Here is a 125,414-nt window from a genome sequence, read left to right as displayed (position 1 = left end):
TTTGTGTCGTCATGTATATATTTATTTAGCAGTCCTTTCTGAGGAGTAGCCCCAGTGACTGTGGTAGCAGGGGTGGGTGGGTGGGACTAAAATGGGGACATTTGCCCCTTCAACTACCCCCATCACCCAGTTTGCCATCCAGTCAGGAAATAATAGCACAAAGAAGCCATATTTTGGACACCCATTTTGGGTTAAAATTGACCAGTTTTAGGAAATTTCCCCAATCTTTTCCCAAAATAATTTCCATTTGCCCCCCCCCCCAAACAAAATTAAAAATAATCCTGGATCCTGGTGCTGCCACGGAATAGCCCTCTCCAGAAAGGTCTCCTAATTCTTCTTTCTTGTGTGAATTCTAATTACCTTCTCATTGTGCCAAGATCTGATCCACTCAGACCAAAGGCAGACATTTTGACAATTGAGTTATTACCATTACTAACTTGCTTACTGATGTTGAAATTCCAAAGTCCCTTGCCAAGTTGGTTGCAAATTTTTATTTTATTATTTTTTCCCCATTTTGGTCTAATTGGATCAGATCATGTCACATGTTATGACATTGTGTAGTTCATGTATATAGTCTGTCTCATCTCAAGTTGAGAGTAACACCATGTTGGATTTTGTAGTTTTGAATCATTGCATTTACATGGTTGCATTGCCAGGATATGAACAAATTGCTCTTCTACATGTGTGTATATGCCCACAGGATTAGGGAATAGCGTGGCGATCCAAATCTGCCACTGCAAAAATATCCAACATGGCATATTTTAAACTCTCAACTTGAGACCAGAAAGAATATAATGGTTGATCATGACCTTTATCAGATGGCACCAAGACTAGATGATTGCTTTGTATATTTATACCTTAATAATAATTACCAATATTACTTGTTGAATTTTTAATTTATAATTGATAGAAATCACATAATGCCAAGAAATAAGTTGCCTGAAACTGTATTTATTACAAATAAAAGCCATTTGTTTTTACTGTGCCAAAGGCAGTGAGTTTATTAATTGATACTTGACCAATTTGGTTTTATAGTTTGTTAATGAAGGATCAAACCAAATTACCAATGAAGTCCTATGAATAAAACTAGTTTCTTCAGTCGGAGACAGATCCATGTGTAAGATATACCTTTGTAAAGAAGGCTCTTTAAAACATTGATTTCAAGATGATGATTTGGTGCTTATTTTTAATATAAAATGTTTAATCATTTTTAATAATAAAATGTTTTCAAAGTAATTGTATTAATTTTTTTTAATTGAAAATAATCATGATATGATGCATATTTTAAATCATAAAATGTTTTATTCAAAATTTGTGTCAATTTTTTATTTGATTATTTGAATTGCTTAACAACAACCCTGGATAACCCAAGAAAGCCTCAAAATGGCAGACTCTCATGGTTTATTTACTCAATTCCAAATGCACCAAAGGGAGGGAGCCTGGAAGTCTAAATTTAACCTTTGTTTCATTTAACAGTTATTGCCAATTAAATTTAGACCCCCCCCCCCCCAATATCCCAGCAAGTTACCAAGAATTGAACCTGGGACCTGTTGCACCAAGTTGCGTACCTTACCCTTTAAGGCCATGATTTCCCACCTATTATCCACATTATGAATGAATTCATATATACGTGTGTGTTTTCTTGCCATAAATTGCTTGGATTAAAGCTTTTGTTAAAATTATCACATTATATCCAGGTTTGTGTCCTGGTCAATTTTCACTCGGGGCTATAATGTCATGATTTTGGCAGGGTAAAAATAAGACTTGAAGCATGCAAAATATCATTCTCAATGAACAATATTGGTAAATTTTTGCCAAACATTTCTAAAGATTGAACACTGGTTAGGGAAAAATGGTATAGCAACTATTTCATTCCTGAGTTTTGTTTATAGGACTTCATCATTTGGTTCGAAGTACAAAATACATTTTTAACACTCTGTAACAGTAATTGTTTTATGATCTGCTATTGTCTATTTTATGTGTTTGTTAGACAAACATTTAGCTATTGGAAAGCTGTGCCTAAAATTAGAGAAAGACATCTAAAAATGTCACCAATGAAATTTGTTTGCTAATCTTTAGTCGAATACTGGTAGAATCCTCCTGTAAGGCAAATAGATATGATACGTTACGTGATTTATCTGTATGCTGAAACACAAGGATAAATTAATTTCTGCATGAAAACAAACATGCCAATAGATGGACAAGGACACAGTACCTAAGTTTGGTAGTGACATTAATACTTCTTCTTTGATTAGACACAAGTGTGCCGACAAACTGCCCTTATACAAGTGCTTGTGTACCCTGCGCTGTATACCTTTTCAGCAGATGATAGGAAATAAGTTCATAAAGATGATGTGTGCATTAAGCAAAAACACAACCAATAAGACACTGGCAACAGCCCATTCAATGATTGCATCACATGGTATGATTGTCACTAATCATGTATCGCATTGCTTTATGCAGCGTATTGAATGCGGTGTTCAATGTAAAGTCGAATATGCATTCAAGTACCAGAAATTTATTAGTTGCATATGATATATGATTGGTGTTTCTTGTAAAAGTGATTCCTAAAAAGGTCTATTTTAGCCGCATGATTTTAGCGTCGCCACTGGCCCCAGTCAGAACTCTTCCCCCCACCCGATGCCCCCATACAGTAAAAACCCAAAATTATGCAAATTTACACTTTTTGCGACAATTTTGACCCCACCACTGAAGATTCGATACTGCAACCATCGAAATATGCACCTGTGTCGCTACCAAACTTGAGGTGAACCAAAGTTTTACATATAGTTGATTTGATTCAGTATTAAATATTCCTAGAAACAAGAATGGTTGTGGAATACAATAGACACTTGATAAGATATGTTTAGAATAGGTTTAAGTTGATTATTGAGACTGTATAATGCTGTGTATAATTTGCAATATAAATATGTACAAAGATCATCATAATGAAATATGTTTTATATTATACCTTGTAATGTATCCAGAAGTATGCATTTCTTTTTATATAGATGAACTTAACATTATAGCCTGTATATATATTTCTATAATATGTAGGCATATCAAGTAATTGTCTCAATGAATAAAACCGACTGATATTAACACAATGTATTACTTTTCTATAAGATTGTATTTATAATTGAATGTCAGAAGTGCTTGAATAATGAAGATGAAATGTTACAGTTTTGTGTCACTTTGTTTTTTATTGCTTTGTGAAATTCCTCTCTATTGTTTATTTGTCCGACTCCCTCCCCCACCCCAGAAACTTTAATAGTGGGGATGTCCCCAGTATTATACTTCGATCAGTCCTAAATAGACAGGCCTTTTAAAATCGCAGATGTGCAGAATGTTCTTGTGACATCTCACCAGAAGTATCAATAATTGTGTTTTTATGTGTCATCTGCCTTCTGTTACAAACAAAAGATAGAACACAACAAGAGATGGTATTCGCTGTAGAAGTAGTGACATAACAGGATTAATTACCATAACAATGGGTTTATAATATTTTTGAATGTATTGCCTTGAACTATAAGCAGGATGCACTGATCACCTCGGCCATATACTGCGTCTTGAAGATGGCGAGCCTGTGAAAGAATATGCGCTTTATATTCCACCACATGGGAAGAGGAAACCGGGACGGCCGCGCACACTGTACTTACAGTATGTCCAGCACCTCAGGATATACTGAAGGGATGCTGCAGCGAAACAAAATTGTTTCGCTTGCCCAAGATCGCATTAGTTGGAGAAAGCTTGTAGTCGCCTGCTCCGCAGCCGACTGATGATGATGACTGATTACCTGTGTATGTGTGCAATGATAGATTGACTATGATACCGCTCTTTTAAGACACTAATCTTACAGGTGCCAGTGATCAGCATGATGTGAAAATTCTATAGAATTACGATCCGAGAATTACGATCACTGTATGACATCATCTAGTGCAGGGCAATGCATTCAAAATTGTGTAAACCCATTGCTATGGTAATTAATCCTGTTACATCTCTACTCCTATGGTGAATACATGGAGATATAAATAAGTAAGCCGATAGAGGGCCCCTACTTCTATTTGACATCCACGCCTTATGGTAAATTACTCAGAAAAAAAATCAGATTTTCATTTTGAATGGTGGGCCAGGCCATGTCCTAAACATCATGCCCCTTTTTGGCCATTTTCATTCAGTTTTCTCCCCTTGAATTTTCTCCTGGGGGAGGGGCACTATGCCACTGGTGCATGCCTCTGGTTAGCCTAGGTCATGTGGGTTTTTCGGAGAGAGTCATGAATTTACCTGCTGTTTAGTTGCCAACATTTCTGAGTGTTTATTTATTTTATCCCTTTTTGAAGCATACGAGTATTTGCCACATTTTAGGTGCTTTTCCAGAATGTTCCTGTTTTTTCATGGAAATAAATGTATTCTCATGCCTGTGAAGAAGCATTCATCTAAGAGGTATATTTCATTTACACTACAAAATTTTTTGTAGACACTACCCAGCAAACACAAAAGAAAACGTTTTACAGAATGTTGGGATTTATAAGAGCATAAAACGTTTCAATATCATTCAGAAAACATTTTTGAAAACTTTTTGATGTTAACATAATGTGTGTTGACAAAATATTTTGCAAAATTGATTGCAAAAAATATTTTGCAATAATATATATTTAGAAAACATGTTTGCTGTGTGTTTTTTTAATATAAAACGAGCAGGCCCGCAACTAGGATTTATTTTTTGGGGTGGGGCTGATTTTGAACCTTTTTTGACCAAAAAGACATAAAAATACCCACCCCAGCCCCCACCTGGTTACGGGCCTGAAAACGAGGTAAAATTAATTTAATGTTCTCATGAACTTTATATAACCCGATATTTAAATGTAAAACGTTTTGACCAAAACCAAAACGCATGTACAATACAGTTATAAAATGCATAATACATTATAATGAACAAACGATAACTAAAACATGTGGCTTTTACATAATGCGAACTCTGAAGGCTAATTGTCAGGCCCACTTTATGGCGCACACAATATTACCGATAATTTTAAATGTAAAGGTTAACATCCTCGGGGGTAGGTGTGCGAAAGGTAGGTAGTGATGGGGCTGGATGAGGGTGTATGTGATTGGAGCGCATGCCCTTATTGAATAAGTATTGTGGAACACTCAGCTTTTTAGTGCGAGCATTGGCAAAGCCCAATTTTTATCCCCATTTGTCCGTTTTTCGACCCATTTTCATCACTTTAAATTTCTGAGACACCCCCCCCCCCGTCTCCTACATACGTCACTGATCGCACTTTGTAACAATCGGGGGTAACCTTTTTTCAGAGAGTAACCTATCCTCACTATCCGAATTCCTTTCTCTTTCTCTACTGGCTTCAAAGCTTAGGCCGTATAAAATTACTGGTTTGGTTTTTGTCCAGAGGATTTTCATGAATTGATGAGGGAGGGATGTTTTTTCAATGTAAAATTAGCATTGTTAGTAATTTTCGGTATTTTTAAGTGCTCAAGGAAAGGAGGGGTTCCTTTTTTGGTGGGCCGTGCAGGTACTACCCAACCTTTTGGTCGATGGCCTTAAATGTGCATATCTCGAAATGCCACAAAGGTATAACCCCCGAGTGTTGTCAAATGAAGGAGAAAAATGTAAGAAATACAATAAAAAACACTGGGGTTTCTACTCCTAATAATTTTTCCGTCCCCTCCCACGCCAAAAGATGTCAAGTGACTCATGGGGGAAGTTAAGTCCTCCTTCTGGTCTATTTTTTAAAGAGATTCTGAGGGATAAACCAACCCCGTAGAGTACCAAAAAAGTCTTATTAATTTTACACGATTTTTACACGGCTGAGTTAATATGTTACATTATTTCGTCTTCTAATAATAGGCTTGCATAAGTATGTCCCGCATGCATTATGTTTTCTTTTCCGTTTCATTTGGTTAGGTGCTATTAGACTTATATTTCGGGTGATCTTTTATTCTTGCAAAAACTAGCCTATATCTCAGAAGTGATAGTGCGCACTCATAAGTCATATAATACAGTTGGGTGATTTAAGGGTTCTACAGAAGGTACCAAAATATATTGTATTGTTTGACAAGGTCAAAGGCAAGGGCAACTATAAATTATTGCAAATGTGTCGGTTCAATGAATTAACTATCACGGAACAGGCATAACGATATTATTACGGAACTCAACGATAACCTGACTAAATCAGTACATGCTGGTATAAAAATCACATGTATACGCAGCTTATGGAAGGGATTTCATTTCTTTCTCGACTTTTCAAATGTTCCGAAAACTGCAAAGAACATCAACAAATTATATGGTCTGTGTAACTCTGTGTAATGCTATCAGCCGCCATTAGGCCTACTTAAAATGTCATTTTCAAGTCTGATAGGTCTGAGAATGTCTCCAGTTTCATCGTGTGCTATCTTTTCAATTGTGATGTTATTCTCTTGCAATGTATTTGGATGCAATATTGATACAACAAACCCTACGATCTATTCACCACCCACAGTAGATGAAGGTTTACGAATGGATTACACCGGTGGATTATTTGGATATTCAGTACTACTACACAAAGCATTCGTGGAAAAGCTGTGAGTATTTTTTAGGGGCTGTGCAATAAAGTGATTTTAATTGAGCTTAAATTGAAATATTTAGTGCGAATATAAAAGATTTAAGTTTGACGTTATCATATAAAAGGGTAGGCCTAATTTAGGTTAATTTGCAGGTCGATTGTGCCATTTGCTACCCTATACAAAATAAATTATATGAGATTATGAGTCAGTGGCGTAGCCAGGAGGTAAAGTCAAATTCTCAGTCGTGCCAATTTTCGTCCCCAGTTAGGGGGCAAAGCCAGATTTTCTTCCCCTTTTGTCAATTTTGTGTCCTATTTTTGGTATCTTGCTCTTTACCGTCCCCATTTTGTCCTTGAAATATTTTTCTGTGGGGCCTGGCTCCGGGGAGGGGAGGGGGGGGGGGGGGCTCACTAGAAATGGGTCACGGGGATGTGCCGCCACATTGACCCCCATTTTTCAACTTCCTCTCACCCAATGACCTCCTTTTTGTTTTACCTCTCACCCAATGCCCCCCCGTTTTGTTTTCGTGTCACCAGGGAAATTTCTGATCTCGCACTGAATGACCCAATAGTTGACCTTTTTTGAATATTTGCTTCAAAATTGGGTTAATTTTAATGTGTTTTTTTCGAATGCGGTACGGTCCATGATGTTGGTTGGGTGAAGAAATTACTTCTCTGTCCCTCGAATTTCTTCTCGAGCATGGTATCACAATCATGATATCATGAGCTTCCCCGTCCCCGGCCGTCTAATTTTACTGCTGCGGTTGCTGATGATAATAATGGTAATGGTATGCTACTGCTGATCACTGATAGCCAGACTCGAGTCAAGTGACTCTCTAAGTGGAGTAAACTAGCACTGACTAGTCACCTGATCGTCACAGGAGAGTCAGTTGACTCTGCTTGTGGAGTCAATTGACTCTACATTCAGAGTCGTCGACGGAGTCCAGAAATTTATGACTCTTCAAGAGAGTCAGACTCTTTTTGTGGTGTTTTAATAACACTTAGGGGGCCTATACCAGTGTTTACACCTTGCAAAGATGAAAACACGATTTAAGATAAATCAAAATGTGTTCATTTTTTCTTTAAAATGACGTAGTTTTACATGTTTACATGGCATCAAAGATGCTGCTGAGGGCTGATGATGATGATGATGATTATTATTGATAATGATGACGATGATGATGATTGATAATGATGATGGTGGCGGCATTGCTGCTGTTGATGTTGGTGATGATGACTATTGACTATGATGATGGGGATGATGATGATGATGACTGATCATGATCATGATGGAAAGGAAAGTCGTTTCGAGTAGCTTAACCTGAGCTGTTGTTCACGAAATGAGACAATAGTCTGCTTATTGTTAACCAGCATTCTTGAAAATGAGAAACATAAGCTAATTAACATAATGGTTGTTGACTTAACACGGTTTGGAAATAATTTCTTCATATTTTTTGGTGTTATCTGTCGTTTACATATCCTTCCTAAAACACAAAAGTGCGAATATTTCCAAACACCTAAATAAGCTAAAAATTTAGGACATGTTACAAAACAATATTTTCTAGAATTTCAGAGAATACTGTAAATATTGGCCGGTCATTTTTCACAGAGTGACGTTAACTAGGCAATGTCCTATAGCTTCCTATTACCTATAACATACACTAAAACACCAAAGTGCGAATATTTCCAAACACCTAAATTAGCTAAAAATTTAGGACATGTTACAAAACAATATTTTCTAGAATTTCAGAGAATACTTTAAATATTGGCCGGTTATTTTTCACACAGCGACGTTAACTATAATAGGCAATATCCTATACTTATAACATACACTATTTGTAGGGGGTCACGCGTCAATGGTGAGAGCACTGTGTATTGTGTATAGGAAAACGGACAGTAACTGCAGTATGAGTAACCAAAATTAAGTTGATATGTTTAGCTTTTTAGCAGACCTAGACCTACATACATTTTACGTCATCAACACAACAAGCATAATTTTATTTTTTATTTTTGCAGTGTCCTTGTTGGTGCACCAACGGCTAACTCTTTTTATTTGAATGTGGAAAGACCAGGTGTGTTATTTCTCTGTAGTTCACTGTTCGGATCATGTGAGGAAATCAATTTAGATGACTCAGGTAAGATGTCATACACTGAACTTATGTTATAGGGTCAATACGCCTATTCTCGGTCACACGCCTATTCTCGGTCAGTTTTACCGCTGACGATCGTTGCTTTAATTTTAGCCGTGTCTTCCGAACTTTGTGACTATAAATCATTTAGCCGTACCGGTGCTGCAGGTTTTGGTGACTTTTCAAGGTCACGGCAGCACAGTTCATCTCAAATAATAGATTTTAAGATTGTATGGTGACCTGAAATATAGGCATTTAAAAGAAATAAAGACATCATTTAAGAGGTAATTAAAATGGTGATTGTAATATAATCAGTGATGCGAAATTGTACATGCATTTTACCATGTTTCAAAGCTGTAAATTTAACAAGTTGATCCATCTGCATCGTAAATAACACCATAGCAAATGATTGGTGTTGTTTTTATGTAAATTCCCATAGAAACAGGAGTGTCCGAAAATAGGCATACGAATTCCGTTGGCATTCCTATTCTCGGTCAGTGTTCCTAGTATGAGCTATGTTGACATCGTTGTTGCCATGTGTCCTACAAATGATCATGCATGAGGACATGATAAGTGTTGCACTTTGCTCTGCAGGCTTAAATTAGGCCTATAGCCATTTGTCGAATACAAATGAGCGAGGAGAAATTATTTGTGACCGCCCGCCCCTCCCCTCCTCTACCCCTTCCCCCACCCCCTACCCTGTCGTATTTTCGAGCTTTTTCGGTCGGAAAAATTGGGTCAACAATGTCACATTTCTGTCGGCAAAAATGGTTCCTGCTCTGGACCGAGAAAGGCGCTATAACTGAGTTGCGCAGATAACATACACTATCTCCTCGTGCCTACACGTGCTATTAGCGTAATTTTGTCATTACTTGCCCCCCCTCTGCCCCCCCCACCCCACCCCCCGTAGTTACGCCACTGATCTGCAATGGTATTGATGCCAAAATGAATTCATTTTCATGAGTAAAACGTGAGTTTTGGTTATTTTGGGTATGTCCCCTACCCCTTAATATTGTTATTATTTTATGTTGCTACACATGGACATTTTTTCACATTTTATGTCTATCTACCTGACAACTAATGGTTTAATTGTTTTTAAAATAAAAAATGAATTCATTTTCATCAGCAAAACTAGAGTTTTTTTCGTGATTTGTATGTCCCATACCCCTTCATATTGTCATATTTTACGCTGTTAGACATGGAATATTAACATATTTCTCATATTTTATGTTTAACTACCTGACAACTAATGGTTTAAATGCTTTTAAAATAATGCTAGAAAACGAGAACAATCAAATAGCTACATATTGATACCAAAATGAATTCATTTTCATCAGCAAAATTTGAGTTTTGGTGATTTGAATGTAGCCTATCCCTTAATATTGTCATATTTTACGCTGTTAGACACGGAATATTAACATTTTCGTATATTTTATGTCTATCTACCTGACAACTAATAGTTTAATTGCTTTTAAAATAATACTAGAAAGTTAGAACTATCAATTAGCTATATATTGTTACCAAAATGACTTAATTTCATCAGTAAAGCTTGACTTTTGGTGATTTGAATGTCCCCTACCTTAATATTGTCATATTTTACGCTTCTACACTGGAAAAATGGGAATTTTTTTACATTTTAAGTCTATACAGCTAACAACTAATGGTTATTTTGCTATAAAAGATTACAAGAACCAAATAGCTATGTATTGATGCCAAAATGAATAAATTATAATGAATAAACATCGAGTTATGTTGAATTGTACGTCCCTACCCCTTAATATTGTCATATTTTACACTGTTACACATTGGAAAATTAAAATTTTTTCACACTTTATGTCTATCTGATGGTTTTTCTGTTACAAATAATACTGGAAAGTTAAAACAATCAATTAGCTACATGTTGATACCAAAATGAATTCATTATAATGAGTAAAGGTTGAATTATGATGTTTTTATTTCCCTAGCCCTTAATAATGCCATATTTGACATGGTTATACATGAAAAAATTAACCTTTTCTCACATTTTATGTCTATCTACCTGACAAATAATGTTTCCTTTGCTTTAAAATAATACTAAAACATTTGAACAATCAATTAGCTACATATTAATTCCAAAATGAATTCATTATCATGAGTTGAAGTTGAGTTATGATGGTTTATATTTCCCCTACCCCTTAATATTGTTACACACGCTGCTACATGTGGAAAAGTAACTATTTTTTACATTAATTTTTCAGTCTAATTTCCTGACAAGCAGTGGTTGATCTCACCCCGCACATAGAAATATTCAAAACATTACATGAATGGTAACTTACCAAACAAATTTTGTTAATGAAACTTATATAGTTCAGCTGAGTGACATATTAAGACACGTAAAACACCCCAACCCGAACCCTATACACCCCACACCCACCCCCACATACACACCCCACCTACCCCAAACCCACACAACACAAACCAACATGCACATATATAAATATTTGAACTAGAACATCAATGTTTGCCTAGATATGCTTGATATTAAAAACAAATTTAAATAATGGAGCTTAATTAATTTTGAAAATAGAAATTGGCACAATTGTAAAATTTGAAGCCAGTGCCACAAAAACACCCACCCTACGCATTGTTGTGAAAAATCTGATTTTCCACTAGTGTATGGACTGGCCACTTCCAATCATGATCTAATGAAACCTAGGTTTGCTTTCAAATAATACTAGGAAGTTAGAACAATCAATTAGCTACATATTCATACCAAAATAAATTCATTATTATAAGTAAAAGTTGAGCTATGGGAATTTATATCTCCCCTACCCTTAATTTTGTCCTATTTTTGTGATTTTATGTGATTATACGGCCATATAAAAAAATGACCTGTAAAAAAAGTGTTACCACAATTTGGGACCACTACTTACCTAGCAGTGATCTAGAGGGTCCATACTAACTACCTATGGTGTCAAACCTTGTATGTAGTGGGGGTGAACGAACTCCTTATTTAGGGCCCCTGTGTGATCTTGCTCCTGGAGTAGTCGGGCGTGCCACCGCATTCCGCTGTGCGCTCCCACAAAATAGGACCACCTCGGACCCCGCGATCGGATGGTACAAAAAATTTTGCCAATAAGGCCGTATAAAATTAATGTTTTGGTTCTCGTCCAGAGGATTTTCATGAATTGATGAGGGAGGGAGGTGTTTTTTTTTTTTTTTTTTTTTTTTTTTTTTTCAATGTAAAATTAGCATTGTCAGTAGTTTTCGGTCTTCTCCAACAGTACTCGAGGAAACGATGAGGCCCTTTTTTTTTTTTTTTCAAATGTGAGATTCTGAGGATAAACCCCTAGAGTACCACAAAAAGACTTGGAAGTGATGCTTGTTCTCTAATAAACTTATTTATATGTATGAAGATTTCATAAATCATTCCAAAGTCTAAAAAATTGAAAAATCTATAAAAAAAAAAACTGACAAATCCCAGAAATTGAGGAGGGAGGGGACGAGAACCAAAATATTAATTTTACACGGCCTAAACTGTTTTGAAAGGATCGCTCCTTGTCAATATATCTGAGAATACTGCACACGTATTTTATTATGGGTTTAAGTTACCAAAACTGCATTATACCGATCAACCAGGCTTCCAAAAGAGAATGACCGAGAATAGAAAAACTATACGGTGACCGAGAATAGGTGTTTAGTGACCGAGAATAGGCGTTGTTGTCGACTTTGACCTTTTGACCTTGTACTTCCAGTCAGGGCCGCGACACTCCGGCACTTGTTGGAAGACATGAAGTACAGCAGACAGTTACATGTAGGCCTACAATGTGATTTTCTCATTTATAATTAGGATTACGTCATTGCCAGAATGCCAGAGCTTGTTTCATTTGTTCATTAGAATGATTGACAGCGGTGGGCGGACTTATACTCTAAAAATGTGATTCTCTAATAAATTATAGGTCACTAGGTCAATTCGGACCGTCTCTTCCTCAGATCTCTATGTAGGACTCTATGGTATCTTCTCATTACACGTTCGTAGTAAGACTTGGCCGGCGACGACGCTTGCGAATTGCATGTCTTCAACTGCTGTATAGCATGGTAGGCCTATAGGCAGTTTGTACAGAGTGTCGCTTCTCTATCTCTTTTTCTCGGTTCCAATACAAGTTCAATGGAAGATGTCATGCAGGGTATGTTAAACGGGGTGTTGTGGTGAATGCACGTTCCCATATAGCTAACTTTTATAATTATTTACGCAAGAAATAGAGCGGGTTGTTTCTTAAGTGACCGAGAATAGGCGTATTTACCCTATGTTGTTATTTAGGCCTATGTGATGTTACGTACTACGTTGAAATGTTATGGTATAGGCCTACTAGTATACGTTACGTTCCGTCACGCGTCACTTTATGTTATGTTAGGCCCTATATACGTTTATAAGTAAAGTTATGTTATGTTATGTTATGTTATGTTATGTTAATATTTGTTATGTTATGTTATGTTATGTTATGTTATGTTATGTTATGTTATGTTATGTTAGGCCTATGTTATGTTATGTTATGTTATGTTATGTTATGTTATGTTATGTTATGTTATGTTATGTTATGTTATGTTATAGGCCTAGGATATTATGTTAGGGCCTATGTTATGTTATGTTATGTTAGGCCTATGTTATGTTATGTTATAAATGTTATGTTATGTTATGTTATGGCTATCGAAGTAATCCGGCAGATAATGATATTTCTATAAATAAGCGGGTTAAACTATGAAAAACAGACATTTTCTGTAAAAATCACACATATGCCTATACCTGACTCTCACCTGACTCACTCGATTGTCCTCTATCACAAACATTGCTCGATCCATGCCCATGCCGTGTTCTAACTACATGAGCTTGGAGATTGAGGGCAGCATAAAGAAGTTAATGGTGGTCAGGTTTTTGTTTTGCCCCGTGGTCCACTTTACCCCGGTCTCCCCTATGTAGGCCTAAGAGGTGTAATAATTTTTTTATGTCTTTCATCAGTATTTTCCCCCTTTCACGATATCATCATCCTTAAGTTCGTACTCCCTTTCGTAGCGTGTTTTTAGATCCGCAAAGGTAGGACTTGGCATATTGTATCATATGGTTCTCCGTATTAGTATGGTCGTTGAAGAGGAAAAACAGTGGCTACCCGGAAAAAATTGGTACAAAGCTGATTTTTGCACCAGACAAGCAGAATATATCATAGAACATCATATCCAAAATCCGAAAAAATCCTCTTTGGGGAATTCGTTTTATCCAAGATGGCCGCCAAAATGGCCGCCACAACATATAATTAACTGTATCTTAGCTTCTAAAGCAGATATGATGATGATTTTAGTGTCTTTGAATAGGTTTAAGAGGTCAGAGAATTCAAATTTGTACAAATCTAACACACTGATGTCTTCAATCATACGGAAATCCAAGATGGCCGCCAAAATGGCCGCCACAACATATAATTAGCTGTATCTTAGCTTCTAAAGCAGATATGATGCTGATTTTAGTGTCTTTGAACAGGTTTAAGAGGTCAGAGAATTCAAATTATTTGTACAAATCTAACACACTAATGTCTTCAATTACACTGAAATCCAAGATGGCCGCCAAAATGGCCGCCACCACATATGATTAGATATATCTCCGCTTCTGAAGCAGATATGATGATGATTTGAGTGTCCTTGAATATATTTCAGAGGTCAAAGAATTCAAATTTGTACGTATCTAAAACACTGAAGTCTTCATTCACACTGGAATCCAAGATGGCCGCCAAAATGGCCTCCACCACCACGTGTTATGTTTAGGTATATTTTGGCTTATGAAGCAGATATGATAATGATTTTAGTGTCTTTGAATAGGTTTTAGGAGTCAATTTTGTATTTATCTTCATAAGTATATGTCTTTACTGACACTGCAATCCAACATGGCCCTCAATATTGCTAAAAATCAAACATGATTAGCTAAATATCTCAGCTTCTGAAGCCAATATAATGGTGATTTTAATCTTTAAATAGGTTTGTAAGAGAACGTAGGTTTTAAGGGTCAGAGAATTGTTGCAATTACTTAAAACCCGGGCTTATAACAATCAAGTGCAAGTCGCAATAGACTCCCAAATAGCTGCCACCACATGTGAATATATATCTCAGCTTCTGAAGCAAAAGTAGCTGTCTTCGTTCTCATCTACAGGTATAATCGCCTCAGCATTTTGGCAATGTTCTCCTGTGTAATCTTCACAAGCTGTGACACATTTAAGTCAATTTTTGTGACAGGATCATCCGTTATTTACACAAGAATTCCTGGAGGAAAGTTTACAATCGCATCGTACAAGCTTAAGCAACATATGTGGTGCTACATCTAAATTCGTAAGGATCGGTGCTAGAACGATGTCAGAGTGTTTCCAGCCCCATTGCTTTCAATTGGATTCAAGCCATTGTTTGTTAGCTTTCTCCAAAGTATGACCTGTAAAAGAACCCACAGACTGTGAAAATACGCTGCCCTTTCAGTAGGTGAAAGCTTTTGTAGATAGCTGTGGATCAAATGATGCTTTATTTGATGATACCATCGCCATGGATTAAGCGAACCGTAGAACGTTTAAAGAATCTTCTTCTCTGCCACCATATAAGAAAACAAATAATCTGATGCCAGCTGTACCAATCTGTTCTAATGTCGCCTCAGGATCGCTCATCTAGGATGATATCTGCTGCAATTCTTTTATCTTCTTCAACAAACTTGTCTTTCCATGTCCAAATGTTGCAGAAGTTGAGTCGCAACCACTCCATGCATGGATAAACAGGAGGTCTTGAACTTTCCAAACCACCAACCCTTTCTTCTCTGAATGGAAGTACATAAGATATCAGCCATAGTCTGGTCTCAATGGTACATCAAAAGGACAAGTATATCTGTGTCATCTGCTACAACAGGTACTTCTCTTCCTTGTCTTGCAAATTGAAGGGTAGATTCCACTATCAAAGTGTCAGGATCTCCAGTACTATTGTGCACGATCAGAACTAATAATAGCTTCAGAACTAATAATTGTTTCCACAATATATCTACATAGAAAGAAGGGTGAATTTTATGCGCATTTTGATACCCCCATTTGTCAAATGTCGTTCAATATTAACAACACAGTAGTGCTTTTGAACAAAAATACGCGAATTTAAGAGTTGCAGTTTACAGCGACCAATGGTTATTACGCAAGCATTGTAGTACGCAAAACCCTCCATTTATCTGCACGTTGATTTCAAATAACTGCAACTTTTAAATATGGGTATTTTTCTTTAAAAACAGTGCTGTGTTTTTACGTTATTTTCATCATACTACACCCTTAGGAACCGTGGACGTCCACGGTTGGAAGTGTGTCTTCAGTTGAAGGTGTATAAACTATCAAAGTGTCAGGATCTCCAGTACTATTGTGCACGAACTGACCATTGGTTTCCAAGTATCGACTCAGCAGCGAGATAAACTGACTGTTGTTCCTCTCATTCGAGAGAAAAGGTCTGCTGGTCATGATGAGAAGTTTGAGAACCTTCATAGATTCTGTGAGCTGAATATGATAAGAACAAATGCCAGTTTATCTCGCTGCTGAGTCGATGGATGGTGAACAATATAGTACCGGAGATGCTGACACATTGATAGTGGAATGTACCCTTCAAGACAATGTTCAAGACAAGGAAGAGAAATGCCACTGGGGACAAGAATATAGCTGATATCGGTGGGTTGGAAAGTTCAAGACCTTATTAACAACGTTGGTGAAGTATTGACATTCCATCTCAGGTCCTGTTTATCCATGCATGGAGTGGTTGTGACTCCACTTCTGCAACATTTGGACATGGAAAGACAAGTTTGTTGCAGAAGATAAGAAGAATTGCAACAGATATCATCCTAGATGAGCGAACCTGAGGCGACATTAGAACAGATTGGTACAAATGGCATCAGATTATTCGTTGTCTTATGTGGTGGCAGAGAAGAAGATTCTTTAAACGGTCTGCGGTTCGCTTAATTCATGGCGATGGTATCATCAAATAAAGCATCACCTGATCCACAAAAGCTTCCACCTAGTTAAAAAGAGCAGCATATTTTCACAGTCTGAGTGTTCTTTTGCAGGTCATACTTTGGAGAAAGCTCACAAACAATAACTTGGATCCAAATCGATGGGGTTGGAAACTCTCTGACACCGTAATAGCACCGGTCCTTACGGATGTAGATACAGCACCACACGGCTGGCTTTGTTTGTATGATACAAATGTAAACTATCCTCCAGGAGTCCTTGTGGAAATAACGGATGTTCCTGTGTCAAAAAGGATTTAAATGTGTCACAGCTTGTGGAGATTGCAGAGGAGAAAATTGCCAAAACGCTGAGGTGACTATACTTGCAGATGAAGTCGAAGATAGCTACCTTTGCTTCAGAAACTGAGATATAGAAAATCATGTGCGGTGGCAGCTTTTTGGATTCTATTGTTACTGAGCACTTACTTCTGTGTTTTAAGTAATTGCAACATTGAAATCTGCAACCCCTAAAACCTACATTTTCTTAAAAGCCTCATCATCATCATCAGTCGGCTGCGGAGCAGGCGACGACAAGCTTTCTCCAACTAATGCGATCTTGGGCAAGCGAAACAATTTTGTTTGGCTGCAGCATCCCTTCAGTATCTCCCAGGAGGTGCTGGACATACATGTACTGTAAGTACAGTGTGCGTGGCCGTCCCAGTTTCCTCTTCCCATGTGGTGGAATATAAAGTGCATATTCTTTCACAGGCTCGTCATCTTCAAGACGCAAAATATGGCCGAGAAATTTGAGTTGATGAATCTTTACTCTGGCAACCAGTGGAGTGGTGTTGGTCAGGTTGTAGATGGTTTCATTTGGAATCCGATCCACACGCTTGATGTTTAACATGACTCTGTAGCAAGATGTTGCAAATGCATTGATCTTGTCTTAAAAGCCTATTCAAAGATTAAAATCATCATTATATTGGTTTCAGAAGCTGAGATATACAGTTAAGCATGTTTGATTTTAGCCATATTGAGGATCATCTTGGATTACAGTGTGAGTGAAGACTTGACTTAGTACTTTAGATAAATACAAAATTGACTTCTGCGTCACCTAAAACCTATTCAAAGACACTAAAATCATTATCATATCTGCTTCATAAGCCAAAATACATGTATACCTAAATATAACACGTAGTGGTGGCGGCCATTTTGGCGGCCATCTTGGATTTCAGTGTGAATGAAGACTTCAGTGTTTTAGATACGTACAAATTTGAATTCTTTGACCTCTGAAATATATTCAAGGACATTAAAATCATCATCATATCTGCTTCAGAAGCGGAGATATATCTAATCATATGTGGTGGCGGCCATTTTGGCGGCCATCTTGGATTTTAGTGTAATTGAAGACATCAGTGTGTTAGATTTGTACAAATTTGAATTCTCTGACCTCTTAAACCTATTCAAAGACACTAAAATCATCATCATATCTTCTTTAGACGCTAAGATACAGCTAATTATATGTTGTGGCGGCCATTTTGGCGGCCATCTTGGATTTCAGTGTGATTGAAGACATCAGTGTGTTATATTTGTACAAATTTGAATTCTCTGACCTCTTAAACCTATTCAAAGACACTAAAATCATCATTATATCTGCTTTAGAAGCTAAGATACAGCTAATTATATGTTGTGGCAGCCATTTTGGCGGCCATCTTGGATAAAACAAATTCCCCAAGGAGGATTTTTTAGGATTTTGGATATGATGTTTTATGATGTATTCTGCTTGTCTGGTGCAAAAATCAGCTTTGTACCAATTTTTTCCGGGTCAAAATGTCCAACGACCATACTATAGGCCAAGTAAAAAGAAAATGTGTGCGTGCCGGATTTTTGGGGTGGGTCAGTCAGTTGGAAAAATATTTTTTAATGACTCACTCAGTGGCATAACTATGTGGGAATTCCAATTGAATGAACGCAACTTTCAATAGCGTGACTATTTTTTCCGTACACTGCGCGATGTACGCCAGCGTGTGCTACTGTGCCTGAGTCATGCGGAAGTGAATCCAACCATGCCAACGCACTCAAGATTGGTTATATACTAAAATGCAGAAAACCTTAGACGAGCGCGTATTGTAAGGATACATCGCGTATATACTGCGTTGCACGCACTTGTCTCTGATTGGCTGCTAAGGCGATATATTGTTGCTGAGTGGAAATTTATGAATGAACTGTGCGCCGTACGCGTTGTTAGCGCCGAATTTGCAACATCACGGTAGTCGCGCTCGTAAAAGGTTTGCTGCATTTTAGTATAGTGTTGTATCCAAGGTTGTGCGTTTGCATTGTAATTTGAAATATGTGATATACGATTGCAGTTGGATCGAGTACAGAATCAGTAAACTATCTACTGCTGATCTCAGGTAGTTCATCAATGCCCTATCTACTGCTGATATATCAGGTAGTTAATCAATGCCCTAGCTACTGCTGATATCAGGTAGTTGATTAATGAACTATCAACTGCTGATATAAGGTAGTTCATCAATACACTATCTACTGCTGGTATTAAGTAGTTATTATCAATACCCTATCCACTGCTGATATCAGGTAGTTTATGAATAAAGTATAGGCCCTACAATACCAACTGTGTAAATAAATAAATAAATTTCGGTATTTATATAGCGCCTTACCACAGATGACGGAGTGTTCAAACTTAAGCGCTACTGCTGATATATCAGGTACCGGTAGTTTATCAATGCCCGATCTACTGCTGATATTTAGGGGTTCATTCATATATTTTCATGACTAAACGGTTGTTTATGCCCGAGGGCCGCTTCCCCCCGTTCATACATACTAGAACATTTTGTGATTCGTATTTCATCAAAATAATAACAAAAAATTACAAGTAGGCCTAACATCATTTAAAAACATGATTTTCCGTCATTTTCCCTACCCGGCGATCTCACATCCGGGCCACCGGGCATAAACGCTGTTTATGCCCGGCTCTCGACCAATCACGCGCGCCGTTATATAGCGAGTATGTATGAACTGGTAGTTCATCAATACACTATCTACTGCTGATATCGTTTATCAATATCCTATCTACTGCTGATATCAGGTAGTTCATCAATACCATATCGCTCATTCTACAAAATCCGGTGCCAATAGCCTTTTTTCCATTCTTTGGTCCACAAAAACTTTGTCGAGCATTTAGGGCATCAAATATGTTGTTTTTCTGGTAGAACCCAACAAGATCTATACGGACATATATAGTTTTCCATACTTTGAATGCTTTCTTCAGCCTGATTAACCCTTGCAAAGGCTAAAAAATCGCTAAAAATGCGTTTCCACAGCTCAAGTGTCACATCTAACCCTGAATATTTTCTTTGAATAAATGCGATTTTCTTTACATATTTGTTGTTTTTTAATTAGATAACGCACCATCATATTGTTTATCAACATTATTTTTTAGTGATTAAAATGTCTTTGTGTAATTCTAAAATAAATTGTACTTTCCACCAAAACGCTGTGAGCTACGTTACCCCTTTTTAACACACGTTATTGGAAAGAAGTAAAACAGAGGTATCAATGTAATTTGCGGTTTTTGAAAGGAAACACTCATAGGTTTTAAAAATCACAGTAAAAATCGTGATGCTGTAGCATTTTGGCATAGAAATGTTGTAAACATTGAAATTTCGACCGACCATGTTAAGATTGGTGAGCTACGTTACCAGGATTCTATAGTACGCACTTGTATTACATGTACTTCCTAATAATATGTGAAAGCTACCAGTGGTCGAACCCCATTTATATTAGAATTAACCGACATAACGTTCTAACGTTCGCAAATCACATTAAAAACATTAAAACCAGTGAACTACGTTACTGTGAGCTACGTTACACACTCATTTAAGCATCTTCAAAACTTCTATGAAATGGTGAAATCTGTTTTACATTTCACTCAAGTGATCTTTAATTTGCTTTTTATGACCTTGGATTGAGTAAAACCAGCCCATTTTATAGTCGGTAAGTTAACGTAGCTCACATTACATTGAGTTTTAGTGTTAAAAAACATCATGACTTCCTGAAAGAAAAATATGCAAGTGGTGTTGGCAATTTTTTACATCTGAATGTAGGTTCCACACCACCAAATAGAGTTCCTATTCATTTATGTGTTAAAAGGTATGGAGGAATTGGTCGTTTTCTCATTGTTAATCCTCCCTGGTTCATTCAAAACACCATTTTACCTATTGTTTATGATATTTTCTACCATAAAACCAACAAATATTGGGTAGGTAAGCGGCTTGATTTTTCGCAGTGACGCGTCGAAAACTATGTACATCCTGTCAATCTTACAGCACACTGATTCTATGTAGTGACGTCATCTGGTGAAGAAGAACAAAAAACGCGCCTCAAATTTCAGAATTGTGACAAATGTAATCTTTTTATACTTAGATAATAAGAAAACCATCCACAAAGTACAGCTATCACAAAAAAATAGGCACATCAGCATTCTTTCTAACTTTTTTTTTCCATTAAATCAACCCTGGTGTGGTTCTCACAATAAAAACACTGATTTTTTTACCGGCCATTTACCTTGGTGGTGTGATTTGGTGGTGTGGACTCTACAGTGATACATTTACTTTTAAAAACCCAAAAAGCAGGTCTTTTTGAACAACTTTTATTTTTTCTATTTTTTTAGTGGATTGGCACCGGATTTTGTAGAATGAGCGATATACTGCTGATATAAAGTAGTTTATCAGTAAACTATCTACTGCTGATATCAGGTAGTTCATCAATGTCCTATCTACTGCTGATATCATGTAGTTTATCAATGTCCTATCTACTGCTGATATCAGGTACCGTAGTTTATCAATACAGTATAACTGCTGATATCAGTATACAATACCAACTGCTAATATCAGGTAGTTTATCAATGCCCTATCTATTGCTGATATCAGGTAGTTCATCAATGCCCTATCTACTGCTGATATCAAGTAGTTTATCAATGTCCTATCTACTGCTGCTAATATCAGGTAGTTTATCAATGCCCTATCTATTGCTGATATCAGGTAGTTCATCAATACCATATCGCTCATTCTACAAAATCCGGTGCCAATAGCCTTTTTTCCATTCTTTGGTCCACAAAAACTTTGTCGAGCATTTAGGGCATCAAATATGTTGTTTTTCTGGTAGAACCCAACAAGATCTATACGGACATATATAGTTTTCCATACTTTGAATGCTTTCTTCAGCCTGATTAACCCTTGCAAAGGCTCAAAAATCGCTAAAAATGCGTTTCCACAGCTCAAGTGTCACATCTAACCCTGAATATTTTCTTTGAATAAATGCGATTTTCTTTACATATTTGTTGTTTTTTAATTAGATAACGCACCATCATATTGTTTATCAACATTATTTTTTAGTGATTAAAATGTCTTTGTGTAATTCTAAAATAAATTGTACTTTCCACCAAAACGCTGTGAGCTACGTTACCCTTTTTAACACACGTTATTGGAAAGAAGTAAAACAGAGGTATCAATGTAATTTGCGGTTTTTGAAAGGAAACACTCATAGGTTTTTAAAAATCACAGTAAAAATCGTGATGCTGTAGCATTTTTGGCATAGAAATGTTGTAAACATTGAAATTTCGACCGACCATGTTAAGATTGGTGAGCTACGTTACCAGGATTCTATAGTACGCACTTGTATTACATGTACTTCCTAATAATATGTGAAAGCTACCAGTGGTCGAACCCCATTTATATTAGAATTAACCGACATAACGTTCTAACGTTCGCAAATCACATTAAAAACATTAAAAACCAGTGAACTACGTTACTGTGAGCTACGTTACACACTCATTTAAGCATCTTCAAAACTTCTATGAAATGGTGAAATCTGTTTTACATTTCACTCAAGTGATCTTTAATTTGCTTTTTATGACCTTGGATTGAGTAAAACCAGCCCATTTTATAGTCGGTAAGTTAACGTAGCTCACATTACATTGAGTTTTAGTGTTAAAAAACATCATGACTTCCTGAAAGAAAAATATGCAAGTGGTGTTGGCAATTTTTTACATCTGAATGTAGGTTCCACACCACCAAATAGAGTTCCTATTCATTTATGTGTTAAAAGGTATGGAGGAATTGGTCGTTTTCTCATTGTTAAACCTCCCTGGTTCATTCAAAACACCATTTTACCTATTGTTTATGATATTTTCTACCATAAAACCAACAAATATTGGGTAGGTAAGCGGCTTGATTTTTCGCAGTGACGCGTCGAAAACTATGTACATCCTGTCAATCTTACAGCACACTGATTCTATGTAGTGACGTCATCTGGTGAAGAAGAACAAAAACGCGCCTCAAATTTCAGAATTGTGACAAATGTAATTTTTTTATACTTAGATAATAAGAAAACCATCCACAAAGTACAGCTATCACAAAAAAATAGGCACATCAGCATTATTACTAACTTCTTTTTTCCATTAAATCAACCCTGGTGTGGTTCTCACAATAAAAACACTGATTTTTTTACCGGCCATTTACCTTGGTGGTGTGATTTGGTGGTGTGGACTCTACAGTGATACATTTACTTTTAAAAACCCAAAAAGCAGGTCTTTTTGAACAACTTTTATTTTTTCTATTTTTTTAGTGGATTGGCACCGGATTTTGTAGAATGAGCGATATACTGCTGATATAAAGTAGTTTATCAGTAAACTATCTACTGCTGATATCAGGTAGTTCATCAATGTCCTATCTACTGCTGATATCATGTAGTTTATCAATGTCCTATCTACTGCTGATATCAGGTACCGTAGTTTATCAATACAGTATAACTGCTGATATCAGTATACAATACCAACTGCTAATATCAGGTAGTTTATCAATGCCCTATCTATTGCTGATATCAGGTAGTTCATCAATGCCCTATCTACTGCTGATATCAAGTAGTTTATCAATGTCCTATCTACTGCTGCTAATATCAGGTAGTTTATCAATGCCCTATCTATTGCTGATATCAGGTAGTTCATCAATGCCCTATCTACTGCTGATATCAAGTAGTTTATCAATGTCCTATCTACTGCTGCTAATATCAGGTAGTTTATCAATACCCTATCTACTGCTGATATCAAGTCATCAATGCCCTAACTACTGTTGACATCAGGTAGTTTATGAACTATCAACTGCTAATATAAGGTAGTTCATCAATTATACACTATCTACTGCTGATATCAGGTCGTTCATTAATACCCTATCCACTGCTGATATCAGTTAGTTTATCAATACACTATCTTAGCTACTGCTGATATCAAGCAGTTTATCAATACCCTATCTACTGCTGATATCAGGTACTTTATCAATACAGTATACCATATCAACTGCTGATATCAGGTAGTTCATCAATGCTCTATCTACTGCTGATATCAGGTATAGTTAAATGAACTATCTACTGCTGATATCATTTATCAATATCCTATCTACTGCTGATATCAGGTAGTTCATCAATACCCTATATACTGCTGATATAAAGTAGTTTATCAGTAAACTATCTACTGCTGATATCAGGTAGTTCATCAATACCCTATATACTGCTGATATAAAGTAGTTGATCAATGTCCTATCTACTGCTGATATCAGGTAGTTTATCAATACAGTACATGTATAACTGCTGATATCAGGTACTTTATCAATGCCCTATCTACTGCTGATGTCAGGTAGTTTATCAATACAGTATAACTGCTGATATCAGTATACAATACCAACTGCTAATATCAGGTAGTTCATCAATGCCCTTTCAACAACTCTTCCCATACCTTTGTACAGGAGCCAACCGTTGTTAAACCGTGATGAACACACACTTTTACTGTAGCGTATACGCGAACGCGAGCGAGACTACGCGTTACGCGAGAGCGCGTAAAATTCGTCATGCCTGGAACCTTTGTGCATATGCCAGCTTACAAGTTAAATTCAGTATTTTTCAGGTAGCGGCTAAACATTGCCATTTTATTCTGTAGTTTTATTGCTGATATCAAAAGAGAAATCATCAAAGTTTTTGTAAGGCTGAGTGGCAATGATTAGCTGACATTCCTCGTAAAATAATCGTGAATTATACGATATTTAGCTTCTTTTCGTTGTTGAAAGGATTCAATCATGTTTCACCGTTGTTCATCACCGTTTAACAACTCGTGTCGGCGCGTCTGCGTGGTTTACTTCGCTCGGCAGCTAAAGCTGCCCTCGCGAAATAAACCACGCAGACGACGCGGCCGCATCGTTGTTAAACGGTGATGAACAACGGTGAAACATGATTGAATCCCTAAATCTACTGCTGATATCGGGTAGTTCATCAATGCCCTATCTACTGCTGATATCAAGTAGTTTATCAATGTCCTATCTACTGCTGATATCAGGTAGTTTATCAATACAATATAACTGCTGATATCAGGTAGTTTATCAATGCCCTATCTACTGCTGATATCAGGTAGTTCATCAATGCCCTATCTACTGCTGATATCAGGTAGTTCATCAATGCCCTAACTACTGTTGACATCAGGTAGTTTATTAATGAACTATCAACTGCTAATATAAGGTAGTTCGTCAATACACTATCTACTGCTGATATCAGGTAGTTCATTAATACCCTATCCACTGCTGATATCAGGTACTTTACCAATACAGTATACCATATCAACTGCTGATATCAGGTAGTTCATCAATGCTCTATCTACTGCTGATATCAAGTAGTTTATCAATACCCTATCCACTGCTGATATCAGGTAGTTTATCAATACAGTATACAATATCAACTGCGTATATCAGGTAGTTTATCAATGCCCTATCTACTGCTAATATCGGGTAGTTCAGCAATACACTATCTACTGCTGATATCAGGTAGTTTATCAATTCACTATCTACTGCTAATATAAGGTAGTTTATCAGTTAACAATGTACTGTTGATATCAGGTAGTTTATCAATACCCTATCTACTGCTGATATCAGGTAGTTTATCAATACACTATCTACTGCTGATATCAGGTAGTTTATCAATACCCTATCTACTGCTGATATCAGGTAGTTTATCAATGCCCTATCTACTGCTGATATCAGGTACGATAGTTAATTAATGAACTATCTACTGCTGATAAGGTAGTTCATCAATACACTATTTTATCAGTTAACAATGTACTGTTGATATCAGGTAGTTTATCAATACACTAACTACTGCTAATATAAGGTAGTCTACTGCTGATATCAGGTAGTTTATAAATACCATATCTACTACTGATAACAGGTAGTTTATCAATATCCTATCCACTGATGATATCAGGTAGTTTATACCCTATCTACTGCTGATCTCAGGTAGTTTATCAATACCTATATCTACTAATGATATTAGGTCATCAATTACCATATCTGCTGCTGAGATCAGACAGTTTATATCCACTGATTATATCAGTTTGTTTATTAATACCCTATCTACTGAGCTTCTGAAAGCTGCGTTCATTCAATTGGAATTCCTACTATAGGGGGGCAGGGGGGCCAAATTGACCAATATCAGCATCGATTCTGCGCCCCCAGGCAATGAAAGTCAAAATTTTCCTGCGCATTTTAGCACAAAATCAATTGAAAGAACATTTTAAGACCAATATTCAACTTCTAGTAACCAAAATTAATTAGTGATAGGCCTTATTTGTCCAAAATTGTTTCAAAAATTGGGGAGGGGGGATTAATTCTCGGGGTGGGGGTGGGGGGGGTAGGGCGCCAATTTTCTTTCTTGCCCCAGGCGCTACCAACCCTAGTTACGCCACTGGACTCACTACTCACTTCACTGTACAGGCCTGTAGGCAATGAACATTGGTTGTGTGGAAAGATACATTCAACATTGATCAATAAATACTTCACTTCAGACCTTCAACGCAAGATACACCATAGAACATGTAGAAATTGATTCAATTAGAACGACTGCATACTTACAGGCATAATATGCCAAGTTTATTGGAAACTTTGATGCACGAATGGATAGTTATGAATCTGCTTTTTGATAGTAAAGTGGGATATGATTTATGAAGCTGTCAATTACGTCACCCACCTCAAACATATGCAATGTTACTTGTGTGTTAACATAATTCTGTGCCACTTTGAGTTAAGCAAACCTTAACATTTCTAACATTTTTAATTGTATTTTACTGAGTGTACTCAATGTAGAGAGTGTAGATCCAGAAAGTTCATTTACTTGTGTACGTTCAGTCAACAACATATGTTGAGGGTCTAGTGAATAGTGATGGCCCTTTCTTCACTCAACCTCTCACTCACCTCACCCCTCACTCACAATAATCAATCACACTACTCATTCATGCATTCACTCATTCCATGCAGGGCCGGATTTACCATAGGGCCAGATGGGCCCGGGCCCAGGGCCCCCAAATATTAGGGGCCCCCAAATTGTCCTGTGCAGTGTGCATATCTTCCATTTAAGCCGAAAAACACCAGTTTTGTGCCAAAATATTATGCAAGAAGTGCAAAATTTTGTGCGCTTCACGTGCACTGGCCTATTGAATAGCAAAATTCAACTTCAATTTGGACTAAAACAGTCTAAAATTGAAATTTCATAGTAAAATCTACTTTGCCACTTAAGTGCAGATATGCCTTCCTCATGGTGCGTTTGGGGGCCTCCAAATTTTGGCCTGACCCAGGGCCCCCAAAAAGGTAAATCCGGCCCTGATTCCATGAATATATATGCAACTCCAATTGGGAGTGATCTTTGGGTGAGGATTCCCACTTTCCTTCGGAATCCTTCTAACAACTGCAATTAAACAAGCATTCATAACCTCATTAATATACGCGGAGCCTGTGATCCAATCAAAAGAAATTGATTGCCCGACCGCGCACTAATTGCGCGGTCATTAATAATTCACAATAATTACAATTACTTCTGCGCGCGTGTGCCTGTATACGCTAAGAGTTATGGCAATGCACACGCCTATGCGATGCCATCGCGCTTCTGTGATTGGTAGCTCCTGTTGTAGACGCAAATGTTAAATTTGCTTGGTCGATTTTTTGTAGGGTAGGTAATAACAATAATTAAAACTAGAAGGCTATATATTTGTATACAAATACGGCTATACCCGCATGTTATCGGTGTACCCAAACTTACAGTCCTTCTTTGCTGAGGACTTAAAATAAAGAAATAGTAAAAAGTCGCCCAATTGGGCAGAAAATGTGTAAAAAGTGAAAGTCCAAGTCACAAGCTTTAATTGAATGTAGGTTGCACTGTCGTAGCACTTGAAATAAAGAAATTGTAAAAAGTCCCCTCCCAGGGAGTCGTCTCTCTTACTCTCCATAGGTTGCTGTTGTCAGTCTCTCTTACTCACAGTGAGGCTATGCAATATGATTAGGGGAACTATTCCAGAGGGAGTATGTAAATTAAATGGAACAGCCATTTCAGAGGGAGTATGTAAATTAAACGGAACAGCATTTTTGGTTGCCATTTCAGAGGGAATATGTAAATTAAATGGAACAGCCAATGGGTATGTAATTTAACTGGAACAGCCTTAACGCTTCACGCTGGTATTTCCAATTGTGATATAATACGATATGTCTGTTTAGTCCTACGTGTGTGGGGTGGATGGGTGTGTGGGTGTTAGTAACAATATAATTCTCAGGTGCTATCTGTGTACAAATTCTGAACCCGGAAGCTGCTTTCTTTGATGAGAAACGGCCCGCCCATGGTTTTAACATTTGGGGCCCTGGGGCCCATAATATTTGACTTATGAGGCCCATGTACATAATTATGCTGAAGTATAATTCTCTAGTGCTATCAGTAGACTCAAGCTGGCCACTGTAGCTACTTTATTTACCGAGTAACGGCCGGCCCTATGTTTTAGCGTTTGGGGCCCTGGGGCCAATATTATGAGATATATGTGTACATATAGCAATGTAATTCTCAGGTGCAATCTGTGTACAAACTCTGAGCCATAAAGCTGGTTTATATGATGAGAAACGGCCGGCCCTTTGTTTTAACATTTGGGGCCCTGGGGCCCAATATATATGACTTATGGGGCTCATGTACATATGTTGAAATATGATTCTCAAGTGCTATCAGTAGACTCAAGCTGGGCATTGTAGCTGCTTTATTTACTGAGTAAAGGCTGACCCTATGTTTTAGCGTTTGGGGCCCTGGGGCCCATATTATGTGACATATGGGGGTTATATATACATATGACAATATAATACTAAAGACATATCTGTGTACCAAATCTGAACCCTGTAGCTACTTTATTTGCTGAGAAACGGCCGGCCCTTTGTTTTAACATTTGGGCCCCTGGGGTCCCCAGCCTTGTACATCTGGGGCCAAAATTGGCAAAAGGCACATCTACAACTTAGGGCCCATACATATGCCACATATGAGCCCTAGTGATCTTGTACTTTTAGAGCTAGGCTTGTCAATCGGTTGCACCATATTTTAACATTTGGGCCCCTGGGGCCCATAATATATAACATATGGGGCTCTTGTATAGTTGTCAATATAGAGCACCCCTAGGGCTATCAGTGTACCAACTCAGGGCCCTGAGGCTGCTTCATGTGATGAGAAATGGCGTGCTTTGTATTTTCACATTTGGGCCCCTGGGGCCCGTGACCTTTGACCTCTGGGGCCAAGATGGGCAAAAGGCACTTCTATGGGGTAGGGCCAATGAGTGTACCACATATGGGCCCTGGGGCCTTTGTAGTTTTAGCGCTAGCCTTGACAGAATGATGTGTTTGATAGAAGAAGGAGAAGGAGAACTAGAAGGCTATATATTTGTACACAAATACGGCTATACCCGCATGTTATCGGTCTACCCAAACTTACAGTCCTTATTTGCTGAGGACTTAAAATAAAGAAATTGTAAAAAGTCGCCCAATTGGGCAGAAAATGTGTAAAAAGTGAAAGTCCAAGTCACAAGCTTTAATTGAATGTAGGTTGCACTATCGTAGCACTTAAAATAAAGAAATTGTAAAAAGTCCCTTTTCCAGAGGGAGTATGTAAATTAGATGGAACAGCCATTTCAGAGGGAGTATGTAAATTAAACGGAACAGCCTTTTTTGGGGACATTTCAGAGGAGTATGTAAATTAAATGGAACAGCCAATTGGTAATAGTCTCTCTTACTCACAGTGAGGCTATGCAATATGATTCAGGGGAAACTATTCCAGAGGGAGTATGTAAATTAAATGGAACAGCCACTTCAGAGGGAGTATGTAAATTATACGGAACAGCCTTTTGGGGGCCATTTCAGAGGAGTATGTAAATTAAATGGAACAGCCAATGGGTATGTAATTTAACTGGAACCATAGACAATTATGATAATACGATCTGTCTGTTTAGTCCTACGTGTGTGGGGTGGATGGGTGTGTGGGTGTTAGTAACAATATACTTCTCAGGTGCTATCTGTGTACATATTCTGAGCACGGAAGCTGCTTTCTTTGATGAGAAACAGCCGGCCCTTTGTTTTAACATTTGGGGCCCTGGGGCCCAATATATATGACTTATGGGGCTCATGTACATATGTTAAAGTATGATTCTCAAGTGCTATCAGTAGACTCAAGCTGGGCATTGTAGCTGCTTTATTTACTGAGTAACGGCCGGCCCTATGTTTTAGCGTTTGGGGCCCTGGGGCCCATATTATGTGACATATGGGGATTATATATACATATGACAATATAATACTAAAGACCTATCTGTGTACCAAATCTGAACCATGTAGCTGCTTTATTTACTGAGTAATGGCTGGCCCTATGTTTTAGCATTTGGGGCCCTGGGGCCCATATTATGTGGTATATGGGGCTCATATGTACATATAACAATGTAATTCTCAGGTGCAATCTGTGTACAAACTCTGAGCCCTAAAGCTGCTTTAATTGATGAGAAACGGCCGGCCCTTTGTTTTAACATGTGGGGCCCTGGGGCCCATATTTTTTTACTTATGAGGCTCATGTACATAATGTTGAAGTATAATTCTCAAGTGCTATCAGTAAACTCAAGCTGGGCATTGTAGCTGCTTTATTTACTGAGTAACGGCCGGCCATATGTTTTAGCGTTTGGGGCCTTGGGGCCCATATTATGTTTCGTGCGGGGGTTATACATACATTTGACAATATAATACTAAAGACCTACCTGTGTACCAAATCTGAACCCTGTAGCTACTTTATTTGCTGAGAAACGGCCGGCCCTTTGTTTTAACATTTTGGCCCCTGGGGCCCCTAGCCTTGTACATCTGGGGCCAAAACGGGCAAAAGGCACATCTACAACTTAGGGCCCATACATATGCCATGTATGAGCCCTAGTGATCTTGTACTTTTAGAGCAAGGCTTGTCAATCTGTTGCACCATATTGTAACATTTGGGCCCCTGGGGCCCATAATATATAACATATGGGGCTCTTGTATATTTGTAAATATAGAGTGCCCCTAGGGCTATCAGTGTACCAACTGAGGGCCCTGAGGCTGCTTCATTTGATGAGAAACGGCGTGCTTTGTATTTTCACATTTGGACCCCTGGGGCCCGTGACCTTTGACCCCTGGGGCCAAGATGGGCAAAAGGCACTTCTACATGGGGTAGGGCCCATAAGTGTACCACATATGGGCCCCAGGGCCTTTGTAGTTTTAGCGCTAGCCTTGACAGAATGATGTGTTTGATGGAGAAGGAGAAGGAGAACTAGATGGCACTGTTGTGTTTGATCAAACACGAATATCTATGCCTGTGATTCCCACCCTAACCCCCAACTCCGCACCACCCCACCACCATGACACTCTTAACTCACCCTAACACCCCATAATATGTTTAATGCTGAAACAGCTATCAGTATACCAACCTAGAGCATTGTAGCTGCTTTATTTACTGAGTAATGGCCGGCCCTATGTTTTAGGATTTGGGGCCCTGGGGCCCATATTATGTGACATATGGGGCTCTTATATTCATATAACAATATAATGCTAAAGATCAATTAGTGTACCAAATCTGAGCGCTGTAGCTACTTTATTTGCTGAGAAACGGCCAGCCCTTCGTTTTAACATTTGGGCCTCTGGGGCCCCTAGCCTTAAAAATCTGGGGCCAAAATGGGCAAAATGCATATCTACAAGTTCGGGCCCATATGTGTGCCACATATGAGCCCTAGTGCCCTTGTAGTTTTACAGCTAACCTTGTCAATCTGTTGCCCCTTATTTTAACATTTGGGGCCCTGGGGCCCATAATATATGATATATGGGGCTCGTGTATACATGTATATATAGAGTACTCCTGGGGCTATCAGTGCACCAACTCAGGGCCCTGAGGCTGCTCTATTTAATGGCTGTTCCATCACCCTACACTGAAAACCTATCTGTGTACCAAATCTGAGCCCTGTAGCTACTTTATTTGCTGAGAAACGGCCGGCCCTTTGTTTTAACATTTGGGCCTCTGGGTCCCTAGCCTTAAAAATCTGGGGCCATAATTGGTAAAATGCATATCTACAAGTTCAGGCCCATACGTGTGCCACATATGAGCCCTAGTGCCCTTGTAGTTTCACAGCTAACCTTGTCAAACTGTTGCCCCTTTTTTAACATTTGGGGCCCTGGGGCCCATTATATATGACATATGGGGCTCATGTATACATGTAAATATAGAGTACTCCTGGGGCTATCAGTGCACCAACTCAGGGCCCTGAGGCTGCTTTATTTGATGAGAAACGGCATGCTTTGTATTTTTACATTTGGGCCCCTGGGGCCCGTGACCTTGACCTATGGGGCCAAAATGGGCAAAAGGCACATCTATGGGGTAGGGCCATTAAGTGTGCCAAATATGAGCCATGGGGCCCTTGTAGTTTTGGAGATAGTCCTGTTAATATGAAGCGTGAGAAGAAGGAGGAGAAGGAAAAGGAGAAGACTAAAGAGCATAAGCAGAATATCTATGCCCTGTTGCACAGGCATAGATAACTAGAAGGCTATATATTTGTACACAAATACGGCTATACCCGCATGTACCCAAACTTACAGTCCTTATTTTGCTGAGGACTTAAAATAAAGAAATTGTAAAAAGTCGCCCAATTGGGCAGAAAATGTGTAAAAAGTGAAAGTCCAAGTCACAAGCTTTAATTGAATGTAGGTTGCACTGTCGTAGCACTTAAAATAAAGAAATTGTAAAAAGTCCCCTCACAGGGGAGTCGTCTCTCTTATTCTCCATAGGGTGCTGTTGTCAGTCTCTCTTACTCACAGTGAGGCTATGCAATATGATTCAGGGAAACTATTCCAGAGGGAGTATGTAAATTAAATGGAACAGCCATTTCAGAGGGAGTATGTAAATTATACGGAACAGCCTTTTGGGGGCCATTTCAGAGGGAGTATGTAAATTAAATGGAACAGCCAATGGGTATGTAATTTAACTGGAACAGCCTCAACGCTTCACGCTGGTATTTCCAATTATGATAATACGATCTGTCTGTTTAGTCCTACGTGTGTGGGGTGGATGGGCGTGTGGGTGTTAGTAACAATATACTTCTCAGGTGCTATCTGTGTACATATTCTGAGCCCGGAAGCTGCTTTCTTTGATGAGAAACGGCCGGCCCTTTGTTTTAACATTTGGGGCCCTGGGGCCCAATATATATGACTTATGGGGCTCATGTACATATGTTAAAGTATGATTCTCAAGTGCTATCAGTAGACTCAAGCTGGGCATTGTAGCTGCTTTATATACTGAGTAACGGCCGGCCCTATGTTTTAGCGTTTGGGGCCCTGGGGCCCATATTATGTGACATATGGGGATTATATATACATATGACAATATAATACTAAAGACCTATCTGTGTACCAAATCTGAACCCTGTAGCTGCTTTATTTACTGAGTAATGGCTGGCCCTATGTTTTAGCATTTGGGGCCCTGGGGCCCATATTATGTAGTATATGGGGCTCATATGTACATATAACAATGAAATTCTCAGGTGCAATCTGTGTACAAACTCTGAGCCCTAAAGCTGCTTTAACTGATGAGAAACGGCCGGCCCTTTGTTTTAACATGTGGGGCCCTGGGGCCCATATTTTTTTACTTATGAGGCTCATGTACATATGTTGAAGTATAATTCTCAAGTGCTATCAGTAAACTCAAGCTGGGCATTGTAGCTGCTTTATTTACTGAGTAACGGCCGGCCCTATGTTTTAGCGTTTGGGGCCTTGGGGCCCATATTATGTGACATATGGGGTTATACATACATTTGACAATACAATACTAAAGACCTACCTGTGTACCAAATCTGAACCCTGTAGCTACTTTATTTGCTGAGAAACGGCCGGCCCTTTGTTTTAACATTTTGGCCCCTGGGGCCCCTAGCCTTGTAAATCTGGGGCCAAAACGGGCAAAAGGCACATCTACAAATTAGGGCCCATACATATGCCATGTATGAGCCCTAGTGATCTTGTACTTTTAGAGCTAGGCTTGTCAATCTGTTGCACCATATTGTAACATTTGGGCCCCTGGGGCCCATAATATATAACATATGGGGCTCTTGTATATTTGTAAATATAGAGTGCCCCTAGGGCTATCAGTGTACCAACTGAGGGCCCTGAGGCTGCTTCATTTGATGAGAAACGGCGTGCTTTGTATTTTCACATTTGGGCCCCTGGGGCCCGTGACCTTTGACCTCTGGGGCCAAGATGGGCAAAAGGCACTTCTACGGGGTAGGGCCCATAAGTGTACCACATATGGGCCCCAGGGCCTTTGTAGTTTTAGCGCTAGCCTTGACAGAATGATGTGTTTGATGGAGAAGGAGAAGAAGGAGAAGAAACCAAACTAGATGGCACTGTTGTGTTTGATCAAACACGAATATCTATGCCTGTGATTCCCACCCTAACCCCCAACTCCTCACCACCCCACCACCATGACACTCTTAACTCACCCTGACACCCCGTAATATGTTTAATGCTGAAACAGCTATCAGTATACCAACCTAGAGCATTGTAGCTGCTTTATTTACCAAGTAACGGCCGGCCCTATGTTTTTAGGATTTGGGGCCCTGGGGCCCATATTATGTGACATATGGGGCTCTTATATTCATATAACAATATAATGCTAATGATCAATTAGTGTACCAAATCTGAGCGCTGTAGCTACTTTATTTGCTGAGAAACGGCCGGCCCTTTGTTTTAACATTTGGGCCTCTGGGGCCCCTAGCCTTAAAGATCTGGGGCCAAAATGCATATCTACAAGTTCGGGCCCATACATGTGCCACATATGAGCCATAGTGCCCTTGTAGTTTTACAGCTAACCCTGTCAATCTGTTGCCCCTTATTTTAACATTTGGGGCCCTGGGGCCCATAATATATGACATATGGGGCTCGTGTATACATGTATATATAGAATACTCCTGGGGCTATCAGTGCACCAACTCAGGGCCCTGAGGCTGCTTTATTTGATGAAAAGCGGCATACTTTGTATTTTTACATTTGGGCCCCTGGGGCCCGTGACCTTTGACCTATGGGGCCAAAATGGGCAAAAGGCACATCTACGGGGTAGGGCCACTAAGTGTGCCAAATATGAGCCCTGGGGCCCTTGTAGTTTTGGAGATAGCCCTGTCAATATGAAGCGTGAGGAGGAGAAGAAGAAGGAAAAGGAGAAGACTAAAGAGCATAAGCAGAATATCTATGCCCTGTTGCACAGGCATAGATAAGGATAACAATATACCCGTCCATGCTTCGCATGCGGGTATAACTAGAAGGCTATATATTTGTACACAAATACGGCTATACCCGCATGTACCCAAACTTACAGTCCTTATTTGCTGAGGACTTAAAATAAAGAAATTGTAAAAAGTCGCCCAATTGGGCAGAAAATGTAAAAAGTGAAAGTCCAAGTCACAAGCTTTAATTGAATGTAGGTTGCACTGTCGTAGCACTTAAAATAAAGAAATTGTAAAAAGTCCCCTCACAGGGGAGTCGTCTCTCTTATTCTCCATAGGGTGCTGTTGTCAGTCTCTCTTACTCACAGTGAGGCTATGCAATATGATTCAGGGAAACTATTCCAGAGGGAGTATGTAAATTAAATGGAACAGCCATTTCAGAGGGAGTATGTAAATTATACGGAACAGCCTTTTGGGGCCATTTCAGAGGGAGTATGTAAATTAAATGGAACAGCCAATGGGTATGTAATTTAACTGGAACAGCCTTAACGCTTCACGCTGGTATTTCCAATTATGATAATACGATCTGTCTGTTTAGTCCTACGTGTGTGGGGTGGATGGGCGTGTGGGTGTTAGTAACAATATACTTCTCAGGTGCTATCTGTGTACATATTCTGAGCTCAGAAGCTGCTTTCTTTGATGAGAAACGGCCGGCCCTTTGTTTTAACATTTGGGGCCCTGGGGCCCAATATATATGACTTATGGGGCTCATGTACATATGTTAAAGTATGATTCTCAAGTGCTATCAGTAGACTCAAGCTGGGCATTGTAGCTGCTTTATATACTGAGTAACGGCCGGCCCTATGTTTTAGCGTTTGGGGCCCTGGGGCCCATATTATGTGACATATGGGGATTATATATACATATGACAATATAATACTAAAGACCTATCTGTGTACCAAATCTGAACCCTGTAGCTGCTTTATTTACTGAGTAATGGCTGGCCCTATGTTTTAGCATTTGGGGCCGTGGAGCCCATATTATGTGGTATATGGGGCTCATATGTACATATAACAATGAAATTCTCAGGTGCAATCTGTGTACAAACTCTGAGCCCTAAAGCTGCTTTAACTGATGAGAAACGGCCGGCCCTTTGTTTTAACATGTGGGGCCCTGGGGCCCATATTTTTTTACTTATGAGGCTCATGTACATATGTTGAAGTATAATTCTCAAGTGCTATCAGTAAACTCAAGCTGGGCATTGTAGCTGCTTTATTTACTGAGTAACGGCCGGCCCTATGTTTTAGCGTTTGGGGCCTTGGGGCCCATATTATGTGACAGATGGGGGTTATACATACATTTGACAATACAATACTAAAGACCTACCTGTGTACCAAATCTGAACCCTGTAGCTACTTTATTTGCTGAGAAACGGCCGGCCCTTTGTTTTAACATTTTGGCCCCTGGGGCCCCTAGCCTTGTAAATCTGGGGCCAAAACGGGCAAAAGGCACATCTACAACTTAGGGCCCATACATATGCCATGTATGAGCCCTAGTGATCTTGTACTTTTAGAGCTAGGCTTGTCAATCTGTTGCACCATATTGTAACATTTGGGCCCCTGGGGCCCATAATATATAACATATGGGGCTCTTGTATATTTGTAAATATAGAGTGCCCCTAGGGCTATCAGTGTACCAACTGAGGGCCCTGAGGCTGCTTCATTTGATGAGAAACGGCGTGCTTTGTATTTTCACATTTGGGCCCCTGGGGCCCGTGACCTTTGACCTCTGGGGCCAAGATGGGCAAAAGGCACTTCTACGGGGTAGGGCCCATAAGTGTACCACATATGGGCCCCAGGGCCTTTGTAGTTTTAGCGCTAGCCTTGACAGAATGATGTGTTTGATGGAGAAGGAGAAGGAGAAGGAGAAGGAGAAGAAGGAGAACTAGAAGGCTATATATTTGTACACAAATACGGCTATACCCGCATGTTATCGGTGTACCCAAACTTACAGTCCTTATTTGCTGAGGCCTTAAAATAAAGAAAGTAAAAAGTGAAAGTCCAAGTCACAAGCTTTAATTGAATGTAGGTTGCACTGTCGTAGCACTTAAAATAAATATATTGTAAAAAGTTCCCAGTCCCAGGGGAGTCGTCTCTCTTATTCGTCATAGGGTGCTGTTGTCAGTCTCTCTTACTCACAGTGAGGCTATGCAATATGATTCATGGGAAATTATTCCAGAGGGAGTATGTAAATTAAATGGAACAGCCATTTCAGAGGGAGTATGTAAATTAAACGGAACAGCCTTTTTGGGGCCATTTCAGAGGGAGTATGTAAATTAAATGGAACAGCCAATGGGTATGTAATTTAACTGGAACAGCTTTAACGCATCACGCTGGTATTTCCAATTATGATATCATACGATCTGTCTGTTTCGTCCTCCGTGTGTGGGGTGGATGGGGTGTGGGTGTTAGTAACAATATAATTCTCAGGTGCTATCTGTGTACAAATTCTGAGCCCAGAAGCTGCCTTATTTGATGAGAAACGGCCCGCCCTTTGTTTTAACATTTGGGGCCCTGGGGCCCATAATATTTGACTTATGAGGCCCATGTACATAATTATGTTGAAGTATAATTTCCTGGTGCTATCAGTAGACTCAAGCTGGCCACTGTAGCTACTTTATTTACTGAGTAACGGCCGGCCCTATGTTTTAGCGTTTGGGGCCCTGGGGCCAATATTATGTGATATATGGGGCTCATATGTACATATAACAATGTAGTTCTCAGGTGCAAACTGTGTACCAACTCTGAGCCATAAAGCTGCTTTATATAATGAGAAACGGCCGGCCCTTTGTTTTAACATTTGGGGCCCTGGGGCCCAATATATATGACTTATGGGGCTCATGTACATATGTTGAAGTATGATTCTCAAGTGCTATCAGTAGACTCAAGCTGGGCATTGTAGCTGCTTTATTTACTGAGTAACGACCGGCCCTATGTTTTAGCGTTTGGGGCCCTGGGGCCCATATTATGTGACATATGGGGATTATATATACATATGACAATATAATACTAAAGACCTATCTGTGTACCAAATCTGAACCCTGTAGCTACTTTATTTGCTGAGAAACGGCCGGCCCTTTGTTTAAACATTTTGGCCCCTGGGGCCCCTAGCCTTGTACATCTGGGGCCAAAACGGGCAAAAGGCACATCTACAACTTAGGGCCATTACATATGCCATGTATGAGCCCTAGTGATCTTGTACTTTTAGAGCTAGGCTTGTCAATCTGTTGCACCATATTTTAACATTTGGGCCCTTGGGGCCCAAAAATATAACATATGGGCTCTTGTATATTTGTAAATATAGAGTGCCCCTAGGGCTATCAGTGTACCAACTCAGGGCCCTGAGGCTGCTTCATTTGATGAGAAACGGCGTGCTTTGTATTTTCACATTTGGACCCCTGGGGCCCGTGACCTTTGACCCCTGGGGCCAAGATGGGCAAAAGGCACTTCTACGGGGTAGGGCCCATAAGTGTACCACATATGGGCCCCAGGGCCTTTGTAGTTTTAGCGCTAGCCTTGACAGAATGATGTGTTTGATGGAGAAGGAGAAGGAGAACTAGATGGCACTGTTGTGTTTGATCAAACACGAATATCTATGCCTGTGATTCCCACCCTAACCCCCAACTCCGCACCACCCCACCACCATGACACTCTTAACTCACCCTAACACCCCATAATATGTTTAATGCTGAAACAGCTATCAGTATACCAACCTAGAGCATTGTAGCTGCTTTATTTACTGAGTAATGGCCGGCCCTATGTTTTAGGATTTGGGGCCCTGGGGCCCATATTATGTGACATATGGGGCTCTTATATTCATATAACAATATAATGCTAAAGATCAATTAGTGTACCAAATCTGAGCGCTGTAGCTACTTTATTTGCTGAGAAACGGCCAGCCCTTCGTTTTAACATTTGGGCCTCTGGGGCCCCTAGCCTTAAAAAATCTGGGGCCAAAATGGGCAAAATGCATATCTACAAGTTCAGGCCCATATGTGTGCCACATATGAGCCCTAGTGCCCTTGTAGTTTTACAGCTAACCTTGTCAATCTGTTGCCCCTTATTTTAACATTTGGGGCCCTGGGGCCCATAATATATGATATATGGGGCTCGTGTATACATGTATATATAGAGTACTCCTGGGGCTATCAGTGCACCAACTCAGGGCCCTGAGGCTGCTCTATTTAATGGCTGTTCCATCACCCTACACTGAAAACCTATCTGTGTACCAAATCTGAGCCCTGTAGCTACTTTATTTGCTGAGAAACGGCCGGCCCTTTGTTTTAACATTTGGGCCTCTGGGTCCCTAGCCTTAAAAATCTGGGGCCATAATTGGTAAAATGCATATCTACAAGTTCGGGCCCATACGTGTGCCACATATGAGCCCTAGTGCCCTTGTAGTTTCACAGCTAACCTTGTCAAACTGTTGCCCCTTTTTTAACATTTGGGGCCCTGGGGCCCATTATATATGACATATGGGGCTCATGTATACATGTAAATATAGAGTACTCCTGGGGCTATCAGTGCACCAACTCAGGGCCCTGAGGCTGCTTTATTTGATGAGAAACGGCATGCTTTGTATTTTTACATTTGGGCCCCTGGGGCCCGTGACCTTTGACCTATGGGGCCAAAATGGGCAAAAGGCACATCTATGGGGTAGGGCCATTAAGTGTGCCAAATATGAGCCATGGGGCCCTTGTAGTTTTGGAGATAGTCCTGTTAATATGAAGCGTGAGAAGAAGGAGGAGAAGGAAAAGGAGAAGACTAAAGAGCATAAGCAGAATATCTATGCCCTGTTGCACAGGCATAGATAACTAGAAGGCTATATATTTGTACACAAATACGGCTATACCCGCATGTACCCAAACTTACAGTCCTTATTTTGCTGAGGACTTAAAATAAAGAAATTGTAAAAAGTCGCCCAATTGGGCAGAAAATGTGTAAAAAGTGAAAGTCCAAGTCACAAGCTTTAATTGAATGTAGGTTGCACTGTCGTAGCACTTAAAATAAAGAAATTGTAAAAGTCCCCTCACAGGGGAGTCGTCTCTCTTATTCTCCATAGGGTGCTGTTGTCAGTCTCTCTTACTCACAGTGAGGCTATGCAATATGATTCAGGGAAACTATTCCAGAGGGAGTATGTAAATTAAATGGAACAGCCATTTCAGAGGGAGTATGTAAATTATACGGAACAGCCTTTTGGGGGCCATTTCAGAGGGAGTATGTAAATTAAATGGAACAGCCAATGGGTATGTAATTTAACTGGAACAGCCTCAACGCTTCACGCTGGTATTTCCAATTATGATAATACGATCTGTCTGTTTAGTCCTACGTGTGTGGGGTGGATGGGCGTGTGGGTGTTAGTAACAATATACTTCTCAGGTGCTATCTGTGTACATATTCTGAGCCCGGAAGCTGCTTTCTTTGATGAGAAACAGCCGGCCCTTTGTTTTAACATTTGGGGCCCTGGGGCCCAATATATATGACTTATGGGGCTCATGTACATATGTTAAAGTATGATTCTCAAGTGCTATCAGTAGACTCAAGCTGGGCATTGTAGCTGCTTTATATACTGAGTAACGGCCGGCCCTATGTTTTAGCGTTTGGGGCCCTGGGGCCCATATTATGTGACATATGGGGATTATATATACATATGACAATATAATACTAAAGACCTATCTGTGTACCAAATCTGAACCCTGTAGCTGCTTTATTTACTGAGTAATGGCTGGCCCTATGTTTTAGCATTTGGGGCCCTGGGGCCCATATTATGTAGTATATGGGGCTCATATGTACATATAACAATGAAATTCTCAGGTGCAATCTGTGTACAAACTCTGAGCCCTAAAGCTGCTTTAACTGATGAGAAACGGCCGGCCCTTTGTTTTAACATGTGGGGCCCTGGGGCCCATATTTTTTTACTTATGAGGCTCATGTACATATGTTGAAGTATAATTCTCAAGTGCTATCAGTAAACTCAAGCTGGGCATTGTAGCTGCTTTATTTACTGAGTAACGGCCGGCCCTATGTTTTAGCGTTTGGGGCCTTGGGGCCCATATTATGTGACATATGGGGGTTATACATACATTTGACAATACAATACTAAAGACCTACCTGTGTACCAAATCTGAACCCTGTAGCTACTTTATTTGCTGAGAAACGGCCGGCCCTTTGTTTTAACATTTTGGCCCCTGGGGCCCCTAGCCTTGTAAATCTGGGGCCAAAACGGGCAAAAGGCACATCTACAAATTAGGGCCCATACATATGCCATGTATGAGCCCTAGTGATCTTGTACTTTTAGAGCTAGGCTTGTCAATCTGTTGCACCATATTGTAACATTTGGGCCCCTGGGGCCCATAATATATAACATATGGGGCTCTTGTATATTTGTAAATATAGAGTGCCCTAGGGCTATCAGTGTACCAACTGAGGGCCCTGAGGCTGCTTCATTTGATGAGAAACGGCGTGCTTTGTATTTTCACATTTGGGCCCCTGGGGCCCGTGACCTTTGACCTCTGGGGCCAAGATGGGCAAAAGGCACTTCTACGGGGTAGGGCCCATAAGTGTACCACATATGGGCCCCAGGGCCTTTGTAGTTTTAGCGCTAGCCTTGACAGAATGATGTGTTTGATGGAGAAGGAGAAGAAGGAGAAGAAACCAAACTAGATGGCACTGTTGTGTTTGATCAAACACGAATATCTATGCCTGTGATTCCCACCCTAACCCCCAACTCCTCACCACCCCACCACCATGACACTCTTAACTCACCCTGACACCCCCGGAATATGTTTAATGCTGAAACAGCTATCAGTATACCAACCTAGAGCATTGTAGCTGCTTTATTTACCAAGTAACGGCCGGCCCTATGTTTTAGGATTTGGGGCCCTGGGGCCCATATTATGTGACATATGGGGCTCTTATATTCATATAACAATATAATGCTAATGATCAATTAGTGTACCAAATCTGAGCGCTGTAGCTACTTTATTTGCTGAGAAACGGCCGGCCCTTTGTTTTAACATTTGGGCCTCTGGGGCCCCTAGCCTTAAAGATCTGGGGCCAAAATGCATATCTACAAGTTCGGGCCCATACATGTGCCACATATGAGCCATAGTGCCCTTGTAGTTTTACAGCTAACCCTGTCAATCTGTTGCCCTTATTTTAACATTTGGGGCCCTGGGGCCCATAATATATGACATATGGGGCTCGTGTATACATGTATATATAGAATACTCCTGGGGCTATCAGTGCACCAACTCAGGGCCCTGAGGCTGCTTTATTTGATGAAAAGCGGCATACTTTGTATTTTTACATTTGGGCCCCTGGGGCCCGTGACCTTTGACCTATGGGGCCAAAATGGGCAAAAGGCACATCTACGGGGTAGGGCCACTAAGTGTGCCAAATATGAGCCCTGGGGCCCTTGTAGTTTTGGAGATAGCCCTGTCAATATGAAGCGTGAGGAGGAGAAGAAGAAGGAAAAGGAGAAGACTAAAGAGCATAAGCAGAATATCTATGCCCTGTTGCACAGGCATAGATAAGGATAACAATATACCCGTCCATGCTTCGCATGCGGGTATAACTAGAAGGCTATATATTTGTACACAAATACGGCTATACCCGCATGTACCCAAACTTACAGTCCTTATTTGCTGAGGACTTAAAATAAAGAAATTGTAAAAAGTCGCCCAATTGGGCAGAAAATGTGTAAAAAGTGAAAGTCCAAGTCACAAGCTTTAATTGAATGTAGGTTGCACTGTCGTAGCACTTAAAATAAAGAAATTGTAAAAAGTCCCCCACAGGGGAGTCGTCTCTCTTATTCTCCATAGGGTGCTGTTGTCAGTCTCTCTTACTCCCAGTGAGGCTATGCAATATGATTCAGGGAAACTATTCCAGAGGAGTATGTAAATTAAATGGAACAGCCATTTCAGAGGGAGTATGTAAATTATACGGAACAGCCTTTTGGGGGCCATTTCAGAGGGAGTATGTAAATTAAATGGAACAGCCAATGGGTATGTAATTTAACTGGAACAGCCTTAACGCTTCACGCTGGTATTTCCAATTATGATAATACGATCTGTCTGTTTAGTCCTACGTGTGTGGGGTGGATGGGCGTGTGGGTGTTAGTAACAATATACTTCTCAGGTGCTATCTGTGTACATATTCTGAGCTCAGAAGCTGCTTTCTTTGATGAGAAACGGCCGGCCCTTTGTTTTAACATTTGGGGCCCTGGGGCCCAATATATATGACTTATGGGGCTCATGTACATATGTTAAAGTATGATTCTCAAGTGCTATCAGTAGACTCAAGCTGGGCATTGTAGCTGCTTTATATACTGAGTAACGGCCGGCCCTATGTTTTAGCGTTTGGGGCCCTGGGGCCCATATTATGTGACATATGGGGATTATATATACATATGACAATATAATACTAAAGACCTATCTGTGTACCAAATCTGAACCCTGTAGCTGCTTTATTTACTGAGTAATGGCTGGCCCTATGTTTTAGCATTTGGGGCCCTGGGGCCCATATTATGTGGTATATGGGGCTCATATGTACATATAACAATGAAATTCTCAGGTGCAATCTGTGTACAAACTCTGAGCCCTAAAGCTGCTTTAACTGATGAGAAACAGCCGGCCCTTTGTTTTAACATGTGGGGCCCTGGGGCCCATATTTTTTTACTTATGAGGCTCATGTACATATGTTGAAGTATAATTCTCAAGTGCTATCAGTAAACTCAAGCTGGGCATTGTAGCTGCTTTATTTACTGAGTAACGGCCGGCCCTATGTTTTAGCGTTTGGGGCCTTGGGGCCCATATTATGTGACATATGGGGTTATACATACATTTGACAATACAATACTAAAGACCTACCTGTGTACCAAATCTGAACCCTGTAGCTACTTTATTTGCTGAGAAACGGCCGGCCCTTTGTTTTAACATTTTGGCCCCTGGGGCCCCTAGCCTTGTAAATCTGGGGCCAAAACGGGCAAAAGGCACATCTACAACTTAGGGCCCATACATATGCCATGTATGAGCCCTAGTGATCTTGTACTTTTAGAGCTAGGCTTGTCAATCTGTTGCACCATATTGTAACATTTGGGCCCCTGGGGCCCATAATATATAACATATGGGGCTCTTGTATATTTGTAAATATAGAGTGCCCCTAGGGCTATCAGTGTACCAACTGAGGGCCCCTGAGGCTGCTTCATTTGATGAGAAACGGCGTGCTTTGTATTTTCACATTTGGGCCCCTGGGGCCCGTGACCTTTGACCTCTGGGGCCAAGATGGGCAAAAGGCACTTCTACAGGGTAGGGCCCATAAGTGTACCACATATGGGCCCCAGGGCCTTTGTAGTTTTAGCGCTAGCCTTGACAGAATGATGTGTTTGATGGAGAAGGAGAAGGAGAAGGAGAAGGAGAAGAAGGAGAACTAGAAGGCTATATATTTGTACACAAATACGGCTATACCCGCATGTACCCAAACTTACAGTCCTTATTTGCTGAGGACTTAAAATAAAGAAATTGTAAAAAGTCGCCCAATTGGGCAGAAAACGTGTAAAAAGTGAAAGTCCAAGTCACAAGCTTTAATTGAATGTAGGTTGCACTGTCGTAGCACTTAAAATAAAGAAATTGTAAAAAGTCCCCTCACAGGGGAGTCGTCTCTCTTATTCTCCATAGGGTGCTGTTGTCAGTCTCTCTTACTCACAGTGAGGCTATGCAATATGATTCAGGGGAAACTATTCCAGAGGGAGTATGTAAATTAAATGGAACAGCCATTTCAGAGGGAGTATGTAAATTATACGGAACAGCCTTTTGGGGGCCATTTCAGAGGGAGTATGTAAATTAAATGGAACAGCCAATGGGTATGTAATTTAACTGGAACAGCCTTAACGCTTCACGCTGGTATTTCCAATTATGATAATACGATCTGTCTGTCTTCTCAGGTGCTATCTGTGTACATATTCTGAGCCCGGAAGCTGCTTTCTTTGATGAGAAACGGCCGGCCCTTTGTTTTAACATTTGGGGCCCTGGGGCCCAATATATATGACTTATGGGGCTCATGTACATATGTTAAAGTATGATTCTCAAGTGCTATCAGTAGACTCAAGCTGGGCATTGTAGCTGCTTTATATACTGAGTAACGGCCGGCCCTATGTTTTAGCGTTTGGGGCCCTGGGGCCCATATTATGTGACATATGGGGATTATATATACATATGACAATATAATACTAAAGACCTATCTGTGTACCAAATCTGAACCCTGTAGCTGCTTTATTTACTGAGTAATGGCTGGCCCTATGTTTTAGCATTTGGGGCCCTGGGGCCCATATTATGTGGTATATGGGGCTCATATGTACATATAACAATGAAATTCTCAGGTGCAATCTGTGTACAAACTCTGAGCCCTAAAGCTGCTTTAACTGATGAGAAACGGCCGGCCCTTTGTTTTAACATGTGGGGCCCTGGGGCCCATATTTTTTTACTTATGAGGCTCATGTACATATGTTGAAGTATAATTCTCAAGTGCTATCAGTAAAATCAAGCTGGGCATTGTAGCTGCTTTATTTACTGAGTAACGGCCGGCCCTATGTTTTAGCGTTTGGGGCCTTGGGGCCCATATTATGTGACATATGGGGTTATACATACATTTGACAATACAATACTAAAGACCTACCTGTGTACCAAATCTGAACCCTGTAGCTACTTTATTTGCTGAGAAACGGCCGGCCCTTTGTTTTAACATTTTGGCCCCTGGGGCCCCTAGCCTTGTAAATCTGGGGCCAAAACGGGCAAAAGGCACATCTACAACTTAGGGCCCATACATATGCCATGTATGAGCCCTAGTGATCTTGTACTTTTAGAGCTAGGCTTGTCAATCTGTTGCACCATATTGTAACATTTGGGCCCCTGGGGCCCATAATATATAACATATGGGGCTCTTGTATATTTGTAATATAGAGTGCCCCTAGGGCTATCAGTGTACCAACTGAGAGCCCTGAGGCTGCTTCATTTGATGAGAAACGGCGTGCTTTGTATTTTCCCATTTGGGCCCCTGGGGCCCGTGACCTTTGACCTCTGGGGCCAAGATGGGCAAAAGGCACTTCTACGGGGTAGGGCCCATAAGTGTCACATATGGCCCCAGGGCCTTTGTAGTTTTAGCGCTAGCCTTGACAGAATGATGTGTTTGATGGAGGAGAAGGAGAAGGAGAAGAACTAGAAGGCTATATATTTGTACACAAATACGGCTATACCCGCATGTTGTCGGTGTACCCAAACTAACAGTCCTTATTTGCTGAGGACTAAATTGTAAAAAGTCGTCCAATTGGGTGGAAAATGTGTAAAAAGTGAAAGACAAGTCACAAGCTTTAATTTAATATATGTTGCACTCTCGTAGCACTTAAAATAAAGAAATTGTAAAAAGTCCCCTCCCAGGGGAGTCGCCTCTCTTACTCTCCATAGATTGCTGTTGTCAGTCTCTCTTATTCACAGCGAGGCTATGCAATATGATTAGGGGAAACTATTCCAGAGGGAGTATGTAAATTAAATGGAACAGCCTTTCAGAGGGAGTATGTAAATCTAATGGAACCACCTATTTTGGGGCCATTCCAGAGGGAGTATGTAAATCAAATGGAACAGCCAATAGGTATGTAATTTAACTGGAACAGCCTTAACGCTTCACGCTGGTATTTCCAATTATTATATTATAATACGGATCTGTCTGTTTAGTCCTACGTGTGTGGAATGGGTGGGTATGTGGTTGTTACTGTTAGTAACAATATAATTCTCAGGTGCTATCTGTGTACAAATTCTGAGCCCGGAAGCTGCTTTATTGGATGAGAAACGGCCGTCCCTTTGTTTTAACATTTGGGGCCCTGGGGCCCATAATATTTGACTTTTGAGGCCCATGTACATATGTTGAAGTATAATTCTCTAGTGTTATCAGTAGACTCAAGCTGGGCACTGCAGCTGCTTTATTTACTGAGTAATGGCCGGCCCTATGTTTTAGCATTTGGGGCCCTGGGGCCCATATTATGTGGTATATGGGGCTCATATGTACATATAACAATGTAATTCTCAGGTGCAATCTGTGTACAAACTCTGAGCCCTAAAGCTGCTTTAATTGATGAGAAACGGCCGGCCCTTTGTTTTAACATGTGGGGCCCTGGGGCCCATATTTTTTTTAATTATGAGGCTCATGTATATATGTTGAAGTATAATTCTCAAGTGCTATCAGTAAACTCAAGCTGGGCATTGTAGCTGCTTTATTTACTGAGTAACGGCCGGCCCTATGTTTTAGCGTTTGGGACCGTGGGGCCCATATTATGTGACATATGGGGTTATACATAAATTTGACAATATAATACTAAAACACCTATCTGTGTACAAAATCTGAACCCTGTAGCTACTTTATTTGTTGAGAAACGGCCGGCCCTTTGTTTTAACATTTTGGCCCCTGGGGCCCCTAGCCTTTTACATCTGGGGCCAAAACGGGCAAAAGGCACATCTACAACTTAGGGCCCATACATATGCCATGTATGAGCCCTAGTGATCTTGTACTTTTAGAGCTAGGCTTGTCAATCTGTTGCACCATATTTTAACATTTGGGCCCCTGGGGCCCATAATATATAACATATGGGGCTCTTGTATATTTGTAAATATAGAGTACCCCTAGGGCTATCAGTGTACCAACTCGGGGCCCTGAGGCTGCTTCATTTGATGAGAAACGGCGTGCTTTGTATTTTTCACATTTGGGCCCCTGGGGCCCGTGACCTTTGACCTCTGGGGCCAAAATGGGCAAAAGGCACTTCTACGGGGTAGGGCCCATAAGTGTGCCACATATGGGCCCCAGGGCCTTTGTAGTTTTAGCGCTAGCCTTGACAGAATGATGTGTTTGATGGAGAAGGAGGAGGAGAAGAAGGAGAAGAAACCACAGGATAACAATATACCCGTCCATGCTTCGCATGCGGGTATAACTAGAAGGCTATATATTTGTACACAAATACGGCTATACCCGCATGTTATCGGTGTACCCAAACTTACAGTCCTTATTTGCTGAGGCCTTAAAATAAAGAAAGTAAAAAGTGAAAGTCCAAGTCACAAGCTTTAATTGAATGTAGGTTGCACTGTCGTAGCACTTAAAATAAATATATTGTAAAAAGTTCCCAGTCCCAGGGGAGTCGTCTCTCTTATTCGTCATAGGGTGCTGTTGTCAGTCTCTCTTACTCACAGTGAGGCTATGCAATATGATTCATGGGAAATTATTCCAGAGGAGTATGTAAATTAAATGGAACAGCCATTTCAGAGGGAGTATGTAAATTAAACGGAACAGCCTTTTTGGGGCCATTTCAGAGGGAGTATGTAAATTAAATGGAACAGCCAATGGGTATGTAATTTAACTGGAACAGCTTTAACGCATCACGCTGGTATTTCCAATTATGATATCATACGATCTGTCTGTTTCGTCCTCCGTGTGTGGGGTGGATGGGGTGTGGGTGTTAGTAACAATATAATTCTCAGGTGCTATCTGTGTACAAATTCTGAGCCCGGAAGCTGCCTTATTTGATGAGAAACGGCCCGCCCTTTGTTTTAACATTTGGGGCCCTGGGGCCCATAATATTTGACTTATGAGGCCCATGTACATAATTATGTTGAAGTATAATTTCCTGGTGCTATCAGTAGACTCAAGCTGGCCACTGTAGCTACTTTATTTACTGAGTAACGGCCGGCCCTATGTTTTAGCGTTTGGGGCCCTGGGGCCAATATTATGTGATATATGGGGCTCATATGTACATATAACAATGTAGTTCTCAGGTGCAAACTGTGTACCAACTCTGAGCCATAAAGCTGCTTTATATAATGAGAAACGGCCGGCCCTTTGTTTTAACATTTGGGGCCCTGGGGCCCAATATATATGACTTATGGGGCTCATGTACATATGTTGAAGTATGATTCTCAAGTGCTATCAGTAGACTCAAGCTGGGCATTGTAGCTGCTTTATTTACTGAGTAACGACCGGCCCTATGTTTTAGCGTTTGGGGCCCTGGGGCCCATATTATGTGACATATGGGGATTATATATACATATGACAATATAATACTAAAGACCTATCTGTGTACCAAATCTGAACCCTGTAGCTACTTTATTTGCTGAGAAACGGCCGGCCCTTTGTTTAAACATTTTGGCCCCTGGGGCCCCTAGCCTTGTACATCTGGGGCCAAAACGGGCAAAAGGCACATCTACAACTTAGGGCCATTACATATGCCATGTATGAGCCCTAGTGATCTTGTACTTTTAGAGCTAGGCTTGTCAATCTGTTGCACCATATTTTAACATTTGGGCCCTTGGGGCCCAAAATATATAACATATGGGGCTCTTGTATATTTGTAAATATAGAGTGCCCCTAGGGCTATCAGTGTACCAACTCAGGGCCCTGAGGCTGCTTCATTTGATGAGAAACGGCGTGCTTTGTATTTTCACATTTGGACCCCTGGGGCCCGTGACCTTTGACCTCTGGGGCCAAGATGGGCAAAAGGCACTTCTACGGGGTAGGGTCCATAAGTGTACCATATATGGGCCCCAGGGCCTTTGTAGTTTTAGCGCTAGCCTTGACAGAATGATGTGTTTGATGGAGAAGGAGAAGAAGAAGGAGAAGAAACCACAGGATAACAATATACCCGTCCATGCTTCGCATGCGGGTATAAGAAACCAAAGGATAACAATATACCCGTCCATGCTTCGCATGCGGGTATAAGGAGAAGGAGAAGAACTAGATGGCACAGTTGTGTTTGAGCAAACACGAATATCTATGCCTGTGATTCCCCTAACCCCCCCTTAACACACCATGACGCCCTTAACCCATCCTGACACCCCATAATATGTTTAATGCTAAAAGGGCTATCAGTATACCAACACAAGGCATTGTAGCTGCTTTATTTACCGAGTAACAGCAGGCCCTTTGTTTTAGCGTTTGGGGCCCTGGGGCCCATATTATGTGACATATGGGGCTTTTATATTCATATAACGATATAATGCTAAAGACCTATTAGTGTTTCAAATCTGAGCATTGCAGCTACTTTATTTGCTGAGAAACGGTCGGCCCTTTGTTTTAACATTTGGCCCTATTGGGCCCCTAGCCCTAAACATCTGGAGCTAAAATGGGCAAAACTCACATCGACAAGTTAGGGCCAATAGGTGTACCACATATGAGCCCCAGTGCCCCTGTAGTTTTTGAGCTAGCCATGTCAATCTGTTGCTCCTTATTTTAACATTTGGGGCCCTGGGGCCCATAACTTAAGATATATTGGGTTTATTTATACTTGTAAATATAGAGTACCCCTAGTGCTATCAGTGTACCTACTCAGGGCCCTGAAGCTGTTCTATTTGATGAGAAATGGCATGATTGGTATTTTTACATTTGGGCCCCTGGGGCCCGTGACCTTGCCCTATAGGGCCAAGATGGGCCAAAGGCACACCTACGGGGTATGGTCAATCTTTGTGCCAAATATGAGCCCCAGGGCCCTTGTAGTTTTGGAGATAGCCCTGTCAATATGAATGGTCAGGAAAAGGAGAAGAAGAAGGAGAAGAAGGACTAGATGGCACAGTTGTGTTTGACCAAACACGAATATCTATGCCTGTGTTTCCCACCATAACCCCCTTAACCCACCATGACACTCTTAATCCATCATGACACCCCATATTCTAAAAGGGCTATCAGTATACCAACGAAAAAAATTGAAATAAATAAATAAATTAAAAATCAAATAATACCCCTTTAATTGCATTTGCTGTGTAAACGCTCGAGGGCGCTCCTCCTTAAATAATGCAACAAACATGTTCCATACAAAAAAAAAATCAAAAAATCTGAATACCCTTTAATCCCAAAACGGAGTGTCCCTTTAATGGCTGTTCCATCACCATCACCCTAACACCCACTGACACCCCATATTCTAAAAGGGCTATCAGAATACCAAAAAAAAAAATTAAAATTAATTAATTAATTAAAAATCAAATAATAGCCCTTTAATTGCATTTGCTGTGTAAACGCTTGAGGGCGCTCCTCCTTAAATAATGCAACAAACACGTTCCATAGAAAAAAAAAAAAAAAAAAAAAAAAAATCCGAATACCCCTTTAATCCCAAAACGGAGTGTCCCTTTAATGGCTGTTCCATCACCCTAACACCCACTGACACCCCATATTCTAAAAGGGCTATCAGTATACCAAAAAAAAAATTAAAATTAATTAATTAATTAAAAATCAAATAATAGCCCTTTAATTGCATTTGCTGTGTAAACGCTTGAGGGCGCTCCTCCTTAAATAATGCAACAAACATGTTCCATACAAAAAAAAATCAAAAAAAATAAAAATCAAAAAATCTGAATACCCCTTTAATCCCAAAACGGAGTGTCCTTTAATGGCTGTTCCATCACCCTATACTGAAAACCTATCTGTGTACCAAATCTGAGCCCTGTAGCTACTTTATTTGCTGAGAAACGGCCGGCCCTTTGTTTTAACATTTGGGCCTCTGGGCCCCTAGCCTTAAAAATCTGGGGCCATAATTGGTAAAATGCATATCTACAAGTTCGGGCCCATACGTGTGCCACATATGAGCCCTTGTGCCCTTGTAGTTTCACAGCTAACCTTGTCAAACTGTTACCCCTTTTTTTTAACATTTGGGGCCCTGGGGCCCATAATATATGACATATGGGGCTCATGTATACATGTAAATATAGAGTACTCCTGGGGCTATCAGTGCACCAACTCAGGGCCCTGAGGCTGCTTTATTTGATGAGAAACGGCATGTTTTGTATTTTTACATTTGGGCCCCTGGGGCCCGTGACCTTTGACCTATGGGGCCAAAATGGGCAAAAGGCACATCTATGGGGTAGGGCCATTAAGTGTGCCAAATATGAGCCCTGGGGCCCTTGTACTTTTGGAGATAGCCCTGTTAATATGAAGGGTCAGGAGAAGGAGAAGAAGAAGGAGAAGAAGAAGAAGAAGAAGAAGGAGAAGACTAAAGAGCATAAGCAGAATATCTATGCCCTGTTCCACAGGCATAGATAAGAAGACTAGATGGCACTGTTGTGTTTGATCAAACACGAATATCTATGCCTGTGATTCCCACCCTAACCCCCAACCACGCACCCCACCCACCATGACACTCTTAACTCACCGTGACACCCCGTAATATGTTTAATGATGAAACAGCTATCAGTTTACCAACCTAGAGCATTGTAGCTGCTTTATTTACTGAGTAACGGATGGCCCTATGTTTTAGCATTTGGGGCCCTGGGGCCCATATTATGTGCCAAATGGGGCTCGTTTATTCATATAACAATTTAATGCTAAAGATATATTGTTGTACAAAATCTGAGCCCTATAGCTACTTTATTTGCTGAGAAACTGTCGGCCCTTTGTTTTAACATTTGGGACTCTGGGGCCCTTAGCCTTAAAAAAAATCTGGGGCCAAAATGGGCAAAATGCATATCTACAAGTTTGGGTCCATAAGTGTGCCACACATGAGCCATAGTGCCCTAGTAGTTTTACAGCTAACCTTGTCAATCTGTTGCCCCTTATTTTAACATTTGGGGCCTGGGGCCCATAATATATGACAAATGGGGCTCCTGTATACCTGTAAATAAAGAGTACCCCTGGGGCTATCAGTGCACCAACTCAGGGTCCTGAGGCTGCTTTATTTGATGAGAAACGGCATGCTTTGTATTTTCACATTTGGGCCCCTGGGGCCCATGACCTTTGACCTATGGGGCCAAAATGGGCAAAAGGCACATCTATGGGGTAGGGCCATCAAGTGTGCCAAATATGAGCCCTGGGGCCCTTGTAGTTTTGGAGATAGCGCTGTCAATATGAAGCGTGAGGAGGAGGAGAAGAAGAAGGAAAACTAGATGGCACTGTTGTGTTTGATCAAACACGAATATCTATGCCTGTGATTTCCACCCTAACCCCTTTCCCCACGCCCCACCCACCCACCACAACACTCTTAACTCACCCTGACACCACGTAATATGTTTAATGCTGAAGCGGCTATCAGTATACCAACCTAGAGTATTGTAGCTGCTTGAGTTACTGAGTAACGGCCGGCCCTATGTTTTTAGCATTTGGGGCCCTGGGCCCATATTATGTGTCATATAGGGCTCGTATATTCATATAACAATATAATGCTAAAGATCTATTATTGTACCAAATCTGCGCCCTGTAGCCACTTTATTTGCTGAGATACGGCCGGCCCTTTGTTTTAACATTTGGGCCTCTGGGGCCCCTAGCCTTAAAATTTTGGGGCCAAAATGGGCAAAATGCATATCTACAAGTTTGGACCCATACATGTGCCACACATGAGCCCTAGTGCCCATGTAGTTTTACAGCTAACCTTGTCAATCTGTTGCCCCTTATGTTGACATTTGGGGCCCTGGGGCCCATAATATATAACATATGGGGCTCTTGTATACCTGTAAATATAGAGTACCCCTGGGGCTATCAGTGCACCAACTCAGGGCCACGAGCCTGCTTTATTTGATGAGAAACTGTGTGCTTTGTATTTTTACATTTGGGCCCCTGGGGCCCATGGCCTTTGACCTATGGGGCCAAAGTGGGCAAAAGGCACATCTACGGGGTAGGGCCATTATGTGTGCCAAATATGAGCCCCTGAGCCCTTGTAGTTTCGGAGATAGCCCTGTCAATATGAAGCGTGAGAAGGAGGAAAAGGAGAAGAAGGAAACGGAGAAGACTAAAGAGCATAAGCAGAATATCTATGCCCTGTTGCACAGGCATAGATAAGGAGAAGACTAAAGAGCATAAGCAGAATATCTATGCCCTGTTCCACAGGCATAGATAACTAACTAGATGGCACTGTTGTGTTTGAGCAAACACGAATATATATGCCTGTGATTCCCACCCTAACCCCCAATGACCTTGACATGACGTTGACCATTATTGGCACTCGATGGTGATATCATCCACCAAGTTTAGTGACAATCCAACAATATATACTCGGATGACCTTGACATGACCTTGACCAATATTGGTGGTCGACGGTGGTCTCATTCACCAAGTTTGGTTACAATCTAACAATATTTACTCTGATGACCTTGACATGACCTTGACAATTTTTGGCATTCGATTATGATCCCATGCACCAAGTTTGGTGGGAATCCAATAATCTTTACTCTGATGACCTTGACATGACATTGACCATTTTTGGCATTCGATGGTGATCCCATGCACCAAGTTTGGTGCCAATCCAATAATCTATACTCGGATGACCTTGATATGACCTTGACCATTTTCGGCACTCGATTGTGATCTCATCCACCAAGTTTGATGATAATCCAACAAACTATACTCGGATGACCTTGACATGACCTTGACCCTTTTCGGCATTCGATTGTGATCACATCCACCAAATATGATGACAATCCAACAATATATACTTCGATGACCTTGACACGACCTTGACCCCTAAAAGGCACATCTTTGGGGTGGGGCCATTAAGTGTGCCAAGTATGAGCCCCAGGGCCCTTGTAGTTTTGGAGATAGCCCTGTCATTATGAAGTGTGAGAAGGAGAAGAAGAAGAAGGAGAAGAAGAACTAGATGGCACTGTTGTGTTTGAGCAAACACGAATATATATGCCTGTGATTCCCACCCTAACCCCCAATGACCTTGACATGACCTTGGCCAATATTGGCATTCGATGGTGATATCATCCACCAAGTTTGGTTACAATCATACAATCTTTACTCGGATGACCTTGACATGACCTTGACCAATATTGGCGCTCGATGGTGATCTCATTCACCAAGTTTGGTTACAATCTAATAATCTTTACTCTGATGACCTTGACATGACCTTGACCATTTTTGCATTCGATTATGATCCCATGCACCAAGTTTGGTGGCAATCCAATAATCTTTACTCTGATGACCTTGACATGACCTTGACCATAATTGGCACTCGATGGTGATCCCATGCACCAATTTTGGTGGCAATCCAATTATCTATACTCGGATGACCTTGACATGACCTTGACCATTGTTGGCATTCGATGGTGATCCCATGCACCAAGTTTGGTGGCAATCCAATAATCCATACTCGGATGACCTTGATATGACCTTGACCATTTTCGGCACTCGATGGTGATCTCATCAACCAAGTTTGATGACAATCCAACCATTTTTGCTCTGATGACCTTGACATGACCTTGACCATAATTGGCACTCGATGGAGATCTCATCCATCAAGTTTGATGATAATCCAACAAACTATACTCGGATGACCTTGACATGACCTTGACCCTTTTCGGCATTCGATTGTGATCACATCCACCAAATATGATGACAATCCAACAATATATACTTAGACGACCTTGACATGACCTTGACCCCTAAAAGGCACATCTTTGGGGTGGGGCCATTAAGTGTGCCAAGCATGAGCCCTGGGGCCCTTGTAGTTTTGGAGCTAGCCCTGTTAATATGAAGCGTGAGAAGGAGAAGAAGAAGGAGAAGAAGAAGACTAGATGGCACAGTTGTGTTTGACCAAACACGAATATCTATGCCTGTGTTTCCCACCCTAACCCCCTTAACCCACCATGACACTCTTAATCTATCATGACACCCCATGTTCTAAAAGGGCTATCAGTATACCAACGAAAAAATTGAAATAAATAAATTAATTAAAAATCAAATAATACCCCTTTAATTGCATTTGCTGTGTAAACGCTTGAGGGCGCTCCACCTTAAATAATGCAACAAACATGTTCCATACAAAAAAAATCAAAAAAAAAAAAAAAAAAAAAAAAAAAAAAAAAAATCTGAATACCCCTTTAATCCCAAAACGGAGTGTCCCTTTAATGGCTGTTCCATCACCCTAACACCCACTGACACCCCATATTCTAAAAGGGCTATCAGTATACCAAAAAAAAATTAAAATTAATTAATTAATTAAAAATCAAATAATAGCCCTTTAATTGCATTTGCTGTGTAAACGCTTGAGGGCGCTCCTCCTTAAATAATGCAACAAACATGTTCCATACAAAAAAAAATTAAAAAAAAAAAAAAAATCAAAAAATCTGAATACCCTTTAATCCCAAAACAGAGTGTCCCTTTAATGGCTGTTCCATCACCCTACACTGAAAACCTATCTGTGTACCAAATCTGAGCCCTGTAGCTACTTTATTTGCTGAGAAGCGGCCGGCCCTTTGTTTTAACATTTGGGCCTCTGGGCCCCTAGCCTTAAAAATATGGGGCCATAATTGGTAAAATGCATATCTACAAGTTCGGGCCCATACGTGTGCCACATATGAGCCCTAGTGCCCTTGTAGTTTCACAGCTAACCTTGTCAAACTGTTGCCCTTTTTTAACATTTGGGGCCCTGGGGCCCATAATATATGACATATGGGGCTCACGTATACATGTAAATATAGAGTACTCCTGGGGCTATCAGTGCACCAACTCAGGGCCCTGAGGCTGCTTTATTTGATGAGAAACGGCATGCTTTGTATTTTTACATTTGGGCCCCTGGGGCCCGTGACCTTTGACCTATGGGCCCAAAATGGGCAAAAGGCACATCTATGGGGTAGGGCCATTAAGTGTGCCAAATATGAGCCCTGGGGCCCTTGTAGTTTTGGAGATAGCCCTGTTAATATGAAGCGTAAGAAGGAGAAGGAGAAGGAGAAGAAGAAGGACTAGATGGCACTGTTGTGTTTGAGCAAACACGAATATATATGCCTGTGATTCCCACCCTAACCCCCAATGACCTTGACATGACCTTGACCATTATTAGCACTCAATGGTGATATCATCCACCAAGTTTGGTTACAATCCAACAATCTTAACTCTGATGACCTTGACATGACCTTATCCATTTTGGCATTCGATGGTGATGCCATGCACTAAGTTTGGTGACAATCCAACAATCTAACTCGGATGACCTTGACATGACCTTGACCAATATTGGCGCTCGATTGTGATCTCATTCACCAAGTTTGGTTACAATCTAACAATCTTTACTCTGATGACCTTGACATGACCTTGACCATTTTTCGCATTCGATTATGATCCCATGTACCAAGATTGGTGGCAATCCAATAATCTTTGCTCTGATGACCTTGACATGACCTTGACCTTTTTTGGCATTCGATGGTGATCCCATGTACCAAGTTTGGTGGCAATTCAATAATCTATACTCGGATGACCTTGATATGACCTTGACCATTTTCGGCACTCGATGGTGATCTCATCAACCAAGTTTGATGACAACCCAACAATTTTTGCTCTGATGACCTTGACATGACCTTGACAATAATTGCCACTCGATGGTGAGCTCATCCACCAAGTTTGATGATAATCCAACAAACTATACTCGGATGACCTTGACATGACCTTGACCCTTTCGGCATTCGATTGTGATCACATCCACCAAATATGATGACAATCCAACAATATATACTTAGACGACCTTGACATGACCTTGACCCCTAAATGGCACATCTTTGGGGTGGGGCCATTAAGTGTGCCAAGTATGAGCCCTGGGGCCCTTGTAGTTTTGGGGCTAGCCCTGTCAATATGAAGCGTGAGAAGGAGGAGAAGAAGAAGGAGAAGAAGGAGAAGACTAAAGAGCATAAGGAGAATATATATGCCCTGCTACACAGGCATATATAAAAAGGAGAAGACTAAAGAGCATAAGCAGAATATCTATGCCCTGTTGCACAGGCATAGATAAGGAGAAGAAACCAAAGGATAACAATATACCCGTTCATGCTTCGCATGCGGGTATAAGGAGAACTAGATGGCACAGTTGTGTTTGACCAAACACGAATATCTATGCCTGTGTTTCCCACCATAACCCCCTTAACCCACCATGACACTCTTAATCCATCATGACACCCCATATTCTAAAAGGGCTATCAGTATAAAAACAAAAAAAATTGAAATAAATAAATAAATTAAAAATCAAATAATACCCCTTTAATTGCATTTGCTGTGTAAACGCTTGAGGGCGCTCCTCCTTAAATAATGCAACGAACATGTTCCATACAAAAAAAAAAAATCAAAAAAAAAATCAAAAATCTGAATACCCTTTAATCCCAAAACGGAGTGTCCTTTAATGGCTGTTCCATCACCCTAACACCCACTGACACCCCATATTCTAAAAGGGCTATCAGTATACCAACAAAAAAATTAAAATTAATTAATTAATTAAAAATCAAATAATAGCCCTTTAATTGCATTTGCTGTGTAAACGCTTGAGGGCGCTCCTCCTTAAATAATGCAACAAACACGTTCCATACAAAAAAAAATCAAAAAAAAAAAAAATCCGAATACCCCTTTAATCCCAAAACGGAGTGTCCCTTTAATGGCTGTTCCATCACCCTAACACCCACTGACACCCCATATTCTAAAAGGGCTATCAGTATACCAACAAAAAAAATTAAAATTAATTAATTAATTAAAAATCAAATAATAGCCCTTTAATTGCATTTGCTGTGTAAACGCTTGAGGGCGCTCCTCCTTAAATAATGCAACAAACATGTTCCATACAAAAAATCAAAAATCAAAAAAATCAAAAAATCTGAATACCCCTTTAATCCCAAAACGGAGTGTCCCTTTAATGGCTGTTCCATCACCCTATACTGAAAACCTATCTGTGTACCAAATCTGAGCCCTGTAGCTACTTTATTTGCTGAGAAACGGCCGGCCCTTTGTTTTAATATTTGGGCCTCTGGGCCCCTAGCCTTAAAAATCTGGGGCCATAATTGGTAAAATGCATATCTACAAGTTCGGGCCCATACGTGTGCCACATATGAGCCCTTGTGCCCTTGTAGTTTCACAGCTAACCTTGTCAAACTGTTGCCCCTTTTTTAACATTTGGGGCCCTGGGGCCCATAATATATGACATATGGGGCTCATGTATACATGTAAATATAGAGTACTCCTGGGGCTATCAGTGCACCAACTCAGGGCCCTGAGGCTGCTTTATTTGATGAGAAACGGCATGCTTTTTGTATTTTTACATTTGGGCCCCTGGGGCCCGTGACCTTTGACCTATGGGGCCAAAATGGGCAAAAGGCACATCTATGGGGTAGGGCCATTAAGTGTGCCAAATATGAGCCCTGGGGCCCTTGTACTTTTGGAGATAGCCCTGTTAATATGAAGGGTGAGAAGGAGGAGAAGGAAAAGGAGAAGGAGAAGAAGGACTAGATGGCACAGTTGTGTTTGACCAAACACGAATATCTATGCCTGTGTTTCCCACCCTAACCCCCTTAACCCACCATGACACTCTTAATCCATCATGACACCCCATATTCTAAAAGGGCTATCAGTATACCAACAAAAAAAATTGAAATAAATAAATAAATTAAAAATCAAATAATACCCCTTTAATTGCATTTGCTGTGTAAACGCTTGAGGGCGCTCCTCCTTAAATAATGCAACAAACATGTTCCATACAAAAAAAAATAAAAAAAAAAAATAAAAAAATCTGAATACCCCTTTAATCCCAAAACGGAGTGTCCCTTTAATGGCTGTTCCATCACCCTAACACCCACTGACACCCCATATTCTAAAAGGGCTATCAGTATACCAAAAAAAAAAAAAAAAATTAATTAAAAAAAAATCAAATAATAGCCCCTTAATTGCATTTGCTGTGTAAACGCTTGAGGGCGCTCCTCCTTAAATAATGCAACAAACATGTTCCATAAAAAAAAAAAAAAAAAAATCAAAAAATCTGAATACCCCTTTAATCCCAAAACGGAGTGTCCCTTTAATGGCTATTCCATCACCCTAACACCCACTGACACCCCATATTCTAAAAGGGCTATCAGTATACCAACAACAAAAATTAAAATTAATTAATTAATTAAAAATCAAATAATAGCCCTTTAATTGCATTTGCTGTGTAAACGCTTGAGGGCGCTCCTCCTTAAATAATGCAACAAACATGTTCCATACAAAAAAAAATCAAAAATCAAAAAAAAATCAAAAAATCTGAATACCCCTTTAATCCCAAAACGGACTGTCCCTTTAATGGCTGTTCCATCACCCTATACTGAAAACCTATCTGTGTACCAAATCTGAGCCCTGTAGCTACTTTATTTGCTGAGAAACGGCCGGCCCTTTGTTTTAACATTTGGGCCTCTGGGCCCCTAGCCTTAAAAATCTGGGGCCATAATTGGTAAAATGCATATCTACAAGTTCGGGCCCATACGTGTGCCACATATGAGCCCTAGTGCCCTTGTAGTTTCACAGCTAACTGTTACCCCTTTTTTAACATTTGGGGCCCTGGGGCCCATAATATATGACATATGGGGCTCATGTATACATGTAAATATAGAGTACTCCTGGGGCTATCAGTGCACCAACTCAGGGCCCTGAGGCTGCTTTATTTGATGAGAAACGGCATGCTTTGTATTTTTACATTTGGGCCCCTGGGGCCCGTGACCTTTGACCTATGGGGCTGAAATGGGCAAAAGGCACATCTACGGGGTAGGGCCACTATGTGTGCCAAATATGAGCCCTGTGGCCCTTGTAGTTTTGGAGATAGCCCTGTTAATATGAAGCGTGAGAAGGAGAAGAAGAAGGAGAAGGAGATGACTAAAGAGCATAAGCAGAATATCTATGCCCTGTTGCACAGGCATAGATAAAAAGGAGAAGACTAAAGAGCATAAGCAGAATATCTATGCCCTGTTGCACAGGCATAGATAACTAGAAGGCTATATATTTGTACACAAATACGGCGATACCCGCATGTTATCGGTGTACCCAAACTTACAGTCCTTATTCCCTGCGGACTTAAAATAAAGAAATTGTAAAAAGTCGCCCAATTGGGCAGAAAATGTGTAAAAAGTGAAAGTCCAAGTCACAAGCTTTAATTGAATGCAGGTTGCACTGTCGCAGCACTTAAAATAAAGAACTTGTACAAAGTCCCCTCCCAGGGGAGTCGTCTCTCTTACTCCCCATAGGTTGCTGTTGTCAGTCTCTCTTACTCACAGTGAGGCTATGCAATATTATTAGGGGAAACTATTCCAGAGGGAGTATGTAAATTAAATGGAACAGCCATTTCAGAGGGAGTATGTATATTAAACGGAACAGCCTTTTTGGGGCTATTTCAGAGGGAGTATGTAAATTAAATGGAACAGCCAATGGGTATGTTATTTAACTGGAACAGCCTTAACGCTTCACGCTGGTATTTCCAATTATGATATTATAATACGATCTGTCTGTTTAGTCCTACGTGTGTGGGGTGGATGGGTGTGTGGGTGTTAGTAACAATATAATTCTCAGGTGCTATCTGTGTACAAATTCTGAGCCCGGAAGCTGCTTTCTTTGATGAGAAACGGCCTGCCCTTTGTTTTAACATTTGGGGCCCTGGGGCCCATAATATTTGACTTATGAGGCCCATGTATATAATTATGTTGAAGTATAATTCTCTAGTGCTACCAGTAGACTCAAGCTGGCCACTGTAGCTACTTTATTTACTGAGTAACGGCCGGCCCTATGTTTTAGCGTTTGGGGCCCTGGGGCCAATATTATGTGATATATGGGGCTCATATGTACATATAACAATGTATTTCTCAGGTGCAATCTGTGTACAAACTCTGAGCCATGAAGCTGCTTTATATGATGAGAAACAGCCGGCCCTTTGTTTTAACATTTGGGGCCCTGGGGCCCAATATATATGACTTATGGGGCTCATGTACATATGTTGAAGTATGATTCTCAAGTGCTATCAGTAGACACAAGCTGGGCATTGTAGCTGCTTTATTTACTGAGTAACAGCCGGCCCCATGTTTTAGCATTTAGGGCCCTGGGGCCCATATTATGTGACATATGGGGGTTATATATACATATGACAATATAATACTAAAGACCTATCTGTGTACCAAATCTGAACCCTGTAGCTACTTTATTTGCTGAGAAACGGCCGGCCCTTTGTTTTAACATTTGGGCCCCTGGGGCCCCCAGCCTTGTACATCTGGGGCCAAAATGGGCAAAAGGCACATCTACAACTTAGGGCCCATACATATGCCACATATGAGCCCTAGTGATCTTGTACTTTTAGAGCTAGGCTTGTCAATCTGTTGCACCATATTTTAACATTTGGGCCCCTGGGGCCCATAATATATAACATATGGGGCTCTTGTATATTTGTAAATATAGAGTACCCCTAGGGCTATCAGTGTACCAACTCAGGGCCCTGAGGCTGCTTCATTTGATGAGAAATGGCGTGCTTTGTATTTTCACATTTGGGCCCCTGGGGCCCGTGACCTTTGACCTCTGGGGCCAAGATGGGCAAAAGGCACTTCTACGGGGTATGGCCCATAAGTGTACCACATATGGGTCCTGGGGCCCTTGTAGTTTTAGCGCTAGCCTTGACAGAATGTTGTGTTTGATGGAGAAGGAGGAAAAGGAGAAGAAACCACAGGATGGGAAGATACCCGTCCATGCTTCGCATGCGGGTATAAGGAGATGAAACCACAGGATGGCAATATACCCGTCCATGCTTCGCATGCGGGTATAACTGGTTATATTTAACAGCATTTTATGACAAAATAACATAGATACGACGGTAATGAATGACAATAATAACTTTGCACATCTATGTTGAGTTAATTTTGTGAAATTGTCAGGTTTTGTTTTGGGTCTCAGTTTTTTGCCTCGGGAGCTACCTCTCCCTCGGAAAAAAACCTCGGCCCAAAACAAAACCCTTTGATTTCACACAATGACCTCAAAATAGATGGTGTGCAGTTATTATTGTCTGATTCTGACATGTATTTTGGGGTCAAACTGCTTGGAGTACATGATACTGTAAAAGTCCTTTTAGCCATTAGACTATGCCATAGTCCAGTGCGGTAAATAAGCAAAAATGAACAAGGGCCATTTGGGCCCTTGTTCTTGAATCTTTAGGGGCCCTCACAAACTTTTACGGGCCCGAATAAATTGAGAGTGGAAAATAAACACATTTTTTGACAAAATGAGCATTTAAAATGAATCTCCATTATGAATTAGTGTAGTATGGACAAGATTGTTTGTATTTTCAGTCCTGTTTTTCAGTAAGCTTAAATTTATTCATTTATTTACTTATTTTTTCATGGGCCAGTCGGTCCCTCATGGCACATTTTCGTCGGGCCCACATTGATTTTCACAGGCTATGGGCCCGCCTTATTTACCACGCTGCCATAGTCGGTTTTTGATCCTTAAAAATATGTTATTAATCATGCTGAATGCATTTAGTTGAACTTAAAATTTGCTGTTTATCACAATTAAAGTAGTCAATAAATGGTCAGAATGACAGTAAAAGTAAAGTAGCCTATACATATGTTAATGAATGCAACATAATTATATGTTGGCGTAATTATAAATGAGGGCTCACTTACTGAACAATTCTGAATTTAGATCTACCAGTCTATTGAGCGCATAAACCCGAGTAAAAAAGCTAAGAAACAGAGGGAGTATGGTGACTGAAGAGATCAGATGTGAAAATCTATCAATTGTACACAAATTATGCACAATGGGCAAGTGGACTATGGAGAAGTCTAAATAGTCAAAATGTGTAATATTTCACACTTTGTCCATTTTGAGTTTCCTTACATAGACCTACATGCATAAAAGAATATGTTTTTATTATCGCGCATGGTAGCTGTGTTGAGCACAAAAATTAATGCTCAGTGAGAAACTTATTTAATTTGGTATTGCTATCAGAAGTGAAAAGGGGGCCTACATGAAAAATTGTGTGAGCCTGGGTACCCCCCTCTGTGTAAAACATTTTTGCCAAAATTTAGTCAAAATTACCAGAAAAATCATAAAAATTGTTGTTTTTACCTTTTTTTAGCAGAGGGGGAGGCCCTAGTTTATAAAGTTACAGACTAAATAGAAATACAAATTATTACGTTAATGTTTTGTTATAAGTATACCACACTCATAATTTGCAGAATTATGATACATGATTTATTTTCCAGGAAACACAGAGCCTGTGGGCCCAGAATACCAGCATATGAAAGACAATGCATGGATAGGTGTTTCTTTAACAGAACAACCTCCTAAACCTAATGATGAATTATCGGATGTCATGGTAAGATATAATTATTATCACATCAAATTTGTTCCGGGTATTTGTTTTTTGAAGTGAAAGTACCTGGTGATTTAGTGATGATAATATGACATTGTCAAAATATAGCCTGCAAATATTGAATACAAGTGTATTGGTCCACTGCTTTTCACGCAAGCCGTCAGCCCAGATGGTGAAAGCTAAAGTAGTGAGTTATTTTTTTATTAGATTTGCCCAGCAAAATGTTTGAATTAATTAATCTACAACCCTACAAATGCATCTATAATTACTGATATCTTTCTTTTATTTTCCTTTTTTTATTTAGGTCTGTGGTCACAGATATGCCAATGACTACTTTGTTCAATTCTCCAATACTCCAGATGACAACACCAACTTTGTTGTTAATGAAACAATCACTCCAGATGACGTTAATTCCACCTTTGATGCTAATGATAGGTTCCCTAATGGAATCTGCTACACATTTGGCCATGACATGTGGGGATACATTGTTAAAGAGGAGTTAGATGGAGTCAAAACAATGATACCATGTGCTGAATGTAAGATTTATAATTTATTATTGATCGATTTTAGGGATTCATTGATAATACAGACACAACCTCTCTCAAAAATCAGTTGCACACAGTCAAACACATGACCAACCCCACCAGTGGCATAGCCAGCTTTTTACTGTGAGGTGGCAAATTTTTCAATTTTTGTCCTGTTTTTAGTCATGTTTAAATGACTAAAAACAGGACGAAAAATATGTAATATGAAGAATAATGAGATGAAGAATATGAACATAAAGAGTAATATGTCATTTAAAAATGACATATTACTCTTTATGGGGGGGGGGCAACTTACACCCCCACCCCTCTGGCTATGCCACTGCGCCCAACACATGCACCCCTACTTCACCAGCAAACAAGGATGTATGATGATACATACACCATCAAATGAGGACGTCTAGATGTACTGATATTTTCCGCCTAACCATGGACATCTCAGGGACTCCATGCAGCGATGATTCTACCCCATCAAACATGATCATGGTCTTAAATGGCCTTTAACACGCTTTGATGTGAAGTATGTGTTAGAAGTGCAACTGGGGAGGGGGCAACTCCCACTTTGGAGATGATGTGTATCTAGGGCCATTAAGATCCTCTTTCAACATCGTTGTCACCCAAAGACCCCATATTTTCTTATGGGCACATGGTCTGTCACCCAAAGACCCCTTATTAGCTCTTATTTTTCCTTTCAATCTGTCACCCAAAGACCCTTATTTTTCTATTTGAACAGCAACGAGTCACCTATCATTGATTTTGTTACTTTTGAAATAACAAAGCCATTTGAAACCATTTAGAACTAGAAATTCAATTTTCGAGGCTTCTCTTGGCTCTCACCCAAAGTCCCTATTTTAAACAAGAATAGTCTTTAAAAAAGACAATCATCGCTAAGGCAGCTGTAATGTGAAGTGGAGTGAAAAAGGTCATATTCTTATCCAATGCCCCCTAATTTAGATCCAAACAGTCCTTCTCTTACCCCATATGTGTACATTTTGCTCTCACTTAATGCCAAAAACCATGCTCTCACCCAGTGACCCGTTACCATTTCATGTCTAGATAATCAGATGGATGAGTCTACTCGTACCAGGGTCCATGGCTGGTGTCAAGCAGGCATGAGTGCACAGTATACCAGTGACGGAAATGGTATTTTGTTAGGTGCTGCTGGTTCTTATAATTGGGCAGGTAGGTGTACAGGACTTGTTACAAAAATGGCATAAATTGTTATTAAATTAATGAGGTTAAAAAGAACTACAATATTACTTACTGCTTTAAAAGAAATTAGACCAATGTACTTACATTGAACTTGATGCTTTGTCCAGTGTAAACATGCCCTTGTGTATTTAGACCGTCGCAATGTCTTAATGGTCAAATTTCGGACAGGCAGTTTGGGTGAAAATGATGGTCACTTGTCAAATCCTAGCTTAACCCTAACAGGACCAAGTACTACAAAATACTACTACATATATGCCCTGTTCGTGCGTGCATCCCACGGGGTGTGATGATGCAATCGCCCTAAGTGATATATAGGCACGGTTTCGCTGGCCAGCGAAGCCCAAGACCTGTGGCAAGGTGTCGCCGACCCAGTGCTTGGCATGCAAGGGGTCTCTGGTTCGAATCCCAGCCCGAGCAAACAACTTCTTTCTTTGTTTTCTCTCTTTATTCCTTCCTTCTTTCCCTTCCCGTCGCGAAAAAGCCCTGAGGGGGTTAGGGTTAGGTTACCACTATCAAAACTCAGTATAGGCTCAATTAACCCTAACAGGACCAAGTACTACAAAATACTACTTGATATATACGCTGTTCGTACGTGCATCCCACATGGTGTGATGATGCAATCGCCCTAAGTGATATATAGGCACGGTTTCGCTTGCCAGCGAATCCCAAGACCTGTGTCGCCGACCCAGTGCTTGGCATGCGAGGGGTTTCGGGTTCGAATCCCAGCCAGAGCAAACAACTTCTTTGTTTGTTTTCTCTCCTTATTCCTTCCTTCTTTCCCTTCCCGTCACGAAAAAGCCATGTGGGGGTTAGGGTTAAGATCCTGTTTTATTAGACACATCAGCATATCAGAAGCCATGCATTTATTTGTCTAATATTGCTCTTCCAACCAGGAATGTTGAGTTACCTTCAATGTTGTTGTTTTTCTAGGAACTGTATTTGAGGGTGATCGAGTTGATCTTGATTTCAAACCTGCACCTGACATATGGGGTGAAGATAATGATTACACAGGTAGGTCAATAAGTTAGCTACAATTTTGGTGGTGTTGTTCATACAGTTCCATCTGCTTTGTGCAAGAAAATGGAAAAAAATTGCCTTGTGGCCGTGGGTAGATATAAAACAAGGATTTTTACTCAGAAAACTATTAAAGGGGACACTAATCTCACCATCCCTATGGTTTTGTTTGTTTCCAATTTACAGTGTGGTAATTCACTGAAGTCTCTTTATTTCTCAAAATAACGGTGTAGCGAGGGGATTTACCAATTCAGCATCGTTTCTGCGCCACCTCCAAACAATGAAAGTCAAAATTTTGGCGTGTCACAATATCATTTGAAAGATCAATTTCAGACGAATAGTCAACTTCATTTTAACCAAAATTAATTAGTGGTTGGCACTATTTGTGCAAATGTTCGCGCGCTCCGCATGCAATTATTTCAAGAAATGGGGGGGGGGGGGCATCATTATGTATCATTAGCCCTGGGTGCTATAACCCCTAGCTACACCACTGTTTACAACGGCCAGCCCCAAAGGTCGAATTTTGGCAAATTCTAGTGTAACCAACCGATTTTGTTGACAACACTTATCCCAACATGGTAGTAATAATGTGGATAAAAAGGTGAACTTTAAGTCTGGGCTTGACACTAAAATAAACATTAAACTACTATATACTTGTAGCAGTTAGACTGATTGTAGCCATAGGAATAGGTACTTATAATATGCAAGGTATGAATTCCCATAAAATATTACATAGCTTTTTAGTCAACTTAAAGAAGAAACAGGCTGTATGAATTTGATCTGTAATACTATTTTTAGTTTGTTCCTTTGTCTGTGACCAACTGGAAGCATTAAGCATAGTGAATCATATGTATTCAATCGCAACATTATAACAATTATTTCTTTGTGTTTGTACCTTATTGTTATTACCAATGACACATGCATTGATCTATTCAGGTGTCTAGTTCAGTTTCAGTTAACTACCCATTAAACTGAAACAGAATTAGGTGAAAATGTTGTCAGGTAAATACAATTAGTAATCCATGCAAGATTTATGTCTGACAACACTGAAAGGATATTGGTATAGGACACATATGTGATGCAATCAAGCAAAATCAGTCGGAACTCGTAAATATTGATTTTGAGTTATAGCCAAACCCCGGAGCCAAACAAAGGAAATATTTCCTTTTGTTTCCTTCTGTTTTGGAAACTCTTTAATTGCTCATATCTTTGGAACTGATTATTCAATTCAATGTGGGTTTTATGCAAAATGCTGCTTTGTAAATGCTTTTTACTATCCTGTAAGAAACTGAAAATGTAATATTTCTAAGTACGACTGATTTTGCTTTACATATAGTGAGTCATTTCTTAATAAGGTAACACAAAAGTTCTATGATTAGAAAACAGCTTACCCAAGCAAGATGGGACAAACTGATTTTTTTTATTTCATCATATTACACTAAACAGCAGTAAGTTAAGCCATACACTCTTGTATTTTATTTGACACTCAATTAAGTCTCAAATCAAAACCCACATTGAACAGAAGGTGACATACCTGTTCCATGGAACATGCAATGTATTTGACTTTGATAGTATACCATGTCTACATTCACTACTTCAGACAGTTCACCAACAGCTTATTCCCACCTTGACGTACAGTGTGATTGTACTATTTCAATAGCTTCAATTTTTCTTTTCTTGTTACTTCAACACTTTCTGAAAATGTTGACCTATTGACTGCACAAAGAAACTGTTTCAGATTCTGTTGATGTGAATTATATTTTATAGATATTGGTGCTGAATGTGCTAAAAGATTTGCATCTCCAGTGCCTGCCAAATTCTTAAACATAATGGCCCACATAATCATGTTGACATAGCAATCGGAGAATTTGGGCTTATTTGAACAATTTCATAATGCTTTTTCATGATTGCATAGAAATTATTAAACCATGCCCCAAAATGTTCAAATACCAAAACTTTCTTGCTCCACCTGCCCTTTTAGCCTCCTTCCTCCCCCTCCCATTTACCCCCTCTAGTAAGGCATATAATTATGTACATATATATATCTAACCATATTTTCAGGCTATGCTGTTGCATCAGGTAACTTTAGATCTACAGACTCCATTCAGGGAGTGGCATCAGCACCTCGGGCCATGAGAAGACAGAAAGATATAACCACAGGGAAGGTCATCATATATGACCTAGAAACTTATGAAGTATACCAAGAACTTTATGGAGACTTGGTAAGTATGTGTAAATGTTTTTTCACTTCCTGCTTTCAATTCCACATAATTGGCTAAGTAATGTGTTGCAAGAGACTGTGTGGGGATTCCCCTTAGTAGGCCTGTGAGAATATTGACATTTGTATAACAGGTAGCTAACAGGTGGTATACAGCTAGAGTCAGAAGAATGAAAAAGGGTTTGTTTTGCTGGCGTGGCGGTAATGTACACATAGGTATGCCGGTAGTGTAAAAACTATTTGTGAGTGTAATCTTTCACTCTTTGCCTATTTTGAACTTCTTCGCTTTAAAAGTCTAAAATTCACAATTTGTGTTTTCATACTATAGCCTACATAGATCTAAACAGAACATCAAAACATTTTTATTTTTGTGGTCACCTGTGTTGAGGGCGAAAAGCACACAATTTAAAGTTCTGCAAAAATATATCCACTTCTACTGTAACAGTAGGCTCAAAATGCAATCTTCAGCCCCCTCATTTTGCTTTGAATAAATCCAAGAGGCTGCCCTTGTGTATCTTTTGTATTAATAATGTTATCTATGTAAAGCAATACTAGTACTGTGGGTATGGTTTACTAGGTAGGAAAGGGAACTAAATAAAATGAAGAGGGTAATTGATTTCCATTCCAAAAAGAAATAGGCACACCAAAATTAAAATTAAAACCAGCAATTATAATATTGATGCAAACAACAGAAGGCAGCTCATGGCTTACATCACGTTTTTGCACCTTGATTCTTCATTTGTTGATGAAAGTATTGCCTGTATTGTGTCAAATGAATTGAAACCAATAATAAAACTCTGAGGGAGACATAGTCCTACATCCCTGCCTGACATCTATGTTTGAAATGTATTTGAATTAACACACAAAGCTAAGGAATAATTTAAAGGGATGCAGTCATTTTACCAGCAAAATAGACATTTAAGAAAATCAAATCTTAAACAAGAAAAGTTTCAGAAGTTTATTTCATTGAAGAAACAATATTTAAAAAGAAAATAATTGCCACACCATTTATTAGAGAGAGTGCTTTATTTTACTGAAATAATATGAAGGCAACAGTTTTGAGTCAAATACAGCAGCAGGTCAGGTTTTTTTTAAATCACAATTTACATATTCTATCAATGATGATAATAGGTTGGTGTTGCATTTTTGGATGTCAAAATCAAATGATTACATGCATATCCCATTAAGCTCTTTCTGAAGCACTGGCTATGTAGGCAGTTATTTTTGAAATCTTTACTTCTGTTGAGGCAAGGAATATGGATGCCAGTTTAGTTAAGTTATTTCAGTATGAATATATTGAAAATTTCTACCATACAAGTTTGTACTTCCAGTACACTTCCAAAGAAAAGGCTTTTGACAAGCAAAAGAAATGGTCAGCAATTAATCAAATAAGTTTCTGTTTATATTCATTATAGTATTACAGTATGTCATATTATAATAACAAATTGACTTATTCAGAAAATGAGTTTGCATGAATAATCTATTTGCCTTCCTTGAGTTGTTGCTTCATGTGCGTACCTACACACCGGGCTCGTAACCAGGATTTATTTGGTGGACTGATTTTGAAAAAGTTGACCTTTTTTTTAAATTTGGACCTTTTTGGACTAGGGGAGGGGCAGATTTTGAAAAAGTAGCCCTTTTTCCAAAATTTGGACCTTTTTTGACCAAAAAGGCATAAAAAACAAATTTTTTCCACTCGCTACGCTCGCAAATGGGACTTTTGGGGTAAATGCACGTGTCTGTACACCAGTGCTTTGATTCAATGTGCGCAATTTAATGCTGCAAATTTGTAGAGGAAGGTAAAGCACTTTTTGGTGTCTGTGTTGTAGTGAATTTTGGAAGTGCATAAATGAAAGAAATAAATGTAAATTTGTTTGCTCCACCTTTAGATGAATACATATTATGGTGCAGCCATAGCAGCTATTGATTTGAATAATGACAATTGTACAGATCTGTTGGTTGGTGCTCCTCTATACACTGTGGAGCAGGATGAAGGGAGAGTCTATGTGTACATTAACAACTGTAAGGTAAGGACAAAGTGAAGGGTATGGGATGGGGAGAGGAGAGGAGGGTTCCATCAACTACTGGAGTTTACACGAGGACACAGGTCTGTGATTTCACCCCTTTATATATACATGTATGTTGTGGAGCAGGATTAACCCTAACCCAACTAGGACTCACTAAAGCTCACTATTAAAACCACTCTGCGTGCATGCATTCCACGGGACTTGATGACGCAATCAGACCAAGTCATGTATACCCAGGGAATCGTTGGCCGGGCCAACATCACCTGTGTAGCTACATGCTGAGGATCTTCTGCGTGGCATGCGAGGGGTCCGAGGTTCAAATCCCGGGGGTGCCAAGTGACTTTCTTCTTCATCTTCTCTCCTTTTTCGTTCCTTCTTTCCCTTCCGATAGCCAAAAAACCACGGGTAGGGTTAGGGTTAGTGACCATGCATGTTTTTCCTACATGCCTCCTTAATGTATGTATTACATTAACAAAGGTATGGTAAGGATAAAGTGAAGGATGTATGGGATGGGGGAGGTAACAATCACTTGAGCACACAAATCTGTGGGTGGTGTTCCTCTAATTATACTGTAGAGCAGGATGCAGGAAGGGTCCATTATGTACACTAATAACTGTATGGTAAGGGCATAGTAAGGGCATAGACCACACAAGTTGGTTTGATCTATTGTACAGTACTCTTGTATGTATAATGTAAAAGGATTGGAGTCAAAACAGCTCAACCATGCCATATTATGAGTACTTTGCTGTCTTTTTATAACCATGCAGGGTCAAGTAGAACCACAAGATTTCAAACTATCTGGAAATGATGCATTTGGTGCTCGGTTTGGATCAGCAATAGCAGGGGCAGGGGACTTGAACGATGATGGTTTTGAAGGTAAGTGATTCCTGGTGAGCAATTTTTCCAGCCTGAATGCAAGATAACCATGATAACCATGTGGGAATTTTTACCCGGTGGAATCCATTTTCAATCCAAGTCCCCAGCACTTTGCAAATGGGATGGACATGAAAAAAAGTTTCTTATTTACAAGTAAATCAGCTTTGAATTGAAATACAAGACATGTTATAGCCACCATGACATCTACACCATGATAACAGGAACCTTTTATCTGCAGGAATTTTGTTTCAAATATTAATATTTTTGTCTACCATGATTAATTAATATGAATCATGTGACATTTTGTTGGTTTCAGATGTAGTAATTGGTGCACCATGGGAAGATGATAACTCAGGAGCAGTGTATGTGTACTTTGGTTCAGCAAGTGGTATTCAAATGAAATACTCTCAGGTATGATGCATTCAAAATAGCACTGATCTGACTAAAACACAAAGATGATACCCTCATATTGTATTTTTAAAGGGGAATTATGGCAAACTGTTTTTCTTGAGGTACTGCCTATGGGTCTATCACCTCGAACCTGGAGGGGGAGTGGTGATGGGCTTATAGCCAGTACCAAGGGAAAATAATTGCCCTATTTCCCCTATACAAACAATGTAGTATTGGTTTTATTACACCAAACTTTGGCTATTAGGATGAGGTTAGCATGGAGATAGGCAAAACTATTACACAGTAAAATAGGTTGCATTATCCAATAAAGTGGCAGCATGAATATTTATGAGTTGTAGTAATGATAACCTACCTGATATCAGCAGTAGATAGTGTATTGAAGAACTACCTGATATCAGCAGCAGATATGGTATTGATGAACGACCTGATATCATCAGTAGATAGGGCATTGATAAACTACCTCATATCATCAGTAGATAGTGTATTGATGAACTACCTTATATCAGCAGTAGATAGGGTATTGATAAACTACCTGATATCAGCAGTAGATAGGGCATTGATAAATAACCTGATATAAGCAGTTGATATTGTATACTGTATTGATAAACTACCTGATATCAGTAGTAGATATGGTATTGATGAACTACCTGATATCAGCAGTTAATAGTTCATTAATAGACTACCTGATATCAGCAGATGATAGGGCATTGATGAAGTACACTGCAAAATTCCTGGCGACAGAGTGACTACATCGCACTGGAACTCTGAAGTCACTACCGTCATCACTACAGAATAACCTACCCTATGGTGGCCGACAGAGTCACTACAGGAGAGTGACTACATCGGAAACAAGGCAGTAGTGTACTATGCAGCAGTGTCATCACGTAGTGACTACAACTGCTAGCCTCCGATGTGTTACCTGATCGATGCCGCATCGGTGACTCATGATGTACACCACAACTAGATTCCGACAGTGGTCCACATCTTGTAGTCACATCAAAGTGACTTCCGTAGCCAGTGCCCCATGCGTCGCCTGCTCGGTACCCAGTCGGCGAACTTCAATGTGACTATGCTGCCGAAAGGTTGTTGACCGAACCCTGTTATGAGTTCGAACACTCTGGGGACGCGCGCGTATATCTACCAAATACGCGCTGATGATGACAAATACGCGTATCATGCTTGTTTACTGCTTGTATACGGTCATGAATGGAATGGTTTTATAATTAATTGATTGATGCATGCTGTACAGTGGGTCTGTGGTTCTACTGCCGTCTTTGTTTTTGTTTTGTTTTTATCATGCTTTTGCATTCTTTATCATTTATATTTCAACTGAGACTTCCGATTCATTTTGTTTCATTTATTTATTGTTCTCTTTTATAATATTTTAATTCTTTTCGTGCTGCCTGTTTAATAATCTCATCAACTGTGTGTGTTTTATTTGCAGTTCTTGTTCTTGGTTTATTTGTTTGTTTCATTTCAAACATTTTTATTTTGTTTATTTGTTTGCTTGTTTTCCCACAAAATTTATATCATTGCTTTGTTTACTTCAGTGGTTAGATGACATGTCAGTTTTGCTATCAAATCAGGCCTATTTTTTGCATATTTTGCATAATAACGTTATATAGGCCTATTGATACTTGTTTATATTTAAAACAAATTGTGTTTTTAAATGTTTTAAAAGAGATATTAATTTTCAGCCGAAGTTCGCAAACTATGCCTATTATAGGCCTAGCATTTTCAATTTATACATTTTGATTTGCCAAAACTTTACTTATTTTGAAGCAAGAATTTTTCTGTTATATTTAAAATTGATTTATAGGCCTAGCATGCATTTTGTTATACTTCTTGTCACTTTCCTGAAAGGTCTACTGCAAATTTATACTTTTACTGCCGTAAGTTTATGCAAAACTTTGGCTTGTGCTATTTTCTTTTTCCGTTTTTCAAAATGGTGTTTTTATAGGCCTAATTTAGTTTGATTTGTTTTTCATGCTGATTTTTTTTACCTTATACCTATAAATCGGCGTCACATCAATATAGGCCTGTTGCAATGTTTGTTTGAAATTGTCTTATTTTTATCATGCAAATATTAATGCTTGTTATGAATTATTATTGTTATAATTATTTATCTATTTTACACATTTAATATTTTAATTCATCAATAGGCCTACATGCTTCTTATAACATTCCTACTTTTAACTTCTTTATCTGCAATTTTTCTCAAGTTGTTTTCTTTCGAAGTGTTTCTTTGTTTCTTCCATTCTTCGTTTATTGGTTTCTTCCTGTTTATTTATTTCTTAACTTTTTATTTATTTAGTTATTCAAATAACCACCAATTAACAAAAATGTATTTTATTCATCATATTAGTTTATTGAATTATACTTTGTTTACTGATCATGTTTATTTCTTTTACTAACAAATTTATTTTATTCATCTAATATTTCCCTTATTTTTAAAGTCCAGTTTGCAATTTCCCCTCCCTAATCCCCTAAAAAAGCAAGAAATAACGAATAATTATTTGAATAAAATAATCAAGAGAATATAAAAAATATGGCACTAAAAGCAAAACCGGCAACCCAAAACGCCGGTACTGAGCACCCAGGCCCAGTCGCGTAGTCACACCGGTGTGACTCTCCTGCGGAGTCACCGCGCCGCGAAGTCACTCTGTAGAAACCTAGGAGGCTGGCTACCCGGCTATTTCGGACCGGCGATATGGAAAACCGAGGTGTAGTTTCCGATGAAGTGACATTCTGGTGACATCGGCGTCACACAGATGAGAATCTTGCAGTGTACCTGATATCAGCAGTAGATAGGGTATTGATAAACTACCTAATATCAGCAGTTGATATGTTATACTGTATTGATAAACTACTTTTTATCAGCAGTAGATAGGGTATTGATGAACTACCTGATATCATCAGTAGATAGGGTGTTGATAAACTACCTGATATCATCAGTAGATAGGGTATTGATAAACTACCTGATATCAGCAGCAGATATGGTATTGATGAATTACCTGATATCAGCAGCAGATATGGTATTGATGAACTACCTGATATCAGCAGTAGATAGGGCATTGATAAACTACCTGATATCAGCAGTTGATATGGTATACTGTATTGATAAGCTACTTTATATCAGCAGTAGATTGGGTATTGATGAACTATCTGATATCAGCAGTAGGTAGGGCATTGATTAACTACCTGATACCAGCAGTTGATATGGTATACTGTATTGATCAACTACTTTATATCAGTAGATAGGGCATTGATGAACTACCTGATATCAGCAGTAGATAGTTTACTGATAAACTACTTTATATCAGCAGTAGGTAGGGTATTGATGAACTACCTGATATCAGCAGTAGGTAGGGTATTGATAACCTACTTGATATCAGCAGTAGATAGGACATTTATGAACTACCTGATATCAGCAGTAGGAAATCGCTAAAATGTTAAAAAGTAAGAAACTGATATAATTTTCATGAAGCAATCTTTTTCCTTTACTTTATAGAGATTAGGTGGTAGAGATTTTATGCCAGATGTGCAGAGTTTTGGTTTATCTGTGGGTGGAGGAATAGATGCAGACTCCAATTTTCAACCAGATATTGTTGTAGGTGCTCCATTCAGTGAGACAGTCTTTTTGTTCAAGTGAGTACAATACAATATTTCTGTCTAATTGGGATTGTTGTGTTAAATCTATTGTGTGGACATTTTTTTCAAGGACAAACAAGCCACCATAAGATCTGAATCCCACCTCTGAAGGGAAGGTTTATAGTAAATTATATACTTGTTATGCATTGTAAATCTTTGTCAATGCAAACACATATTATGCCAGATTGTTTTGTTGCAATTTAGATATGTGATCAAGAAAAATGAGTTGGATGTTGGGGATATTTAAACAACACTAAAATGATCATATCTCTGGAACTATAAGTCTAATTATGATGGGATTTCAGCAAAATAAATCTTTGAGAATGGCTCGTGTAATGAAATTGAAAAAAAAAACCAACACCTGTATTTTGATTTTGATCGACATCAGACTCATTTAGCTTGATTGTATCACATATTACTTTCACTGCCAAAACAAAAGGTTAACAGGCCTGTGAATGTCTGCCTCAGATTGGGTTATTCCAGGTGAAATCCATACACCCCTATGGAGGACATGAACTTAAAGGCCCATTCAGTGATTTTCTCATCCGGATGATTGTAAAAATCATCAAAATTCGGATTTTTGTACCTTTGTCATTGTCATAAATGTGTTAACATAACTTGCTAGTGGTTCAACCAAAAGCTGTGTATTTAAGACAAAATAATTGTTTTACATAGTAATTTATATACTGACCGTATATAAATTAGCTACATGTATTTGAATGGGGCTTCAACTTCGTCAATACTGCTGTTTTCTTCATTTTTTGCCAAATTTTTCATTTCAAAAATACCAAATGACAATTTGAATGAGTTATCCAAGCCCCGTTTTTGCTCCTAAGTGGGGCTTCCTGTTCAAGCAATTTACAAAATAATTTTATTTCTTTTACACTTGTGCTGGGACCACTGAATGGGTCTTTAATCTTCCACACAAAGAGTGTAAATTTCAAATGGAGCCACCTGAATTGGAGACTTCATTTGAAATCTACACACCCTGTATGGGAGATTAAGGTCATGTCTTCTACAGAGGGTGAATGGATTTCAACTGGAATAGCCCAATGTGTGTGGCCATTACCTGAGATGAGCTGAGGGGACAATCACATGAGGAAACTACAAAAGTTTAAAAATTAGGAATAATTAAGTTGTATATTATTGAAATTCTATAAAATTTTTAAATTTTATAGAATTTCTAACGTGTTCATTTTGTTTCAGGACAAGACCGGTTGCTAACTTAAGAGTATGGCTAGTAATGAACCCAGACCCAATGGATCCAGATATACAAAGCTGTGAATTGGATGGCAAACCTATTACATGTGTTGAGGTATCTGTGTGTTTCTTCTATGAGTCTGAGAGTACACCTACCAGTAGTATAAGTGAGTTGAGTAATAGACATGGTCAGAGGCATAGCCAGATTTACCACAGGGGGACTGGGGTATAAACTTGTAAATGTACCGACAAAAAAAAGATTTGACTGACAAAAACACAATTCCACAAGTGTTCTAGACAAGCATATTACGACAGTGACAACCCCCATCCCCACTTTCAGTGGCGCACTGGACAAAATGTCAGAATAACTTTTGGACATATTGGGGCAAATGCATGCACAAGTTTGCAATACTAATGCTAAATTAGGTTGATTTTGGACTGATACAAGCCTAATAAAGAGGTACTTTACAGATTTTGGCCAACTTGGTTAATGCAGAGATGCCAACCTTCCCTATTTTAGAGGGAGGCTCTCAATTTTTGGAAATATTTTTGCCCATTTAGACACCAAAATTTGGCAACCTCCTTATTTCTGGCAAGTTTTGTGCCCTTGAAGTTGCATGTAATTTTGAAACCTCCCTATTTTTGGTTTGAATCCCCCCTATTTGTGTATTTTGATCCATGGCAATACCCTTTTCTTGAATTTCTACTTTTTTGCACAATTTTAAGGCAATGGTGTACTAAAAATGCCCAATGGTGTACTAAAATACCATGTGAAACACTAAAGCTGAAGTGCTTTAATTACAGTAAGTTTTTTTATAATAAATCTGGAGATTTCCGGTTTTATTCAGAGTTCTCTGATCCAGTGATGGCTGACACATCTCATGCATGTGTATCAGAATCAGTGATGTATAAACCGTATGCATATACACAGCATATTGCTATATTTCTTATGTCCTACTTATATGTCCCAGCTGTGTGAAGCTCCCCTTAATACTAATGATAATACAATCGACAAGCTAATACATGCATTGTAGGTGCTGGAATGAATTTGCAGTTAACTTTGTTTTACCTCATTTCTTTGGCTTGAAATTAAAGGGAGACAATGTGATCAGTGAAAACTAACATTTTGTAGAAGACAAATAGGATATCTATTCTTATTTATTATTTATTATTATGCAAATCACACATTATTGCTTAGTCTTAAATTTAAATAAAGGTGTTCCTTCATGAGTCTTGTGATCTAGGGTTTGAGCAGCCTCAAAGGTTTTTTAGCTATGTCGCAATACCACCTTTGTTGTGAACTTATAATCTAGTTGTCCATCCCGGGTTGTCCATGTTTTTCTTTTGTGAATCTGATTTTAGATATGGACATTGAGTTGACTGCTGATTACTTCAGAGTGGAGGATGGATTTAAGGCAAGATTTTATTTCTTAGAGGACACTGTTCGAGTGTCAAGTTTCTACAGATCGGAAGTGCAAGCCAGATATGGTAAAGAAGTTTGCTATCCCTACAAAGCTTATTTAGAGGTAAGAGCTAAGAAGATATACATTTTTTCCCAAAAACCCTAAAAATTTAGGTCTTGTGGGGAAAAATATCTTCAATATGAATGTCCAAAATTTTCATATGACGGACCGCTTTTCATCCCAGCTACAAACACTTTAAGTATGTATCATTAGATATAAAGTTTACTTTGAGGTTAAATGCCAAAAGTATAATTTTTTAATAATTTGTCATAAAATTTGTATTACCGTATTCTTCCAATAAGCACCCATACCCCAATAAGCGCCCACCCAGGGTATTTTCAATTTGCTAAAGGGTACCATTAATGTTGAAGTGACTGATAGACACAGATACAGTGAAATAGCTGGAGGATTCTGGTGTAATCTTGCAATACATTTACTGCGTCAGAAAAGCTACGGTATCAGAACATCTCAGGACCCTATTATAACATTGGTCAATTTTTCTCTAATAAACGGCCCTTACAAAAAAAATTAGGTAAACCAGGTAAAAAAATAAGCGCCCACCCAAAATGACTTTTGTAAAGCACCCTGGGCGCTTATTGGAATGAATATGGTATATACTACAAATTTCAAAAAATCAAAATTATTTGCTACCAGAAGGATATTCCTCGTATTCGGAATGCAATTTGGTTTGTCTGGTGTGCTCTCAAGTCACACATAAATACTTTGCAAACATCTCTATCCAAGGCTTTAAGGGATCCAAAATGAGCGTTTATTGCGTTTCGACAGTATTTTTTGTGGGACATCAGAGCACCTCAGACCTATCAGAATTGCATTCTGAATCTGAAGCATGTCTTTCTGATATCAAATAATTTTCATTTTTTAAATCACAATATAATACAAATTTTATGACAAATTATAAAATTTGATATTTTCAAATTTTTGCTATATAACAGTCCTCGAAGTAAATTCTATAAATCTAATGATATATTCTTAAAGTGTATGTAGGAGGATGAAAAACCGACGGTCAATTGAAAATTTTGACCTTTCATATTGAAGATATGGATTTTTTTCCCAAAAGACCTAATTTTGTGTTTTGTGAAAAAAAACAATACCTTCAATACGAAAGGTCAAAATTTTCAATTGCTCGCCGGCTTTTCACCCCACATACATACACTTTAAGTATGAATCATCAGATTTGTAAAGTTTACTTCAAGTACTGTTAAATATCAAAAATATCAATTTTTAATGATTTGCCATAAAATGTGTATCAAATTGCGAATTTCAAAAATCAAAATTATTTGATATCAGAATGACATTCTTCGTATTCAGAATGCAATTCGATATGTCTGATGTGCTCTAATGTCCCAAAATAAATACTGTCCAAACGTTCATACCCCAGCCCTTAAGGAGAAAAATGAGGCTGTATCCTTTATGGATGAATAATATGTGTCCAGGCATATAATATAATGAAAGACAAAGATAAATGCAATTTATCGCGTCTGATGTCACTGTCAATTACGATCCTTGATTGGTTTACACAGGTTAATCAGCGCGTAAAAGGAAGACCGATCTATCTGGTGCTGATCGGAGAAAAGGAATAGCAGCAAATGGCTAAAAAGTTCGGTACTTTTACAAGGCAAAAAGCAGCTTTTCTAGGCATTGTGGACATGGTGTCTTCACCAAAGAAAGTTTCTTACTATAAAGACCTAACTTTTGAGATGGTTTGCATGTCGAAAGGTGCAAAATCAACAATAAGGCGCCCGCTTATAAATCCGCGTTCAGCAAGCCATCGATCATCACGACACTTGTAAACAAACCGTGCTCGAGTTTGATTGACAGGTGACGTCAGACGCGATAAATTGCATTTATCTTTGTCTTTCATTATAGCTGCCCATACCTTGCATCTTACAGCTAAATGCCACCATCAACATCCTTAATCCCATGTTTAATGGGACCAAAACTCTCATCGCTAAGAATAAAAAAAAGTCAATTAATATTGTTCTACGATGTTTAGTTCAGGGGTTATAACATCGAATATATAAAAAATATCATTCATAAAGGTCAAATTTTAAAAAATGGTCCAATTACTCCCCTTAACTTAAAGAAATGACAATCGCATAATACATTAATGCAGCCAAAGTTGAGTTATGTATTTTATGAGTTATGTAATTTATATTTCCACTACCCTTAATATTGTTATATTTTACAAAGCTACACATGGAAAATGTAAGTTTTTTCTCACATTTCCTTTGTATAATACAGAACAACTAACATTGGCTGTTGATACAAGAAATTTAGAACAATCACTTACATGTTCATACTCTGATAATTCATTATAGTCCATTTGAGTAGGACCTGTTTTTTTTCTTAGTTACCAACTATACTCTAACTCTGATCGCTCAAGAAAGATTAACCACCAAAATCCACTAAACCCCCCTCCCATGGTCACTGGACTTTCAGCGTGGTCACTGGACTGGGCGGCGTGGTCACTGGACTTTTGTGATTCGTCTTTCTTGCACCATGTGAGATAGTGATCATAGTGTGACATGTGTATAGTCTGGTAACTTAGAAAAAAAAATGTCCTACCCATCGGACTAATTCATTATCACAAGTAAAAATTGAGTTATGGCATGGTGCGGAGTTATGGTTTAAGGTACAGGATGGGATAAGATTAAGGGCTTATGAAGACGATAAAAATTGTAAAAATCGTAAGGGTACAGGATCCGGAAGGGAAGGGAAGAGAAGGAGGCGAGGAGAGGAAAGAGAGAGAAGAAGGAAAGGAAAAGAAAATGTACCTAATCGCCATAGTTTATATCATCATGAAGATTGAGTCCTGGTTCTCGGGCTTTAATTCTGATGGTGAGAGGAACGATAAAATAGCAATTTGGTATGGTATAAATTGCTATAGTATTTACTCTTGTTCATTGATTCATCGTAAAAATTGTAAGGTGTTTGAGTGATCGCTCCCATTTACTAAGCTGGCAGGGGCCGCGTGGAGCGAGCGCGGGCACTCGCGCTAGTATCAAGCAAAAGCTCAAATTGTGGAAAAAACATGGTTAAAACCATGGTTGCCCATGGTATAAACCATGGTTAACCATCATGGTCTAGACCCGGAGGGGGTACTCACATGTAAATGGGGTATGGGTATGTGCGGCGGTCAAGGGTCCCTTTTTCAGGCTCCCCGGCAGTTCCTCAAGACCCACATTTGGATCATGCTTCAGTTCTTTGGCAATTGTAGCTCTTTGTTAGCCCTAAAGCCTACAAAACAACATGTATAATTTGCCCTATTTTAGTTCACAAGACCCACCCAAAATGTTAAAATTTCAGTTCATCAAGCCCCTATTTTTCCAAAAATCAGTTCTTAGTTCCCAAAGTTCGGCGCGCCGCACACCCCTACCAAAATTTCAGTTGAGTGCCCCCCCCCGGGGGGTCTAGAGTACCATGGTTTAATCATTATATTTTTTGCCAAGGTAATAACCCTTATCTGTCCGTTTGTCTACAGGAAACTGCAGTTGATTTTCTGACGCCATTATTCTTTTATTTATACTATGGGCTTACTGATTATTCCAATGAAAGAGTTGGAGGAGATCGTGCACCACGATTTTTTTCTGGTCTACCACCAATTATTGATGAGAATATATGTGGTAATGGTTCATTTGTTGATGAGGTATGTGTGGTAGTTAGTATTTGCAGTTAGAGCAAAAATGAGATTTTTGCTTCACAATCATTTCCACCCTACAACCTAAACACAATGAATACTGTTGATGTAGGGCCTAACTATAGTCTGTATACGCTGGCAAAGTGATGTAATAATCGGATTAACAACCATAGCAATAGGTGAAAACAATTTTTGACTGCATCACGCTGCACTACAAGCAGGTTGCACTCATCACCTGTGTATGTATGCAATCATAGATTGAATACAATACCGGTCTTTTCAAAGATACTAATCTTACAGGTGTGAGTGATCAGCATGATATGGTTCTATGCAGAGGTACCACATGAGCGTACCAGTGCAGCGCGGTATATTCAAAAATTGTTTTCACCTATTGCTATGGTAGTTAATTCGATTATTACATCACTTCGCCAGCATATACCTTTCTCAAGTCAGTGATTTAAATATTGTTATCTCTAAGTAATGATAAGAAGTATATACATTTTTAGAAAGGAAATGATGCGAGGAATCCAACTAGTTTAATAATTTCCTTCGAAAATTATCAGTTTTTGAGAAAATCACAACACCTGATTTTACTTTACTGACTCGAAGAAGGTATACAGACTATAGTTTTTGGGCTGGTAACGTAAGTTAATGAATATTAATGGACTTCAATCTGAAATCAATCTAATTAGACATTGTCAAACAAAACAACTTAATCAAGTATTACTTAAACCAGGAAAACATATAACATGGTTGTTTCTTTTAGGTGTTTTAAAATACAAAGATGCAAGGTGCAGTTTTTCAATTTTTATTTATTTTTGTATCAGGATTTGTGGTAAAATATGCTTCAAATGTTAAATATTTATTGCTAAATCAGTTGCAAAATAAGTAAAATGTGAGTTTCTGAAAAAGGGAGAATGAAATGTGATAAAATTGCTCCTAAAACAAACTGAACATGCCCTACATAAAACAAATAAAACATGTTTTTTGTTAGGTCTAACCACCACATTTTATGTTTTTACAGCTTCGATTCATACAAGACTGTGGTGCGGATGCTATCTGCCAAACTGACCTGCAGCTAAGTGGCAATATTATCTTCCCTAGGTATGTATAAAAATGAAACATAGTGTTTGTGTAGTCATATATATTTAACCCATGAGTTGGGTTATAATCATAGTAATAGTGTTCTTTTCTGTAAAGATTAATCATTTATTATTAGTATTAGTATCTATGTAATCAGCTGATCAAGTACATTCAATCTGCAATACCCAGGATGGATTAGACTATTTTGGTCCCCCATGCATGACAATCCAAAAAAACAATGGTATAATCTCAGTCTCCGAGTGTAAGCTGTAGATAAAAGAAATAGATATCTACAGGCCTTAAAGTAACTTGAGTACCCAAATTGCACTGCATGCTTGTAAAATGGCATTGCAATGGTATTTGAAAAGGGGAAATGAGTTGCATTAGACTGCTTTTGTGTACCCCACTTTAAAAGTTGTATTGCAAAAGGCAAATATTGGAATACAAATTGAGATGTCCCACATCAAGGTCTGGGTATCTACCAATTACAGCAATACACTGGACAGCCCAGCAAATATGTTTATAAAATGTAATAATGTATTGGTTTTGGTCAAAATGTTATAATAACATTTAAATGTCAGGTAATATTTTTAAAAAAAGAACACATTTTAAAAATGTTTTAAATGAAAAACTGTGCAATAACATGTTCTCAAAAATGTTATTGTAAACTTTTTTTGGCAAACATTTTTGCACAATTATTTTGTCAACACCTTTTAAGGTGTTGACAAAATAATTTTGCAAAAATGTTTAAAAACATTATGTTAGAATGCTTTGAAACAGGTTTTGGGCATGTTTTTCAATGTTATAAAAACTTTTATATCCTCTATATAACCCAACATTCAAAAGTTTTCTGTAAAACATATTGTGTTTGCTGGGAGAGGACTGTTAATTTTTTTGGTTGAACACCCAAAGGAATTGAATCATACTGCAGTTACTGTCCGTTTTCCTATACACAATACACAGTGCTCTCACCATTGACGCGCAACCTTTACAAATAGTGTATGGTAGAAGTATAGGCATTTGCCTAGTAAACATCACTGTGTGAAAAATAAACGGCCAATATTTAAAGTATTCTCCAAACTTCTAGCAAATATATTTCTCTAACATGACCTAAAATTACAGCTAGGTTAGATGTTCAGAAATAGTCGCACTTTGGTAAAATATGAGTGAGGGCAAGGCATTGCTAGCTCATAGCTAACCAACTCCCCGTGTTAATTGAATGGAGATTTGACCGCAAATATTGGTAACGGGCCGCTCAGTTCTGAAGGATGCCACAAAAAACGGTACAAGCTACATTTAAAGTATTCTATGAAATTCTAGAAAATATAGCTTTGTAACATGTCCTAAATTTTTAGCTAATTTAGGTGTTTGGAAGTATCCACACTTTTGTGTTTTAGGAAGGATATGTAAACGACAGATAACACCAAAAAAAAGAAGAAATTATTTCCAAACAGTGTTAAGTCAATAATCATTATGTTGCTCATTTTCAAGAATGCTGGTTAACAATAAGCAGACCATTGTCTCATTTCGTGAACAAAGGCCCATATACCATTGTTACCTTGCATTTCCTTTATAATCGGATAAATGAAACTATAATACCAGCTCATATTTGCCATACCGCATGTGTAAAACAGACACATGTGCACAACCAGAGAAGATCTGATTTAATCAGTTGAGCTGTTTTCAATGAGTGTTATCTTGGTTTAATAGCTTTTAATGGGGTTTAAGTCCTGCAAAGGTCGTGGTGAATTCTACTGTTGACATGACTGCATCATGTTCCTGCCAAATCGCCCAACAGAGACCAACTGAGAATGTTGCATCTGACATTGCCCATCACTTAAAGAAGAAACATGCTATGATTGGTTGTCTCGCCGATTGATCTTATACATCATTATTGGGTCTGTGTCAGCATCCTCAAGGATGGTGTCAGGCGCAACCCCTGGTGCAACATTCAGAGTCTATCTTTGCTGGCAAGTATAGTGTGCTTTTTAATTGTTTTCTGATTTATAATATGCAGCGGTGAATTGGACTACCCACTTGGTGCATATTTGACTATGCTTACTGAGATTCAAGTAGACAATGTGGGAGAGGAAGCGCATAATGCCAAGCTTCTAATAAGACATTCCAAGGAGATAGTGTTTGAAGCATTGGAACAAAGCCAGGTAAGAAGGACATCGAAGTACACAATGATTCCAGAGGCTGTGTTTACTGACAGTCCAGGTGAATAACCACACTACTTTGACCAAAATATGCGATACTTCTACCTTTTTGCCTGTTTCAGTCTTAAACTTAACCAAATTATTGCAAAAAAATTAATTTGAGCATTAATTGAGCCATTAATATCATAAACTTTATTGCAATTAATATTGCACATGTCCAATTAAATTCCTATTCAATTTTTGTTGGCCTATATGTATAGCAATGCAGGCACGTAGCAAGCGTAGGTGACAAAAATGGGTTGCCCAAAGCTATGCGAAGACTATGCAAAAAAACTGCAAAATAGTTCAAAACAGTGCAACAATTGCACAAAGTGCAAAAAAGTAGGGTGCCCATATGGGCATCTTGGGCACCCTGCTTGTGATGCGTCTGTAGCAATGACTGGTGGGGGTAGGGGAGATCACTAACATTTGTGCCCCCTCCCTGTTCTACTTTAGCCTTTAATTAAGGAGATTGTGTTTGAAGTACTGAAAGAAAATCATTGCTTATCTTTTAAAACATGATAGTTCTCTACCTGTAGAACCTATATTGTATTCAAAATCAATTGGAAGTTTGGGGATCAGATTACAGGATATTTGACCATTGCCTGGAACAAATGCATAGCATGGAGTTAAAGTCCCCTCATACTCCAATGAACAATGCATTTTACACAGATAGCAACTATTTTTAGGCAAAGTTTGTCAGTTACATGTCAAAATCACCTATTTTCTATTATTCTAAATAATTGTTCTTAAGTTAGGCGTGCAGCCTAACTTATTTCTTTCTTGTGCTTTCTTTCTTTCTTTCTTTCTTTCTTTCTTCTTTCTCACAATTTGCTTCTTCTGCCACATCCTTGATCGGATTTCGACCAAACTCGGTCAAAAGCAGTATTGGGTAGCTGGCTACAAAAGTTATGTGTTGTTTAACGTCAGAGGTAATCCAAGGGGTCACAGGGGTCCAAAAAGGTCATTTTAACCGAAAATGCTCCGATTGAGCTGAAATTTAAATGCAATGATCCTTATGACATTCTAAACATGTTTCAAATATTTTAAAATTTATTTAATATCATTAAGGGGCCCATAAAGGGGTCAAAGGTCAAGTTTATCAAAATGCTCCAATTTAGCTGAAATTTAAATGCAATGATCCTTATGACATTTGAAACATTTAAAAAATATTTTAAAATTCATTTAAGGTCATTAAGGGGTCATAAAGGGGTCAAAGGTCAAGTTTTTAAAAATGCTCCAATTGAGCTGAAATTTCAATGCAATGGTCCTTATGACATTCTTAACATTTTAAAAACATTTTAAAATTCATTTAAGGTCATTAAGGGGTCATAAAGGGGTCAAAGGTCAAGTGTTCCAAAATGCTCCAATTGAGCTGAAATTTGAATGCAATGATCCTTATGACATTCTAAACATGTTGAAAATATTTTAAAATTCATTTAAGGTCATTAAGGGGCAATAAAGGGGTCAAAGGTCAAGTTTTCAAAATGCTTCAATTGAGCTGAAATTTAAATGCAATGATCCTTATGACATTCTTAACATGTTTTAAATATTTTAAAATTCATTTAAGGTCATTAAGGGGGCATACAGAGGTCAAAGGTCAAGTTTTCAAAATGCCAGCTTTTTAAAATTAATACTATCCAGCACAGTGTTGCTGCTTGATCAGATCGTCACAGTCATCCGCCTAACTTACCTTGTGCCCTTGCAAAGGGCACAGTTGCTCTAGTTCTTAATTTCTTTTGTTGCAGTCGTCTTGCCTATCTTTAGATGAAGCCCAGTGTAGTATGGATGTAGTAGTGACATGTCAACCAGTGGAATCACAAAATAACACAGCAGCAGTAGAATGTGATCTTGGTAATCCTATGAGATCTAATACATCAGTAAGTAGGCAAACACAGAAAAGTATTGAAAAGTAATATGAAGTATGGGATGAAGTCTGATGTCTAATAAAACATAAATTGCTAATAAATTTGTGATTTTTTTCCAAGTTTGTAAGTATAGAACAAATCCTTCAATACTGGCAGAAATTCATTGCCACACCAGCATGTGCTGGTGTTAAAAGCACGCAATCGGAGCTAAATATGTGATAGTTCCGCATTATTTTTGTATAATAGTTGCAAATGCACATCTGATAGCCTAGATCCAGTAGGCCTGGTTCGTAACAAGAAAATGTGCAAATCTTAATGCTGCAGTCCTTCTGTAGTTGCATATCGTTTGGTCATATAATGAAAGTTACAGAAATAATGATAAATGAAAGTCACTTGTTTTCATAAATTATGTGACAAAACTCAAAATCACCTGTCAGTAGCCTGATGGTGACAACCATTATAGCCACTTGATGAAATTATGTTTTGATTCAAATTAATCAATTCAACATATACTCACCTGTGATGTACTTTACCAGGGGTTCAAATTCGCAGTCATTTGCGGGAACCTGTTTAGGTTCTCGCAAAGGGCTCTTGCGAGAACCTTCGGTTATCATCAAAACCAGGCTTCTGATTCCTGCAAAATAGGTACGGTAACCTTAATTTTTTTGTAGTTTTTCTGACAGACAATGCATGTTGCTTAATTTCACTACCCTTTCACAACAATGCTCAAACTTAAAACTAGTTCTAAGTTCATCTGACCAATCGGCCACTGTTGCCTTTGTCACTGATTTAATTTTTGCCTTGGAACAAGGGATAGATGATGATGCAGATTAACTACCAGAGCAATAATTTATGAATACAATTAATATATCGCCCTGCACTATCATATTTCTGCTGCAGAAAGGTAAAATATAACACAACATGCGATCTAAGACTTGGTTCTCCTAGTTGTAATCCAGCGAGAACCTTCAGGAGAACCGGTTCTCGGGTTCTCCTCGAATTTGAAACCCTGAATTTACTTGGTTATAGAAATTCTGGGGGTGGGGTACTCAGTACAAATGACCATTATGTGGAACTGCCACAAACATGGGTCTGCATTTTTGGCATTTTGGTATATCAATGGTCCCTCTTTCTGGGCCAGTTTTGGTATATGGATGGGTCCTTTTATCAAAATTTCCTCATTTTTTTTGGAAAATAGCCCAATTTGTCCCCACTGGTAGCCAACATTTTGAAATTCAAAATTTGGGGATTTGTTGTAAAAATTAAGACAATTAGTTTTAAATTTGGCTGAAATTTTTGAATTTTGGTATATCAATGGGTCCAAATTTCTTTAAAAATTGGTATATTGATGGGTCAACTTTCAAATTTTCAGTGGCACACCCAAACCAAACTTGAGTACCCCTTCATATACAATAAACCTGGACTGAACCTATTCTGATGTTTCTCTCTTTTTCAGAGTGTTCTTCATTTGAGATTTGATGTTGGTGCAGTCACATATGAATACAGCAGTGGCTTTCTTGATTTCACAGCAGAGGTCAGCACAATTAGCACAGAGGTGATCCTGTCAAATAATGTATATCAACCTCATATTCCTGTTGTGGTGCTGGCTGATACAGCTGTCAGAGGGTAGGTTTCAAAAATAACATGAAATTCAACTACTGACGAGGCAGCCATTTGTTTGATCAAACAAGTACTATTCACTAGCATTTCATAAAGCCAGTGCACATGGTGTATGCCCACCAGATTTGTAGTAGAGTCATGTAACTAGATAAAACCAGGTGTGACTGGACTTAACCATATTAACTAAGCTTCTTAATTTACCCTATTGATTTGCCTTGATTTGGCAAATGTAGCTACAATGACTCAAATCTACTCAAACTCAATTTTTGGTCCATGCACGTTTAGCACTGAGTGGTAGGGGTAGAGGGAGATCACCAACGTGGCATGCTTAACACAACAACACTCATTGGTGATATTGTGTTTTTTATCATTGCACATGACTCAACTATATTACTGGCAGGTGGATCTATATTATTATAATAATAACAGATTTTTAAATAAAACATGTTGCAAGCAAATCTCAAACTAAAGCTATGTGTAAAAAGAACATTTGCCAGTAAACTTGATGAATTGTTTATCTTTTGTTACACAGGCAATCTGATCCACCTTCAGTGTTGTATGAAACTAATAAAACAGCTTTGGACAGTGCAGACAAGTTAAATTTGGATACCATTGGACCACCATTTTCACTTTTGTTTGAGGTAAAGTTTTTGAGTTTCCAATTGCCACCATCACTATATATACAATTGTTGTCCAGTTAAAATCTACTTGTCTCAGGAAAGATTCAATTTTATTGAATGTAAAACAGAGTAAGAATGAAGTATTATGTCAAATTTGTTATTATAATTCAAGAATGTAGTGGTGCATGGGCAAATTCAACAAAATATGTGATAGCTATTTTATTTCATGATTTATTTTGTTCTGTTTGATTTGGGTATTAAAATATTTTCTTGTGGTACAGTTCTATTACAGTCTGCCGCCTGGACAACCAATTCTTTAGAAATGCTTAGTCGCGCTAAAAGTCGATCGATACATGTAAAAATCAGCACAATTCAGAGATACACCTTTTTGCTATGAAATTAATTTTCTCGGTCAAATATAAAGCAATTTTTTTTTTTTCTTCAGTAATGTCAGTTAAAAACTTGGTGCTTGGATATACATTTTTTAAAATCCTGGTGTTAAAATTAAGCATCAAATTGTGTCTTTTAGTGTGATATTTTTGATTTTTATAGGCCTTGAATTAGCCTGCGAGCTTTTTTACGGAATTCATGTTTTAGTGTCTCAAACTAACATAGTTTGCTAAAGAAAGATATTTCCCACCTCTGTAAAGCACATCGTGTGGGTCTATATGTTATAGTTTTGTCAGAATTTCCGTTTTGTTTTACCCTTTTTCCATTCATGATCCGAAAATGTCAAACTAAGTAAAAGTAGGCAATGGTGAGTACTTTTATCTCGAGAGCAACCAGCATAAATAGTCGATATTTCCTTTGTTGTTATCCAGGTCAATTTTTCATTGAAAGCAAATTGCCCGACCAGCGATTAAATCCCCAATTGGGTGTTCTGGTTAAACATGATCAGTAGGAGCGCTATAGGTCTGGGAATTTCTTTGCTATATTGAAGTTCTGGCAACACTATAGCCATGCCGGTATTCCTATTAAACCCAGGGATATCGATCCACAATGCTAGTACTAGCCTTTAGATTTCACGTGTTGATTTAGAAATTTTTCAGCCGACATTGAAAGATGGTGAAATCAAAGCGGAAATTCTGACAAAACTATGATATATAGCTCACGGTGATGTGCTTTAGAAAGTTGGGGAAAATCCTTCATTAGCGAACTATATTACTTTGAAAAGCTAAAAGGTTGATCAAGAAAAAGCTCATGACCCGAGCTGAAGCCTATAAAAATCGAATATCTTACACTAAATGACTGAATTTCAAGCCTAAGTTAAACAACAAAAAATTAAAAAAAATCAGTATCAAGCATTATAGTTTTTCCAGCCATTTACTGAAAAATGAAAATTATTGCTTTTCATTTGGCTGAGAAAAAATTTTTACACTGAAAAGGTGTAACTCAAAATTTTGCTCATTTCAACACCAATTTCGATCGTTTGTATTGCCTCATTAAATGACTGAGTGAGCCTTGCAGAACAAAAGAATCTGTTGTGCAGGTAGCTGACTGATTAAGGGTAGACGAGGTATTGTTGGTCGAAGCAACCTAAAAATCGATTTTCATTATCTATATCAATATATTATTGAAAATTAACGCCTTGATGTTTTGTCAAAGTTCATTCTACAAATCATATACTTTGCAAACTTGCTTAATTTATTGTTGTTAATGAGTTACGTACATTTTACAAAAGTGTTGTTGTTTCAGCCCTCTTTACAATGTAACTCAAGAACCGCAGCACCTATAAAAGTGTGTCTGTGATATTTTAATTCTTCTACACGGTCGCTATGAATTGAGCAATGCAGTTTTTGACAAAGCTCACTACCATTCGTAAGATGCTGTGAACTACCAAATCACAACAGTTTAAAATAATTAATAACCTTAAAGACACCCTGTATGGGCAATTGGGCATCTCTAATAAAGAGGTCAAATAATTAGGCAAATTCTGAACATGTTCTGAATGCAAAGAAAGACTCTTATAATATGGAATAGATATTTTGAGCAATATTTATGCTCGTTTTTCTTAGCGTGTCCATGTCAGCTGAAACAGCAAGTTCATTTTATTTCTCTTTTTTCTCTCTTTTTTTTTTTTTTTTTAGTTATTTGCCATAAAATCATAAAGTTCTGAGACATGTTTTGAAGAAAAGTTACTTGATTTGATACTCGCATTGTTTAGGAATAAAACAATTAACATTTATACTTCAATTGTGTAAATCAGCCACAATTTTATGACATGTAATTTTCAACGCTTGAAAATTACATTCTAACTCAAAATTAAGTTTAAAAGAAACTCTTTAAAAAAAACCAACTCATTCGGCATTCGTTTTTGAAACTGCCATCGGCTTTGAGACATCACATTATTTTTTTAGCCTTATCACAAAGCTAGTTTTAATTTTGTTTGTTTGTTTAATAACAGGCAACCAATGTAGACATGGTAGATCTAGGTCGTCTGCCGTTTGACTCAGTAGTCTATGTCTCAATACCATGGCGACTATCTAATGGAGATTGGCTCATTTATATTAAGAATATTAAAGTAAGTATTCTACAGTTTGATCAGATCGTAATTGGCAGGCCTTCTAACTTCACGGATTATCAATATATTTTATTTGGAGAAATTGTCTTGTGACATCTGCATGATTGCTGAAATTAAACAAATGTATTAATTGCTAACACTAAGAAGGTGCAAGTGTACAACAAGAGTAATGAACAATAATTTTCTGACCATAATCAATAATCTTATTCAAAGGCATAAAAGTTTGTATCACCCCAAGTTTGGGACCTTTAGGTCTCTCATCCAATCCATCCAAATTTAGGGAGTAGGGTAGTGTAATTTGCAGAGCTTGCCCAGTATTTTTTCTTTTCTGGCCATGTTGATATCATACTGTGTATTTTACACATTTCATTTTGATTTTAGATACAGCCTAATCCAATGCAATGCCTTGGCCAGTGATGTGAAACAATTTGGGATGGAATTGATTGCTATATAGGTTTTACCCCTAATCAAGTTACATACTGAGCACATTTTCCATAGAGTCTTGCTCCTTCATTAAAGGCCCATTCAGTGATTTGCTCATCCGGACGATCGTAAAAATCATCAAAATTCAGATTTTGGTACCTTTGTAATTGGCATAGATGTGCTAACATAGCCTGCTAGTGGTTCGGTCGAAAGCCGTGTATTTTAGACAAAATAAAGCATTTGCATGATTCTGGACTTTTGATACTGACAGTACAAAAGTCCGACTCGAGATCGAAAAGAAGCTCACTCTCCACGTACCAACACGCGTTGCGTATTGTTTCTACTACTTATTACATCAGTAGCTACTATTTTAAACAAAATACACAATTTTAACTGTTTTTCATATTTGAATTGACCGTTAGTTTGCCTCGGTGACCTTTAATTGCTTATTTTGTTTTCTACTACAAAAATTAAGCGTCTGTTTTAAATCAATTTAGACTCTACTTCCCCGTGTTAGAAACACTGGACTAGGAAGTTTTTCCAGTCGATTAATTGGCGCACTGCACTGAAAATCTCGATTTTCTCGAGTCGATCTGAGTTGAAGTAGAAAACCTTTCTAAAACTTCTGTTTTTGACTAATTTGTCGATGTATTCAGGGGAAAAGTGGTTTAATGAAATTCTGTAGACTTATTCTTTATTTCTAAGCAACTCTGACAAATTTCCATTTTTTTAATGTTCCTGTGAAATCACTGAAAGGGCCTTTAATGTAATGGTGTAGAGCTCTAGCAAGATTGAAAAATGTGGGGTGAACAAAGTACAAACTTACTGCAAATTGGAATAAAGCTATAAAGTAAAACATAAATTGTTTTTAAAACGTTTGGCTGCCATGGCCTTCCCAGCTACCCTGTTTGCTATGGCCCTGTTATGGGGAGATAGCCCTTGCAAAGACCAAACCTTTCTCCTTCCCCTGCCCAGTACAATATTTTGCTCCATCTCATTTAGCTTCTCTTCTTTCTGCAGACAAGGGGAGTGCCTGGTACCTGTAACAGCAAAGAAGTGTTAGACCTACAGATATTACGATTAGAAGAACACTATGTGAGCAAAACTAGTGACCCTAAAGCACCAACAAATGTGGAAAGAGTCTATGAAGGTATACCTGAAGTAGATCCAACCATGGAAGACAAACAACTGGTAAGTCCTTGCAGTTAAAGCCATATTATAACATTTGCTGAAAAGAACGCCCTCAAAACAATTTTAAAGTCAGGTTTTTACACGATTGTAATGTACTTTAGTAAACAAAGATTCTCTGCAAAAATCAAGACTTTAGGTGCTGCAGTTTTGTCAAAATCCGGGATTTTCAATAAACCGCCGGATTCAGCGTTTTATTATTACGATAGAAATGTTACTCGAACGCGTATGCAATGTCAACACAGTACTACGTACACTACGTGCGGGACACACACAGACACGCCACAGGATCGTACCATATTACAACCGCCGGAGTAACATGCATTGGCGCTAGTTGTAAATTCCAATTTTTTTTGCTTTACCTCACTTGTTTGGCTCAAAATTAAAAGGGGACATATCTGACAGTAAATGCTAACATTTTATTGAAAATGAATACTAATCTATTTTTAAAGAAATGTTATAATATGGCTTTAATAAAAGACTGTAAATGACACAGACTTGCTATTTGGTCTATTTATTTTCTGTTTAAAAAACTCTGAAATATTTGATTCTGAAATCTGTCCATTGCTAATCTGCTGAGAACAATATTAAAATGAGTTGTATTCTTTTTATTGTTGTGATGACTGTTCTTGAATGAAGCAAGTAACAGGTGCCATCAGTCTCTAATATCTTGTGATCAGAAGGAACTAATTGACAAAAAGAAGGGCTAAAGTTTGTTCGGCTTATATAAAGCGGAAATTGTTCAGCTTTTGTTACTGCACGAGTCAATAAAGTCCCAACCCGCGCTCGCGTAAATTAACATAAGCATGTGCCAGTCACGCATTATGCAACGCACAACTAGCGTAAGCATTGCGCCCAACTGTGTGCATGTCATTCTATATCAATACACGGTGTTATGAGTCTTATTTTTTCTGCATTATATAAACCGAACAAACTTTATTGGTCCAGGATCTGGGAACAGGTAAATCAAAATATTAATGTGGTCCAAAAGGCATCTTGTGTGAAATTGGCTTCACCTTTAAGTGCTGTTGGTCGTGCCTGCCTCAGCCCAGGAATTTCGCTCTTCCTATTCCCAACCTTATTTGCAGGCCTGTTTCTGATCAATAGGCATTGAAAGTTCAAACTGCCTAGCCATAGGCATTGCAGTAGTACATTTGCATTTGAAGCCAATGCCAGTTACTTTGCTGTTTATGAAACCATCTGCCTTTGCTATTGTTTACAGACTTGTAGTGTCGCAGTGTGTGACAATACAGTGTGATATTAATGGCCCATTACACAAGGGTGACAGCTTTGTAGTAGTAGTGGAAGCATTACTATGGGCAGCAACATTCTCACAGGTAAGATATTCTCTTTGGAAATAATTCTACTAAAGAAGTTTGGAATTGAGAAACTAAGAGTTTATATTTGTCATCACATTCACGCTGTTAATACATAGATTATGATAATACATTATTACACTTGGTTTCAGAGAAGAAAGGCAGTCCATTGCTCAGATTAACGCAAGTGCAACATAAGCAGAGATTGTCAGACGATTGAATCAGCCAATCAGAACCTCACTTCTGTGTTTACGCTGTGCACACTCTCAAAATGTAAACAAGTGCCGTTCTTCTTTAGCAGAAACTTTAAGTTACAAATGTACCATATCTTGTAATAATGATTTGATCATTTATATGGATTTTTATTTCTTCCTGTAGTCTGAGCTTCATTTACAATTCCAGGAGATAGTCAGTCAGGCTGTCATTGAAGTCAATGATCCTGATGGTGTCTATGAGCAGCCACAAGGTCATCAACCAGATTATTATAATGTAAGAAAACATGTTATACTTGCACTTGCCATGTTTGTGTGTGCCTCATGGGCGACATGTTGCGTCAACTTTTTTATTGGGCCAAAGAATATAGCTATAAGTCATGGTACTTCCAGATCATTTGATAAGCAGTACTTAATTAAATGGGTTATTACAACTGAACAATTATTGTTTACTTGTGCATAATTTCTATACAGTTTAGCGTACCTGGAATTTTCAGTCAACACTTTGATTTTCATCAGCAGACTGGCAACCCAAATTAGAGGTCAACGACCTTTTGGACACTTGACCCCAAAACAATTGTTATAGTTGAGTTACATTAATAAGTTGCAGTTCCTTGAACTGTTGAATCCTAACAACTTAAATTCTTTAAGTTGGCAAAATCTGAAAAGTTAAGGCAGTATGTCACCTTAAATAATTAAGTGATGCCAAGAAAAATAGTTGGCATCACTAAAACCCCCTTTTTTGACTTGTTAGTATAATTAAAGATGAGGAACAGCGCCTATACACATTTTTAAAGTTGGGTGTACTTATTTCCTTCGAGTTGTGTTAACTAGCCACAAAAGGCATTTCTATGAGTGATATATAATTATATTCTTTTGATAAATCAGATATTTAATACAACCTTCTATGTCTTCTTGCATCCATTGTCATTTTGGTTCAAAACTCTGTGACACTTTTACCTTAAAATGATTCAACCTTTTTCTAAGTCCACTTACAACTTTCCAATTATAAATTCATCAAACCAGAACTTCTTTGCCTATCTATTGAGCTAATTAGTGAGATATTAGTAATTATGTTAGAAAGAAAAAATAACAATTGTAGGCGATTCTTGTAGGTCTATTGCCTATATTATGAAGTTTGTAATAAATAGCAGTTGTCTTAAATTTTGTTATGAGAGACTTTGCAGTGCCATAAGTGTGCCATCCTGGGTCTAGAGGAATACCTTGGTGTGATTTTGAACAAGACTATGCACTTTTAAAAGTTGACCCCAGTATGATCCTGAACGAATATTTCCAGCTCAAAATCTAATTATTCAATGGCTATGACAAACTTTGGCACAGTACTTCATGATGTGATGTATAGTAATGCTGCTTGGTCTTCCCAAATGATATCATAACCATCTATCTCTAATATTAGGTATGTCCACTGTCAATAAATGTGCTACTAGAACGGTTTCCCATTTACTGTTGTGAGAATTCACCCATGTATTGTCAATGCAGACAAAAATTGATGCAGGAAGTCCCCAGTGTTCGAAATATGCCTCAAAAAGTTACAGGCCAGCTGGGCTTGACCTTAAAAAGTTACCGGCCAGCCGTGCCGGCAACAAGATGCCAGTCAGAAAAGTTACCGGCCAGGCCAAAAAGTTACAGGCCAATGGCCGGCTGACCGGCCCTATTTCGAACGCTGGAAGTCCCATGGTATGCAGTATACTTGCATTGGCCCAATTTAGACCTAAAACAGGTTGTTTCAAGAAATTCCTGATTCCACCAAAAAAACATTAACCAAACTCTTTCCTGATTGGTCAGTAAATAGAGAAGACCTTCCTTTATCAAGAGATCAACATTTTTTAAAGAAAAAATTAATGAGATGAGAACTACAACAGGTTGAAGTGACACCATTCTGTGTATCAGGTCTTATAACACAATTATCTCCGAATTTGGATTGATTCAGACAAGCAAACTTACATACTCATAAAATTTAACTATTTTTGAACACAAAATGTGCAGGATGTTAAGAAATTAAAGAATGTTTTTAATAAGCCTACCAAAAACCCATCTCAAATTATGCACTTCTGACTACCATGTCCTTTTCATATGCTATCCATCATGGCTTCCATGCACACACAGTGTATTGCTCAATGTAGTAAAGATAACCTTTGAGTTGGAGCAAATTTCTCAAAATTGGTAGTGATTAATGTTACCAAACTTATGCCATGTTGAAATATAATCATTTTTGAAGATAAAATGTGCTGACCTTAAAAGATTGAACAATGTTTAAGACTACCGCTATTCATTTGAAATAATGCACTTATTGTTCATCTCCTCTATGGAGATATTTTCAATGGCGGCCATCTATGATCATGCTTGAGGTTTCACCAAACAAATTTGAGGTCTTAAATTTTTTGTTGTATGTCAACAAAATCGATTAAGTTTTCAGGATGATCTTATTTTCATGTTGTTATAAGCAAATATATTGTTCCAAATAACGCTAGTTAATAAATACATTAAGAAAAAGTACCTTAAAATTGCACTTTCTGTTTGTATTCCTTTTTGGACTTCAACTTTTTAACATGTTCTAGCAGCCCTATATAAAACCGTGACACTCGAAAGGCCATATCTCTGGAATGAAACGTCCGATTAAGATTACTTAAACGCCGAAATGTTTCTTTCATCAATTCCCAGCCAATAAGCTAGGTCTGAATCAATGTAAAAATATTTCAATTTTTAGTGGACATGTCGACTAATATTACTCTTGTTGTTTTTCAGCTTGCCACTGGTGTTGTGACAGACAAACCACCCAGCCAACCTGTAGCCTGGTGGATAATACTACTCAGTATTCTAGGCGGAATTCTATTACTTTTCATGCTAGTAGTTTTATTGTATAAGGTAAGGATAGTCATTTGAATAATGTGGTGGAAGAGAATTTGCTTTTAAGCAAATGAAACAAAAATGTAAATTTTTTTAGTGTAATAAAATGTTTCAAAATGTGAGAGGTGAAATCAACTGGGATACTCTATGTGGGTTTACTATTGTGTTTACTTTTGCGCACCAAAATCCATGGGGATGTGCTCAAGGCACAGAAAACAATAACAGTACGAAAAATATAAATACAAAGTTACAACAAAACTTGTGAAAAGGAAAGGAAGGATGGTTCTGTCCCAAATCATAATCAGTGAGCTTATGGCTTTCAGGCAATGAGAATAAGTGTTTGGTATCTATCAAGTCATAGAAGACTTTATGAAGCTCAGGCAAACTGACATATAATAAATTGTGAGATAATCAAATAAGGACTCAGTGGGGATAGAACCCCAGTCCTCATGATTACTGGTCATAAGTTCTACCACTGCTCTACTTGAGTTTACAGCTGGTAATCAATCTCAACTGACCCTGCTACCACAGACTACTATACAGGCTAATATTGACTAATTTGGAACCCTCAAATGTAAATAAAATATTTTCTATAGCACCATCCCCCTTATTTGCCCCTCCCCTTATAACTAAAAGAAGAAACAATAATAAGACTATTGGGGAACACCATATTTCATCGGCGAGACAATTGTCATCCCCATGCTTCCCAATCTCAACTGACCTTGCTAAGACAGACTACTACAGACTATTCACCAACAGCCAAAGTCCCTGTGCTTTGTATGCTGTGAATTCTCGCATATTCATGAGTGAATTGTGCTTGTCTAACAAAAATAACAAAATTATATGGTATGTGCATAGCAGTTTCTTCTTTCACACTTCTTGAAACAATCGGGCCTTGTTTGTGTGTGATGCTAGGACTTTGCTTGTTGGCGAATAGTCTGTAGTAGTTTGTGCCTGCTATTTAACTTCTTTCTCATCTTCCATTTTTTCCTCCTAGTGTGGATTCTTTAAAAGGGAAAAGAAAGCCGAAATGAAAGCTAAAAAGATGTCAATGCAAACGGCAGGGCAAGCAAATGGTGACGACAATGAAGCGTATGTGCCAAATGGAGGTGAAAACCATGTGGTCTTACAGAAGGAAGATGGAGAAAAGAATGATGAATATGACAATTTAAAGAAACCAGAAGATGGAGAAGAAAGCAATGAAAAAGATGAAATAGCAAAGACACCAGAAGATGAAACTGATGAAAAAGATAGCAGTCAAAAATCTGATGATGAGAAGGAAACGATCCAGGAAAATGGCAAAGCAGACATGGGGGATGGGATGGTGTAATAATTTGCTAACTTTATCTGTGTAAACTTCAATATATTGAACAACCTGTGTATTCACTGGGATAAAAAGTACTTTGAGTGTAATATGGGTGGCAAACAAGTTCTGGGCAGGATATTTGGTACAAATAGTCAATCAGGGTCTTTCTATTATATAAGGCAATAACCTTTCCCACCACCGGGGTGTGTGTGTGTGTGTGTGTGGGGGGGGGGGTTGAGGATGTTCCAAATGTAGACATTTTCAAAAGAAATCTTCATTCTGGCCAAAAGTAGACCTTTATCCCCACTGGAATTGATTTTTAACAAATTTCACAGAAAGTTCATGATTTGGGGGTATACTTTTATCAAAATTTTTGTCATTTTTGACAAATTTTGCTATTACAGACAAAACAGACGTTTTGCAGATTTATGGGGGGGGTCATCACCCTATAGCACCCCCTGGCTATGTTTGGAATATTTTACACCCATAAGGCCAAAAAAAGTATTGTTTGGTTGTCCTCAAGAATATTTCACTTATGCATTGCTTCATTCATGTTTGAAACCAATTTAGAAACTTGTGAACTAATTCTTTTAAAATCATTTTAAATCATTTTTTAAATGCAACAATTGATATCTGAAAGAAAAACGACAACACCTGTTTCAGGAATTCCAAAATTAGATCAGGAAAACCAAACAAAAACATCAAAATACACCTGATCCTCATGGGCATCAATCCTGGGGGGACAGGGGGATATGTCCCCCAACTTACCAAAAATTTTTTGGCTAATTGTCCCCCCACACACATTTCAAGCTAGATTGGTGCTTATGCTGATACTATAATACTATAGCATCACACACTACTAGTTTGCGAGATAAAAGTATTTATCAAGGGGATTATCTATCTGTACTTCAATAATCGTAGGAAATGCCAATCAGTGCCTCATATACATTAAAAATAACTGGTGGTGGGGGTTTTGAGAAAAGTGGGGTGGGTGGGGGGTGAGACTGTGGATCATGAAATGCCCTTTTAATATAAAATGTAATTTTGAATAATTGGTTATTTTTGTAGCAGTGCATAAGATAATAGAATGGAACACGATGTAACCTTGTTGCAGGGGCGTAGCAAGAGCATCAGGGGCCCATGGACAAGGAGCAGTATGGGCCCTTTAACCAGGGCACGGTTTACCTTACGGGGGGGCATGGGCCAGGCCAAATTTGGAGGCCCCAAACTCACGTGCCGAGGAAGGTATGTGCACTCAAGTCAGTTTACGTATAATATAGAGGGGACTAACATATTTTGTTCCGATGTTACTAGGACATTTGCGAGAAGTAAAGCACATGAAAAAAATTAATTTCAGACTATTTTAGCCCCAGATCAACATGAATTTTGCTATTTGAATGCGCACGAAGCACAGAAAATTTTACAATTTTACCCTGTTTTGGCCAAAAACCTTCCTGTTATTGGGGTTAAAAGAAAGATGCATATGCAATTTTGGGGGCCCTGGACTCTGGCCCAATGGTAAATCCGGCCCTGCTCTCCATTATCAGCCCTTATTTAATTTTCGCTTTTGTGCTCGGGGCCCCTGAACCCTCGGGCCCATGGACTTTGTCCCCCTGTCCCCCGCTTGCTACGCCCCTGTCTTGTTGTTGGTGTTTACACATGTATAATACCTGTGGTATAATAATGCTCATTGATTCACCTACAATAAGATGATAATGTAATCTTAATTTCTGTCTCTGCCAACATGAGCCTGATTTCATTGCGCTTACCTGTCCATGTGTGCATCCACCTTATTATGTAAATTACATACTCCCAATTATGCAAAATTAATATATGCCAAGTAAATATAAGGTCTATCTAGCTGAGACTTAGTATATATGTAGTACAAGTAAAATAGAAGTATATTACATTTAGCATTTTGATAGTTTTAATCGGCATAATTAATTAGAGGCTATTAGAGTTCATTTTATTTTTTCAAGAAATAAAGCCCTAATTAATTATGCAGATTAAAATTAGCAAAATGCTAAACACAATATACTTCTATTGTACCCATATGTACCCAGTCTCAGCTAGTCCTTAGGCCCAAAAAAAAAATTGTTTGTTTGTCCTCGTCCGACCGACCGTGTACCCTGGTCCCGACCGTTTTTTTGTTTTTTTTGAATTTTTTTTTTTTTTTGAATTTTTTGTTTTGTAGTGTCCCTGGACCTAGACCTAAATGCTAGGATCATTCATGGTTGACCTAAAAAAAAAAAAAAATTTTTTAATATGAAAATTGATAATTTGTATTCATGTCATAGTCTATTAATGATTTCAAAATGCATTGAATTTGAATGCATTTTGAAATCATTAATAAGTATGACATGTATTCAAAGTATCAATTTTCATATTAAAAATACTAAAACATCTTGAATTTTTTTTTTTTTTTTTTTAGATCAACCATGAATGATCCTAGCGTTTAGGTCTAGGTCCAGGGACACTACAAAACCGAAAAAATTAAAAACTTCTTTTTTTTTTTTTTTTTTTTCAATTTGGTACCCGGTTACCCGCCTTGAAAAATGCGCTGGGTACCGGGTACAAAATTACCGAAAATGCCAGGCCTATGCAGAACTGGCAGAACCATCTCAAGAGTTAAGCCAGTGAAGTGCTGTGTGTTTGGACTTATTTACCAAGTCTTGTCAGTTGTCAGTTTCAAGTGCAATATCTTTAAAAAAAAAAAAAAAATCCAACCTACCGACCCAACTATTTCATAAGCCTTTATGGACAAACAAACACATTTTGTTTTGGCCTTATAGTTACTTGGCTAAAGAACTTTGCATAATTGGGCGTATGTAATTTACATTTTTAGCCTCACTTTCAGTTTTCTGCTTTGCTAATTCTGGCCTAATTGGAGTTAGCAGAGCCTAACTCCACCAACAGCAACAAGTGGTCAATTACGAAAAAGGTGGGCAAGACTTATTAAATAATCTGCTGCTCTCGTTTTATACAATTTTACTTTTGGCAAGATTTTATTGAAAATTAAATTCATCAAAATGATGAATAAAAATATAGATAAGAAATGTCGTCATAACTGATGTTTATAATTGGCAATATACTTTTCAATCATAGCTTGTACATGTTATGCATATTTTTGTTTTTTAATAAAGATGTTCAGTTAAAATACACTTTTTGAATAGGCCTATGTGTAAATTGCTTCTTCAAAATAAAAAACAAATACGATGTCTATAATTGAGTATTTTATTGTGTTGATTTCTATGTGAATTGTGAACCAACCCTATCCTCTGATTTTTTTAAAAAAGTAAACGGTGGGATCCTTCATCGAAATGGACATCGATCAAATCCGCCTCCCCATCTATGTTTCATATGGACATTTTATAAGACCATACACACCAGTGACATACAACACAAAAATTCCTATATCCCCCTCTCGAAAAGCAGTACATTGCTACTTGAGCAAGTACAAATACTTCGGGAGAGTGGGCTAGGGCTAAAACAAAATACCTATACCTAAGGGGCTGTGCAATAGTTGTGTGTAGGTCTACCCCCCGGTGGTGAATTCTCAAAGTGGTCTGCCATAAATCGCTCCCCCGGTCATGCCAAAGAATATTCCCCCAAGATTTAGGGGAACCCGAATTTAAAACCTTAAATTGTCTTATCATTATAATGATATAGCGAGCAGGATATTTTTCACATTTGAACGTGTACCTAATGATTTCCTACACCTTTTAAAGGGGCATTTCGTGATCCACAGCCTCATCCCCCACTTTTCTCAAAAAAGTTGAGATTTTTATATCACTGGAAACCTCTGGCTACATAATGTTTATGTACAAAATATTTCTTGCAGATTAATTCGTTTAGCAAAGATATCGTGAAATTTGAATTTCGTTCTGGTGCACCAGAACGAAATTACAACGCATTGTCTATGGAGCAGTGTAATACACATAATCATGCATAACTCGCGAACGCACAATCGGAAGCAACTGACATTTTGGGAATAGGTTTTTTCGTGGATATCTAATGAAAAATGACATAAATAGAGGATGCTAGGATCACGAAATACTCCTTTAAGGGCATAGGCCCCTAATATAGAAAAGGTGCCCAAAATATCTGTGCCAAAAATTGCTCCCCCCCTTTCGACCTGCTAAAAATTGCTTGACCCCTCTTTTCGACCTGAGAAAAAAATGCTTGCTCCGCCTTTTTTTTTTTTTGCCTGCCAACCCCCCCCTATAATTCTCCATTCCGGGATACACATAATTATTGCACCACCCCTTAGGAAACAAAGGTGTCCCCCATCAAAATCTTTATTATTTTGCAAACCCTCATTATCTTTACTCCTCTTCCCTCCCTCCCCCCGCTCTCTTCTCTCTCAATTTTATTTCCGTATATCTCTCCTCTGTCTCTCCCGTCTTCTCTTGGTTTCCCTACATTTCTACACCATAAAACGGGATGCGGTCAGTAAGGTCAGGAGTTGAACCAGAATAGGGACAAAGTTAGAAAGCGTATTGGGAACCATCAGTATTTGGAAAATGGTTCAGCAGATAGGCTATTTAAAAATACAAAAGTTATCAGAATTTGAGAAATTATTGGAAGATTATTGCGAGGTCGAAATGATTGAGGCATATTATGTATGCCTAATACATGTCCATTGGCCAGCAACATTAGGCATCTTGGGGCACCCGGTTCCCGGGCGTCCCATGGAATTTGCATTTCAATCAATTCAGGCCTAGACTTTTTGTTAAATGAAAAGAATTAATCACAAAATTAACAACTAGAAGATCTAGCCTATATAACTAAAACCGTAGCGATTCACTCGTTCAAAATAATAGCCTAAAGATTGACACATAATGATCTATAATTTGTTTTCATGTAAGTAGTCACTCTGGATAAATTAGGCCTAATTCGCAAGTTCTATACTCTTGAAGTCAGGATTTAGCCCTAGGACATACGAGGGGGTATCAAAAAGTTTTTGAAATCGCCCAGAAGTGAAAGAGATATCAATGAAATTCTGTCAGTGCGATCACTTGTCCTTATGTACAAGTTTGTACACTAAGGTGCAAAAATGATCTCATAAGTATGTTTACTTTTTTTACAGGTGGTTTTATCCCGGTCCGTGAGGGGGGGTGTAATTTTCCCAAGGCGTGCCAAAAAAATTGCTTGCTTCCCTTCTGGGCCTGCCAAAAAATCTTCGCCCCCCTGCTTTGCACATGACAAATGTTTTAAAATTGCCATTAAAATTGCCATGTAAAGGGACGGCATATTAGAACGTTTTCGTACTATTTAATAGAGCTATTTTATGACTATTATGTGACTATTTTTGCATTTTTCTCACAAACTAATAACACACTGGTAAGGAACTGCATTGGCTTCCTGTCGTCCAATGAATTGTTGTTATAACTTATGTTGATTGTATATAAATGTAATAATGATATTGCTCATGATTTATCTGAACTTCTTTCAAATTATGTTCCCACTCGTACTCTTCGATCTGGAAACATGCAACTTCTTCAAGAAACAAAATAACAGCACGTGAGTCATTTGAAATTACAGCTCCACGTCTATGGAATGAACTGCCTATATATTTTAGAACTGCTAAAAATGTAACTATGTTTAAAAAGATGTTAAAAACTCATCTTATGTCGGGGTTTGCTCAGGGAAATTTGAAAATGCCACCAAATAGTGAAAAACTGTATAAAATGTCTAACTTTTGTGTTGATTTGCAAAATAAAACAAAGAAAAGTGATTATTTAGCAGTAATCAACCATTAAACAATAGCATTAATTTTAGGCCTACGATGCAAGGCTGCCCATAGGCCTAGTGCTTTATAGTGGACACGGAAAATCACGGAATAACACGGATTTTAAATTTTGTAACACCATGAACACGGAGAAATCGTGGCTTTAGCTATATGCCGAATAATTATATATTAGCTACTTATACAGTGGAAGGGTCTAAATATTTAATATATTATTAATAATTATTATTGTAATGTAATCTAATTCAAATTAGGCCTTCTTTAATATAAGCCTCGTGATCACTCTATATCTATTGGATTCGGATTGTTTTACTAGGTTTGGATTTAATTTTTGTCTTCACTATAGGCCAAGATCCCGGGGCCAAGATATAAAAAATAGAAAGCTATGCGAGCGCTATCCATGTTCAATTGGATAGCTGTGTTCAAAGATAAAGTACGGACGAAGCCTTGACTAAAGCTAATGCTCCCCGCGGTATACTAAACTGAATCCACTAGCTGCAACATTATACGCACATCAAAAAAAAATATCGGGGAAATTAAAAAAAAAAGGGAAATTAAAAAAAAAGGGGAAATTATTTCGCAAAAAAAAATGCATATTCATCAAAAAATTAAACTTTGTCCGATCGGGCCCAAATTTGGTGGGTGGCATCCTTGATAGGCCTACAAGGGGAATATAATGCGCGAAATAAAATCGAGGTCAACCAAGGTCAAAGGTCATTACGGAGGGGTCAAATTTCAAACTTTGTCCGATCGGGCTCAAATTTGGTGGGTGGAATCCTTGATACGAGGGAATATATTCCCGAAATAAAATTGAGGTCAAGCGAGGTCAAAGGTCATTATGGAGGGTCAAATTTCAAACTTTGTCCGATCGGGCTCAAACTTGGTGGGTGGAATCCTTGATATGAGGGGAACACGTAAAACTTAAAATCGAGGTCATCCGAGGTCAAAGGTCATCCAGGAGCTACATTTTAAACTTAATCCCTAAGCTTCCCTGGGTGGGCGCTTTATATATTGGGGCATGGGCGCTTATTGGAATGAATACGGTTGTTATCAATTAATTTATTAAATGAAAACGATTAAATAAAGAAATAAATATAAATAAAAAAATCATTAATTGATCAATAAATTAATAAATAAAAGAATTCATTGATTGATAAATAAACACATAAATAAGCAAATAATCAATTACCGGTAATTGTTAAATAAATACATAAACAAACAAATAAATCAAGGCAGAGAATTTTATTTCAATTTTATAATTATATACGCCAAAATATTTTCTGAATTTAGTCAAAATTAACACTCTATTGATGGTAAAAAATTTATGAAAATTTTACGTAGGTCCTAGACTATGCCATAGTCGATTTTTGATAAATAAAACATGTTATTAATCATGATGAAAGCATTCAGTTGAACTCGAAATTATACTGATATTTATTACATCAAAATACTAGTATAAAAAAAAAAAAAAAAAGTTTATATAATTATAATAGTGACAGTAAAGGTAAAGTAAAGTATACGTAGGCTTATATTATTGAATGCAACATCAGGGGGATGACACTCTATTCACGTGGTTTCTTTTCCAACGCTAAAAGATTACGAATTTTGGTGGTTTGTAAATGAAAAGTGTCCGCACTATCGATTGATTACGTAACTGTTATGAATAATTTATTAGTTTTTCAATGCAATCGCCTCGACCCATTAATACATATTATCTGTATTTATCAAAGTACTTGGAATAGCAATCTGGTGAGTTCACTGAACTTACGCCCAAATACTGATAGAGTTTTAATGGCGCTAATCCTCTCCATACACAGATGAACAAATACAATAGGAGAAGGTCAACACATATGACCTCCTATATGACATGTTATATGAGATGTACAACAACCTGAATGTCATAAAGATCAGTGTTCGTTTGTGCATATGAACTGCATATTTACAATACTAAATATTACTCGTTATATATTATGTCAAATATTGGTATTATGACAACACGGTATATACATTGTATATAAAACGACTAATAGATCCTACTATCATGGCGTCAGGTCATTGGTTCATCATATCCCGTATGTTTCTTAAAATTCATTCATATTTGAGACAAATTTCTGTGCCCATTTTATAGGCGTACAGGTGGATCCGGTTTTTTTTGTCATTTTCATTTCTTTTTGATGAAAGAATTAAGGTTTTCCACTGCACGGAGGCCACTATGTGATACTAATTTAATGCTATTTGTAAATGAATGCGGATTCCCGGTTGTTGTTTTTCCACAGTGTGACAACTGTCCACCCATCCAGACAACATCATCACATAATAAAACGTCTGTATTTTTACGATGAGTAAATATTAAACTGAACTTTGCCTTGGAACATTGTGTAAGACGGTGTAAGATTTTGTGGGCGCCCTCAACATTATTATCCTCTTTGTATCCGTAAATGACATGGCATAGACTGTGTGAATTCTATGAAGACTAGGGGCCTACTTATACATGGGGTCATATCCATGGACACAAGTAACGATAATTGACAACACGATACGCGACTGTATTTAGGGAGGCTAACCACTAATAATTAATAATGCCGGGTAGGGCCTACTCCTGGGCGACTCGTGTGGGCAAGGACGCTTAGGACGGTGACCAAATGAGTCTCAAATTTCACCGGGAGGGGCACTCAAGTATGATAATGTAGGCCTATACGCATGTGTGGCCAACTTTTTTAAACACACCCCTAAAACGAGTTTTACCCTACCAGCAAATTTAGGATCAATAGGCCTATAATACACTAAAGGAAGTTTTGGATGAGAAAACGGACATTTTGATGAGAAACGGCCAAAATGGTGAGAAGTAAATTTTCTCATTCTTTTGGATGAGAAACTTCCTGGTGTGTGTGTCAATCATTATTGTCTTATTAAAATCCGGGACTTTGGTTGACCTGTGCTAGACTCCAGCACATGTTAATGACGCAAAGACAGTTGTGGTAACACCATGGTCGCAGACCTGCAAAAAAGCTCAAAAACAGATAGTAATGAAACCAGTTTTATTTTCCTTGCTCTAGCGAGTTCACAGAGAAGGTGTTTCTAGTACAATGCAGCGTCGGACTCTAGCTGAGAGCGTAGCCTGAGTCCAAACGGACTCCAAGAAGGGCTCTCCATACACAAATGAACAAACACAAAGGAAAGTAGTCTCCTCCGTGACCAGCTTGATTTCGATGGAGCGAAACCAAATTGGCTGCAGAGGAGACGGGTAATTTTGCCATGCAAATGAGGTGAGTGCCCTCTCAAGAATAACTACTCTCTGGCAACATCATGTCATTATATAAGCACTTCAATAACTGGAAGAAACTTTGGGGGACCTACGTGTAATTATCCTATAAATTGCGAAAATCCAGACCGTGTATGCACGAAAAATGGCAGGTTCTATAATGTGAACCACATGTATATAGGGGAGAGCGGGGAGTGTTCGCCCTAGGGGCAGGTTCGCCCACCCCTTGTTTCTCAGCACTACGGCTATCGGGGAATTTGGTGATGGCAAAATTAGGTGACATAGGTCATTATAAACTTCTCATATTAACTACGCGACATATAGGGACGTGTTCATCGAACTGCAGCCAAAACAAAAAAATTACACCAAAACGTAATTTTTTCTTGCATTCATAATGTTGTATTATCATTGATACATAAATACAGATGGTTTTAATGGATATCTGTATTGGGAACATATGGGATTTGTCAAAACTTTAATGCAGTTATAAACTCCTTATTCGATTTGTATTTTGCATACCCTGAAGAAAATATAAAAATGTGCACTAGGGGCACGTTCGCCCTTTTGAGGATGGGGCATGTTCGCCCTATAGCTTCCCCGGGCGGACTTACCCCAAACTGGAGGGCGGACCTGCCCCATCAGCATATTATGCAAAATATCGATAATTATACCATTAAACAAGGTAAAACTACTGAAAAGCATGTGTTTTAAAGTTATGTGGTATCAGTATTACTCATACGTTTATGTCCTAATCCATAATCTCCCCGAAGTTGTAAACATGATACATTTAAGCTCACTTTGGACCCCTACATTTTACCCTGAACCGACCCCTGCAAACAAATTTAGTGACACCCCAGAAGAGAATGAATGCCCTGTTTACTCTTGCTAAATGTTTGCATTGAATATGTTATTGTTATGCAATGTTTAAACCCTTTTTTGTGATTAGGGTGAACTTACCCCACCATATGGGCGAACCTGCCCCAATATGGGGCAAGTTGGCCACTTTGCAAAACTTTTTTGTTTGCTCTATCCTGTTGTTATTGTAAGGCCTATAGTTCTGGGATTGTGGTCGTATATAGCTAAGACATAGGGCTTTCACATGAGCTAATCAGGTCATCCCTAACCTTAAAATTGACATCGCTAGGCTGGTCAGAAAAAAATAGGGCGAACACTCCCCGCTCTCCCCTACCCCGGACCCGGTATATAGGAGTATTATAGCCCCGGTCCCCGCACTCCGTGCATCCGCGGGTATTCATGCTCGTCGAAAATTTTGCGAAATAAGGGGTGTATTCAGATGAAGAAACGCGATTCGCGAAACACAAAAAAAGGGGTGTTTTTTCAAACCACGTGTTCGCGAAATTGAAAAAAAGGGTATTTCCATCGAGCAGCCGACGCGTTTCTGCCAGAAAAGAGTATATTAGAAATATCATTCGCGTTTTAGCGAAAATAGGGGTATTGTCGAAGGGCAAATAATTCGCGAAATCGCTAAAAAAAGGGGTGTTTTCCCCTAAAAACTTCGCGAAATGAGATGCAAAAGGGGGTGTTTTTAAAGTTCACCGACAAGCATGAATACCCGCGGATGTACGGAGTGCGGGGACCGGGATTATAGCACGTGCAGCCGGTGCAGCCATACCGCCTAGCGAGTTCAAATCGATAATGCATGTATAATAATTGCCCATTTATCATGTCGGATTTCTCAACAATTGAGCGCTATTAATACACATTAATGTTTTTAACAAATAAAATTCCAAAATATGGTACATTTTCTCCCGCATTTTCTGCCTTTGCTTGTCACGTGGTAGGCATATGTTGAAGTTGCGACCATATGTTCAAATAATTTTCGAAACATAATAATATGACAAGTGGCCGACTGGTCTAAGGCGCTAGGCCCACAGAGTATCCAAAGCCCTGCGCCGTGAGTTCGAACCCCGCCTCTGCCAAACTTTATTTTACTTGGGGAAATTAAAAAAAAAAGGTGAAATTCAAAAAAAAAAAAGGAAATTCAAAAAAAAAAGGGAAATTCAAAAAAAAAAAGGGGAAATTCAAAAAAAAAAAGGGGAAATTCAAAAAAAAAAAAAAAAAAAAAGGGGAAATTCAAAAAAAAAAAGGGAAATTCAAAAAAAAAAAAGGAAATTCAAAAAAAAAGGGAAATTTAAAAAAAAAAAGGAAATTCAAAAAAAAAAAAGAGGGAATTAAAAAAAAAGTGAAATTAAAAAAAAAAAGGAAATTAAAAAAAAAAGGGAAATTAAAAAAAAAGGGGAAATTAAAAAGGAAATTGGCGGAGATGGTACACCGTATGATTGTGATATGTCACTGTTGCTTTTTGTAAAAGGAATTGTTATTTCATCACAGATTCTGGGCACTGTAACCCTTAAAATGGAACTTCATCATGCTACATGACTTACATGCCTCAATTTTCTCCATTTTGCTGGTTATGCGGTTACATAGGCAGGTACTGACATCTAGCGCCTGTAAAAAAAGTAAACATACTTATGAGACCATTTTTGCACCATAGTGTACATAAGGACCAGTGATTGCACTGACAAAATTTCATTGATATAGCTCTTTCACTTCTGGGCGATTTCAAAAACTTTTTGACACCCCCTCGTATACCTCATTAAAAATCACAGAGCAATCAAATCGAGTCTGAAAGAGGGCATAGGCATAATAGTTTATAAATTAATTTAGGCCTATTCGTAATAGATAGAAAAAAAATAAATTTGTTTTGTTGGTATTTTTTGTTTGTTTTTTGTATTTGTTTTGTAAAGGCCGAATAGTAAAACCTACTAAAAGACAGTGATACACTGACGCAGGATATCTGGAGACGGATAGAACGCATAGGGCCCACTTTCCCTAACTTCACAATCTACCTTTTTTGATTTTTAGATTATTAATTTAAATGACTTTATTTACTCCCGCAAAATAAATAAAAATATTTAGGGTCGGCAATGTTTAGGTCGGGTTACGCCGCGTCAACCAATTTCAGACAGATAGTTGGGGAAAATAGTATAGAGAAAGGGTTGGGCAGTATCATTGTCATAATCTGATTGTATTTTTGCATCTATCTTGGTTACCGTATAAAAGATGGGGTCTGGTGGACCATGTCTGCATGTTCTTTTTTCCCTTCCACCAGGCCCAAGTACAGGTGAATAAAAATGGGGAAAAAAGTAGGGTAAATTGGGGTAAATGGAACGGTGGGGTAAATGGAACGCTGAGAATACAGTTCCCTCAATCAAGAATAAAATTGGGCAACATCATACCGAGTGTTCCATTTACCCCAACGCCATACGTTCCGCTTTTGTTTCCGAGTACCCCAAACGTGGGTTTACTCGGTATTTGAGTGGAAGAAAATCTCAAATGTTGTCACTGACCATGAAGTGGTGCTACGGTTCAGTGAACATTAAGGGTACTGATTCCTAAATATTTGAATGTTGTGCTGAGAGTTGTCATACAATATTGGCAATATGTTTGTTATCGACAATAACATAAATGTGTTTAACAATAAAATAACAGATTTTAATGATGAAATTATGCAAATTAATATGCTAATTAGCTAATTAATTAGTTTGGTGTTCCATTTACCCCACAACAGATCCACTTGGGGTAAATGGAACACGGTTGACTGACTTCAAATATATATAACATGTTAATATTTTTTTTACTAATTGGTTTAATTATTATGAAATTATACTACAAATAGGCCTAACTAATTCATGGTAGATTAGGCCTCCTATTGATTTTTTAAAAATCTGAAAAACATTTTTTCTGTTATGTACCGAGAGAAAGTGTATTATTACGTGGTATTTTACCCTGTTTATATAAAAAAAACATGTAAACAAAATTATTTTTGTTATTCTTTTGTTTAGTCACAAAAAATATGTTAAATAAAATATTCTGATGTCTTTTCAATGTAAATATAGCTATGAATGTAGGCTCCTTGCAAGTAATGCCCCTTGTTCCAATTACCCAACCCACTGTTCCAGTTACCCCAATTTGTTGGGGTAACTGGAACACCATGATTTCATGCATGTATTTGGACCGATACAAGAAACAAAGCCATAAAATGGGAGTTTATCTGTTAAAACAAAAAAAAAAAAACATATTATCTACTTATTGAAACAAACAAAAATCATATATGGATACCCTCCTGACCACAGAAAGCACCCTTTTCCACATGTTCTCCAAAAATCTGGAAATGAGCCAGAGGTTTTTAGCGACACTTCCCAGAATGTGCACATTTACCTAGACCTAAATAAGTTTGAACAGAAATAAATATATTTTGGGTGTCTTTTTTTTGTCAAATTTAGAATTTTTGGAGTAAGTTTCCGAATCCCATGTAGGCGCACATCCCCACCCAATCCACAGAACCTGTGCACCCAATCCAAAATCAAGAAACCCGGGCTCAGCGCGTCTCATGCCGTTGCATGGTTACCTCCATACGCCTCTGCGCGAAACATCGTCTGTTTCGCGTTACGCGTTGCTCATCGCACACTATTTTTGTTTTGTTCCTAAATGCGTCAAAGAACGCGGATATTGCCATTGACTACCATTTTCTCATCATTGCTCATCAAGTCAACCATGGCTGTTACCCGTCGTCGTGTACGTTCCCGTTCCCGTTCCAATTCACCTGCCAAACGTAGCCGGAGCCGACGCCGTTCGCCTTCTAAAGCAAGAAGAGCATCTGCCCCAAATGTTGTCCAAGCTATTACTGCTCTTCGCAGCAAGAATGGATCTTCCAACAAGGCAATTGTGGCACATCTCTGTGGTGGACGTGCAACTGCTGCTGGGCGTCGCCGAGTGTTGGCAAGTCTGAAGCGAGCAGTTGCTTCTGGATCCGTTCAGCGCTCAGCTGGTGGATACCGTCTTGCTGCAGCAAAGGTAAGTTTTATATTATTTTTCTGCTTTAATTAACCGAATTCAACTCATGAACTCATGGGGCGTTTGAAAGCTGTCGAGGCAGCCGTTTCAACTCCCAAGATTTGGGTATTAAGAAGTTGATTTTTTTTAAAACAGAATAGGCCTACGTTCGGATTTTGTCATTTGATAATCCTTTTTAAACTTTTCATTTTTATTTCTTGAAATTGCATCATTCTGTCTTTCATTTAGCTCAAGAATAGCGTCGGTTGGGTTTGATTTTATGTTTGTTGTTTGCATGAAATTTCGCCGAGCATGGATTGTACGCGATCGAGAGCGTCGGTAAATTTACGCGTGACAATGCGCGAAGAGAGCTAAAACGCCCCATGAGCGTGGTTGCGCTGCGTGCGTGTACGAAAAATGCCTTTCAAAGGCAAAGCTAAATTTTTTTCAGCTTATTTTACTGTTTACGTTCACAAAGTGGAACGTTTCCCTCGGGACGGCTGACTTATCCAGATTTAGGTCTATTTTTTTTTGTGCATGGTCAATGATTAGGCCTATTTTCCAGAAACTGAACAAAAGTGTGAACTTATAGTTATACAACCATTCCTCTAAAAACAATTTACCAGGACTTCGACATTCTCTTGGTCAGGCTGACGTCACAAAGGAGAAATAGCCTTGTAAAACTAGTGTGGGCATTTGCAGTTCCCCTTTCTCGAGATGGTTGCTAGCCTATATGCGCGTGCTTGTGCAAAGGGGACAATGTTCCCGGATGTCCGACCGAGAGAATGCGCCTTGGCTGCGTCCTTTTAGTAACGCATTTTGATAAGTATAAAATTTTGCTTCCGCGAGTTTTTTTTTTATATACATGTAGGCCCTACTCATTTTCGCAGGCGTAACAGTTAAAAGTTTTTGGTCCAAAGTTGACAATCGACGCATTTCAACTTGAAGTTTCATATGAAAATCGGCAATTAAATTTGTCTCAAAGGGTCTCTAGTTTAACGTTTTCGTTCGTCTTGCATTTTGTCATTGCAGGCTCCAGCAAAGAAACGACGTGCGTCCAGACGTAGATCTCCCAAGAGAGCTGCAAGATCTAGGAGTGCTTCAAGACGACGATCTGCTTCAAGGAAGCGTTCCGTCTCCAGGAAACGACCTGCCTCTAAGAAGAGATCCGTTTCAAGGAGGCGCAGATCACCAAGAAGGAAAGCAGCTGCTGCCACCACCACACAGAGTCCAGCAAGACGATCCGTTTCAAGGAGGCGCAGAGCACCAAGACGGAAGCCGGCTGCTGCCGCAAAAAGCCCAGCAAGACGATCCAGGAGCCGCAGCCGACGGGCTAGGAGTCCCGCAAAACGAGCCGCTTCAAAGAGGAGGGTCGCCCGCAGATCAAGATCTCGAAAAGCTGCAAAGAGCCCAGCAAGACGACGATCCAGGAGCCGTAGCCGATCAGCAAGGCGAGCTGCTGCCAAACCGAGGAGGAGAGCACGTAAAAGCAGATCAGCAGCAAAGAAACCAGCTGCAGCAAGACGCCGACGTTCTCCAAGACGACGAGCCCGCAAGAATTAACTTTATGATTTGACTCAAGAATCAAACATTTGAATCAAATGTTTTACATACCTTTCTGGATAAAATTTAGAAACCGAAAATTGACTTGTTAAATTGGAACTGGAAAAAAATGCCAATACGAATTGGATAAATTAACAGAGTTTTCTTAAATTATGCAATAATAAAATTTACACATTTCGAATAATTACCTGACCAAATTATAATAAAATAATATATATTCTCATTTTAATTGAAACTGAAAACATGTGTATGGCTCGTTTGTTGACAAAATTGCTGGTCAAAATAATTGGCAAACTATAAAAACGAAGGGAGAATAAATACCAATATTAAAAGGAAAGACAAATCGAATCATGGATGAATAGTCTGAGCAAATGTTGCATGAATATCTACCACTATTTTATTAACTTCAAAACTTTAAAAACTTGCAAATTTTGCTATGAACACAACAAAACAATATGAATTACAAAAGTAATTACTACACTTTCATTTTTTTGAACGTTTTAATCCCCCCGGTACAATATTTGCAAACCTATTTCAGTCCTTGATTTGTCAAAGAAACAAAATATCCCCAAATTTGAGAAAGTGGTAACTAGATTTTTGACTCTAGAGCAATAGAGTCAAAACGTTTTGTGTTTGTTGAAAGCTTGGATTATTTTTACCCGGACCGTTTTCTGGAGCAAACCAAACGTTCAATGACGTCCTATACCGCGTAACGAAAGTTCTTTCGTTAGGGGAGGGGTCAAAAAGTCCGATCGTTTAAAAATAGGCGGCCCCAACTCAACACAAAAGTTGGCAACCATGAGAGTTACCAAATCTTTCAAAGACCCCTTTGCAATGATTTTTCATCAAATTTATCCCCTTTTTCATGCAAAATCGAGGACAAAATTTGGCCAAAAACAACCCCTTTTTTGTGACTGTCAATGACTAAAATTTCAAACACCCCTTTTCAATGGCTAGAATTTATACACCTTTTCAATGACGCTATAAAATATTGACATAAAATTACCGGATTTTCCCAAGTAGGCCTACCCCTTTTGTCCACAGCGCAAATTAAATACCCATATATTTGCTGATTTCAAGGTCCAGTACAAATTAAATAGGCCTACCCCTATTTTGCCAATTTCGCGGTCGTTGCTATATACTGGTAAAAAAAAATCCGCGCTATTCGGTACCCGATTCGGTAACTCTCATGATTGCTAACTTTTGTGTTGAGTTGGGGCCGGGCTAACTACAACTTGAAATGTCGGTTAATTTGATCTTTTGGGTTCGAATTGTCAACATTTCATTTCACATTTACCAATGTTTACGTTTCAGTGAGAGACGGAGCCCGCAGGGTTCTTTGCGAAAGTTGTATTTCCGTATAATATAGGCCTACGTCATCGAACTTTTGGTTTGTTCCCATACGTCAACAATGTGAAAGGAGCGAAGAGGAAAGGGAAAAATTGAAGGAAAATGGAGAAAAATCTTAATCGGGACAAAAACAGCCAAAAAAAACATACGTTTATCTTAGCATCGCTGTTTTTGCATTTATGCGATGACTGCGGATTGTATTAGTTTGTACGCATAAACATCAGTCAGATATAAAACGCGATAGTCGTAGGCCTACAGTATTTTTTTTGGACCCCGGATAATGCATGTATTTTTGGCTGTTTTTGCTCATTTTTGGACTTTCATCGCTAAGATTGAAAACAATTTTTTTTTTGACATGGGGTGGGGTTGGAAACTTTTTCTTGAAGTGAATCCAGCACCTTTTGGAGACAAAATATTTGCGCGAAAATATTTGCCTTGTTGAAGCTAAACTGGTGAAATATGGTAAAAAGGTGGAATAAATTCGCGCGAATCGCGCAAAAATCGGCACTTTTAAGGTTAAAAGGTCAACATTGGGGAAATGATTGTATGGACAATCCCCCATCAAAATATTGGCCGAGGGGGTAATCCCCCTTCCCCGGGATCTATACGCCTATGCGAGCAACACTAACAATACTCTCATCATTATAATGTTTGTATTAAAAGGACATTTCGTGATCCACAGCCTCATCCCCCACTTTTCTCCAAAAAAGTTGAGATTTTTATACCACTGGAAACCTTTGTGGCTACATAATGTTTAGGTACCAAAAATTTATTACAGATTAATTCGTTTAGAAAAAATATCGTCAAATTTGAATTTCGTTCTGGTATACCAGAACGAAATTACAGCAGTGGCATATGGAGCAATATAATAAACATCATGCATAACTCGCTAACGCAAAATCGGAATCAACTGACATTTTGGGAATAAGCTTTTTTCGTGGATATCTATTGATAAATGTCATAAAAGAGTGTAGCCACCACCTTCTGTCTTGGAAATTTACCTGACTGGCGCCCTCTATTTTGGATTACCAGCGAGATCAGCACTAAATCATAAGATAAAAGTCACAGAATTGTTTGACCATCTCGGAGTAGATTTACCTTTTCTACCGTAAAGATTACGTAAAGATTACGTATTATTGCATAAGTGGATGGATATTATGTTGTGCCAGGAAATAAATCACTTGTAGTCTGAGATCCAACAAGAACGGATAAGTACTATTGTGTTTCCTAGCTGTTATATTATATGCAAATCTTGCGTGTATTGGGAAAATGGTCATTCGAGTCATGTCAAACCAAATTTGTGATGTCAAGAATAGAACAAAAGGGTTCGCTAATGAGCAGCGATAGACTCAAGAACGAGTCAGAAATTAGACCCTACATTAGTAGAAAAGGTGTATATGATCGTTACCTCGATTATACACAAGACATAAAGTTGTAGCTTCGATAAAGTATCGGAGCAAAAGTTTTGTGCATGTACATTTGCAGTATAGTATACTGCATTGGTATCGTACACAGTGTGTGTACTGTACATTATAATTTGTGCTCAGCTCAGCGCTGAGAAATTCACTTGCAGCACATGCTTGTCAAACACGCTGGCGCTAGACTTGATCAAGACTTGCGTTCATGCTATAGTGGACCTAAATAGGCTAGGTCTAACTTGCTTGGGTTTGGACTTAGATAAGTCTAATCTTTGTTATGACTGGAAGCATCCTTGCCCTTGACGAGTAAAGTTGAAATAAGTTTCTGAATTTAATTCAGGGACCATCTCAGATTTAGTGAGATAGTATACAAGCCAGTTTATTGTAAAATAGACTCATTATGGCTGCAAAATATCCAGGTGATATTGAACAGATTGAAAATGCTAGTATTGCTAAAAGCAAAGTTAGCAGAAGATCAAAGAGTAGTATTAGCAGTGCTATTGCCAAGGCTGCTCTGCGTAAAGCAGAATTAATGAGTAAACAAACAATAGTTCAAAAAAGACAAGCAATTGAGAAAAAAGAGCTTGAATTGCAACAACAAAAGGAGTCTATAGAGATAGATGCAGAATTGGAATTAGAAAAAACCAAATTAGAAATTTATGAAAATCTCAGTACATCTGAAGGTAGTCAGGAAGGTTCGCCTCTACCATCTACTATAGACAGCCGAAAAAACGTACAAAGTTGGCTTGATAATCAAAATGATAGTCCTGGAAAGGTTGAAATTCAGGAACCAGTTGTGCAAAAATCTGATGTCAGAATGCAAAGGCCTACATCAGATGTACATGTAGACAGGTCTATGGCAGCTGGTCAAGACATATCTCCTGAACCACAGGGAGAAACTGTACATGTTGAATTGGCTTCTAATATAAAGCAGTGTGATGATAGGAATATAATACCTCATCATCAGGAGTCAGCACAGAAAGTACAGGTGAACTTGGAAGTACCAGTGCTACCAAATAGACTTCCTGCTTCGTTGAAACCTAGAAATATGGACCCAGTAGTCAGGCCGAAAGTTAGACAGCCAAAGTTGGAAGACCACAGATCTGAACGTGATGTGAACCAGCCACGGCTTGATTACGATAGTTATGCTGAGGAATATACATTCCGACCAAGACATGTGCATGATGATGCACCTCCTATGAAGCCATATAGACACATGCAGGGACCAGCACCCGCAGATCAGTATGATCAGTTTATGCCATATTACATGGACTATAGACCACAGCAACAGCCATATTTGGGCCCACCATATTTTCCAACAGTTGGTGTACCCACACAGCCTGTTGGCCCCCCACATGTTCCAACAACAACTAGTGTACCCACACAGCTTGTTGGCCCCCCACATGTTCCAACGGCTAGTGTACCAACAGAGCCTCAACAGCAAAGACAGGCAGATCATTCTGCAGACCAAGCTGAACAGCTTAGTGAATTGACCCGATTGCTGATAAAACAGCAGTTGCGAGCTTTATTGCCAGAGACGAAGATCCAGACTTTCGATGGAGATCCGTTAAAGTATACATCATTTATGAGAGCCTTCGCATTTGGTGTCGAGGACAAGACAGATGATGAGAAAGAAAGACTGGAGTTCTTATGTCAGCATACAGATGGAGATGCCAAGAAATATGTAGAGAGCTATCTTCATTATGAGGATCCAAAGGAAGGCTTCGAGAAAGCTAAAGAAACTTTAGCCAAGAAGTTTGGAAGTGGCCATAAAATTGCTCAAGCAATGCTGAAGAAGGCCAAATCCTGGCAAGAAGTTAAAGATGAAGATAAAAGCTTAAATGCCTTTTCACTATTTCTTACCGAGTGTAAGAACATGATGCAGACAGTGGATGCCTTAAGTGAGTTAGATCATTCTAACACCCTGAAGATTCTTGTTGCGAAACTGCCATACCGACACAGGAATCTATGGAGAAATAAAGTGTATGCTATTGAAGAAGAACAAGGAAATACAGTAAAGTTCAGCGATCTTGTTCAGTTTGTCGACAGACAGGCGAGAATAATTGCGAATCCAGTGTTTGGTAGAATAGGGAACTCAGAATCCTTCAGTAGCAACAAGAAGAAAGCCTTCACTACAACTGCTCAAGAGGTCACAGAGAAGAAAGCTTCAAACAAGTCATGCACCTACTGTGGAGATGGCACCAAGCACAAGATCATGGAATGCAGAAAATTCTCCAAGTTGCAACCTAAGGAGAAATCAGCCTTCTGTTTTGACAAAAAATTGTGCTTTGGTTGTTTGGAAGCAGGACATCCTAAGAAGCAGTGTAAGGATCTGTTGAAGTGCAGTAAATGTCAGAAAACACATCCAACTGCGATGCACAGAGACAAACGAGAGCAAGAATCTCAATCACCTAAACAAAACAAGTCTCAAGAAGAGGCAACTGCTCGTGGCAGTAATGTAGTGACTGGTTGCACCAAGACTCTAGCTTCAGCAGCTACAAGTAGTGATACCTCACCATTAATGACCATAATACCAGTATTGGTGAAGCATGAAGCCAGCGATAGTTACATAGCCACATATGCTTTCTTGGACAACGGTTGTGATGCGGTTTTCGCCTCTTCGCTACTACAACAGCGAATGAACTTGAGGACTCAAAAAGAAAACTGCTAATAGGAACTTTGACTTCGAAGAAAACCGTGAACTCAAAGGTGGTGTTGGATAAATTGCTAGTGGGTGATTTAAATCAGAAGAATTTCATCCCGTTACCACAGGTGTATATCGAAGACAAGATTCCAGTCTCTGCAAAGGACGCACCGACTCAAGAAGATCTGAGAAGATGGGCACACCTTTGCGATATACAGTTACCAGTAATACCAAGCGAGTACCCATGTATTCCAGAGGTAACGATGATGATTGGAAGCAACACTCCGGCAGCCACCATGCCGCTGGAATTGGCCACAGGAGCAATTGGTGAGCCATACGCTGTACTCACACCCCTGGGATGGGCAGTGTACGGTATTCCAGGAAGGTTTAACAAGCAAGTTCAAACCTACTTCTGCAGTGTAATAGAAGATAGCCTGGAAAATTTGGAGACCCAGTTCCAGTCGTATGTGAACCATGAGTTCAACGAACGTATGAGTGATGGTCGGTTGGCGATGTCAGCAGAAGACCAACGTTTCCTGAATATGGTGACTGGTAGTGTAAAAACTGTTGATGGGCATTATGAGATTGGACTGCCGTTTAGAGATGGAAACCCACAGATGCCAGACAACAGAGCAGTGGTAGAGAGTAGAACACACTTCCTTAAGAGGAAATTCATAAAGAATGAACAATTCAAAACAGAGTACACAAAGGCCATGGAACAAACTATAGCCAAGGGCTACGCAGAGCCAGTGCCAGATGATGAGATCAACCAGACAGATGGTTCCACCTGGTACATACCCCATCATGGAGTGTACAATGCTGAGAAGCAGAAATTGAGGGTGGTCTTTGACTGCGCCATTACATGCCAAGACCGGTGTCTGAACAAAGAGCTCCTACAGGGGCCGGATTTAACCAATACCCTGGTCGGCGTGCTGTTGAGATTTCGTCAGGCGCAAGTTGCCTTGGTAGCAGACATTGAGGCGATGTTCTGTCAGGTTAAGGTACCTGTACATGACCGCAACTACCTGCGCTTTCTTTGGTGGCCAGGAGGCAACGTGGAACTACCACTTAGAGAGTATCGGATGGTGGTACATTTGTTTGGGGCCACGTCGTCACCCGCCTGTGCCAGCTTTGCCTTAAAGCAGACTGCCAAGGACAACAGAAATCAGTTTGATGAGCTAGTAACAGATACAGTATGTCACAACTTTTATGTAGATGACTTACTGACCTCAGTACCTACAGAAGAAAAAGCTGTGAAGTTGAGCCAAGACCTTAGGACAATCTGCAGTATGGGTGGATTTCACCTTACTAAGTGGGCTAGCAACCATCAGAATGTCATGGATGCTATCCCAGAAGAAGAACGGTCACCTAGCACAAAGAACTTAGACCTTGAAAGCCAGAAGATGAGCCACAAAACTTTGGGCATGTGGTGGCACGTGGAGTCCGACCAGTTTGGTTTCAAGATTGAGCAGAAGTCCAACCCTATGACAAGACGCGGCATGATGTCGACACTATGCTCGCTCTACGACCCTCTTGGATTTGCAAGTCCAGTGATTCTGCCAGCCAAACAGATGCTGCAAGAGTTGTGTCGGTTGAAATATGGTTGGGACGATGAGGTGCCTGATGAAATGAAGAGAAAGTGGCACAAGTGGTGGACAAGCATCCCAGAGTTAGAACACTTCAAGATCCAAAGATGTTGGAAGCCAGATGGATTTGAGAATGCTGAAGTCCAAGTACATCACTTTGCAGATGCAAGTGACCGTGGATACGGAACAGCTTCATACCTGAGACTTTTGAATGAAGCTGGTGTCGTAGAATGCAACCTCATCCTCAGTAAGGCTCGTGTGGCACCAATAAAGCAGGTGTCCATTCCCCGCATGGAGTTATCCGCAGCAACATTGGCTGTGAAAGTGGACAATATGATTAAAAGAGAGTTGGACATTCAAGCTACCACCATTTTCTGGTCAGATAGCCAGACGGTACTTAAATATATCAAGAACGAGACAGCCCGATTTCCAGTCTTTGTGGCTAATAGGATTGCTGTAATCAGAGACGGGTCTAGCCCAAAGCAGTGGAGGTACGTGCCCAGTGCATGCAATCCCGCTGACCATGCATCCAGAGGCCTGTCAGTCAAGCAGCTGGTAGAAAGACCAGACTGGATAAAGGGGCCGGCGTTCTTGTTAGAACCAGAGGAAGAGTGGCCGGGTGTTGAACCGGCAGTATCAGAAGAATCTCCAGAGTCCACAGACGTGGAAGTCCACGCTGTTACAGCTGAAGACCAGAGCCAAGATAATGCTATAGACCAGCTGATAGAGCACTACTCCAGCTGGACAAGGCTCAGAAGAGCAGCGGCCTGGTGGCTGAGACTTAAGAAGATTCTTAGAACCAAACAGAGACAGAGTCACAACTTCACAGACGCACTTACTGTGCAGGAGTTGGAAGAGGCAGAGTGTGCAATCATAAAACATGCACAGAAATCTCTGCAACTAGACTCAAAGCTTACCAATTTAGACCCACAGGTGATGGATGGGATGGTAAGAGTAGGCGGTAGACTGAAAAACGCCAAGATACCGCAGAATGCGAAGCATCAACTTATCATTCCGAAAGATCATCACATAGCGACTCTCATAGTCCGTCATATTCATGGAGAGATTCATCACCAGGAGTAGTAACCACGTTCTCGCCGAATTACGACAGAAATACTGGATTGTGAAGGCTCGAGCTAAGGTGAAGTCAGTCTTAGGGAAGTGCATAATCTGCAGAAAACACCGAATGCCAGTTAGCAAACAGAAGATGGCTGATCTTCCCGCCTACCGAGTAAAGAGTGATGATCCAGCCTTTACAGTCACTGGATTAGATTACTTCGGACCCTTCCATATAAAGCAGGGCAGAGTAACAAGGAAGAGATACGGTATGCTGTTCACGTGCATGAATAGCAGAGCAGTCCACATTGAAGTCGCTCACACCCTGGACACTAGTTCCTGTATTGATGGGATTAGGCGATTTATAGCAAGGCGTGGACCAGTCAAAGTAATTCACTCTGACAACGGAACCAACTTGGTCGGTGCGGACAATGAGTTACGGCACGCTCTGCAAGAACTAGACCAAGACCAAATACAGAACTTCTCAACATCCCACACATTTGAATGGCGATACAATCCACCAGCAGCCTCCCACCACGGTGGAGTATGGGAAAGACAAATTCGTACTGTAAGGAAGTTAATGTGTGCCATCCTCAATGAACAACACCTGAAGACATGCAGGTCGGATGAGCAACTTCATACCTTCATGTGTGAGATAGAATCGACGTTGAACAGCAGGCCACTCACAAGAGTGTCGGATGATCCGGATGACTTGGATGTCATCGCGCCCCGGGACCTCTTGTTGCTGAGACCGAGGGCGGACATGCCACCAGGGTGCTTTGTCGAGAAGGACATCTACGCTCGTAGACGTTGGCGTCAGATCCAATACCTGGCCGATCTGTTTTGGCAAAGGTGGCTGAAGGAATATTTACCTGAACTTCAGCGCAGACAGCGCTGGCTGCAGCCACAGAGGAATCTGAAGACAGGAGACGTTGTTCTCATAGTAGATGAGTCAGCTCCCAGGAATTCCTGGTTGATGGGAAAGATCGTCACAACCTTGCCAGACAAGAATGGTCGAGTGCGACAGGTTGATGTGCGAACCAAGTCATCCACCCTACGGAGGCCCATCAGCAAGTTGTGCCTGTTGTTGGAGGCAGAAGAATAAGCTGTCTGTTTCCATGGTTTCTGGAGACTTGAAGTCCAGAGCCTATGTCTTTTATGTTTGTTAGATTGACTTTATCTTGATGTATCCGGTAGGGAATGTCTCAGGTGCCTTGTTGTTAAAAATCATCAAAATCATGGCCTATTGATAACAGTAGATTTCACTAGGTGACACTTGCGCAGTGCGTAGGTCTTCGATGCAAAGGACATCTGCGCAGGCAATACAAATTTATTCATCAGGGAGACACTTGCGCAGTGCGTAGGTACGCGATGCAGCACTCGCGCAGATGCGAACACGGTAACACAAATCAAATGGGTTTATCGGAGTAAAATTATTAAGAATTTGGTGAAGAGCCTTTATGGAACGTTTTGAATTTGTCTATTTTCCAATGGTGCACAACCTTGTCTGTGTGTTCTGGCCAGGACATGGACAATTGTTGTGCAATTTGCTTGTGGTATGTTTTGAAAGGCATTGGATTGTTAAGAGAGGATATGTTTTGTAATGGAAATTGATTCAAAGGTTTGATTCTTTGATGAAAGTCATCTGTGAGCATTTGATTGCCTAACATGGAAATAGAGCATTCCTTGTATTTGTACTTGTACTTGTAATTGGCAACCATGTTGTTTTCGAGTTGCCATGTCGTTGTTCGGTTTGAAGAAAAAAATCATACTGACACGAAACACCCATAAACACCAACAAAAAACAAATATTATTGTATGAAAGAAAGATTGAATAAAAAAGAAATCAAAAAATATAAAAATATTTTTGAGTATAGTAATAGCGTCGGTAATCGTTTGTGCCACCTATGGCTGTATGGAGCCATTTGCTTCGGAACTACCGACCATAATTTGAGGATCAGCAAACGTTTGTACCACTCATGTTGGAGCACGAGCTTCGGAATTGCTGATCAATGGATCCAGCGAGT

General features: G+C 39.0%; 3 protein-coding genes and 1 long non-coding RNA gene across 4 annotated transcripts; 3 read left to right on the top strand and 1 right to left on the bottom strand.

Annotated features, from left to right (window-relative positions):
• The first annotated feature begins 6,141 nt into the window (after positions 1–6,141).
• LOC140158473 (integrin alpha-9-like) lies at positions 6,142–100,096 on the top strand. The gene is made up of 25 exons (XM_072181567.1): positions 6,142–6,579; positions 8,577–8,695; positions 64,298–64,410; positions 64,712–64,943; positions 66,006–66,131; positions 67,092–67,172; positions 69,237–69,397; positions 71,283–71,420; positions 72,188–72,296; positions 72,613–72,707; positions 76,219–76,355; positions 77,565–77,725; positions 78,921–79,084; positions 82,524–82,688; positions 83,704–83,783; positions 85,780–85,924; positions 87,709–87,840; positions 89,285–89,454; positions 89,981–90,089; positions 92,473–92,589; positions 94,033–94,203; positions 95,367–95,537; positions 95,895–96,005; positions 98,495–98,614; positions 99,594–100,096. Exons 1-25 carry the CDS (start codon positions 6,356–6,358, stop codon positions 99,924–99,926), a joined length of 3,684 nt encoding a protein of 1,227 aa, XP_072037668.1. The 5' UTR covers positions 6,142–6,355; the 3' UTR covers positions 99,927–100,096.
• A 1,794-nt stretch (positions 100,097–101,890) lies between these two features.
• LOC140158627 (uncharacterized) lies at positions 101,891–102,826 on the bottom strand. Its single transcript, XR_011859808.1, has 2 exons — positions 102,688–102,826; positions 101,891–101,977 (listed from the first exon to the last, which is right to left on the bottom strand). It is a non-coding gene; the product is annotated as an uncharacterized lncRNA (long non-coding RNA).
• An 18,182-nt stretch (positions 102,827–121,008) lies between these two features.
• On the top strand, positions 121,009–123,414 carry LOC140158472 (uncharacterized). Its single transcript, XM_072181566.1, has one exon. It carries the CDS (start codon positions 121,009–121,011, stop codon positions 123,412–123,414), a length of 2,406 nt encoding a protein of 801 aa, XP_072037667.1.
• Positions 123,415–123,517: 103 nt separating this feature from the next.
• Positions 123,518–124,492, top strand: LOC140158471 (uncharacterized). The gene has a single exon (XM_072181565.1). It carries the CDS (start codon positions 123,518–123,520, stop codon positions 124,490–124,492), a length of 975 nt encoding a protein of 324 aa, XP_072037666.1.
• Positions 124,493–125,414: the final 922 nt, after the last annotated feature.

The sequence above is a fragment of the Amphiura filiformis genome, chromosome 8 (genome assembly GCF_039555335.1).
Source record: "Amphiura filiformis chromosome 8, Afil_fr2py, whole genome shotgun sequence".
NCBI classification, from domain to species: Eukaryota; Metazoa; Echinodermata; class Ophiuroidea; order Amphilepidida; family Amphiuridae; genus Amphiura; species Amphiura filiformis.
The sequence above is the reverse complement of the archived record's forward strand: the minus strand, read 5'-3'. Positions and strand labels throughout refer to the sequence as shown.

Coding starts and splice junctions, on each gene's coding strand:
- LOC140158473 (XM_072181567.1), top strand. CDS start 6,356: ATGTCATTTTCAAGTCTGATAGGTCTGAGAATGTCTCCAGTTTCATCG. Junction 8,696..64,297: donor AATCAATTTAGATGACTCAG/GTAAGATGTCAT, acceptor TTTATTTTCCAG/GAAACACAGAGCCTGTGGGC. Junction 95,538..95,894: donor GGGCAGCAACATTCTCACAG/GTAAGATATTCT, acceptor TTCTTCCTGTAG/TCTGAGCTTCATTTACAATT.
- LOC140158472 (XM_072181566.1), top strand. CDS start 121,009: ATGATGATTGGAAGCAACACTCCGGCAGCCACCATGCCGCTGGAATTG.
- LOC140158471 (XM_072181565.1), top strand. CDS start 123,518: ATGCCAGTTAGCAAACAGAAGATGGCTGATCTTCCCGCCTACCGAGTA.